Below are 144,179 nucleotides of genomic sequence, written 5' to 3' on the forward strand. Positions count from 1 at the left end.
AACCTATGGCAGTCTTTATGCCATGGGCTACTTTAATTTCTTTGTATGGGCTCGATGGTCTTCCCTCAATGTGGATTTCTCTTCTGACGTGCACATCTTAATTAGTAGCGTTCCTCTATATTATCGACTCCTTTCAATGCCTAACATCTCCATTCATTGTGTCGACTACCCTTTTAATCTTCTTTGCTAATTGTCACTTCAACCAACAGCTTCTCTCCCGTGTTTTCAATGCCCTACCTTCTCAAGTTATATGCAGCTTCCAACTTGAAGTATTATTGCCATTGGTTATATACTCTTTGGTTCTATTCTGATTGAATTTATGCATTATTACTTAGGACAGCTATAGCATGCTTGGATGTCAGCTCAACTGGCATAAGGATGGCAAGACATCTTCAAATACTTTATTATTTACACATTAGCACAAGTGATGGAAGGGAGATATTCCTTTTGCATGTCATGACTTCCTTTTGGATTGCCTCCCCTACTTTGCCATTTTTGATAACGAAAGATTGGATTGTTTATTTTACAATCCTTGGGAAACTTGTATTTGTCCTTCTAATTTTCACATAATGGACCCTACCAACATAGTAAACCATGGAAGCAACATAAATGTTTTTCCAAAAAAATTTAATTTGATGGCTCCATTAGTCTTTGGGCTATGAAACTACACATATTATAAATAAATCTTTAAAGTGACCACTGCCAATATGCTAATTACCATATCACCGCGTTGTACAAAATCTTGCCCAAGATATGGAGATGACATAAATAAATTCAACTACCCCTAAATATGCAAGACATGACTAGCTTATTCATTTCAATGCCTTCCTCCCCTATAATCTAGGAGCTTTCTAATCTCCACCATAAATTGGTCCCTTGCTTTCAAATGGAGTTAAAATGCTATATGTATATTGCACATTGTGTAATGACTTAAAACATTGTAACATTACCCCTTTAAAAACTCCTCTAATCCTAGGTCCATATCTATGCAATTAGATGAAATTAGTTGGGCCCCAAAGTGTTGGAAATATTCAAGATATGATAGGTTACTGAGAGGGGAGGGGTGAATCAGTAACTTCAAAATTTTGAACAATTCAGCAATTTAAATATTCACTATTCATTCATCTAATATATTGCATAAATGAGAAATCAAACATCCATAACACATGTACACAGTCATTTGGTGACCCAGAAACCTTCCAAATAGAAAGTAAAACTGGGGTGGGGATGATACCCACAAAAATTTGTTACTGTAGTATGAAGTTGGCCTATTAAGGCTTTCAGTGACCACTTCTGGTGATCTACCCTATTAGGAGCACAAAGGACTGCTAGGTCCACCTTGTTAGAGGATTTACAAACATACACTAAAGTATGCACTCTATTAGGAGATTTATACAAAGACTGTTAAGTCTACCCTGTTAAAGGATTTACAAAATTGATTCACCTGTTAGGATGAAATAATGGATCTACTTACAAACTTGATTTTTCGATTGGATCCTTGAAGTATATATCACCTCTTGTGACTGATGAATCATTACTGCTCCTTGTAGACCTTGCTGAATATTCTGCTCTTCTACTGATTTGCATTTACACTTCTCTAAACATTACATGTCCTTTTTTTTTGATACATCTCCATATTGTAAATGATATAATATGTTACATATATACCATCCCAATAACTATAATTGCAAGGTTAGCCAAGAAACAAGTGAACAAAACATTACTGAGTCAGCTCAATAGTAAATAACTCAGGTTCACTAAACTGACTCGGTGACCTTCTGATACTCGGCATCTACTACATTACTCGACATTGTCATGCACTCGGTAGAAGTGAAGGCTCCGTCCATAGTAATCACCTAACATAGTTCTGAACTTAGTAACCATTGGAGACTCAGTAGATATAGTATCACTCAGTAAAAATGGAATCCTTCATTTACCATGCTTTCACTCGATAAAAATTATACCTTCATTACTTAGTAAACATTGTGCTTGCATCACTCGATAGACACTGTGCTTCCATCACTCAGTAGGCACTATGCTTTCATCACTTGGTAAACACTGCAAAGCTAGGTGAACACTGTAAACTCGGTAGACACTGCTGGATTGCACATTCACTTGGTAGCTATACTCAGCTCAGTTAACACTAGAATGCTCAGTGTGAATTATGAGGCTCGGTGTAAACTGCTTAAGTGATGAATGTACAAGGTAACCACTAAATGCTCAGTATACGTTGTAGATTGAGTGATGAGCTTGGTAGCTATACTAATATAGATAAGTGTCATCACTAATGGAAATAATAACTTAATGCCAACAATCTCCCCCTTTGGCATTAGTGACAAAAACACTTATAAGCCAAAACATATGTACATAGCCTGACAGAATGAATTTAGGTTTTTTTCAAAATTGATCTTTGTAGAACTACTGCATATACAAATATACTTATGTACACATGCAAAATTTATTGTGTGCTAACTCCCCCTATCACTTATAGTGATACCTCTCCTTATTTATTATGTTGAATCTTTGAATCTCTCCCCCTTTTTGACAATAATGCCAAAGGACTGCATATATACAATTTATATGGTTACACAAAAGTGAGATATAAATTCTTGATGTACCTTAAGAATGGTTGCAAAAGTACTATCCCAGGTTTCTTGCCAAATTTGACAGCTGGAGAGAGAAATTTGAACTTTTGCTGATAATTGGATCAAGTGATCAGCCACTGAGAAGTTCTGATCTTGGAGCAATGTTTTGCAATTTACAAGATGTTTTTGCATTGTGTCCATGATAGGAAGGATCATGTTCTGGATGTCTATGAGTTGTGACCAGATCCTAGCTTCCTCTCTCAATAATTCTTCCTGAACATTTGCCAAATATCTGATCTTGGTGTGATGGGAGGTTGTGGAGGAGGACTCCGCCTTTAGCTTAGAGGCACTTGATTGCATATCAATTTCAATCTTATTTAACTTATCCTTTATTTCTTTGGTAAAGCCAGAAACATCACAAAGTTTAGCAAAAAGTGATGTTGCATTATTAAGAAAATTTTTAAAATTTTGCAAAAATGTTGACAATTCAACTTGCTTTATTGCTATCTTTTGAGCAATATGCCCTGGCACCTTATTATCAAATTTCTTTTTAGCTTTCTCAATAAGTTTTTCTTGTCTGGAAGAATCCTCATTGAATTTATGTACAACCTCTTCTAATTGAATCAAAATGTGTTTAGTAGAATCTACTTCAACACCTATAGCATCTATAATTATATTTTTGGCATTCTTAGTTATTTTGTATTCCTTATCCCTTTTAGACCTTAACGGCTTCTATGTAGCTTTCATCTCTATTAGTTGACTAGCTAACCTCATCTCTTCAATGGTAGCATTTTCATAGTCAATCTTTGGAATTACTATCTCTGTGACTAAGTCAATATCTTCTGCAATTTCCTTTTCAGTGATTAGAAGTCTTAATAGATGCTTTTGTTTGACTTCTATGATGACTGGTTTGACCTTAGGAACAAACACAATAGTGGAGATGGAAGGGCTAGCAGTAAAAATTGGGATAGGACTTGAGGATTGAATGCCAATAGAAGTATTAAGTGGATCAAAAACTGGAATACTTCCCAAAAATGATGATACACTCGGTATAGCAGTATCTGAACTAATTGGATTTAAACTAGATGTAGATAATGCTGAAAAAACTATAGAACTTGTTGGAACTGATGAAAACAAAATTGTGGAAATTACTGGTACACTTATTGTTGATGAAGGAGCTGAGGAGGCTAGCTTGATAGCTGAAGAAGTAACAATTAGCTTAGTAGACAAAGTGCTTGGCACATTTGTTTTAGATACCTGGAGTTGGGAGGAGGCCAGTGAAAATTGAGCAATTGATGTGGCAATTGTGGTCACAATCTCACTTGTAGAAGTTGTCTCCATAGTGAATGTAATAGTCTTTGGTGGAGAGTGAGGAAGGGATGCAATCACTTCTACTGCAATTTTGACTAGATCTTCTTCTTCCTCATTTGCTTCTTCCTCCTCTTTTTCTTCCATAAGTGCATGCAACTCTCCTGGAGTAACTGTGATGGATGGAGTGCTATCAAAATCATCACCATCACTACTATCATCATCCTTGATCTCAACTAGATCTTCACTGGGCTTTCGCAGATGATTAATGTTCTTCCACATGTTTTTTGCATCATTTACAACATGCTCAATGTCTTTAATTAAAATCAAACATGTGTGAAATCTAATCATCATTTTACCTTCATGTTTCTTCATTACAGCCTTTATTTTTGCTCCAGCAAGACTTGGTAGAAGATTTCATAGAGATTTCTCATGTATGTCTTTAGCCATTTGGGTGGCTGACTCCCATCTCAGTTGCAATCTCTCCAACAGTTCTTTGGAGATTTGAGAGGCAAGATGGTCCGGGGAGTATTTCCATTTACCCATTTTATTGAGTAGTAGTTCCTCAATCTGCATTTTCTCAGCATTAGTTCTTGTTTCAAATTTCAATGCCTTTAAATTTGTGATGCCACCTCCCTCTTCTAATTGTTTAAGTCTTTCTTCAAATGTGGATGGAGGCCTGACTACTATAGGTTCTTGTTTTCCTTTTCTGGTTCTTTTGGAGAATACTGTAGTAGGCTTTTTCTTAGGTTTGGTAATAATTACCTTACCTTTCTTCTTTGGCTGTTCCTCTTCAGATTCATGTTCTTCTTTTTCTTCTTCATCACCTTCTTCATCCTCACCTTTTCCCTTGCTAAGCATAAGAGGACCTGTTGTAGTTTTCAATTTGGTTATCTTCCTCTTGCCTTTGCTTATGGCTTGGGGTAGCTTGATTTCAAGTTCAATTCTAGCCTTTGCCTCATCATATGTTTTGAAAATTGGTTGCTTAGGGTCTACTGGCTCATTCACCAATGCTTCTATAATGTCCCTAGCTTCATCAATATTTACCTCATAAGGAAGAGGTTTCACCCATGCAACTTGGGGTCTGACTGCCTAAATGTATATCTTATCATAGTCGACCATAAAGCATACATCATCTTTGTAATCTTCAACCAATTTTGGTGGAATCCAGAACCTGTTGTTCATCCTTTCCTTGAAATCTTCAAAATAATTATCCATGATGCTATCAAAATTTTCACCCATTTCTACTACAAACTCATTTATCAGATACAAAATTGGAATGTCTTTTCTCCATACAACTATTCCTTTTGATGGAAAGAATTTTTTAATGTAGAAAAATAAATAGATCAATAGAGAGCTTAATTTGCAAGGATTATTCTTTGAAGTCCTTATACTCTCCATATTCTTGTTTAATTTTTTCAACAGTAATTCAGATAGGTCGAATTCAAGGTTCTTCTTTACAATTTTGAAGGCCAAATCCATAGCCTCACAAGGTACACTGTTTAGTCGACTAGAGCTATAGATTTTGTGGGTAATGACATGAATGCCAAATCTTAGTTCAACATCTAATACAGTGTTAACCTTCAAACCTCTACCATCCCACTCAGCTAGGGTTATCTTTTGCAAGTCATCCCATCCTAGGGTTTTGGTAACCTTCACTTTGTTGAGCATAGGGAGACCCGTGATTTTGTGAATCATCTTCTTTGTGATTAACACAGGCTACTCTAACCATAGTTTCCCATTATGCGCCCAACTCAAAATACCTAATCCACTTGGTTTGGAAATTTCTTGGCATATGCAAGATATGAGTCAAGCCTTTGGTTTCAAGATGCTTGTATTTGGGTTTCAGAGAACCATCTACACTCATTTCTCCTATGGCATTGTCCATTTTTAGGTTTCCAATTTCTTGAATAAAACATCTAAAATGAGTGTGAATATCATTGATAAGAAGTATCTTAGGTGAAATTTGCAATTGAGCTCCATTCAGGTTGAGTGATTCTGCGATTGCTAGAGCTAGCTTGAAATTTGGAACCTTCCACTCCACACCTTTGACTAGCATTTTTGAACCTCTTTTTGCCTTGGTGCCGCTGCTACTCCCGGATGACATTGTTGCTCAGTAAGTGTAAGAAAATTTTGAATAGATTTTTTGTTTTTTTTTTTAAATCACTTGAAATCACTTGGAGTCACTTGAAATTTGCTTTGGAATCACTGGAAATTTCTTAGTTCTAAAATCACGATGAAGAATGAAATTGAATTCTGCCCTTTTTGAAGAAAATTTTGCCATAAATGTTTGCTACGAAGGTAGCTGAGATGACATAGTGTTTGATAGGCTATCATTCATTTTATGAGTAGAAGCTTGCAACTGGGTGGTCAAACAAAAACTTTTAGTTACTCCTGACCTAGTTCGGTAAGGTCTTCAACCCACTTTCCTTGATAGATGCAACTAGGAGAAAGATGTGTATCTAGAATACTAATTTGATCATTTTTCTTTCTTGCATTTGGAACTATTCTAGATATAGCTTGAAGATATAGTTCTAGATCCTTTATGAATCTAATTTGAAATGATGGAGTCACCCACTTCTTGAGTGACATTTCCATCACTTGAACTATCTTGCTCAGTAGATTTTGGAATCCATTGATGCCTCATTTTCTTTCGAATATTTTCAGCTTTAGCTTTCTTTTCATCTTCAAATCTTCCTATATGCATGCAATTTTTAGCTATATGACCGAGTTTAGTGCATGTATAACATCTTACTATTGTGTCTCTTTTCCTCAAGTGATACCTTGAGCAGTCTTTACCAATGTGTTCATATTCTCCACAATAATGACATGTACACAAGGTATTGTAATCCATCCAAAGATTTCTTTAACAAGTTGTTCATCTGGGTTGAATGATTTGGATCTACATTGGAATGCCTTGTGACCATGCTTCTTGCACTTGTGATAATTGCCTTCAAATTTTGGTTTTTCCTTGCATTCATTAGCTTTATGACCATTTTGACTGCAATTGTAGCATTTACCATTTAATTTACCTTTTCCATTGCTCCAACACTTGTTTGATGTGTGACCTAGCTTACCACAGTGATTGCAAGTAGGTCTTTGATTCCTTTGGGCACCTTGTTTGGAGGTTTCACCTTCTTCCTTGTAACCAAGTCTAGCTTTGCCTTTTTGTCTATGAAGATTTTTCTCACTTTTCTGATTTAATTGAGTCATGTTTGCTTAAGATTTCATCATTCTCTCACTAATTTTCATTTTAGTGATCAAGTCATTTTCCAAACTTTTATTGATTTGTCTTTCAGATCGCAAGTCATTTTTAAAGCTTTCATGGATTTGTCTTTCAATGATTAGATCATTCCTCAGGCTTTCATTTTCAAATCTTAGATTCATAATTTCTTCTTTTGTATTAGATAGTTGATTTACAAGATCTTCATGCTAAAGGGATTGATTATTTCTTACCTCTAAGTCCTCATTTGCCTTGTCTCTCTATTCCAAGATTTCACATAGCCTGATTGATTGAATTTCTTGTTCTCTTTTAGGCTTTCTTACTTCTTCTTGCAGAGAACCATTCTTTGCTAGGAGTTCCTTAATAGCCTCATTAGCTTCATCTAAACTACTTGATGGTAAAAGGTCTTCAATCTTTTCTTCAATATACTAATGATCATTCATTTGTCTTGCAAGTTCCTTCCTTCTCTTTAGGGATTGAGAAATATGGTCCTTTGCTTCTTTGAGTTGAGTTGTGGCCATTTCTAAATCTAGCTTTTCATTTTCAATAGCTTTGTCAAGTCTAAATATCTCCATTGTCCTTGATCTTTGCTCAAGCTATCAAATTTTGTACTAAGAAGCAAAATGCTCTGATACCAACTGTTGGAAATATTCAAGATAGGATAGGTTGCTGAGAGGGGAAGGGTGAATCAATAACTTCAAAACTTAAAAAAATTTAGAAATTTAACTATTCACCATTCATTCATCTAATCTACTACATATATGAGAAATCAAACATCCATAACACATGTACATAGTGATTTGGTGACCCAGAAACCTTCCAAATAGAAAGTCAAACTAGGGTGAGGATGATACCCACAAAACTTTGTTAGTGCAACATGAAGTTGGCTTGTTAAGGCTTGCATTGACCATTTCTGGTGATCTGTCTTATTAGGAGCACAAAGGACTGCTAGGTCCACCTTGTTAGAGGATTTACAAACATACACTGAAGTATGCACTCTATTAGGAGATTTATACAAAGACTGTTAAGTCTACCCTGTTAAAGGATTTACAAAACTGATTCACCTGTTAGGATGAAATGGTGGATCTACTTACAAACTTGATTTTCTGATTGGATCCTTGAAGTATATATCACCTCTTGTGACTGATGAATCATTACTACTCCTTGTAGACCTTGCTAAATATTCTACTCTTCTGTTGATTCACATTTATACTTCTCTAAACATTACATGTCCTATTTTTTTTAATACATCTACATATTGTAAATGATATAATACATTACATATATACCATCCCAATAACTATAATTGCAAGGTCAACCAAAAAAAAAGTGAACAAAACATTACTGAGTTAGCTCAATAGTAAATAACTCGGGTTCATTGAACTGACTCGGTGACCTTCTAATATTTGGCATCCACTGCATTACTCTACATCGTCATGCACTCAGTAGAAGTGAAGGCTCAATCCATATAAGTACTTGACATAGTTCTCAACTTGGTAACCATTGGAGACTCGGTAGATATAGTATCACTCCGTAAAAATTGAATCCTTCATTTACCTTGCTTTCACTTGGTGAAAATTATACTTTCATTACTTGGTAAACATTGTGCTTGCATCACTTGGTAGAGACTGTGCTTCCATCACTTAGTAAGTATTATGCTTTCATCACTTGATAAACGTTGTGAAGCTAGGTGAACACTGTAAACTTGATAGACACTGTTGGATTGCACATTGACTCGGTAGCTATACTTAGCTCGGTTAAGACTAGAATGCTCGGTGTGAACTGTGAGACTCGATGTAAACTACTTAAGTGATGAATGTACAAGGTAACCACTAAATGCTCAGTATACATTATAGACTGAGTGATGAGCTTGGTAGCTATACTAATACAAATAAGTGTTGTCACTAATAACAATAATAACTTAATGCCAACACAAAATAGGTCTGCCTAAAAAAAAATTTGTTTCCAAACAACTGGGTTCTCAAATGGACCTACTGAACATCAGACATTAACTAGATTCAAATTTGATCAATGCTCTACCATTAAAACTCATTTCATCATTAATCTATAAACTTGTGATTTTTAGCTAATAGGACCTGTCGGCTATCTTTAAAAACTGACCCAAACAGATAACTAGGCTCTAAAATTAGACACACTGATTCTTTATTCTACGCTCTTGTACCCTGTCGAATCTTGTCTCTTGATTATTGCTCAGTCAAAAGATATTGACTAGTAAAGTTGCTCACATAAAATCACTTGGACATAAACATGTTAGAAAACAACAAAACACATTTGGAATTGGCTTCAATAACGGGGTGAACTAATACTTGTGGAGACAAGAACTGGGGCATTAGTTCACTATCATGAGGACAATATGAATCTATAATTAGGAATTATGACAAATAGTTGGGAAAAAATGGTGATTGGTTGAAGTGGGCTACTCAAATTTGTAGACTAGAAACATTAAAAGAAAAGCATTTTTTACAAATGGAATTGACCTAGAAAAGTGTGCAAACGGATTCATCAAGAGTTGAAAATTTGCACACTCAAAGTATTTTTAGAGTACAACATAGTGGTACAATCCATTCAATATCATCTATCATGGATTCAGAGTTATGACCTCATGAAAAGAGGTACCAACCAATTTGCATTTCTTGACACTAGTAAGAAGTTAAAAATTTTCATTTGCAATTGCATTCGAAAATTGATCAAATGGATTTTTCATAAGCTTAGAATTGAAACATAGAAAATTTTTTTACCCCTAAAATGCAATGTGAAAGGAATTTTTTCATTTCAGCCAACTAGGTCAGAAATATAACAAGTCAAATAGGGCCTCCCAGAATTCAGAATAATTCACATCAGCATGATATCATTAAATGACCAACATTGAGGGATCTAAAACCTAATCAAATGGATTTGAAATGACTCAAAATCTAAAACATAGGTTCTCTAGTATGGACACTAAACACTTCAAAAGTAGTGAGTCATTAAACATTACTAGGTGCAAGATATTCAGTTACAAATACAGGCTCATGTCATTGTTCAACACTTATGGGAAAATGTAGAATTCACAATTTCACAAAATAAGACTTCATAGAATGACTCAGAATGTCAATTTAACTTCATGGAACACATAGATACAATGAATTCAAGGTGCTAGAAACATTAAACACCTCTTAGGCCTCACAAGTACAACTAGGTACGCATGGATCAAAAAGCATTTATAGGGCTTCATTTCTTCAATGGTAATTAAAATTGAGGCTTCAATTTTGAGTCCCAATAATTGCTCTATTTGGGGATGCATGTCCCTTGTAGCTATGGCAAGGATTCAGATCTCTTGAATAAGTAGACCATTCTCAAAACAACAAAATCTTCTCTCGAACAACTTTATTGAAAGTAGGGAAACAAGTACTCTTACTATGTACAAACGATTGGCCTGGGCCACCGAACTTGAAGAAAAACTTCTACCTCTATCATATATCTAATTTTCATCTAAGTGTACATGAGGTAGGCTAGAAATATTATTCATTTCAGTCTCACCACTTAGATTAGCATCATGAATCATCTCACTTGGCAGAATTGAATATACACCTTGACTTCCATAATGCATATAAAAACTAGCTTCACTTTCAACCACTTGCTCATTATGAGAGTTTCAATCAGCATGCTCAAATATATCAGACTCAAAAAAAAATTCTCTTCATTAAATGAATCATGCATGATATCATTCTTGAATGTGAAGGCATCATATTTAGCTTGGGGAAAGGCATCACACATACCTTCAAATTGTATATCCTTATGTATAATTGTATGGTACTCAAATGAAGAATCAAATTTGTACTCATACATGTGATCAATTTCATAATCTAAAGCTAATCCAAAATCTCCAAATGATCATTGAAAATTAGTAAATGGATTAATCATTATATTAGAGAATTCATCATAAAACTTAGTACAAGGTGCATGCTAATTTTCAATATCAACTTTGTCAAACACCTCATTATCCATATTATGAGTAACAACATCATCCTCAAAATCACTGTCAAACTCAAAAGAAAAACAATCTGATCTCTTACAACAATAAGACAAGGTATCATCATTAAACACATTCTCAACTAAATCTAAAACTTCTATGTGCTCTTCAAACAAAGGATTGATAATTCCATGCAATGACCCTCTTTGCAAATTTTTTAAAAAATTGGGTTGATCATCATCAGGATCTTCATAATATAAAGTGTTAGTATACACTTTAAAATCATTACCCATTTCATCTTCATGGAGACTTTCATCGTATCAAGAAAAATCAGAACTATATGAAGACTCACTTTATATTTCTTCTACCAAACATATAGTGTCCATAATAACATTCTCTTCATTATCTTGTTTAGGACAACCATTTGGATAGAAAGGGATTCATTCCTAAACCCCTCACTACATGCTAGATCTTTATTGTCTAATGTAAGAACACTTGACAACCCTTCACTAAAGTCTTCATATTCAATTCACTAGCATCAACTGGATTCAACATTTCTTTATCTTCATACCTTGAGGGAAAATCACTCTCAAATTCTTCATTGGCTAACTGATTTGTATAATGCACACACTAAAAGGAATTTTCTCTTTCAAATTAAAAAAGGAAATCATACCTTTACATTCGTATGAATGTTTACTTCCATCATTGCATTCTTCTTCCCAATTAGTATTAGATTCATATGAATATGAATATGTACTACCACTTTCCTCTTCTTGACTTGAGAAAAAATTCTCATCATTGTCTTCACATGAGGCTTCTTCACAATACATTAGATCAACAACTTCATGTTCATCACTTGACACATCACTTTCAACTTCTTCATTCTCATATTGAGATGAAAACCATTCAACTTCATGATCAGTTATGTTTTCAACATAGAGTGAATCACCAATAGAAGAATGAAGAACTGAACTTATACCTTGCATGTATAACTTGTCAAAATGAATCAACTCTATCATCCACTAGTGTAATACTGGAAACATGTGGATTACATTAAGCAAGAATAGACTCATCTCTTCCTTGAAACCAATAAACTTCATCTGCACACATCTTTAATTCTAAATTTTCAACCAAACCATCTACTACAACAAGGGTACCTACTTGCTGATATGAATTTGAACATTCCACATGGCATTGATTTCTTCTTTGAACCTCATCTTGTCGGCAAACATTCATAGAGAAGTGACTATGGCTTAATCCATATTTTATGTTGTTTTCAATCTGTATTGCCATCATGAATGCTTGATGCAAAGTATTAGGCTCTTTATCTCTCATTAGGTAAGTCATATTTTTATCAAATGCATCAAGATAAACCACTAAACACACTTGATCATCCTTATAACATTCATGAATCTTAATCTGATATTAAACTCAAGAACTAACTCACTATTCCCAATTTGAATTTTCAAGAACTTATCAAAATAATTAGATATGATTATTCTTTCCTTGAATTGCTTCATGAAAGATAAAAGTAATTCATCCCAAGATGAAATTGAACCTATCACCTAAAAGTAAAACCAATCCCTAGCATCACCTTCCAAACTCTGAATAAACAACTTCATATACACATCTTCATGAGCAATTTCAAAGTCACCCATCAAATCATTGAACAATTCAATATGGTGGCTGGCTAAATTTTCATGGTTCCCACTAAACTTAGGCAAATATTTTTTGAGATTATATGACATAGGGTTTGGGAAACCATGAATGCCATTGAAACTTAATGGCATACATCTCTTGGTAGAAATAGATCTAGAATTCTTATCCATGGACTACATACCAAGTGAAGGGAAATATGACATTTCTCAACTCAATCACCCAAATTACTTTTAGAATTCATTAACTGCAATAGATTTGGAATATGTTTTACCAGTTTAGATATTCAAACATACTTCAAAATGTAAAAAAACTTTTTCTAAATCTATCTCTTACAAAGTATGTTGAAATGAATTAAATCATTCTCCTATTTAATGCTGAAAACCATTTGACAGGGAACCTTTCATAGAACGTCCTTTCATGTAAATGAAGTCACATGAAAGTGGGAAATACCTTTCAATATTGATTCGTGCAACTACTTCAATGCTACAAATAACACCAAATTCAAATCTTATCTATATTTAGTAACGTTTGCATTGCATCTCATACAACTCTTTCACCCATTTTTTAAGAACTCAAGATACATTCTTCAAATCTACATTGCAAGTATTTTTTCCTTCAAAATACCTTCACATTCACGAAGCACTGGTGTAGAGATATACTTTGAGTCACCACTCACTTAGTGTGAAAAGATTTACCAAACTTGCAAAACATAATAACTTGGTCTGAAAATTACAACAGATATTTGAAAACTTTATACAACACTTGGGAATTTCACACTCTTGTCAAAGTGAAAGAACTTGACATTGATTGTGAATTCTGATAGCAACTTACCAAAATGCCAAATGAATTTGATATTACAAATTATTCAATTCAATAAAACTACTATTGTCAATGAATAAGGATACCAGGGGACATGAAACTTTAGTAGGGAAAATGGAAACACATCTTACTATAGATTTGCTATATCCAATCTATTTCATGCTAGAGATTTTGGTTCTTTCTCTGTGCAAGTCCCTAGTAGAGTAACCATTTTGTTGGTGTTTTGAAATGTTACAAGTTTCAAATCACCCCAATGAAAATATGGTACATCTAGGGGTGGCTAACTCCCATCTTTAACATATCATTTTAGACAATGGGCCAACTATAAGGTTTGACCCTTCTCCCACTTTAGGCTCTCCAAAACTTAGGTGGGTGGACCTCAGATTCAATTAATATGCTACCAATGCAAAAAAATATTCCTAAATCTAATCAACTTGATAGAACCATTATATCTCCTAATACTTATGTGATGACATAGATCTACAATAGAAAATTGCAATTCTATGATATTCACAAGCTTAGTGAGGGCATCCTATTGTAGCTCTTCAACATGAAAGGGGGAAAATCGTTTGATTAATAATGTTGAATTCAACACAAATAAAAATATGTAGTAGTAAGAACTAATGATCCTATAGCTGATTAGTGCCTTATCTATTGGACAATTTCACGAATTCAATACATATATATGTGATACCAAGACATATTTCATACACCCAGACATCAAATCTATCCTATCACTTTGTGAATGAGACATCAATGTTCAACAAGACCTCATTCTCATGAAATATCCTTCTCAAATAACAAGCAACCCTATCAAACACATCAAGCATTTACTTTTCCCTTTATTCCAACAACAAAACATATCTGACATACAACCTTAAAGGGATGCAAATGGATCTTAACTCTATGTTCTTTGACCACATAAGATTGTAGATTATTGAGATAGTAGACGAGAATCAAAATTAAACTAATAAAATTCTTGGTGATTTGTATTGATTTCCTTGAAATAATACACTAAAATGCATGAAATCAAAACATGAAAACACCTAACATATCAAAAATAGTTGTATTATCATTCCTTATGTTGTTCATACAAGAGAAATTGCTGAAAAATGGTGTCTCAATAGTGAGAAGTTTTTCTCAGAAAACTGGAACTTGCACAATGAGAAAGAAAGAGAATGATATAGAGGAGAGTGAATTCCTAGATTTGTTGTGAAGACAACATGTGTCCACTTGAAATTCCCTCTCCTAGCAGTCAAAAGAATCACTCTAATCTCTCTCTGTAACTACATATTAAATTTTCAATCATTTTGACCTTCAAAAGCAAGAAATATCTAAGATATTTGATTGAAAATCATAACTGATTTTGATGCCAGTTTCAAACTCAACGGAAAAGTGAAAAATCAGTTAAAGGATGAACTCTAGAAGCACAAAAACATTTTTAGAATTTGTTTAGGCTTCTACCAACTTCAAATTTTTCCTCCCTACTAGTTTTAATGCTCCATGATGAAAGTTGCCCATTCTACCGAGAATGCCCTAGGAATCACAAATTCGCTTATAACTCGAAATAGTGAGCACCTATGCAAAAATTGACATAATAAATGGATAGTTCATCTCTTCCTAGTTCTGACAGTATATTGGAGTTGATATTTTGGATAAAAATTGCCCCTGTTATGCCACTTTGAAAATCCAACCTCCTGTTCATGACTTTCATAGCACTTAAATTTTTTTAAAATTTGATATTTTATAAAGTTTGGACTATATCATTAAATCAAAATTTATTTTAAATGAACATGTACATGAATAAGAGAAGAGATAATAAATAATCAATTTTATGACTTTGAAATTTCCTTCAATATTCTACTTGGGTCAAACTTGGTTTGACCATGTTTGCCACGTGTCAAGCCCTGATGGGTTGATTACTACATAATCATGTGACCCTTTTAGTCAGGTGTCATGTGTCACCATCTCATTGGTTCATTAACTTCCATCAAAGTGCCATATCATCAACTTGGATGCACCCACCACATCACTAGTCCACCTCAGCAAGACACATCAGTGCCACCTCATCGCCAACTCATTACTACATGATAACTTTTCATTGGGTCACCATGTCACCATATTAACAATCATGCATCTTTGCCTTGGTGACATGGTGACCACCATGGGATACACCACGTGTCACCATCCCATGCTCATGAGATCTTGATCCACCATGTCATACCCTTCCTTGAAACTTGTGGTTGGTCTATAACTCCACATCATCACTGAGTCATTTTGTACATATTTCCTAGCTGCCAGTTGTCAAATTTTGGTTCATCATTTGCATCCAGGCAGGACCCACATCTTCCTTCATTGAGTTTCAAATTTTTCAGCAGGTCGCTTGCTAGAATCTCTACTTTCTAGGAGTTTTCCATGTCGCTACCAGCAAGACCCTCCCATTTTTTGGTGGCAACATGGTGACCACTAGAAACTTCAACTTTTTCAACACCATTTCAAAAATTTTTGACAACCTCAACTTGCTTCTTGGTGACCTGAACTTGGGTGCTACTTCAAAATTTATTTGGCACTATTCATCTAGTTGTAATCCACATCTGACTAGCCCCGTGGGCCCCTCCTCAATTACTGGCACTTCAAAAGTGCATTCTTTTAAGACAACAAACATGATGTGTGTTTGAGTATTGAAAAACATAATATATTTTGCACGGAACCAATGTGGGATATTCTTCTTTCATTATTTTCTTCCGACTTCCCTTAGCACTGCAGATCTGCCACCATGTGATCATCCTTCATTTAAAGATTCATTCTCACTTGAGAATCATATATTAAGCTAGCATCCATGACCTTATCATTTTCACATCCAACTCCTTTTTGTTTAAGGGCCTTTTTCATATCACAACTCTAGTTTTTCGCTAGGTTGCTTTCTTTCCCATTGACTTCTCTATCCATTGAAGATGAACTGAAAGAGTTTATGTCCATTTGGCCCATAAGTTGTTTTCTTGAGCTACTGCTAGCATCAAAGCTATTCTCCAAACCTCTTTCATTGATATGCATGAAGGGTGACCTTTCAAAAGCCTTTTCCAGTGCATGCTCAAAAAGTAGTTTGTTGTCATCTACAACATCCAAATCAAAAAGCCCAACTCCAAAGTCACCTCTCATTTCAGGGGACAAGAATCCATCCATGTTAGCTAATGGTGGATTTAGGGTATCCAACCCACTTTCATTTCTAATATTCATGCTACTTAACATCCTATATATCTTCTAATTCTCCTCCATGGATTGCGCCTCTAGGTCTACTGCCATGTATACCCTTGCAATTTTTTTATTGGACATAGTTGTTCCTCCTAGGTTGCAGCCATTTTCATACCACAGGTTGCTTTAATTTCTTTGTATGGGCTCAATGTTCTTCCCTTAATGTGGATTTCTCTTCTGACATGCACATCTTAATCTATTTCCTTCCTCTATTTTATTAGCTCCTTTCAATGCCTGACATCCCCTTCATTACGTGGACTACCCTTTTAATCTTCTCTGTTGACTGACGCTTCAACTAATAGCTTCTCTCCTCTATTTTCGATGCCCTACCTTCTCAAGTTATATGTGGCTTCCAAGTGGAGGTATTATTTCCACTAGTTATATACTCTTTGCTTCTATTGTGATTGAATGTATCCATTATTACCTAGGATAGCTCAAGCATGCTTGAATGTCACCTCAACTAGCATAAGGATGGCAAGGCATCTTCAAATACTTTATTATTTAGACCTTAGTACAAATGATGGAAGCGAGATATGAATTTTGCATGTCATGAACTCCTTTTGGATTTCCTCCCCAACTTCACCATTTTTGACAATGAAAGATTGGATTGTGTATTTTACAATCCTCAGGCAACTTGTATTTGTCCTCTTGGTTTCCACATAAATGACCCTACTGACACAGTATAACATGGAAGCAACATAAATGTTTTTCCAAAAAAAGTAATTTGATGGCTCCATTAGTCTTTGGGCTATGAAACTACTCATTCTATAAATAAATATTTAAAGTGACCACTAACAATATGCTAATTTCCATGTCATGAAATTGTAGAGAATCTTGCCTAGGATATGGAGATGACATAAATGAATTGAACTACCCCCAAATATGCAAGACATGACTAGCTTCTTCATTTCAATGCCTTCCTCCCATGTAATCTTGGATCTTTCTAATCTCCACCATAAATTGGTCCCTTAATTTCAAATGGAGTTAAAATTCTCTATGTAAATTGCACATTGTATTATGAATTAAAACATTGTAACATTGCCCCATTAAAAAATCCTCTAACCCCAAGTCCATATATATGTAATCAAATGAAATTAGTTAGGCGCCAAAGTGGGTTTGACTAAAAATTTTTTTGTTTCCAAAAAATTGAGTTCTCAAACTGACCTACTAAACATCTAACATTAACTATATTCAAATTTGATCAATGCTCTACCATTAAAACTCATTTCATCTTTAATAACAAACTTGTGATTTTTAGCTAATAGGGCCTATTGGCCGGCTTTAAAAACTGACCCAAATAGATAACTGGGCTCTGAAATCAAACACACTGATTCGTTGTTCCACACTCTTGCACCTTGTTGAATCTCATCTCTTGAAAAATTCTCAGTCAAAGGAAATTGACTAGCAAAGTTGCTCACATAAAATCACCTACACATAAACATGTCAGAAAACAAAAAAACATGTTTGGAATTGGCTTCAATAACTGGGTAAAGTGACACTTGGGGAGAAAAAAATTGGGGTATTAGTTCACTATCATGAGTATTTTTAGAGTACACCACAGTGGTATAATCCATTCAATATCATCTATCACAGATTTAGAGTTATGACCTCATGAACAGGGGTATCAACTAATCTGCATTTCCTGACACGAGTAAAAAGTTAGAAATTGCATTTGGAATTGTATTTGAAAATTGATCAAATGGATTTTCCATAAGCTCAAAATTGAAACATAGCAAGTCTTTGACCTCAAAAGTTAAATGCAAAAGGAATTTTATCATTTTAGTCATCAAACGAGGCCTCCCAAAATTTAGAACAATTCACATTAGCATTATATCAATGAATGACCAAATTTGATGGATTCAAATCCTAATCAAATAGATTCAAAATGACTCGAAATATGAAACATAGGCTCTTTGGTATGGAAACTAAACAATCCCAAAGTGGAGACTTATGAAAGATTATTGGGTGCAAGATATTCAATTAGAAACATGAGCTTCTGTCAATATAACTTCATGGAACACAAATGCACTGAATGCAAGGTGCCAAAAACATTAAACACCTCTTAGGCCTCACAAGTACAACTAGGTACACGTGGATCAAAAATCATTTATAGGGCTTGATTTCTTCAATGGTACTCAAAATTGGGGCTTTAGTTTTGAGTGCCAATAGTGGCTCTATTTGGGGATGCATGTCACTTGTAGGCATGGCAAGGATTCAAATCTCTAGAAGAAGCAAACCATTCTTGAAATAACAAAAATTTCTCTCAAACAACTTTATTGAAAGTAGGGAAACAACTACTCCTACTATGTACAAACGATGGCCCTAAGCCACCAAACCTCAACAAAAACTTCTAGCTCTATCATATATTTGATTTTCATCTGTGTACATGAGGTAGACTAGAAAAATTATTCATTTCAGTCTCACCACTCAGATTAGCATTGTGAATCAACTCGCTTGGTAGAACTAAATCTACACCTCGACTTTCATAATGTGTATAAAAACTAGCTTCACTTTCAGCCACTTGCTTATTATGAAAGTTTTGATCAGCATGCTCAAAAATATCAAACTCAAGCTAAAAATTCTCTTCATTAAATGAATCACACATGCTATCAATCTTGAATATGAAGGCATCATATTCAACATGGGGAACTGGATCACACATACCTTCAAATTGTATATCCTTATGTATAGTTAGATGTTACTCAAATGAGAAATCAGATTTGTACTCATACATGTGATCAATGTCATAATCTAAAACTAATCTAGAATCTCCAAATGATCCTTTAAAATAAGAAAATGGGTTAGTTGTTATATTAGAGCATTCATTATAAAAATTAGTACAAGGTGAATGCTAATTTTCAATGTCAACTTTGTCAAACACCTTGTTATCCATATTATGAGATGCAACATCATCCTGATAATCATTGTCAAACTTAGAAGAAAAACAATCTGATCTCTTATAGTAGTAAGACAAGGTATCATCATTAAACACATTCTCAACTAGACTTAAAACTTCTATGTGCTCTTCAAACAAAGGATTGATAATTCCATGCAATGACCCTCTTTGAATATTTTGACAAATTTGGGCTAATCATCATCAAGATCTTCATCATATAAAGTGTTAGTATACATTTTAAAACTATTACGTATTTCATCTTCATGGAGACTCTCAGTGTATGAAGAAAAATAAGAACTATATGAAGACTCACTTTCTATTTCTTCTACCAAACATATAGTCTCCATGATAACATTCACTTCATTATCTTGTTTAGGATAACCATTTCAGAGAGACTGAGATTCATTCCTAAACTCCTTACTACATGTTGGATCTTTATTGTCTAATGTAAGAACACTTGAAAACCCTTCATTAAAATCTACATATTCAAATTCATTAGCATCAAGTGGATTCAACATTTCTTTATCTTCATACCTTGAGGGAAAATCACTCTCAAATTCTTCATTGGATAACTAATTTTTTCATTTTCATCATTGCTTTCTTCTTTTGAATTTTTATCAGATTCATATGAAGATGAATGTGTACTACCACTGTCCTCTTCTTGACTTGAGAAACAATTCTCATCATTTTCTTCACATGAGGCTTCTTCACAATACATTAGATAGATATCTTCACATTCATCACTTGACACATCATTTTCAGCTTCTTCATTCTCATATTGAGATGAAGACCTTTCAACTTCATGATCAATTATGATTTCAACATAGAGTGAATCACCAATAGAAGAATGAATAACTGAACTTATATCTTTCATGTATAACTTGTCAAATAAATCAACTCTATCATCCATTATTGTAATACTGGAAACATGTGGATTACATTCAGCAAGAACAAACTCATCTCTTCCTTGAAACCAATAAACTTCATCTGCACACATCTTTGATTTAGAATTTTCAACCATACCATCTACTACAATAGGGGTAACTACTTGCTGATCTGAATTTGAATATTCTACATGACATTGATTTATTCTTTGAACCTCATCTTGTTAGCAAACATTCCTAGAGAAGTGACTCCAAGTTAATCCATATTTTATGTTATTTTCAATATTTATTGCCATCATGAATGCCTGATGCAAAGTCTTAGGTGCTTTATCTCTCAATAGGTAGCTCATCATTTTATGAAATGCATCAACATAAACCACTAAACACACTTGATCATTTGGCTTATAACTTTGAGGAATCGCATTCAAAACTTTTGCAAATTTGATATTGAATTCAGGAACTAACTCACTATTCTCGATTTGGATTTTCAAGAACTTATCAAAATAATTAGATATGCCTATTCTTTCCCCAAAATGCTTCATGAAGGCTGAAAGTAATTCATCCCAAGATGAAACTGAACCTGTCGGCTGAAAGGAAAACCAATCCCTAGCAACACCTTCCAAAGTTTGAACAAACAACTTCATATGCACGTCTTCATGAGCAATTTTGAAGTCACCCATCAAATTGCTAAACAACTCAACATGGTTGTTGGCTGAATTTTAATGGTTCCCACTAAACCTAGGCAAATATTTTCTTAGATTATACAACATAGGGTTTGGGAAACCATGAATGCCATTGAAATTTAATGGCATATATCTCTTGGTTGAAATAGATCTAGAATTCTTATCCATGGACTGCATACCAAGTGAAGGGAAAATTTGACATTTCTCACAAGCTTAAAACTCAATGACCCAAATTACTTTTAGAATTCATTAATTGCAATAGATCTAGAATTTATTTTACCAATTCAAATATTCATAAATACTTCAAAATGTAAAAACACTTTTTGTTGAATCTATCTCTCACAAACTATGTTGAAATGAATTAAATCATCCTCCTATTTAATGTTGCAAACCATTTGATGAAGAATCTTTCATCAGACTTACTTTCATGTAAATGAAGTCACATGCAAGTGGGAAATACCTTTAAATACTAATGCCTACAACTACTTCAATGCTGCAAATAATAGTAGATTCAAATCTTATCTAGATTTAGTAACATTTGCACACATCTCATACAAATCTTTCACCTATTTGTCAAGAACTCGAGATAAATTATTCAAATCTGCATTCAAACTATCATTTCCATCAAAATACCTTTACATTCATGAAGCACTAGTGAAGAGATATACTTTGAGTCACCACTCACTCAGTAAGAAAAGATTTACCAAACTTTCAAAACATAACAAGCTGGTCCAAAAATTACAACAAGTATTTAAAAACTTTATACAATACTTGGGAATTTCACACTCTTGGCAAAGTGAAAGAACTTGACATTGACTCTAAATTCTGACAGAAACTTATCAAAATGTCAAATGACTTTGATATTATAAATTATTCAATTCAATCAACTACTAATGTAATTGAAAAAGGATATTGGGCGATGTGAAACTTCAACAAGGAAAATGGAAATACATCTTACTGTAGATTTGCTACGTCCAATCTATTTCATGCTAGAGATTTTGGTTCTTTTTGTATACAACTCCCTAACAGAGTCATCATTTTTTTGGTGTTTTGAAATGTTATAGGTTTTAGATTATCCCGATGAGAATATGGTACATCTAGGGGCAGCTGACTCCCATCTTCAACATATCATTTCAAACATTGGGCCAACTATAAGGCTTGACCGTTCTTCTACTTTAGGCTCTACAAAACCTAGGTGGGTGGACCTCAGATTTGATTAATATGGTACCAGTGCGAAAACATATTCTTAAATCTAATAAAGTCAATAGAACCCTTATATCTCCTAATACTTATGCAATGACATAGATTTGCAATAGCAAACTGCTATTCTATAATATTCACAAGCTAAGTGAGGGCATCCTATTGTAGCTCTTCAACATGTAAGGCAAAAAAATATTTCATTAATATGTTGAATTCGGCACAAATTCAAATATGCAATAGTAACAACTAATTATCCTATAACTATTCAGTGCCTTATCTATTGGGCTATTTCATGAATTCAATACATACATCTATGATACTAGGACATATTTCATACATTAAGACATCAGATCTATCCTATCACTTTGTGAATCAAACATCGGTGTTCATCAAGACCTCATTCTCATGAAATATCCTTCTCAAATAACAATCAACCCTGTCAAACACATCAAGCATTTACTTGGCCCTTTGTTTCAATAGAAAAACATATCTAACATACAACCTTAAAGGGATACAAATGGATCTTAGCTCTTTGTTCCTAGCGCACATAAGACTGTAGATTATTGAGATAGGAGATGTGAATCAAAATGAAACTAATGAAATTCTTGCTCATTTGTATTCATTTCCTTGAAAAAATACAATCAAATGCATGAAATCAAAACATGAAACACCTAATATATTAGAACTAGTTGTATTATCTTTCCTTCTATTATTCATACAAGAAAAATTGCTGAAGAATGGTGTCTGAGTAGTGAGAAGTTTTTCTCAGAAAACTAGAACCTATATAATGAGAAAGAAAGAGAATGATATAGAGGAGATTGAATTCCCAAATCTATTATGAAGATGACACGTGTCCACTTGAAATTCCCTCTCCTAACAATCAAAATAATCTCTCTAATCTCTCTTTGTAACTGCATATCAAATCTTCAATCATTTTGGTCGCCAAAAGCAAGAAATATCTGATATATTTGATTGAAAATCATAACTAATTTTCATGCCAGTTTTGAACTCAAGGAAAAAGTAAAAAATCGGTTAAAAGATGAACTCTAGAAGCACAAAAGCTTTTTAAGAATTTTTTTAGGCTTCAACCAACTTCATTGTTTACCCCCCTACTAATTTTTATGCTGCATGATGAAAACTGCCATTTTTGCTAAGAATGCCCCAGGAGCCAGAAATTTGCTTATAACTTGAACCGATAAGAACCTATGCAAAAACTAACCTCAAAAATGGATAGCTCATCTCTTCCTAGTTCTGGCGATATGTTGGAGTCCATATTTTGGATAAAAATTGCCCTAGTTATGCCCCTTTGAAAATCTAGGCTCCTATTCATGACTTTCATAGACCTTAAAAATTCCAAAAATTTGACATTTTATAAAGTTTGGACTATATCATCAAATCAAACTTTATTTAAAATTAATAGCTATGCGCATCTGAGAAGACATAATAAAAAATCAATTTTATGACTTTGAAATTTCCTTCAATTTTCTATCTAGGTCAAACTTGGTTTGACCATGTTTGCCACGTGTCAAGCCCTGATTGGCTAATTGTTGCATAGCCATCTGACCCTTCCAGCTGGGTATTGCATGGCACCATCATACTAGTTCCTTGACTATTATTTAATTTCCATGTCATCACCTTGGATGCACCCACCATGTTGCTAATGCACCTCAACATGACACATTAGCACCACTTTGCTGTCAGCTCATTGCCCGTGTCAACTTTTTATTGGCTTTCCATGTCACCATGTTAATAGTCATGCATGTTCACCTTAGTGACATGGTGACCACCGTTAGATGTGCCATGTGTTGCCATGTCATGCTTATGAGATCATGATCCACTACATCACAATCTACCTTGAAGTTCATGCCACATAGAACCTTGTGGTTGGTCCAAAACACCACATCATCACTGAGTCATTCTGTACACATTGCCTGGTTGCCACTTGTCAAATTTTGGTTTGTCATCTATATCCAGGCGAGATCCACATCTTCTTGTTTTGGTTGTATATTTTCTAGTGGGTTGCTTGCTATAATCTCTACTTTTCGAGAGGTTGCCATGTTGCTACCAATGAGACCCTCCCATTTTTCAGTGGTATCATTGTGACCACTAGAAACCTCAACTTTTTTGGCACCATTTCTAACTTTTCCATCAACCTCAACTTGCTTCTTAGCAACCTCAACATGCATGCTACTTAAAAATTTATTTGGCACCATTCATCTAGTTGTCATCCATGTCTAGCTAGCTCGTTGGGCCCCTCATCAATTTTTGGTGCTTCAAAAGCACATGCCTTTAAGACAATAGACATGATGTGAGTTTGAGTATTTAAAAACATAAAAAAAATTCCCACAACACCAATGTGGGATATTGTTCTTTCATTATTTTCTTCCTACTTCCCTTGGCACTGTAGATCTACCACCGCATGATCATCCTTCATTTAGTGATTAATTCTTACTTGAAAATCATATATTAAGCCAACATCCATGACCTTATCATTTTTTGTGTCCAACTCCTTTTTCCTTAAGGGCCTTTTTCATATCACAACTCTAATTTTTTGCTAGGTTTCCTTATTTCCCATTGACTTCTCTATCCATTGAGGATGACCTAAAAGAGTTTATGTCCATCTGGCTCATAAGCTACTACTAGCATAAAAATTGTTTTACAAACCTCTTTCATTGATAGGCATGAAGGATGACATTTCAAAAGCTTCTACCAGTGTATGCTCAAAAAGTAGTTCATTGTTATGGAAAACATGCAAATCCAAAAGCCCAACTCCAAAATCACCTCTCATTTTGAGGGCAAAGAATCCATCCATGTTAGCTAATGGTGGCGTTATGGTATCCAACCCACTTTCATTTCAAATATTCATGTTCCTTAACATCCTAAACATCTTTTGCTTCTCTTCCAAGGACTATGCCTTTGGCTTCCTTGCCGTGAATACCCCTGTGACTTCTTTATTGGATGTGGGTGTTCCTCCTAAGTTGTGATAGTCTTCATGCCATGGGCTACTTTAATAGCTTTGTATAGGCTCACTGGTCTTCCCTTAATGTGGATATCTCTTCTGACCTACACATCTTAATATGCAATTTTCCTTTGTTTTATCAGCTCCTTTCAATGCCTAAAAGTTTCATTCAATGTGTGGACTACCTTTTTAATCTTCTCTACTAAATGCCACTTCAACCAGCGACTTCTCTCCTCTGTTTTCAATGTGCTACCTTCTCAAGTTATATGTGGCTTCCAACTGGAGGTATTATTGCCACTAGTTATATACTCTTTGGTTTTGTTATGATCAAATGTATGCATTATTACCTAGGACAACTCAAGCATTCTTAGATATCACCTCAACTGGTATAAGGATGGCAAGGCATCTTCAAATACTTTATTATTTAGACCTGAGCACAAGCGTTGGAAGGGAGATATGCCTTATGCATGTTGTGGCTTCCTTTTGGATTGCCTCCCCTACTTTGCCATTTTTGACAATATAAGATTGGATTGTTTATTTTAAAATCCTCAGACAACTGGTATTTGTCCTCGTAGTTTCAACATAAAGGACCCTACCAGCACAGTAGAACATGGAAGCAATATAAATGTTTTTCCAATAAAAAGTAATTTGATGGCTCCATTAGTCTTTGGGCTATGAAGCTACTCATATTATAAATAAATCTTTAAAGTGACCATGAAAATATGTTTATTCCCATGTTGCCACATTGTAGAGAATATTGGCTAGAATATGGAGATGACATAAACAAATTCAATTTCCCCAAAATATGCAAGACATAACTAGCTTCTTCATTTCAATGCCTTCCTCCCTTGTAATCTTGGAGCTTTCTGATCTCCACCATAAATTGGTCCCTTACCTTCAAATAGAGTTAAAATGCTATATGTATATTGCACATTTTATGTTGACTTAAAACATTGTAACATTACCCCTATAAAAACGTCTCTAACCGTAGGTCCATATCTATGCAATCAGATGAAATTAGTTAGGTCCCAAAGCAAGTCTGACAAAAAAAAAATTTGTTTCCAAATAACTAAGTTCTCAACCTACTAAAAATTTGACATTAACTAGATTCAAATTTGATCATTTCTCTACCATTAAAACTCATTTCATCACTAATCTGCAAACTTGTGGTTTTTAGCTAATAGGTCCTATCAGCTAGCTTTAAAAACTAACCCAAACAGATAACTGGGCTCTGAAATTATACACACTAATTCTTAGTTTTGCACTCTTGCACCTTGTCAGATCTCATCTCTTATGGAATTCTCAGTCAAAAGATATTGACTAGAAAATTTTCTCACTTAAAATCACTTGCACATAAACATGTCAGAAAACAATAAAACACGTTTGGAATTGGCATCAAAAACTAGGTAAACTGACACTTGAGGACATGAAAACTTGGGCATTAGTTCATTTCCATGAGGAAAATATGAATCTCTAATTAGGCCTTATGAAAAATAACTAGGCAATAATGGCAATTGGTCAAAGTGGGCTACTCAAATTTGCAGACTAGAAACACTGAAAGAAAAGCATTATTTGCAAATGGAATTGACCTAGAAAAGTGTCAAGATGGATTTGTAAAGACTTGAAAATTGGAATGCTCAAAGTATTTTTAGAGTACAATACAATGGTATGATCCATTTGATATCAACTATCATGGATTCAAAGTTATGACCTCATGAACAAGGGTATCGACTAATTTGCATTTCCCGACACCAGTAAAAAGTTAGAAATTACATTTGGAATTGCATTCCAAAATTGATCAAATGGATTCATCATAAGATCAAAATTGAAACATAGCAAGTCTTTAACCTCTAAAATGCAACACAAAAGTAATTTTCTCATTTTAGTCAACCAGGTCAAAAATATAAAAAGCGAAATAGGGCCTCCTAGAATTCAGAACAATTCACATCAGCATGACATCAATAAATGATCAACTTTGAGAGATTCAAAACCTAAACAAACAGATTCAAAATGACTCAAATTCTAAAAAATAGGCTCTTTGATATGGACACTAAACACTCCCAAAGTGACAAGTCATGAAACATTAATGGATGTGAGATATTCAATTACAAACATAGGCTCCTGTCCCTATTTGACACTTGGGCAAAAATGCAAAATTGACAATTGCTCAAAACAAGACTTCACAGAATGACTCAGAATGTCAATTTAACTTCATGGAACACATAGATGAATTGAATGCAAGGTGCTAGAAACATTAAACACCTCTTAGGCCTCACAAGTACAATTGGGTACACATGGATCAAAAAGAATTTATAGGGCTTCATTTCTTCAATGGTTCTCAAAATTAAGGCTTCGATTTTGAGTCCCAACAAATGCCTTAAAACATGTGTAGTGGATGTACTTTCATTGTATTAGTTGTATTTATGAATTGGCTTATGAGATTTTTTATGTGTTATTTCCTTATGATCATGAACATTGTATTTTAGACTTAACTAATTGATAAACTTTCTTAAATTTTACTCAACACAAAGGAACCCTTTAGGAATTAAATCCATATTGTAATTTCATTTGTGTATTTTTTGTATATGTGTATATTACTTCCATGCTATTATTTTGATGTTTTATAAACTTTAGAAAGGAAAAAAAAAAGTTCAATAAACATTTTAATATGTTAGGATTATTTCTATTGGGTTCCTGAGTAGGGCATTACAATAACCAAGTTTAGAGTTAGTTCTCATCAAGATCACTCAGGCATGAAAGGTAGATCTTGTGTTAATTGAGTTTACTCAATTACGAAAGGAAAGTTGGAATGAATCATGTGTTGATGAAGTTCACTCAATTACCAAAGGAAAGTCATTTTACAATCAATATTGACTAAGTTGGGTCGATTAACAAAGATTTTCTCTGAGTTGACTGAGTATTGAATTCTATATTAGCTGAGTGAGAACATATTGAGTCTAATAGATATATTGGTTAATGCTAACTAACTTAAGGGATGAAAATTGTTTGATTAAAAGTATATTCAAGCCAACTTGACAAGATTATTCATAAGTATAAGTTCAAGTTGAGGATTGAAATGAGGAAGCATGGAATTGAAGAAGATAAATTAAGGAAGTGAATTGGAAGGATATCAGAGTATCTTAGTTGGCCAAGCTATAAAGAAAATTCTGATCAAAGATGATCAAGTATTCAAGCCACAAAAGAGATCTTAATTAGCAATGATACATCAAAAATCAAGTCAAGTTATTCTTACTCTCTGATAATTCTAGCAATGAATCAAATCTCCTAACAGAGTTAGCCTAACAGATATTTGGTAAATCCCATACCAAGGTGGTATTTCTAGATTGAAGTGTCTAAAGACCTCTAACAAGGCACACTCATAATAGGGTTAATTAAATCCTCTAATATGGTCACACCTAACAGTGTATATGATAACCTTCAACCAGGTTGACTCCTAACCAAGCTATCTTTAGAAGAGTAAAAATTAGTAACTAGTTGTAATTGTTGGTTTTCCCAAATTGGGTTTCCACATTAAATCTCTAGTGTCTCATGTGTCCATGTCATTTACTTTATGTTTTTGCAACTTAGTTAGTTAATGTTAATCACATTTAAATGCCTTAAGATGTATGTGTTTGGTGCTAACTGAGTGATAGTGGTATATCTAGTGTTAACTGAGTTACAAGAGAATATTTAGTGTAAACCAAGTTACAATAAGTTATTGATTTCAAATTGTGTTGACATCTTAAAGGGACTTTTTGACTTCTTTTTGTAGCAATTGATTCCCCTTCCCATATGAGATACTCATTTCCATTTCCAATAGTCTACCATGATAACTTAAGTGTTTTGGCACTATTTGACAATGTATTTCCATTGGGTCAACAAACTCCCTCTTTGGCATTAGTGATAAAAAAAAATGTCTTGGTCAAAATATTTAATCACAATCTTTCATTCAAAATCCCCCTATGTATATGATATGTTCTATAGCATGGTCTATACTGAGAGCTCTTGAACTCAGTTTGAACTAAAAACTCCATTTTTTTATTTTTCAAAAATTATTTTTTCTTCTTTTCTTTTTACACATCTTCTATACAATACCTTTTCTATACATATTGCTTCTATTTTTATTCTCTTTATATATTATATATACAATACCATTTCTATACAATATTTTCTTATATGCATATATACACACTCTCCCATATATGAAGATTTAAATACTTCCCCCCTTATTTTCATTTACAAATGCTAAAATTTACATGGTTATGCCAAAATGAGAGAGAAAATCATGATGTGCCTTCAAAATTAAAGACTTAGTCTTACCTAGTTATCTTGCAATACTTTTAAAATGTGTAGATAAATCTACAACTTTGTTGATAACTCCATCATATGCTCTAGCATTGAAAGCTTTGTGTCCCTAACTAGTGTCTTTGCATGATCCATTATCTTCAATGATTGTAGGGTACAATCTGATATTGGGTACTTTGCAATTTGCATTTTTGACCAACATCTCAGAACCTTTCTTAAACTTTGATCTCAATGAAGCTTCCATATCATTTGGTTGATGAAGAAATTTAGATGAAAAATTTTCTTGCAACTTTTCTTGAACATTGAATTCACTTAAGATTTCTCTAGGGCTCAAAGAACGCTACATTGTATAGATCCCTGAATTCATAGTGAAGAAATAAACCTTTGATTCCTCCTTTCATTAGATTGTCAAATTTTAGGGTCTTATTAATACTTTGTATAATGGTAGGTGAGATAATCTTAGATGATGGAAATTAAACTTGACAATCATTCATCTATTGAGAAACTTGGTTAAAGATTCAAACTCCAAATTGGCACAAACTTTTTATTACAAAGCTCGCTAAGGTCATATGACTGAGTTAAGTCATATAACCTGACCTTACTTAGTTAAACCATCTTGACTTGGCAAAGCTAAGAAACTTAGTTACAACTTAAATTTGGTAAAAATAGTTATTCCTCTATGCATTTGATATGTGGGTTTGCACTCACTTTTTTGCATGACTAGAACTGATGTGAGAGCTTCTTTTAGTTTTGCAGTTCCAATGATTTCCTTGAATGCTTACTCAAAGGTGGATATTTCACCCAACTCATTGATTTAGGTGTCAACAAATTCACTATTTTGGTTTAATCTCTCTAGATATTCCCTCACCCATTACTTCTTCATTTGTGTCTTGATCTTATGATATTTTTTTTCATTTCATCTTCAACAATAACATGGTTCATACAGTTTGCATACATAACATCTTTTGGTAGGAGTCATTTTTTTGAATTGAGTCCTTATACACTTAGCTCCAATGTTCCATACTCACCACATAGATAACATCTATACCATGTGTTGTAATCCCAATGAAAGTTTTCTTTAGCAAGTTATTTAGTAGGATTCCATTTCTTGGTTTTGCATTCTGAATATTTGTGACCTTTTTTGTTACATGAAAAGAACTTACCTTTAAACCTTGGGTTTTCCTTGCATTCACTTCCTCTATGACCAAGCTTGTTACAATTGTAATATTTATCATTAAACTTTGTCTTTCCATTTCTCCAAATTTTTTTGATGAATGTCCTAAATTTCCACAATGATTACATGTAGGTCTTTTATTGTTTTGAGATACTTACTATGATGATTCTCCTTGTTTAGTGTAACCAAATCCTACGTTCACTTTGTGTCTCTTCTGAAATAGTTCAAGGAATTCATCCATGCTTGTTATCTCATCATTCTTTCATTGGTTTATTTTTCATCTCTACAATTATTATTGAGTCTATCATTCTCTCTACTTAAATAGATGACTTCTTGATTTTCATAGTTCAACTCATTTATCATATCTACCTAATGTATTGAAAGCTAGTGGATTTCATTGTCCTTTTCTTCTAGTCTAGTTTTGAGTAATCTTTTTTCTTCATCTTCCATATTTTTTTCATTTTCATCTTTGTTCTTCTATTCCATAACTTCATATATCCTGACTGAATGAATTTCCTATTCTCCTTTCAATTTTTTGACTTCTTCTTTTAGAGTGATGTTTGTTCCAAGTAGAACTTCTATAGCTTGATATGCACTTCTTTCTCTACAAATATCTTCAATTATTTCTTCTATGTATAGATTTTCATTCATTTGTACTAGTAACTCTTTTCTATTTTTTAGCGAATAAGAGAGTTGATTCTTTAGTTTGTTGCTTTTATCCATGGCTAGTTGTAAATCTGGCTTGTCATTTTTAGTGGATTTCTCTAGCTTGTAAACTTTCATTTTTTATGATCTTTTCTCTCTAGTTGCCAAATTCTTGATAAGAGAACCTTTCTCTAATACCAATTTTTGGAAATATAATGATGACCAAGTGACTAAGAGGGGGGAGGGTGAATCAAGAACCACTATAAACTTCTTACACTCAATATGACTTTATAATATTTTCTAATCTACTTGCATGCATGAAACATAAAGAAATAAAGGTAACAACACTATAACACTTTGACACAAGAATTGGTAACGTAGAAACCTTCCAAGTAGAATGAAAAACTAGAGTAGGGATGATGACACCTATATTACTTCCCTAATACAGTAATAAAATTGGCCTATCAAGGCTTACAATGGATCACTTCTAATGATCTAGTTGGTTAAGAGTTAGGAGGGCTATTAGGTCCACCTTGTGAAAGGATTTATACAATAAAATAAATTATGTACTCAGTTAAGAGATTTTGCAAGGATTGTTAGGTTCACCTGGTTAACGAATTTAACTGATGCTACTATTAGGATGAATTAGTGAATTGATCTTTTATTTGCAACTTTATTTTCTAAATAAGATCCTTTGATGAAGATTGATTGCCTTACTATGATAGATGAGTCTTTACTTTTTGTGTATAGTACTTGTAGCCTTGTAATTACTCTACTCTATCACATTTGCTTCTATCCAATGTTCCTTAATTGATATTCTTTATTTGGATAAAAAAAGTAACTTTAAATTATTTTCATCCAAAATAATTTCATTAACGATTTGGTTAAAAACTTGTCATAATAGTTCCAAAAAATAATATAATAGGTCAACTCAATGCTAATACTCGGGTCCAATTATTCACTCAGATGATATGCTGAAAAATGGGAAACATAGCGGAACTCAACAACTATGGAATTTGGTTAACATTGTACACTTGGTTCACATTGATTACTCAGTGAGTGAAGATGAATTGGTCAACATTGTTAACTTGAAAAGCACTACTTGAAGCTAAATGCTCAGTTGACACTACAACTTTATAGATACTATCAACTTGATTAACACTACTTATTGCTAGCTCAGTTAACATTGATAACGTAGTTTACACTAGAGCTCAATTAACACTATTTTTTTTGGTAGCTTGGGCTATATTTTCTATCATGATGACTTAAATATTTTCATAATAATTTACAATATGTGTTTCCATAGTGTCAATGTGATGTTCATGGAGTTGATGATGCATCAACTTCCAAAAGTCAAAACTTTTCACTCGGATATGGGTTTTGGCTAAAAATGTTAAGGAAGTTGTGTGAGGAGTTATTAGGATCTTCAATGGGGCTCATTTTGATAGGTGGCCATTTCAACTTTTTTTGAGAGCCTAAAATATTCTCTTGACCTTTGAAATTACCTTCTTTTCTTTTCTTTTTTTTTTAGTAAATTGTTTTTGTAATAAATTCAAAATCATATTTTTGATTTCATTGATTAGTTGGAAATTGATCTTGCCTTAGTTGGGAGATTTTCTTGGGAAAAATTGATATTCTTAGGATGGGCTTTGGAAATTACCAAAAATGGAAAAAAATTGTTTTTCCTAAAAATCTACCAAATATGGTAATTTTTGAAAGTGTAATAAGTAGTTGTTTTCTTTCATTGTAGAGGCAGAGTAGAATTGGAAGAATTCAATGAATTATTTGGTATTCTTATAATTTGTGTTGTTATTATTTTATAATTTATTATCATTGAAAGGAATTGAGCTACATCATTTGGTATCAGAGTAGGAAGATAGTTGGCAGAGGAAGAGGAAGATGAGGTGTCACTCTAATGCAAATATTTATGTTAGATATGTAGAAGCAGATTGAATGATTGAATGAGCTTATGGATAATCAAGGAATACCAATAGCACACGGAGAGGATGAATTAGATGAAGAGGGAAATTAAAGAGGCACTAATCGAAATGAAGAATTTGAAGAAGAACATTTGGAAGAGTTGAGTTATGAAGATTGAGTGCTTTGGTCTTTATAAGCTAAAAATAAAGGGATCGAGATCAAAGTTTCAGACTATGCTAATAGTATTAAGCCAAAAGAGTTGATAGAGTAGCTAAATGAGATGAGTAAATTTTTTGAATGGAAGCCTATGGCTAAGGAAAAGAAGATGAATTTTTCATGCATGAAATTAAAAGGACATGCAATGATATGGTGGGACCACCTAAAAAAGAAATGAACTAAAAAATAAAAGTTAAAGATCAAAATATGGAGCAAGATGGAGAAAAGGCTCTGTGAAAAGTTCTTACACTTGGATTACTCACAAACCCTATTTTGTAAGTTCCAAAATTTGAAGCAAAATTTTTTGTTTGTATAAAGAGCACACAAATAAGTTCTATAAGTTATCCATGAGAATAGAGCATAAAGAAGATGATGAGCGGGTGGCTGCTAGATACATGAATGACCTTAAATTCTCTATCCATGATGAATTGTGCATGCATCATGTTAACAGTATGGAGGAAGCCTACCAATTAGCTCTAAAGGCTAAAGAAAAGTAGAATCACTAGTTCAATCAAAGGAATAGAGGAGGAAGAAGGGGTCCCTCAATGCTATTTTGAGGAGGTTTTGATTACAATCAAGGGGAATTCTCCCAAGCATTGAAAAGAAATATATATTCTAAACAATAATCCTAAAAAATAAGGAAGAGGAAAGGGATTTTAGCAAAGACAAGGTTATGGTATTGAAAGAGGATGGGATAACTAATATATTCCCTTTACCTATTTCAAATGTGGAGAAGAATGAAATAGAGCCTTTGAATGCTCAAATTATAATGCGGTAGACATAAATCAAGGAAGATAACCTAGAGTAAACCTAGTTTAGCTAGAAGAGGAGCAATAAGTTTCATTGGATGTGGGAGAAAGCCTCATGATGAGGAGATCAATGATCATTTTAGAAAAAGATGAAGTTCTTACAAAGAACTCTAACAACTCGTGGCTCTTAGCCAACATTTTTAGAACTAGATACACTTATGGTGGAAAGGTATGCCAAGTTACTATTAATGGGGAAAGTTGTGAGAATATGGTATACAAAAAATGGTAGAGAAATTATATTTACAATGTGAGAAGCATCCTTGTCCTTATCATATTGCATGGTCTAAGAAAGGAATTTATGAAGTAATAGTTGATAAAAAATGTTTAGTCACATTTACCATAGGAAAATTTTATATGGATGAGATCTAGTGTGATCTTATCCCTATGGATGCTTATTATATGTTGTTGGGAAGATTGGGGTAGTGTGATAGGAAGGTAATACATGACGGGAAGAAAAATACTTACACAATTTGGAAAGATGGCTCTAAAGTGGTTCTATTACCACCTAAGGATGATAAGAAGAGTGAAAATATGTTGTCTACAAAAGAAGTTGTCAAATAAATGAAAGTAATAGGTTTTTGTTATGCACTAGTACTAAAAAGAGGAAAAGAACAAGAAGAATTTGTTCCATCCAAAACAATGAAGGTGCTCAAGGAGTTTTCCGATGTTGCTCCTAATGAACTAATTGATGGTCTCCCACCTAAAAGAGATATTCAACATTATATTGATCTTACTCCTAGAGAAACTCTACCTAATCAAGAATCCTATTAGTTGAATCAAACATAACATGTGCAGTTGAATAAGAAAGTGATAGAATTGATGCAAAAGGGTCTAGTTAGGGAAAGCATGATTCTATGTGTATTACCCACATTGTTGACTCCAAACATGGATGACACATGGAGCATGTACACTAATAGAAGAGAAATCAATAATATTACCATTAAGTACAAGTTTCCTATTCCTCAGATAGAGGACATGATATATGAATTTTTGGGGGCTAAGTACTTCAATGAGATTGATCTTCAAAGTGGTTACTACCATATCCGCATTCAAGATGGAGATGAATGGAAGATAACATTTAATATTTATATGGTTTGTATGAATGGATCGTTATGCCTTTTGGGTTATCAAATGTACCTAGTACATCTATGTAGTTGATGAATACAATGGTGTAACCTTATATTGGTAAGTTTTTTGTAGTTTACTTTGATGATATTATGATCTATAGTAGAATCTAGGACGAACACTTATAGCACCTGAGGATCATCTTGGATGTCTTAAGGAAGGATAAGCTCTTTGTAAAATTGAAGAAGTGTAGGTTCATGCAAACTAGTTTGACCTTTCTATGATTTTTCATTTCTCAAGGTGGTGTTCAAATGGACCTAGAAAAGGTAAGAGAAAACCTAGAATAGCTTAGTCCTTCTAGAATAATAAGAGTATGAAGTATTCATGGGTTGACAACTTTCTACCAAATGTTTATCAAAATTTTTAGCAGTATAGTAGCACCCATAATAAACTATACCAGAGAAAGGGAGTTCACATGGACAATAGATGCTAAAGAGAGTTTTAAATTTTTGAAGAAAAAGGTAACTAAAGATCCTATATTGACACTTCCAAAATTTCACAAAGTTTTTTAAACTCTGTAGTTAAGTGTGCTCAAGCTGGAGTGGAACTAGGATGGGTGACCTCCTAGGAAGTCTTGGTGCTTCACCCTTGTGAGCATCACCTAGATCCAATTTGTGCTAAGTGTTCCATTTATTTTCATGAGAGATGGATAAATAGTGAACCACTACTCATGAAACATGGGTCAATGAATTTGACTCAAAATCACATAGTTAAATCTTGATAGCAATATCACAATTTGACTTGTTATGGAAATTATCTCCTACTTATCAAAGTTTTTGAAGTTGACTATGATGCTTCACATGTTGGGATAGGCATTGTTCTTAGCTAAGTAGGTAAGCCCATAGTATTCTTTAGTAAGAAATTGAATGAAGTAAGGAAGAATTATTCTACTTATGATCTAGAGTTTAATGCAATTGTTCAAGCATTAAGGTACTAGAGGCACTATCTAGTCCGACATGAATTTGTGTTATTTAATAATCATATTACTCTTAAATATCTCAAAGCAAAAAAGAAGTTAAATAGTTGACATGTCAAGTGGGTATCTTTCTTATAGGGCTATACCTTTGTTTTGAAACATAAGTCTAGGAAACAAAATCAGGTTGTTGATGACTTGAGTAGGCATGCTACACTATTAACATCAATGGAAATAGAGGTCACTAGTTTTGATGCTATTATGAACTTACATAAAATTGATGATGACTTCTAGTAAATTATAGAATAGCTAAAGGATTCATCTTCTAGTAAGTTAAACCATGTGAAATGTGACTATTTTATGGAGGATGATTACCACTTTAAAGGTAAACAACCATGTATACCAAGCATGTATATGTTGGGAAACATTATCAGGGAATTTCATAGTGGTGGACTAGCTAGACACTTTGGCAAGAACAAAAGAATAAACTTGATTGAAGATAAGTATTGTTGGCCCAAAATAAATAGGAACATCACTAAATATGTGACAAGGTGCAAAATATGGAAAATGGCTAAAGGACATTCATAGAATATAGGATTATACATCCCTTTACTAGTACCCACCAAACCATGGACTAACTTGAGTATGGATTTTCTATTGGGTCTCTCACACACCCAATGAGGTAATGATTCTATTTTTATGGTTGTTGATCAATTTTCCAAAATGGTCCACTTTATTGCTTGTAAAAACACCAACGATGGAACTAGAGTAATAGAACTATTATTTTCAGAAGTTATTTGTTTGCGTGGCCTTCTAAAGATCATTATCTCTAATAGATACACTAAGTTCTTGTAGTGCTTGCCCTAGTTTTCATTTTGCTATCATTTCTGAACTCTTTTAGGCAAGTTTTATGCTTGGTATTAGTAGCATTGTTTTGGGATTATCAGATATTGTTTTACATTTAGTTGATTATATGTTGAGATTATTTGGTATGCTATATTTCATGTATGCCTGATGATTAGTTAGATGAATTATCATATGTGTTTTCTTATGGATACTTACCGCATATTGCATGTGTATGGTGTGCATGCTTGTTTTCTTTATGTATGGCATTTTTGATGTGGTTAAGGAAGGGAGTAATAGTCACCTGCTAGTTGGGATCTACATGATGCATGATTTCCTACCATTTCTTATTTAGCTTAGAATATTGTGCTTGTACATGTGTAGATTTATGCAGGTTACAGGTATCGGGTATCAACTTCCCTGAATTGCCAGGATGAGCATACCCTATCGCATTATCTCAATGTTAAGAGAGGGGAGATAAATTCTTAAGACCAAATCCTAAACCTTTAAGCCTTTTGTCCTAATTGATAATTAGGACAAGTATTTGAGTTGAGTACCCTCTGAATGTGTTAGATGATGATAATTCATGATTATAACCATTTAGTTTGATTTTGTATATGTTTTTCTATGATGGGTTTTCATATGTTGTTTTATGAGTCTTTGGTGTATTTTATATTAATTAAGTCTGATTAAAAGATTAAATTAATGATTTAATTTAATGGAAAATTATTATGATATTTTAATATTTAATTAATTAAGAAATTAATTAAATAAAAAGAATCAAATTTGAAGATAAAAGTTTTAAGTATAAGTTTAGAATGTGATAATATTTATTTAATTTAATAGTACTATATTTAAAGTTTATTTTTAAATAAATGTTAAATATTATTATTAATTGAATTAATAAATATTTTATCAATTAAATTTCTAAAATAAATTAAAAGTGGAAAAGATATTAAATCATTAGAAGATTTTAGATTGCATGATGTGTGCATAAGTTGAAAATAAAAGAAAATTATTTAATAGATAAAATAAGTATAATAATATTAGTTTAATTTCATAAAGTGTGCATGGGATTAAAAGTAATAAATTAATTAAAAATAGAAGTCAATTGAAAATTAAATAAAGTAATTTAATAATTCACTTAACATGCATGAAAAGATAAAGGAATAGATAAAGAAAGATTAATTTGGAGTTGAGTATTGTAAGCATGGAGTTCTCTCAGATAAATGTACAATTAGTTCCCCAATTTAAGGAGAGAGAACCCTTTATCATAATTAGAAGTTTCATTTTTGAGGGGGAGGATTTTTGGACATGAATTTTGGGAGACAAATTTTGGAAGCGAATTTCAGAAGAAGAGTTATGGGAAAGTTTTCAGGGAAAGGTTCTTGAAGAGGAGCGAATTCTGTCATAGTTTTTGAGGATTACGTGTTAGCATTAGGCTCAGGTAGGTTCTTGTGTTTTGATCGTTGATTAATTATGCAATTATCCTTTGATGTCTTCTTCATGTCTGTGGATTGTAAATCCAAATTCTCTGTGATGAAAGTTTAAACATTTAAACATTGTGAATTATTAGATGCTTGGCAATTAACTTATCTATACGTAGGGATTAGAAAAGAAATCAAAAAAACCATTGTTTTCTAAATTAAGAAAATAGGATCTAATAGGGAAGGGGTTGAATTTAAGGATGAAATTTTAAATTAAAAATTTGGATAGTTGATAATATTTTCTCCATCAGAGTATAGATGAAATCAATTTCAAAAAATATATATATTAAAAAAAAAAAATTGGTAATAAATTTTAACAAGGAAATTATTTAATATTATAAAAAAGTTCATAAATTATATCTTATAACAAACTTTTATTAAAAAAATAAATAAAATATTAAAAAAAAGGTGGATTGGGGAGGGGCAGCTTCACCACCCCTAACCCCTTTGACATTACTAAAGAAAGATGATAGCTATGCAGTTGTACCTACTGATGCAGTCATATGACTACGATAGTAGTCCAACACTACATTTAATTGCATGGCAGCAATTATTAATCGCTTGGTATAAGTTTTAATAAACTTTATTACATGTTTCCTTTTTAAATGTTATCATTCGATTTTGGATTAAAGTTTTAATAATATGAATTTGCATTAATTTTTATTAATTTTATATTATTATTGAATTAATATTATTTATTAAAAAGGTTTTAATATTATTTATATTTTTTATGAATATTTAATAGTTTAAATATTAATGCATTTTATTATAGTTTTTGTAATTATTCATTTATTAATAATTTTTGGTTAAATATTAATAAATTGATAATTAATGAAGATATTAATATAAGTATTTATACCAATAATTGTTAATAAATTTAATTAAGATTAGTTTAATTAAAGTTAATTAATGACTGGTATTACTGATAAAATTGTGGAATTATATTATTGATTTAAAATATAAAGGGAGGGTAATTTTATATCTTATTCGAAGAGATGAATGGGTTAACTGGAAGGGTAAATTGAAAATTTTTTACTTGAATCATATTCTAAAATGAAAACTCAAAACCTAACCATGTGATTTTGAAAACAAACCAAAACATGTTCTTGCATCTTGTTCTTTATGTTGTCTATGCTTTGGGGTTATTGGGGATTGTTCTAGTGTTGATTGATCTTAGGTTGTTACCAAAGGCTTGGGGATTTGTGAGTGTGATGTTTTGATGATTTGGTCTCCATCTTTCCTAACCCAACCATGGTGATGTGATTAAGTATGCTCTATGATGTGATGCATTTACTGTTTGTTATTGCTTTCCAGTTTCCTTGTGTGAAGTTGAGGTGTATGTCTATGAGATACCTAACTTAACCATTTTTTAGTCATTAATCAATTATATTTGATTCATTTGCTAGTTACTTCAAGAGGACTGAGATGTTTTGAGTGATTTGTTCTTGATGATGTCATGTTTGACATGTTTTGACTTGACCATTTTGGAGTCTTCGATCAGTATTGTGATTTATTTTGGAATATTTTTTGGTTTCTCTTTGAGAACCACTTGATATTACGATTATCATTTGATGCTTTTTAATTTCTCAAGGAAGAACTGATGTGATTATTGTGGATTGTATTTGTGATGCTTTCTTTTCACTTGTATAGAGCTGAGGTGATTTTTTAATTTGTGATCTCATGAGCCTAGGATAGGTTATCTATGTGTAGTGTCAGGAAGTAGCTTGCAATGGGGGATAGGGGCCCTATGTTGCTCTGGGAATGACTCATTGTAAGTTTTTTTTAATAAGTTATAACATTTACATGAAATGGGGATTAAAATGAACCTAATAAGATAATTGTATGTTCTCTCTCATGCCTCGAGTGCTAGTACAGACTAGGATGGGGTAGAGAGAATGCTTGGTTACAACCTTGCATTTCATGGTATGCCTCATTAGTATGAGAGGATACTAGTGGCCACAGGATCACTAGGGACCTAGGATTCCTAAGGGATTTCTTAGGTAACTTCCAACGTGATTTGTGCGATGACACTTTCCCATTTGCATAGTAGGTTTCCTACATGTCTTGTGTGCCTCTAGGTCTAGATGTCAATCTATGTGTTGGATCCTTTGAGTTAGTATATTTTTAGGATTTCTAAGACTTATAGAGCGTTTGTGCTATGTGATTTGATAACCTATTTGAGACCATCTCCTCAGTGCGGTGGGAGTGGGCCATTTAGGTTCTATGTGGTCGGGTGGTAGTGTTTTTTACTCTTACCATTGAGATCCATCCATAATCACCATGGCTAGAGCTTCTTGGGATGCTTGTTTATCATGATTAGATGATGTTATTTACTAATGCATTTCCTCATATTGATGATTAACATCTAATAGGTGATATTATCTACTTGTAGGTCTTATGTGGTATTCTAGCATGTTAGGTTTCCTTATGCTTATGTTGTAGTATTTTTAGTAGTAGTATCCCTATTACTATAGTACTAGTGATCTTATCAATGACTTGGGATGTTACGCATGGTGGATGGCTAGGGCCCATGATGCTATTGATGGTTGGGAGGAACCGGGCACTTAGATATGTTTTTATGATAGACAGTTGTATTTCATGTTGGATGTATATATCTTTTATGATGGATGGATGTATCATGTATGGTGGATGGTTTTATTTATTTTATTGTACTTGCATCATGGATTTGAGGAGGATGATGTATCTTTATTTCTATTTCTACATATGTATATTCTTTTAGCCTTTCATAACCTATGACATGTATAGCGGGTGATTGAGCATTTTGAATTAATTTGCCAAGAGGCATTCAAAACAAATGTATAATATGGACACTGGACTTTCTGATTATTCTTTCATGTTGATGTGGTAGTTGTTAGAATTAGAATTAATTAAATTTAAATGTGACTCAATGTCTTGGGATCCTTAAGGAATGTAACCTGTTATGTATGGTTAGATGATTTTATGTTATTTCTTTTGCTATTATGATGTATATGTATGATTATCTTTCTTGTTTTAAAAAAAATTTTCTGGCAAACTTAGTAAAAATTTAGGTTATTTCTTTTGGGTCCCTTGGTAGGGCGTTACAATTCTTGAGCCATTTTTGGAGGACTCTTTAGAGGAAATTAGGAACAAAGTTATAGCTTAGTATTTCTTATCATCCTCAAACTAATGGAAAAACATAGGTAGTTAATTGGAGTTTGGAAAACTTGTTATGTTGCATTATCGACGAGAAGCCTGAATAGTGGGACTTGGCATTGCCCTAAGAAAATTTTCCCTATAATAAGTTTAATTATAGATCCACTAGAAAATATCCATTTCAAATTGTCTATGGTCAAAATGCTCAAGGTGTTCTAGATCTTGTGTCACTTCCCTTAGGAGACAAAATTAGTGATGATGGAGTTACCTTTTCTAAACACCTTCACCAACTCCAACAAGATGTCAAACAAAAGTTATAGGACGGTAATGTGAGTTACAAGATTGCTACAGACTCTACTTAGAGATAACAAATATTGGTTTCTAGTGACTTAGTAATGGTTTACTTGAAGCGTCAATGGTTTCCTATAGGCACATATCATAAATTGAAGTATAAAAAGATTGGGCCTTGCAAAATCATCAAAAAGATTAATGATGATGCTTATGAGGTTAGCTTACCAACAAATCTTGAAATCTCCCCTATCTTTAATTTTTATGATTTATACACATTCCATGGAGAAGTTCTTAGTGCAGATGGCATCCAGGGAGTGGATTGGCAACATCACATTCCCAATAAGAAGGAAAAGATTGTCAAATTTCTTAACAAGAATACTACCTCCACAGGTCATGGCCAACATAATAGATACCTAATATAGTGGGATGGGTTACTTGAAATAGAAAGTATATGGTTATCTAAGTAGTCAATAATAAATTTAGATCTAATAAAATTGTAGTAATTCATAGACAACCACTTGTAGGAGTTGCATTTCTTTCAAGAAGGGGAGAATGATGCATCAACTTTTGAGAGTCACAAATTTTTACTTGAATATGGGTCTTGGCTGAAATTTTATTAGTAGTTGCATGAGGAGGAGTTATTTGGACTTTTTATAGAGCATTTCTCAATAGGTGGCAATCTTGACATTTTTATAGGAGACTAAAATATCACCTCGACCTCTAAAATTGAATTTTTTTTTTCTCTAATTTTTTAGAAAGTTATTTTTGTAATAAATCTAAAATCATATTTTTGATTTTCTTGATAAGTTGGAAATTCGTCTTGCCTTAGTTGGGGCCTTTTCTTGGGAAAAAATGAGATTCATTGGATGGGTTTTGGAAATTACAAAAAATGAATAAATTTGTTTTTCTTGAAAAATTTTCAAATATGGTAATTTTAGAAATTGTATTAAGTGGTTATTTTCTTTCATTGTAGAGGTAGAGTAGAGTTGAAAGAATTGAATGAAGAATTTGGTGTTCTCAAAATCTATGTTGTTATTGTTTTATGAGTTATTATTATTGAAAATGTTTTAGCTACATCAGTTGATCCCATTGACTGGCACACACTCTTAATTAAATATTACCCTTGATGATGAACAAGAAGAAGAATATTTAGATAATCTATTAGATGATTAAAACTTAGTGTAAAGTTCTGATTATTGAATGTCAAAAAAATAATACTTGAACTCGATATTTTTACTTTAAATTTTAAGAAGCTATGATTACAAGTTTATGATTGCGTTGCAATTTTTAAGATCCTTAACTATTTTCTCACTTTTATCTTAATTCTTATCACTTATTAGTACTTGCCAATAGGTTAAGTAATATTGTGATACATTTTGAATTTTATATATTAACTAGTGATTAATTTTTTTGGTTTCTACCATTTAAAATTAATCATTTCTAAATTTTCTTATCAAACTAATATGTTGCATATTATAGATGCAAGATTTTTAACTTTACAATTATTACAAAATATTTTTCTAAAATTTGATTGGGTTAATTCATTTAACTCTTATATTGGTCGGATTTGATGGATTCTAAAACTAATATTTTTAAGAATTATTTTTTATTAAGCTTGGTTCATTAATGTTTAATATTTTTTTGAATGTAACTGTATTGGTTAAGATTTATATATTTTAATATTATATTTTTTATAAAATAATTTTTTCATTTGATGGATTTGAAAACTAATATTTAAAGAGTTTTTTTTTAAAAGCTTGGTTCATTAGTGTTTAATATTGTTGGAATACTTTAGAATAACTGAGAGGGGGAGTGAATCGCTTAGTTAAGGTCCAAATGAAAAAATAAAACTTTTTAAAAATGTAGTGAACCCATAAAATAGTTATGCTCATGCATGCATCCATAATATTATGCAATTACTAAAAACTTGTAGGTTACTATCAAATCAACTTGTAGAAATGTAAAGCATGAAACATAACAAATTCATTAGCACACTTGGCATAATGATTTACATTGAAACTCAATTTGGAAAAAAAAACCAGTAACATGCTACTGTTTTCACTCTTTTGAAGTGATGCCTTATGAAAGGCTAACCCTATTAAAGGTTACAATGCATGCTATTAAATGTCGCCTAGTTAAAGGCTTTCAATCACCCTGTTAGGAGTGAGCCTTGTTAGAGGACTTTAGACCATTAACTTGGAACGTCACCCAGTTAAATGTTTTATAAATTATTGTTAGGTCAACCTTAATCCAAAGGATTTACCCTAGAGTGATACAATTGTTAGAGAGTAATAGTAAGGCTTTCATTTGATGCAACTTACAACTTCTCTTGTACATTATAGATCTTTGTTTACTCTTCAACTCTACTTGGCCTTCATACTTTGCACCTCTGATAGCTTGTTCACCCTTCAATAATTCATCTCCTTAATTCTTCTTGCTTAACATGCCATTGTAGACTCTTCTCTTAGGTCACTAGATGAAGCAAAACCCTTGACTCCTTATCTCCGTTAGATTCTCGCATATGAAAACCTTGGTTCATGACCAACCATTCCTATAAATAGGAAATTAAGATATTTTTTCCCACTCATTCTTCATTTTCCAAGTTAGGCTTTAGATGGATTAGGTAGGATACAATGTATCTACCCCATATCTCATATCTCTTCTAGAAAATTCTCCTAGAATCCATTTACATTTTTCTAAAAATGGTTTACCTTGAATTCTATGCCATCAGCTCATCAAGCTTATCTTCCACATGGCTAACAAAATCTAAGAAAACAAAGATGTTAGCTCAAATTCATCGAATCTATGATCTTTTAAATAATGCAACACCTCGACATCATCAACCTTCTGATGCTCAACACATACTATGTTGCTTGATATCCATTCTAAAATTACTCATCACAAACTAAAGTTTACTAGTGCTTGGCATCAACTAAACTTTACCCAACATCTACTATTCTACTCGACATACACTAAAATGAACTTTTACTTGGCTCCAACTAATTTTCTACTCAACTTGAATTGACTTTTCTTGGAACCTTCTGTCCATTCGGTCAAGCTTACCAGAAACTTTGTGTAACTTGTTTTTCTTGTAATCTTTCTTAGCATAACTAGCCTTTTTAACCTTAAGTAGATTATTAATACATCATATCATCACTGTCTCAACTGATCCTTGTCCTTCATTACATAATCATAACCTAACCTTTCCTCTAAGTGCTAGGTAAAAGTACAAATATATATCACCTTTCAGGATGACTGAATTTGAGTATTTATATCTAAAATTCATTTTTTTAAACATATGATCTAAATAAATTAATTCTAGCTAAGTCATCTATGGTCTCACACTATTCCATTGGAAATTTCTATTAAATGCATGTTTTATACTAGTTTGTATCCAATTACTAAAGAAATAAAATTATTTCAAAAAAGTGGCATTTCAATAACTCTTACTATTTTTATGATACATTTTTAATAATATATAAATAGAGCTTAAAGTCAAGAATATTCTCATGTAGAGTTTATAGTGTTTTAATTAGATACAATATATTATAATTAAAATACTCCACAACCACGTATTTTAACACTAAAAAAGATGTCATTTTTGAGAAAAAAAAAACCCACATCAAAAAAATTTTAAAATTATATAACATTCTAGAAGAGAGAGTCCTCTTCTAGAATGTATAATTCTTCTCCTAGTTAGAATAGTTTTGTTTTGAAAAATGTAGTGGGAGATGAAAGCTATCAATTTCAGGAGAGTCAAAATTTCAATCCATATAAAAGAGAAAATATAGGTCTAAAGCTGATTTTTATTTTTTATTGTTCTAGATATATATGTTATTTATAACATAATTTAAGATCAAAGGGAAATAAGTTTATTTCTATATAGTTTTGTAGTGGGAAGTAGAACCCTAATTTTCAACATTTTTTCAGCACTTAAAATATTATCTATAAAAATTAGGAAAATAAATCAATTCTTATTCCTAATAATTATTAAAAATTATAATCCTAAAATTCATCCATTTTCACACATTTGATTAGTTTTCTTCATTTCCAAATTCAAAATAATAATACCAATTTTATGTCATTGAAGATGAACAATTATACTTTTGTTAGCTTTTTTCCTTTGTAAAAGGGTGACACAAGTTTGTGCTTTTACCCTGCTATTGTTACATCGTTTGATCAAATCCTCTTCATCAATCAAATAAGTGATAGTACTTGAATCTTATAAGCAGTTGTCTTACCAAAAAATAGTAAGTTTGCCATTAGTGACAAAACAATGATTGAAACACATAATCTTCTTCAACAATCTCCCTCTTTCAATAATCTCTCTCAATAATGATCTTTTCAATCTATTTTCAACAATTTCGCTCTTTGGCATTGATGGTAAACCAAACTGATCAACGAAATCAACCAAATGGTGAACACCTTTATTCAACCAAACTGAATAGGTTAAAATAGTAAGATAATACCAAAGAGAAAACTTGTATTGAAATCTCTCCCTCTATCAACAACTTCCATCTTTTGATTAGGTTAAAAAATTATTTCTTATAACTCCCTCTTACTATATCTCCCTCTAACTAGTTAGATTAGGATTTCTACCTCTTTCTTTTATTCTTCTCTATCTCCCTCATCATAATTGTGTTCTCTACTAATATTTTTAATTAGTAATACTCTTCATCTCTTTGACAATAATCTCTTGATATTTCCCTCTTGATCAAGAATATCATCTCCCTTAGCATTTATACTAGTTTGATCAATAGAATATCTCCCTTTTTGACAATAATTCCAAAGACATATTCCAAAGACTTGTCATCTTAACATGCAGATATAGAATTTGTCAAGTTCTTTTAGTTTCTCCCTCTGTCACCTTGCTTGTAACTAATTTGAAGTTTTAGCTCTTTGATTACTTTAGGTATCTCCTAAAGTAAGATCCTGTACATCAATGTGTAACATATGAATATCATCTTGTTTGATGTAGGCAACCCCTTTTGTTACTTAGGCTTTGATAAGGGTATCACCCCTAATTTACCTCTTAGATACTCATTAGCATCCTTAGGTAATGGTTTGATGAAGATATCAGCAATTTATTCCTTTGTCTTAACATATTTCATCTTCACCTCTTTATCTTGAACTAACTCTCTCAAGTAATGATACTTGACTGCAATGTGCTTTTTCTTTGTATGCATCATTGAACTTGTAATACTTGAACACACACATAACCAAAAGATAACCATAATAACAATAATCCATACATAATTATAAGATGAAAACCCTGATCAATTTTATTTTATTTTATAACAAATCTCCAATACATATTAACCTTTACAAATTAGGTACAGTAGAGTACTCATAACAGCAATGTAACATTTCATATTAATGCATCAGAGTATATTATATATCTATACTCTTATTTGAAGTTCAACAACTTTTAAAATACATTCAAATTAACACTGGTTCTAAATGTTAAACAACCATTTTCTTCTAAGTCCATAATCAACCCTATCTCAAACCTGAAATCAAAACAACACAACCACAAAACACCAAATAGGGATTAGTAACACTAATTAAACTGATGAGATCTCCAATAAACCTGCATGTTAAATTTCATAACAACACTATATTCACTTAATCCAAATAACAGATATACTGAAAATACAATTTTCTTTTAACAATCAAATTATAAAGCACGTACATAATTTCTTACACGTAGATATGCTGAAATAAAATCGTACAGAATATGACAAGGTAATGATCCAATAGTCCATGGGTGTCAACATAAGAATCTACATTCAGCCACTCATAGAATTCAATATGTTAGGTGAAACCATAATGTTCTTATCTTATTACATGATACCCAACCCATAAAATTTTAAATATTACCACTTGATTAAATAACTGTCATAAAATTTCCCATAAGGATCTAGACTAGTGTCGGAGGGCATCCGACAAAATAATTCTATCACCACAAGTTACTTGCTTTATGACAGCCACCCAATCTAAAGGATCACACTTGCATAATCTAACACACACATTATTTTAGTTATACTAATTGGAAGAAAACATAGTCTAATTTTCCAATTCCAACTAATACACTTATTTCATTTGGTTCAATATAACAATTGTACCAGCAAACAAAAATATCATATGAAACCAACTTTCAATCTTTCAAAGTAATCTTCTTATAAAAGTACCAAATGAAACCATATTTGTATTCTTTCATACAATCCACATTTCATATTACCAAAAGTAGCCTTGCTCCTTTTAATTTTCACAAGTAACCAAGCTTTTCAAACCACATATCAACTATATTCAAATTAAATAGTAAGGAATTGATTTTTCCAAATTCAATATATTTACTTTTCATTTTAAAATACCAATATTAAAAAAATCCACATATCCTAATACTTAATAACATTAGAATATAAAAATTAATCAATTTCAATTTCTGAAACAAGTAATCATAGTAATTTCAAAATTACATATCTATGATAATTCTAACAATTCAATTCGTAAGGAAATACATATATGCTTATACCTATATTCTCACACTTGTATATACATACATACACACACACACACACACACACACACACACACACATATATATATATATATATATGTATATGTATGTATGTATGTATAGTTACCGTGTATATATACACTTACAAATTAAATGTCAGATCTAAAATAGATATATAGTCTTTTCATTGATAAAACTAAGAATAAATCATAGATCATAGAACTAAATTGTTCCTATATAAAAAATAGTATACATGATAAATACTCAAAGATACACCTTCTTAACCACCTAATTTAATAGTGACAAAAAAAATGCATTAATCTGACAAAGTATCTACCTAGATCACAGAGAATAAACTATACATTTTTGGGTACCAAAACCCCCACATCTTCATAAGCCCACAACCTACTGGATATAAACTTGTTGCAAAAATATCGAAGATAACAGCCATAGTGAAATTTTACCAGGCTACCATTTTCATGCCAATAGCTGTAAACATTTATAAATACTAATTAAAACTTACTAACATGCTCAACTATCAAACCCCTGATTGTATAACCTATTGAGGTTTCTTTTAAAAAAACTACAATTGACAATAACCTATAGAATTAAAAACTTAAGCCATTTCCCTAAAACCCAAATCAAAATTTAAACCCCAGATCTATGTTTTACACAGGGTTTAGTTTTAACAACAATACTGATATATGCATATTATCACCCATTGCAACTTAACAAAGATATGTATAGACAGAAGCAAAAAACATCGCATTTCACAGGCTCCCATACATTTATCCCTTTTCTTGCATTCAGCTATGAAATAGCAACATGACAATTCATTTACAAAGCAACCGAAACCCCATAAAACATTTAAATAAAAAGCACAAACAACATAAACAAAGAGCATTCGTACTCCATTTTGAGTTTATAAAACCACAAATTGCATCATAAACTAACTGCTCTTGTTCTATTAAACAACAAAACATTACAACCAACGAGATTGGATACAATGAAAACAACAATGCAAGCATTGTGTTAACCATGCAACCACACTCAATCTTGAGTGTGTACAGCATTTAGCTATCATAGACTGAACCCTGCTCACACCCAGACTTGGGTGTTGTGCTTACCAAAAAAATTTCAATATTCAAGTTGTAATTTAAAAGAATCTAAAACAGAGAGAGAACAGGGTTTTCAAAAAACTCTTTTAAACCAATATCAAACTTTCCTTCATGCACGAAACTTCCCATGAAACCACAACATGTAAATCAATTTATACAAATGAAAATATACCAAAGAGGAAGAAATAAGATAGAAATTTCCCATGCCTAAGAGAATGTAGGATAAAACACAAGAGATGATGCCTGGAGAGCCGTCTTCTTCCAAATTTGCAAGCCGAGTCTCCAACTTTCTATGCCGTGTCCCAGAGATACCAGCAAAAGATCTTTTAATGGTAAAAACTAAGAAATGCTACCATGTAACCGAATATGAAGAGTATACAATGTAAGGATTTATGGAGCCGTTATAAGTCAAAAAACTCCATCATGGTGAGTGGTTTCCCAAAGATAGCACAGAGAAACCCATTCACTAACTATTTCATGCTTCCCTCAACTAGAGATCAACAATGGTAGATAGAGCTTAACTCTTTGTTAACACCCAACCCAAAACAATAGGTAAAACATGCAAATTCAATGCTTATAATAGCGAGCCAAAACCCTAACTCCAAAATCAATGCAAATTTTCAACACATGGCAGCTATAGTACCATAAGCAACCTGCATGCGTTAATTTGCATTTACATTGCTGCCTCAAACCAAAGCCCAAAACCCCATGCCAAATCCAAATTATGCATTGATAAACTTAGGCTATGCTCAAGTTTAGGTTTAAGACTTAGTTTTAATTCCATGCGATAGGTTAGTTTACGCACTAACTTAGATAGTAATAGATATGCATGTGAATATTAATATTTATACTTTATTAATATTAATATTAATATCAATATTAACATTAATATTAATACTAATTAATATTAATCCCACTTGTTGGGACTAAAAATTGCATGCCTCAATTTTAGTCACATTTTGAAAATTTTGAAAAATCAAGTCCCATAAAAGCTTTCTAATGCCTATGTACCCGACTGCTAGTCTGAGGCCTAAAAGGTGTTTAAATTTTCTAACACCCTTCATTTAGCCCATTCACATATTCTATAATGATAAATTGATATTTCGAGCTATTTGGCGAAGTCTTGTTTTGAGCCAGTGTCTAATCTGCATTTTACCCTTAGTGTCAAACAGTGAAAGGAGGGCATGTTTGCAATCAAATATCTTGCACCCAAAAATGTTTTGTCACTTTTTGCTTTGGGAGTGTATAGTGTCCATACCTAAGAATCTATGTTTCAGATTTTGAGTCATTTTGATTTTGTTTGATTAGATTTTGAATCCCTCAAAGTTGGTCTATTACTGTTTTCATACTTTTGCAATTAGTTCCTAATTCTAGGTAGCCCTGTTTGACGTGTTATAACTTTTCACCAGTTGATTCAAATGAAAAAATTCCTTTTGTATCATATTCTAGGGGTTAGAGACTTTATATGTTCCAGTTTTGAACTTATGATGAATCTGTTTGATCAGTTTTCAAATGCGATTCCATTTGTAATTTCTAAAAGTTTCACTGGTAAGTAGAAGTGCATATTGATTGGGAGCCTTTTTTGGGATTTTATATCTTTGTGCCTATGAATGGTAGGACCAAATGGTTTGTTTTCTTGTTTTCTACTCTAAAAATATTATAAGTGTGTTATTTTTTAAGCCTTGACGAATTCGTCTTCACACTTTTCCAGGGTCATTCCATTCCTAAAAAATGATTTTTCACTGATGTCCTATGTCTTGCAAATCTAGGTAGTCAACTTTGTGTCCTTGCCAAATTTACCCCATGATTTTTCATGAGCTCAAATCCTAGATTCATATTTTCCTCATGACAAAGAACCAATGCCCCAGTTTTCATTTTCCCATGTGCCCATTTACCTAGTTTTCTAGGCCAAATCCAAACCAAGTTTATGGTATTTTAACATTTTTTTGTGCAGGTAATTCTGAAGGGGCTACTTTGATGGTCAATATCTTTTGACCCCGAATTCATCATGAGATGAGATTTTTCGGGGTAGAAGTAGACAGAACAAAAAATTAGTGGGTCAATTTTTGTGACCCGATCAGGTGTTGGATCAGTTTTTAAGGCCAGTCAACGGACCTCCTAGCGCAAAATTGACAGGTTGCAAAAAAAGGATAAAATGAGTTTTAAGTGTCATTTCAATGATGGATTTTTTTTGCAATCAATTCGAGATGATTGGTAGATCAGTCTGAGATAATCAGTTGTTCAGAAATGAAATTATTTTTAGCTAGGCCTAGTTTGGGGCCCGACTAATTCCATAAGATTGATGACAACTGGTGAAGATTAAGGATATTTTAAGATGAATAATGGTAATAATTGAGTATTTTAGGAATCCGTTGTTTGTACCTTATCTGTCTAGACCAAGTGGATAGGTATGCAAATGCACATGATGAGTAGGTGAAGCATTGACTTGATGGTTTATATCTTTATCCTATAACCCACAATTTGTGTGAGGCATGTGCTGGCTTATATCTATTCTGAATTAATTGTAATTGATCAACAATGCTTTGTCTTACCCTCCATGCATGATCATTTTCCTTCTCTTAATTTTACTAATAAGAATGCCTTCTTATTATCTATTTTCCTTGATGGTGAGTTGAGAGGAGAGGACATAGTGTCACATACATGGAAAACATAAAGAGCTGGTGAAAGAGTATGGTGGAGTTACAGGAGGCACCCATGTTGCAAGATGTTGGAGTTAGCGAGGAAGGTGCCAAGGATAAAATCGTAGCCAACAAAGAGGATCCCAGTGGTCCATGTGGCTGGAAACAATGCAACCCATGGCTGAATGTTGTAATGCCAAAATAAAAGGCAATTTTTAAAGAGCCAGGCATCAAAAAGGAAAGTCGTGTTAGTTAAAGGAAAAGATCACACTAGTCATTGGCAATTAAACCAAAAGAAATTCATGCCATGTAAAGAGGAACTCACCCAAGCAAAGGGGCAACATGTAATGCCAAAGTAAAATGACAAGGTTGAAGGAAGATAACGCCTGGTTAACATAGAGCCCATGCTGAATCACATGAAAGAGATGCGAATAAAGGTAGGGACAACACCAAAATAGAGTTGTAGTCATGCATTCCACAAATGAGATCTCAATCCTACACAGCCTGCTAAGTCGAAGGGACAACTCATGCAGATTTGAAAGGAGTCTATACAATTCATTTAAAGAAAGTAATTCCCAAGCCATGAGGAAAGTCTTAATAACAGAGTGCCTCACGTTTTGAAGAAAAGATACCCACGTTTTTATAACGCATTGGGCAAAACACGCTAAGAGTAGACAACATGTAAGATAAACTTGAAGGAGATGTTGATAACAGAGGAACTTGCAGTTTTTTAGAGAAAATCCACACCTAAATACAAGGCAATTTGCATGAAGAAGGCACATCTATGAAAGGAAGGTAGTCGGCAGATTAAAAGAAGAACTTGCTAATGGAAGCTACCAAAGGGAGTAGGAAAGCTGACACATTGCAAAAAGGGGAGTCTTGATTTAAAAGGCACAAGAAGCAACCCATCCATAGATTTATAGAGAGAGAAGGCTGCCATGGAGGAAAAAGGGTAGAACATGGCATAAAACTAGTAAAATGTTTTGTCCCACATTTACAAAAGGATGACTCCTTAATGCCTTTTAATACTATCTTACACTCATCACATTGTGTCTTAAGAGATAGTGCCCTTTGGAAGGGCAGCGCCCATGCATGTAGGGCCCATTATGGCCAAGTGGCAATAACATAAGATGTGATGTCAGCATGATGGAGGCATAATTTTGGATGGACATGTATGCGTGGTGATGTGGAAAAATGCTCGAGATTGCACCATGTGTCCAGATCAGATGGTGGGTGCAATCCCACATTTCTAAGTTGTGCGGAGTTTAAATAATGTGAGAATGCAAATTTTTGCCATGTGGCAATGGGTTCCACACATGGTGAAGTGGCATTGGAAAGTAGGCCCAGGCAAGAAGCAACCAGATCGTGACACGTGTCATGATCCAACGGTTGGCGCTTCCTCGCAAGAACAAAGTGCGCACTGGAAAAAAAATGTGAGAATGTGGATTTTTGACATGTGATGTGGGTCCTGTGGTGCTGATGTGGCAAATGATGCAAAGAGCTCAGCAAATCATGAATTGACATGTGGCAACTGGTCAAAGTTAGTTGACCCCAGATTGGAAGGATAAGGAAAGATGGAGAGTAATACAAAATAATAATACTTCATTATTTCTAAAAAAGCATAAGGTCATGTCATTTTAAATTTAATAGGTTTTAATGCTAAAGCTAAACTTTAGAACTTTTAAATATTTTTGAAATTTAAAATCCAAATGTGCAGACCTGTGTTTCATTTATAGCAGAGGGGCATTTTTCAAAATCAGATCCAAGGGGTTTCCTGAAGGCCAGATATGCCTTATCATATACCACCAAAATCGTGGAAGTCTGAATTTTTTGATTCCAAGGTTAATTTTTGAATAGGAATCCATTTGTTGAAGCTACACCAGGTTTTCTCTTAAATACTTGAATTGCAACTGTATTCAAACTAGGAAGTTTAGATTTGATTTCTAACATGTTGATGACCTAAATATGGTCAGAGGGCAGTAAAAACATAATTAAGGTCAAACTCTAATAGTATTCACTCAGTAAAATCTCAAATTTTACTAGTATTCTCATAAGGTGGATCAGATATTTTGGTGACTCAAAAGGGTTTCGTCATTTCAACGGAGATATTTTGCAAGTCAGTAACAAAAATGATGAAACAAGATCAGATCATAATGGGAGATGGAAGGAAGAAGTTATTCAGTTACAGAGGATTGCATTTCAAATGGACACTTGTCACTTGTAGATCAGATCCAAGATTCTTTCCTTTGCTATATCTTGCTATCTTTCATTCTTTCTAAAGGTTCCAATTTTTGTGACTGAGAAACTAGTAGGTTCCAATCTTGAGTTCTCTCAGATCTATGATACCATTCTTTAGCAAATTTCTCATGTAATGAACAATAAGAAATAAGAATACAGATAGTTTTGATCTATTAGGTAGCTTTGCATTTAAATTTCATGCATCTTATTGTAATTTGTTTCAAGGAAATGAATGATAAGGCAACAACAAGTCAATCTTCATTCTGATATCTTGTCTCCCATTCATGTTGTTTGTGATCTTTTGTGTTTTGTAAACAAAGAATATGAAACTCAATTGCAACCTATTGGTTGTATATGTTGATTTATTTTTCTTATGACTCAAAGAGTTATGTAAATGCTTGATTCATCATCATAGGATTGCAGATTTCATGAAGGGATAAGTCGAGTATGAGGTTCAGAAGGATGCAGATGTCTAATTCACAAAGTGGATAGATAGATCAGGAAGTCCTGATGTATGGCATATGTTAGTGACTTTCAAGGATGTGTGTTAGGGTTTTGTGTGAATTTCCCAATAGATAAGGCACTGATCATTTTGAAGGATCATAAGGTTGTCTTGTTCATATAATGTTTTGCTAAGATCAACATCAATAATCAAACATTTTTTCCCTTTTCATGTTGAAGAGCTATAATAGAATGCCCTCACTCAGCTTTTAAGATTCCTAAATCTACATTTAGCTACTGTAGATTGATGTTATTTCATGAGTTATCAAGAGATTTAAGGGTTTTATCTGCTTTGAATAGATTTAGTGTATGCTTTCATAACTGGTACCATATAAAGAATCTATAGGTCCACCCGCCTAGGTTTTGCAGAGCCTAAAGAAGAAGAAGGGTCTAGCCTTATAGTTGGCCTGGTGTCTGAATGGGCATGTTGAGAATGGGAGTTAGCTACCCCTAGATGTGTTTTGTTCTCATCAGGGTAATTGGAAACCTGTAACATTTTCAAACACCAACACCACTAACATATAAATGTTGTTAATTGATAAGTGTCTATATATATATATATATATATAATTATTTGATTCTTAATGCACTTATATTTATATGTATATATATTTATTTATACAAGGCTATATATATATATATATACTTAAATCCGATAAATAAAATATTCAAGGTGCTGTTAAAATTTAATGCCACCTCAAATATAAGTCTAAAAGTATGAACCAGACAAATAGTAAACCTGAAACCATACCAACATTGCTTTATTATTTAAAATTTTATCCTTGAATCTAAATTGATTGAAATAATAAGATTCTGAATAAAATACAATAATAAAAGTATTAAAACATCTATTCTGAGAATCAAATTTTAGTAATGTCTCAATTCTCATAGAGTTTAACATAATGATGCTAGAATTAAAATAACTTCAACAAGTAACAAACTATCTAGAAAATTAAACTAAACTTAGAATCTAGGGTATCAGATGTAGAACTATCAGGGCCATGAAAGAACTCTTTGATATATTAATAGCACTAGTATTATCACAATAATGTATTACTAGTTCTATGATTTCTTTCTTCATTCCTTTGAGTAGCTATTTGTTCCACAAAATGTTTGTATAATTTATAGTAGCAACACCATATTCAACTTCAATAGTACATTGTGAAGTACAACTTATTTTCTTGCTAGTCCATGTAACTAGTCTCTTGCCTAAGAACAATACTCCTCCTCTAGTGCTTTTTCTAGCATCAATGTTTCCAACCGAATCAGCATTAGTGTAGTCTCTCAAATCAATATTTTTATTTTTCTTGTAGTATAGACCAAACTCTTCTATTCCTTTCAAATATCTCATTATTCTCTTCACAACCATTAAGTGATTCTCCTTGGGACTAGCAAACAATCTTGCAACTATCCCTACAAATAATGCAATATTAGGTTTGTTCTATACTACATATTGCAATTTTCCAATCATAGACTTGTAAAATGTTTGATTCACCTTAGTTGAATCATCATTCTTTGACAACTCATGTCTTGTCACCATAGGTGTACTTACTAGTTTTGAATCCTCCAATCCAAAAAAATTCAATATTTCCTTGACATACTTTGACTAAGTCATGTATATACCATATTTCATCTGATATACTTGCAAACCCACAAAAAAATTATTTCTCCAAACATAGACATCTCAAATTATTGCTTCATTTGATATACAAAATCCTTACATAAAGCATCTTGACCTTCAAATATGATATCATCAACAAATATTTTAGATAATAAAATACCTTTTCCTTTCTCTATCTTCATGTATAGATTCTTCTTATCATTAATGCTTTCATATCCAATCTTCACAAGATAAGTATGAAGTCTCTCATACCATGTTCTTAGTGCTTGTTTCAAACCATATAGAGTCTTGTGTAGTCTACATACCATGTCTTTATTGTTGACATCAACAAAATCTTCTAGTTATTCTATGTAAACTTTTTCCTCTAGTATACCATTAGGAAATGCAGATTTAACATTCATCTGATAAATTTTGAAACCTTTGTATGCAACATAAGCAAGTAGAGTTCTTACTTTTTTGAATCAAGAAACAAGGGAAAATGTCTCACCATAGTCAATTCCTTCTTCTTGTGCATATCCCTTGCAAACTAACCCTGCTTTGTTCCTTTTGACTTTCCCATTTTTATCTAGATTGTTTCTAAATACTCACTTGGTACCAATCACATTTTTTTCTGTTAGTCTAGGAACCAAACTCCATGTCTTGTTCTTCTCTATTTTTTCAATCTCTTCTTCCATGTCTTTATACTAGTCAACATTTTATAATGCATCTTTTATTCATTTGGACTCCTTCATGCTCAACAAGCATGTTTCACTTCTTAATCTATTTGTTTTCATTATTCTAACATCTTTGTCTCCAATGTTTTGAGTAGTAGGATGATGTCTTTTGACATATTTGGACAATCTCAGTTCATCTCTCATTTCTTCATTTTGTCTCTCAACTTTAGAATCACTATGTATATCTATGTCAGGTATCTCAACATCTCTTCCATGTTCACTAATCTCAAAATCAAAATATTCATTTTCTTCATTCTATAACTTGACATTTGAATGTAGATCGGTTCTAAAATGCAACTCAACATTCATAGGATCTGACTCGGCAGTCACTAAAACTTACTATTGATTTATAACTTGATTTGCAACATCTTCTTCAACAGGCATTCCTTCATAAAAGTATATAGATGGTTTGTATTCTTTTGGCTTTTTCATAGGTCCATCCTCATTTGTTTCTTTCTTGATTTGCACATGGTTCAAGGTATAGACAACTGTACTTACCACTTCTCTCTAGTATTTCAAAGAAACATTCTTCTCCCTCATAAGTATTCTAGCACAGTTCATTATAGATCTATTTCTCCTTTCAACTATTCCATTTTGTTGAAGTGCTTTAGGGGTAGATTTATGTCTTTTGATTCCTCGGTAATTATTTAACATCTCAAATTCATTTGATGTGAATTCTCCTACTCTATTAGATTTCAAACAATTTAGACTTTTACCTATTTCCTTTTCAACTCTTGCCAAGTACAACTTACACATTTGGAAAGCATCAAATTTCTATTTCAAAAATATAACTATCATCATCTTAGAATATTTATCAACCAATAGCATTATGTACTTATCTCCTTTGTAGCTTTGCACATCAATTGGTCTACACAAGTCAATATGAACAATCTTTAGTATTCCTTCAAAGGTATAAGTTTTACTCTTAAAGCTTGACCTTATCTTTTTGCCTAACTAACATTATTTGTACATTACATTATCAAGCTTCTTCAACTTAGGAAATCCTCTAACTTTCTTCATGTTATTAATACTAACCAAGTTATCAAAGTTAACATGACATAACCTCTTGTGCCATAGCCATACATCATCAAATTTTACAACAAGACAAGTAGCATCCTCTATGTCAAGATAGAATAGACAACTTGTAGTTTGATCACCTTTTCCAATTAGTTTCTCATTTTTTCATATATCTTAGCAATCTTGTTTTCAAATTCAACCTTGCATCCCAAATTATTCAGTTGTGACACACTCATCAAATTATAGTTTAGTCCTTCAACATAGTAAGAATTTTCACACAAAATCTTGTCTATGAGTTTGATAGAAACTTTTCCTTTTATCAACCATGGTGCATCATTACCAAATCTTACACTATTTCCATCATAAAAAAAAAGGTAATGAGCTTACTTTTTTCTCTAGTAATGTGATGTGAACATCCACTATCAATGATCCATGTATCATTCTTGTTCACACAAGTCACAAGTGTAGTTGCCTCATCTTCATTAGATTCATCCTTCACTGCGACATACACCACATCATCATCATGTTCATTAGAATTGTCCTTTGTTTCCTCTTTAGAAATGTAGCAAGATTTCTTACCTTTGTCTTTGTAACCCTTGTTCTCTTTGTCTCTTCTATTTTTGTATTTGTTACCACCTCTATAGTTCTTCTCTAGGCATCTAGCAGCGATATGATTAGTCTTATTGCAATTGAAATAAATCATGGGTAACTTACCTTTAAACTGGCCTTTACCTTTATGGAATCTCCTTTCTAGTAGTGTTTAAAGCTATTCAACATCCTCCTCATCTGTATCACTATCAGTAGACACATACTTCTTGTTCTCATCAGGTTCCTCTAATCATACCTTTTCTTTGAAAGTAGATTCAATCTTTTTAGGCTTGTAATTATCAAAGTTAGATAGCTCAAAAGTAGTGAGTGTACCTACCAGAACTTCAAGTGATATCTTACTCCCTAGAATACATCTCAGTTCTTGAATTGTAGAAATTCTAATAACATAAATAGGTAACAATGTTCTCAAAACTTTTCTTAAAAATAATCTCATCATCTATATTACTAGTACCTCCTCTTATTGCATTGACAACTTCTTTTATTCCCTCAACATATTGAGTAATATTCTCACATTCTTCCATTCTCATATCATTAAACTTACCTCTAAAACTTTTAGCTTTGGCTCTTAGAACATTTGCATCTCCTCCATAAATAGTGGTTAGGGCATCCCATATTTTCTTTATACTATCAAGACCTTTAATATCATCAGATTTGGTATAACTTAGGGAAGAGGAAATCTCCAACATTGCCTTTTTGCATTGTTTCTTCTTTCTTATATCTTCACTAGTTGGGGCACCAAAAAGATCAACATGTTCTACACAAATGGTATATTGTGCATGATCTCCAAGTTTTCCAAGGTTTAGCTCCATCAAAATTTTTCATATAGGGAAGTTATCTCTATTGAGCTTGGGTACTTCTCTTTTAGACATCTTGATCTTTATGCTTCTAGTACCTTTAAACTAGTTCTCTCAAGGAACTTGACTCTAATACCAACTGTTGAAATACTTTAGAACAACTTGGGGGAGGGGAGTGAAGTAGTTATTCAAGCTCTAGATGAATAAATAGAAATTTTCATAGCTTTAATGAACCCGTAAAACATTTATACTCATGCATGCATCCATAATATTATGCAATTCCTTAAAACTTGTAGGTTACTATCAAATCAACTTGCAGAAATGCAATGCATGAAAAATAACAGATTCATCAACACACTTGACACAATGATTTATGTGGAAACCCAATTTGGGAAAAATAACCAGTAACATGCTGCTCTTTTCACTCTTCTAAAGTGATGCCCTATGAAAGGCCAACCTTATTAAATGTTAAAATGCACATTGTTAAATGTGACCTGGTTAAAGTATTTCAATTACCCTATTAGGAGTGAGCCTTGTTAGAGGAAATTAGACCATTCAATTGGAATGTCACCCAGTTAAATAGTTTACAAATGACCATTAGGTCAACCCTAATCCAAAGGATGTTGAGTTCCTTTGGATGCTAAATCATTCCTTTAGTGGCTGAGCACTAAAGGATGTCAAATTCGTAGTAGCCATCAACTGATTCCTTTGGACAGTGAGTTCACATAGATGTCAAGTGCTAGTTTTGGAAGCTTTCATTTTCCAAGTTATCTATGTCTAGTTCCAATTTGAGTTGACTTTGCTCATATTTAATTTGGTATAGGTAGTTAATATTTGTTGTGAGATGACTTGTGGCTTTCCTATGTTCTAGAATGATCTGTAAACCATTTGGCAATTATAAATAGAGTGTTTAGGCTTAGAGTTCAATAGGTTTTGGAGGGATTCTAGAGTAGAATGAAAAAAATTGGAAAGTCTATTGAATATTTATCTAGAGTTGTGAATTTGATGTTGGATCTTTGGTCTTGAATATATTTTATATCTGGTCGTAACCCAGAAGGCCTTATAGTTGGGCATGTATTCTAATTAACTAATGAATCAATAAGTATTTTCTTTTCTTCCTCCTTTGGTTATTGTTCTGTGTGTTGTGTTCCTATTGTGTTAACTCTTGCAAGGTGGTTTGGATAGCTAGGTGTGCCACTGGCCCTATTTTTTCCTATCCTTCCTTATGTTAGGTGGTATTAAACCTTGAGGTTTGTCCTTGTGGTGATTGGGTTGTGTAGAGCCCTAAGTAAATTGGATTGTAGGGTTGCAAATCTGTGGATTTGACGTATAACTTGCTTAGGGTTATGATCTTGTAGGAACCTAATTTGTAAAGATGTTTTGAGGTAGAGGAAATGTTGATAATGAATTATTAGATACATTCCTACAAATTACAGCCAAATTAGATGTCACAAAGATAGCCCAAAGGAGAGGAGCACATCTAGATAATGTAAGTGATGATGAAGCAGTACCACCAAACCCTAATCTAGAACCTGAAGAAGACCAAGATTAAGCAAGAATTTTGACAACATTATCTAGGGAAAATTCAAAGCTTGCTGTAGAATTTGTTCCTTATGATGGAAAATTGGATACCAATGTTGTGTTGGATTTGATCTCGGATATGGAGAAGTCATTTAAGTATAAAAATACTATTGATAATTGGAAGGTGAAGATTACAGTTACTAGGCTGAAAGGTCATGCTTCACTATGGTGGGAGCATTTGTAAACTAATAGACAAAGGAGAGGAAAGGAGAAGATTAAGAATTGGACAAAAATGATGAAAAAGGTAAAGAACAAATTCCTTCCTAATGAATACCAAGTTAGCTTGTTGAGAAAGATCCAAAATTTAAAACAAAAGGACATGACTATGAAAGAGTTTACTAAGGAATTCTACAGATTTTACATAAGATATGGACATGTGGATGATGATGTTGAGAAAATTGTGAGGTACATAAATGGATTGAGATTTGGAATACAAGATGAAATAAGTTTTGTTAAGTTCAAAAGTATCAAAGAAGCATACCAATATTCCTTGAAGGCTAGGGAGATCTTGACAAAGAAGCATGGATAGAGACAAAGAGGTAGAGGTGGTAGATTCTAGAGAAGCAGAGGTAGATCTTATGGGGAAGGTGGTAGATCTCACAATTTTGTATAGGATAAAGGAAAATATGAGTTGAAGAATGATGAAAAAGGCAACACCAAATGGAAAAGTGGTAATTCTTATAGAGGAAGTGCTAATTCTTACCAAGGCAGAGTTAATTCTTATTCTAGAGATGGATTTCATGGTAATTGTTTTAGATGTGGTAAAGAGGAATATAGATCTTTTGAATGTATATCCTTTGAAAGTGGACAAAGCAATAGAAATGTTTTGATTCAAGGAGATGATGAGGCTTCACCAAGTGGACTTGAGGTTGGAGAAAATTTGATGGTGAGAAGAATCTTATGTAAGGGAAGTGATGAGGAACCTATTTTAAGGAGAAGTCTTTACAAGACAAGATGTAAGATGGCTAGAAAATGTTGGAAAGTAATCATTGCTAGTGGAAGTTCTAAAAATTTGGCATCAGAAGAGTTGGTTACAAAGTTGTAGTTGCAAAGGGGGAAATATCCTAAACTAGGAGCTATCATATTTCATGGATCAAAGATGAGCATAAAATATTGGTAAGTGAGCAATGCCTTGTGAAGTTCAAGATTGGACATTAATTTAATGAAGTTTTGTGCGATATTATGCCTATGGATTGTTGTCACATTTTTTTGGGTAGGCCTTGGCAATATGATAGATATGATATGCATGATGGAAGATTGAATCAATATACTATTTGAGTAAATGGGAAGAAATGAATATTGTTTCCTTTGATTGAAAGTCTAGATGAAGTCAATTATACTACAATAAAAGATTGCATGTTTAATAGAAATCAATTTGGAAAGGAAGTAAAGAAGAATCAAGTTTTTTTTGTTCTAATTTCTAGAGGACCAAGTGTTGGCAGTAACAATCGAGCAATAGAAGTTGGTAATGACTAAGTGACAACAGCTAGTGGTAGCTAAGGACTAGAGGAAATTATAGAATTTTTGAACAAGTATAAGGAGATTGTTGTTGATGATATGTCTAATAGTTTACCTCCAATAAGAAGTATAAGTCATCTAACTCTTGGAGCTAGTTTGCCAAACAAAGCACCATATAGATTGACACCTACAAAGAATGAAGAACTTAACAAATAAGTGCATGAGTTTTTGCAAAAAGGTTTCATTAGAGAAAGTTTGAGTCTATGTGTTGTACTTTTTGTATTAGCACCTAAAAAGAATGGAGAATGGAGAATGTGTATTGACTCTAGAGCTATTAATAAGATCACAGTGAAATATAGGTTTCCTATATCAAGGATGGTTGATATAATGGATTATTTGAGTGGAGCAAAGTATTTTGCCAAGATTGATTTGAAGAGTGGCTATCATTAGATCAAAATTAGGGAAGGTGATGAATGGAAGACTGCTTTCAAGAAAAAAGATGGTTTGTATGAATGGTTGGTTATGCCCTTTGGTTTAACTAATGCACCTAGTACTTTCATGAGGTTGATGAATGAAGTTCTAAAAAGATTTTGTTGGCATTCAGTTCAAGTTTTTTATTAGTCAGAACACTTATTTAGATTATGTATGGCTATTGAGCTCATTGAACAGTGAAATGTCCCCTTTTCTGATTTTGTATGATATTTCCAACCTTTAATCAGATCTTTAAATTCAAACAACTAATATCCCAAAGATCCACCAAATTCCTCAAGAAACCCCAAATCGGGTATGCTGAAAATAGTGCTAAAAGCTTCACAACTTCACAAATTATTAATAAATCTGAAAATGGAAATTTTTACAGAACTTTCAGCAGCATAACAGCCTACAAATTGACATTTCCAGATTTGTATAGCCTTTACAAAACAGCTCAAAAATGTAGGACAAAAACTATGCTCATCGGGCTCCCGAAATAGCACAAAATATGCCCGGAAACACCACAAAAACACTAATAATCTATCTCAGAAGTTTAATCACGTCCCAATACATATATTCAGTTCTATTTTAACAGCTTAAAGTCTGAAATGAAGCAGCAACCAAAACTGATATGAAATGGTCAACTGAAAACACCAAACTCATGCAAAAAATACACCCAAAAACCCACAAATCTACACTGTTCAGCACAAAGGCAAACTCTCTATGAGCATGCACATGGAATGACTTCAAACTCCTGTCCTTAGCCTTCCTGGAAACCTGCAAACTCCCATTCTTGGGTCTCCCTGGAAACCTATAAACTCCCGTTCTTGGGTCTCCTTCTCCACAGGTTTGGCAGCCTCTGAAGAATAACAAAGAATGAGCAAAAATCAAGTCTGGAATCTCCCCCAAAATGCCTCCAAACCTCTTTAAAAAGGGCATAACTGTAACTCACGTCCAAGAGAGGTTAATGAAACATATTTTAATAATAATTATCATTTATTAGTCCAACAGTTTCCAAAGATTAACTCCCTTTTTCCGAAACTTCACTTTCTTGGGCCTGCCTGTCTTAGCAAAGATTATTATTTTTTTAATTATTTGAAAAGGGGACATGACAAGTGCTCCCCTCCCAAACATTGCTTGTCCTCAAGAAATGGCTGAACAATAAACCAATCAATCCTCCTGGATCCCAAATGTAGTCATGAACTATACTACTACCAATTAACACAGACTCCTGCAAGATCCTCTGCAATATGACCAAGAGGAATCCATAATCAAACTAGCAATTATAGCTCAACCAAATTCCAAAATCATCATTACCACAGTCAAAAACCCATGAGACACAAACTCTTAGAATATCAAAACCCAAGTAAAGTGGACTACCAACATAGTAAATACCATCAATGCATTCCACTGGCCTATATGGAATGTACAATCCAACTCTACAACAATGGTGAATACTCTCAAATGAAACTATACCAAGTATGGAGAATCCACACACTGCACAACTCCTACAGTCAACACAACTCTATAGATCATTGGCCACTGTCTCATAACCATAACTCCCATGCACCCCTGATGGTGAAAAGCCATCACAAGATAAACAACAAGAAATGGAACCCAAACCAAATTTTCCTGCCATCAACTCCTCAGCATAAGGATCAATTGTTAACTGATGTAGATACCCTGCAATATAATGTTGATTAAAAAAACCAACCTCAGTCAACAGCTCACCATGAACAAGTGATACAACCCACTGTGACTGATCACTAGCTAAGTCAGGAGATGTCATAGCCAAAGGAGTAGAATCAATAACAACACTTGCTGAAGCATCACTCCAAAACTCCTGCTCTAAGTCATGTATTATCAAGCTATCAACTACAGAACCTGTTGCCATGTCATGCCCATCACAACTCTCATCTCGAGGCATCAAACTATTCCATAACTGATGATAAGCACTAGGGACCAAAGTACATCTCTGTATCATAATCTCATCAACATGGTCATCAAAGGTAAATTGATGAGCGTACCTCACAGTGTAATGCCGATAGAATGTGCCAATCTCAGTCAATGGCTCAGAATGTAATCCAGATGAAACTAACTGCAATTGATCATCAACCATGTTGGAACTGACTACTACCTCCAAAGATATCACCAAGGGAGTAGTATTACTAGCAGGAACCATGCCAACTGTCGACTCACCAACATCACACATGACCTTTGATACATCTCTAGTCTCTGTGCCTTCAGTACTAGAGGCCACCACCCTGTCAGGCATACAATAATCTGCTACAATACCCAACTCAACTAAACCTGACTCTAGTGGGAATGAACCTGATATGCCAATGTTAGTATCAAGGATGAATGCATCCCCATCTCCACTATCTTTGACAATCTCATCCATGGACATCCTCGAATCACCAAACACCATAGCTTGTGACTATATAGAATCAGATAAAGATTGTAGTCACTCTAACTCCATGGTCACCTTAGCCAAATTAAATTGTGACTCCTTGAAAGCCAACTGTGTACTCTCAAGAATCTCAGAAGTCACCTCAAGCTGCTCAGTAAGCTCACTCACCTCATCTTCCTTGGCCAACAATGCATCATATGTTGTACTACCCCACTCCATAAGATAATCTCTATCAGCTACCAACTGCATATAATTCTGTCTCAAAATCTGAATAGCCTCCCATAAAGAGTGGATCTCTGTCAAGGAAAGATAACTTCCTTCCTGCTCATCACTAGTAGGAGAACCCCATCCATAAACTGTTAATAACTGACAAGCAGCATCAAAATGTTGGCAAGTAATAGCAATGTCTTAGTCACTAACTCTCAACTGATTAGACACATGATGGCATTGGCTTGACTATCTCCTACAAACCTCCTTTGATGCACTGTCTAAAGGAGTATCCTCAAAGTTACTAGTCTCTAGAGTATTACCATCCATGTCCTGTGAATCAACTCTAAAGCTCATATCAACATACAAAGTATCAAAAACTATAGCACTTCTGTCCAAATCCTCTGTACCCAAAGAAACTAAGTCTTCAAAATTGCCCACTACATCCTCCTGGATGTCATCAATGCCAATATGATCCTGGGACTCATCTGTACACACTGCCAAATATGAAAGATCATCAACACATTCCAGCAAGTATGGTCGACTGGATATATGAACAAAGCCCAACACCGGTGTATAAAAACTAATACCAACATCAGACAAGATACTGGCACAAGAAAAGACAACACCATGTAATCTACTAATCAAATCCATGATAGCACCCAAACAAACACTGCTACCAAAAAGTGTTAAAGATCTCCAGTCAACTGAATCCCAAACACCAATATAACAATCTCGAGTCCATATCCATAAACTAGAATCAACTGGTAACTCAAGAAAACTCCTCACCTGAGTAATATGACCAATATCAACTAACTCCACATACCTATCATGATGAGATAATGAAGTCAAAATACTATCTTCACTCACCTTCAACTGGCGGGATAAATCATGTGAAGTACTACCTGCCTCAACCTCATGTGATGAATCATCTAACTGTGCCTGGTACTCTTTCTTAGCAAAGTCATGAATGCTCAATGTTTGCTCATATCTACCAGGTATCTCACCATCCTGCACAACAACATCCTCATAATCATCATCTGAACCCACTACACTGTAGTCACTACCTGTTGTAACTATACCATCCTGAATACCTGTGGTATCACCCTTTGACAACCTGTAAACAATTGTCTCAATTTGAGTATCAAGTTGACCGTTACTATCAATCTCTGTAATATCCTTTCCCACCACCTCTTGTGGTAGAGTAGAATCTGAGACCTCTACCTGGCTATCAGCTAGTTTCTCAAACTCCTCATGCAAGTTCTTGGGAATTGTGTCATTTGTCCTGTGAGAAAATCTGCCAAATAGAAATCCAGTCAACTTATCCACCTTAGCTGGGTTAGATAACATGGCATTCATTATACGGTGGTGCTCAACCAACTATTTAGACATGTCATGGCTTATTTTCATAAGTGTATCTCGAATGTCTAGATAACCATCCTTTCTACTATTTTGACTCTGGCTATCAATTGTCCAAGATTGTTCCCTCTGAGACTCTGTACTATACCTGTCCATTCTGGATAAAGTAGAGTGTAACCCCAATAGGATATAACTTCTTCAAACACCAAGAACTAACATGAAAATGATTAGAAGTAGCATGCAACCATATATTTGGACATGCAACTGATTAGAAGCAACATGCAACTACCAAATTATGACATGCAAGATTTGGGTAGTTGTCAAAACTGACATGCAAACTTCTACAACCACCAAATTCACCAAGAACTAACATGCAAATGATTAGAAGTACCATGAAACCATATATTTGGACATGCAACTGATTAGAAGCAACATGCAACCACCAAATTATGACATGCAAGATCTGGGTAGTTGTCAAAACTGACATGCAAGATCTGGGTACTTGTCAAAACTGAAATGCAAACTTCTACAGCCACCAAACTCACCAAGAACTAACATGAAAATGATTAGAAGTAGAATGAAACCATAAATTTTTTACATGCAGCTCATTAGAAGCAACATGAAATCATAAATTATGACATGCAAGATTTGGGTAGTTCTCAAAATTGAAATGCAAGATCTGGGTAGTTGTCAACACTGACCTACAAACTTCTACAAACCCTCAGGCTGGCAAGATCATGGCTCTGATACCACTTAAATGTCACCTTTTCTGATTTTGTATGATATTTCCAACCTTTAATTAGATCTTTAAATTCAAACAACTAATATCCCAAAGATCCACCAAATTCCTCAAGAAACCCCAAATCGGGTATGCTGAAAATAGTGCTAAAAGCTTCACAACTTCACAAATTATTAATAAATCTGAAAATGGAAATTTTTACAGAACTTTCAGCAGCATAAAAGCCTACAAATTGACATTTCCAGATCTATATAGCCTTTACAAAATAGCTCAAAAATGTAGGACAAAAACTATGCTCATCGGGCTCCCAAAATAGCACAAAATATGCCCGAAAACACCACAAAAACACTAATAATCTATCTCAAAAGTTTAATCACATCCCAATACATATATTCAGTTCTATTTTAACAGCTTAAAGTCTAAAATGCAGAAGAAACCAAAACTGATATGAAATGCTCAACTGAAAACACCAAACTCATGCAAAAAACACACCGAAAAACCCACAAATCTACACTGTTCAGCACAAAGGCAAACTCTGTATGAGCATGCACATGGAATGGCTTCAAACTCCCATCCTTAGCCTTCCTGGAAACCTGCAAACTCCCATTCTTGGGTCTCCCTGGAAACCTGCAAACTCCCGTTCTTGGGTCTCCTTCTCCACAGGTTTGGCAGCCTCTGAAGAATAACAAAGAATGAGCGAAAATCAAGTCTGGAATCTCCCCCAAAATGCCTCCAAACCTCTTTAAAAAGGGCATAACTGTAACTCACATCCAAGAGAGGTTAATGAAAAATATTTTAATAATAATTATCATTTATTAGTCCAACGGTTTCCGAAGATTAACTCCCTTTTTCCGAAACTTCACTTTCTTGGGCCTGCCTGTCTTAGCAAAGATTATTATTTTTTTAATTATTTGAAAAGGGGACATGAGAAACAGTCTATAGTGTTTTCCATAGAATTGAGTAGCCACTAAGCACTATAGTTCCTACCAAGCATTCCATTGGTTACCAAGTGAATTCACTTAGTGTGAAGTGCAATAGTTCAAATCAAGTAGAATCATGTAGTGTGAAGTCTTTCAGTTCAACTCAAGCATTTTAGTGGTTACCAAGCTTTGGAATTTCTACCAAGCTAGTAGTTTATTTAAAGTGAAACCAATATTAACTGAGTTGTATGAAGATTAGTGTTTACTAATTGCAGTCATGGTAAACATGTAATTCATTTTATATTGAGTTACACAGTATCTACTAAGTCACCAATGCAGATTGAGTTTAAGACTACACTAAAGTGATTTGTATGGACTGAGCTTCTACTTCTACCAAGTGCATGATAATTCTAAGTAATGAAAGTGGATGTTGAGTATCAAAACTTCACCAAGTTAATCTTCAAAACCTAAGTATCTACATATGGGCTGACTTTGTAATATTGGTGTTAACTTGTATATTTGATGACTTTGTAATTTTGTAAATTGGATTGATATATGTAATATAATGTATCATATCCAAGGTAGTATTAAAGTGTGACAATGACAATAATGTGAATAGAAGCATGCGAATTTGAATAAAAAATAGACAAAGTGTATTGTAAGGTCATATCAGAAAAAGAGTAGCAGATTCATATCTATCAAATAAAGGTGATCGATACTTCAAAATATATATATTAGCAAAATAGTTGTAAGTTAGAGATCAACTGTTTCATTCTAACAAGTGAATCAATCCAAATCCTTTAACAAGGTAGACTTAATAGTCTTCTCTCAAATATCTTTATTGAGTGCATACTTCATTGTGTGTTTGTAAAACCTCTAATAAGGTGGACCTAGTAGTCCTAATTTCTCCTAATAGGGTAGATCATCAGAAGTGATCATTTTAAGCCTTAATAGGAAAACTTTATGCTATAGTATTGAAGTTTTGTGGGTATCATCCTCACCCAAATTTTACTTTCTATTTGGAAGGTTTCTAGGTCACCAAATTATTGTGTTCAAGTGTTATGAATATTTTATGTTTTTAGTTTCTCATGCATGCAGTTAGATCTAATTTAATGAACTAAATGTTAATTGTATTAATGCAATTAAGATCTAAATAGGATAAAGTTTTAAGGTTATTGATTCACCCTCCCCTCTCAGTAACCTAGCTAGTCTTGAATATTTTCAATAGATTTATGGGTATGTTTGTAATTGTTTATTTGGATGATATTCTAATATTCAGTAAGACTAAGGAAGAAAATCTTGAGCACATTAGACAAGTATTGCATAGGTTGAAAGAGGAAAAGCTATGGATTAATCTAAACAAAGTGTTCTTTTATGCAAGAGGAGATTGTGTATTTGGCATTTGTGATTTTAGCTAACGGATTGAAGATGGATTTTGAGAAGGTTAAATAGATTTTGGAATGGCCTAAACCTAAGAATGTGGGTGAGGTAAGATCATTTCATGTTTTGGCTAGTAAGGAGAAGAGATAAAAAGGAATTCAAATGGACACATGGAGTTAATAAGAGTTTTGAGACTTTGTAACAAAAGGTTGTTGAATTACTTGTATTGGCTTTGCCTAATTTTGACAAAGTATTTCAAGTTGAATGTGATGCAAGTGATAATGCAATAGGAGCTATATTAATTCAATAAGGTAAACCGTTTGATTTGTTTGGTAAAAAGTTGAATGATGCTAAAAGAAAGTATTTTGTGTATGATCAAGAATTTTATGCTATTGTCCAAGCATTGAAGAAGTGGAGACATTATTTGATTCCTAAGGATTTTGTGTTGTATAACGATCATAAAGCTTTACAATACTTGGGAAGTCAACATAAATTGAATCAGAGACATATGAAATAGGTTGAATATTTGTAGAATTTTATATTTGTGATTAAGCACAAGAGTGGAGTTACTAACAGAGTTGTTGATGCATTGAGTATAAGACATTCTTTGTGGACTGAAATGAAGGTTGACGTTCTTGGTTTCGATGAAATGAAAGAGTTGTATGATGCTGATCCTATTTTTTTCTAAGGCTTGGATATAGTACAGAGAAACAAATTTGACAAATCACATAAGTAATTATGATGAGTATTTCATTCAAGAAGGCATGTTATTCAAAGGTATTCATTTGTGTATTCCTAGAAGTTATATGAGGTTGAATTTGATTAAGGAAAAACATAGTGGTGGATTGGCTAGACATTTTGGAATTGATAAGACATTGAGTTTGTTGAAATAGAAGTATTATTGGCCACAAATGTATAAAGATGTTCAAAAATTTGTAAAGAGTTATGGAGTTTGTCGAGCTGCAAAAGGAGTGAGCAAAAATACTTGTTTGTATACACCTATTACTATTTCGAAGAAACCTTGGAGTGACATTAGTATGAATTTTATTCTTGTATTACCTAAGATAGTGAAGGGGTATGATTCCATATTTGTTGAAGTGGATAGATTTTCTAAGATGGCTCATTTCATACTATGTAATAAGACATCAGATGTTGAGCATGTTGCTAAACTTTTATTTAAAGAGATTGTAAGATTGCATGGATTACCAAGAAGCATTATTTCTAATAGAGATAGTAAGTTTGTTGGTTATTTTGGGAAGACTTTGTGGAAGAAGATGGGTATTGAGTTGAAGTTTAGTTCTACATTCCATCCATAGATAGATGGACAGATAGAGGTTGTAAATAGAAGCTTAGGTAATTTACTGAGATGTTTAGTTGGGAATAAACAAGGTAATTGGTAGATGGTATTGGCACAAGTTGAATTTATATATAATAATTCTGTGAATAAGAGTATAAGGAAAACACTTTTTGAGATTGTTACTAGAATGTAGCCTAGAGTTATATCAAATTTGAGAGATGTTGTTGGTGAAGAAAAGAGAAGTGTTGCAGGAGAAAATTTTGTTGATTTTATGAAATCTTTGCATAAGGAAATGAAGTTGAGGATAGGAAAAAGTAATAAAAAGTATAAGGAGAATGTTGACAAGTCTAGAAGACATCATGATTTTGAAGTTGGTGATAAGGTGATGGTTAGTTTAATGAAATGAAGATTATATTTCCTATTGGAACATACATTAAGCTGAAGATGAAGAAATTTGGACCATGTAAGATTTTGAAGAAGTTTGACAGTGGTAATGCTTATGAAGTTGAGTTACCTAATGACATGGATATATCTCCTATATTGAATATTGCTGATTTGTATAAGTATCAAGAGTTAGATGATGAAGTTTTTGTATTAGAAGATTATCCTAAGACTCAAATTGAAGAATTTGAGCAGATATTGGAATATAGGGTTAGTAAGAGCACCTAGTTGATACCAAGTGTTTCTTTGGTTGCCAAGTTATTCTTTGGCTATAGAGTTCCTTTGGATATTGAATCATTCCTTTGGTTGCTAAGTACTAGAGAATGCCAAGATCACAATAGATGCCAAGTGATTCCTTTAGATGTCGAGTTCATGTAGATGCTGAGTGCCAATTTTGAAAAGCTTTTGTTTGCTGAGTTATCTATGTCTGGTTCCATTTTTGGCTAACTTTGCTCATACTTAATTTGATATAGGTAGTTAGTATTTTTTGTGAGTCAACTTGTGGCTTTCCTATGTTCTAGAATGATCTATAAGCCATTTTGGTGAGTATAAATAGAGTGTTTAGGCTTAGAGTTAGACAATTTTTGGAGGGATTTTGGAGCAGAATGTGAAAATTTGGAAAGTTTGTTGTATATGTATTTGGAGTTGTGAATTTGATCTTGGATCTTTGGTCTTGAATATGTTTTATATCTAGCTATAACCTATAAGGCCTTATAGTTGGGCATGTATGCTGATTATTTGATGAATCAATGAGTGTTTTCTTTTCTTCCTCCTTTGATTGTTGTTTTGTGTGTTGTGTTTCTACTTTGTTAAATCTTGCAAGTTGGTTTGGATAGATGAGTGTGCCATTGGCCCTAGTTTTTCCTATCCTTCCTTGCATCATTGTTATATTGATCTTGTGTTCTCTTGGAAACCCTTTAGTCAATTACACTACTTCACTTCTTCTTAACTCTATCCAATCTTCTACTTACATTTTTTAATCAATATGATCAGCAACAACTCTAACTCTCTAGAAAATCCTCTTTTTGGGCATATACTCTATGCACACATTAAAAATTTATGTTATACCTCCTTAAATAAGTAACTCAAATCTTTTTCCACTTAAAAAACACCATAGATCTTAGGGTTTATGATTTGATTTTTCACATACAATGAATTTGATCACCATTTTTTTCTCTTCTTTACTAGAAACTTTTCTTGGAATCCACCTCTTAGGTGATTTTCCTAATCCTCACCTAGTATTAAATGCTTGAACTCATTGATCCTTACCTTCAATATGCTTTCTGTATCCTAAGAAATTAATTTAGTAGCTAGAAATTATGATTTCTAATAAATATTTAAAATGTTGTTCCTCAGCCAATACTTGATTAGCACTAGATTATTTGGTCTTTATTAAGCTTATTTCTCAGCACATACACTGTCAGTCAGTCAATACTAATGCTCATTCAACACTAACTTTTCTTCAAAATGGATGAGTTGACATTGACATTACTTAGCATCTACTTTGAAATTATTTAGTCTTCTATGTTGTTTCTCAAACAAGATTGTGCATTTGATCTATCTTTGTTCACACTTTCAAGTATTGAACATTATTGTCTTCTCCTCTTACAATGTGATTTAAACAAACAATTGATCTTTTCAAAGTACAAATAATCAAGTGTCCATTTGTAGTTTCCTTATCATAAATCAACATATCCTCTAGATTCTTTTTTTATGGACAACTTTTGAAATCCTCTTCATCAATCAAATATATATGACACTTAGATTAGATAGAAAATGGTTTCATCAATAGGCTTGACATTGATGATAGCATTACAATTGCTCCAATTATAGTTTCCAACACCTTCAATATATCCTTTCATTTTCTCTAGCTCCTATGTAAGAAATGGGCAAAATTTATTTGCCTTGTAGAGTTTCAACATGTGAATATATTAAATTTAGTGATTGGTGCAACTAGACTCTTCAATAGTGGGTGAATTTGACAGGTTTATAGCTTTTAATAAGCCATAAACATAATTATATTCAATACATGTACAAAGATAAAAACATGGTGATACTTCCATGGTCTTGTAACCTCTTGACATCAAAGATTACTTTGGCAATAATTAGTTTTATAATTTATAACTTTTTGTAAGTTCATAATTTGTTTAAAGTTTATATTGACTTTATTGATACTAATTCATGTGCAAGTTCATTTTTAGCTAAACATAATTGAAGTAAGCAATCTTAAATCCACTCAATTAAGCATAACTAGTTGGCAACCAAAAAGAAAAAGGAGTTGTTATGTGTGCATTTTAACATACCCCATATCTTACACAAGAATTTTTTTAGGAGGGTACATAAAGGCATTGGAAATAACACCAACATGGTCTAATTTGGAATCTTTCATTGCCTATTTTTTCTTTATTTTCATGGAAACCTCAACTCATGGTGAATTCTCGTACCTAAACATGAAGAAAAACTATAGATCTTAAATGAAAAATATCATTTTTTTCTATATCCCACAATAGTGTTATGGTTGTAGGTTGTGTTATTGTAGTTGGATGTTTAAAATGTCAAGAATATCTTTGCATGGATAAACTTTGAAATGGTGTACATGCATCTGATCCTTTAGAATATTTATTTCTAAGTACAAAATAAAATTTTGAGTTACATATATATATATATATATATACAAATTGATTTAAAAAATTTATGAGAATTGAAAAATGCACCATCATATGTTGTATTTAGGTATGCATGGAAAGACATATAGGCTTTTTTGGCTCTATTAGGATCTAGGTGTAATTTCCTCCAATAAGATCAAGAAATCAATTCTTGTCATTCTTGTATAGATTTCATAGAATATAACTTTTTGATATACAATTTGGAGTCTGTAAAACATGTGGATTCATTATGTTTTCAAGTTAGATATGATTAGTTAATCTTCATGGATGAAGAAAGGAAAATAAATTCAAATGGAATATTATACGCCTACTCTAGATTTTTATCTAGCATATATTTAGCCACCCGAATTTTGTCTTATCAAGAGTTTGAAAATAATTATTCTTGAAGTATGTCTTCTACTTATTTTCACTTTCAAATTAATTTTCTATTATTCTCCTTTAAAAAATTATGAATCTAGGGTTGATGAAAATAGAGATATATGATGAAAGTTTGTACAATTGTATCCAATTGTATCTAAAGAAATCAACCAAGAAATATCAAGTTCTTGTTGTCTAAATAAATTGAGGTTCTAGATTTTTTTTATTTTAATGTCATCTAGAATACAAAATCTTTTGAATTTATTTTTTGAATTGCCAGTTGATATTATAATTAGTTTTTCTCATGGCTTACAAGATAGTTAGTCCTTAAGAGTAAGATATATATATCCTTGCAATACCGTCGTATTGGAGTTACAAGTCTTGTTGGTTAGAAGTTTGTAAATAGGAGAAGTTATCATTGATTAGAAACTAGTCATGGAAAGTGAAGTTTTCACAAGATAATAGTGTCACGGGTAGGAGGATAACTGGTATAAAGGCATATGGCACTACCACATTTGGGGCTGATTTTTGATAGTTGTTCATCACATAATCTAATGGACAATTGTCAAAATATTAACAAAATGTATGTCATTAAATGACCTTTGGATACATTGATGGTGAGTGAATTTTTTGAAATTCCAATGCCAAGGATAGCCATAAAAAAATAAGAAATAGTCATAAGAATGATGTCTATTCTCATCACTATAAAATTGGAAATTTTGATGTGGATGCCATTAGGGATATATTGGAAATCTAACTATACAATCTGTCGGTAGTCTATTGATAACTAGGTCAAAAAAATAGCAGGGATGCCATGGAGGACCCATAGGTATTTTAATAATAACCAGGTCAAGAAATCAATAAGGATTTCATAGGGAATATGGAATCCTCATTAGAATCGATCCAAGTGGTGTTTGATATTTTGATGGTATACAATTGAATTTATTAACAAGGACACCATTAAGACTATGGAATCCTCATCATAACATATCTCAAAAATTCTTCACATTCCATCAAGAATTCTGATGACCTCTGCAAGGTACTTTTGAGGAAGTAATTAATGAGAAATAAAAGCACAATCCATATGTATGGACAATATGAAAAGATCAAAAAAATACAATTTCCAACATGCATTTTCATTTTTATTAGAGGTCTATTAGTTTTTTAGCTTATAAAGGATCATGAAAATTAGTATTGTGACCACTATAAGCTATAGAATGCCCTCAAAAAGTATGAAAATAAAAACAACTAAAATACTAGAAGAGTGTGAATCATTTAGCTATGAACTCTCATAGTTAAAAACCACCAAGGTATTATGACCACCAATAAAATTTTGAATTTCCTCAACATATATATTCTTGAATTGTGTATATTGGATTTTCTCAAAGTTGGTATATGCATAGGTAACGAGTACATAGATTCATTGAAGTATTATTGGGAGCTTGACCGAACCCCAAATGTACTAGTGATGAATTTTTAATATTTTTATATCACTAGTATATTTACAGATGGGTTATCTCCAAACAATATGTTGACAAATATTATGTTTTACTAACCTTGCATATACTTTCTCTAATCAACACTTATATACATTTCAAGGTTGTCTATGTTAAGGATAATTATAAAATTATTGGTCATTGAAAGCCCTTGGTAGTTTTACAATAGGAGAATGTTTAGCTATTCTAATTAGAAGTATTTTTTTCTTTTAGATATTTCAATTTTCTTTCTTGTTGAGCACATTATCCTCAACTATAGGAGTTTTAATTTTGATGTCCTCCATAGTTTATAACTTAATAAACCTATAAACACTATCAATGTAATTAAATATTACTAATTACATTTTACTTAAGTTTACTTAGGATAACAAGTTTTCATACTTGTTGTGATGTAGACACCTAAGAGTTAGTACTCTATTTAAGCTCATGGTGTCTCACACCTCCCTTAGTGTGATCCACTTTTATGCTCATAGAAAATGGAGTATAATCCACCTTTGGTAGACATGTTCTTACTTATTATTCTTATCACCTATATGAATCCTACTTATCTTGCATTGCCTATATATTTAAACATATCTACATGTATTATATCTTATTATTTAATTATCTATTATTGAATAATATTAAATCATTCATATGTTCATATCATTTTCTACATCTTTTCCTATTAATTATGCTTCTAGATATTGGAATTTTTATTCTTATCCTTTGGAAAATTCTTACATGGAATTTGAGCCAAAGAAGTGTTCATTGGTTAGCCATTAAGAGAGCTTCATTTGTCTCATATTTTGGAGGACCACAATTTAGATCTAGGATATCAACATTGTTTGGAAGCATCTAGAGGAATATTTGGCTTTGCCATTGCATCAAAGTGGTTGTTTTCATGAAGTTTGATTATTAATTTTCCTATATTAAGTGAAATTGGAAATTGTGGCAATTTGTATTTACAAATCCACTTGGTAGCTTGATCTGCAAATTGAGTAATCTTTTATTTTTGAAAATTTTTATTCTTGAATTGGTTTTTGGGATTTATCAACCTTTTTGCATTAATTTCATTTGGGTGGAAACATCATTTTTTTGTTGGGGGGGGGGGGGGGGGGGGGGGGGTGGACATGCGGATGGGTATTTCTAAACCAACATCCTATTTGCACATATCCCATTTTTTCATATCTAAGAGTGATTGTTGGTTCATTCAAGTGATAAATATCTCAAAACCCATTTCTCAAAATAGATATACTAAAGACATTGTAAAGACTTCCCCTATAGAATTGATGCCACCTCAGTAATATCCATAAAAAAGTGGAAAATTCAATAGGAATTTTATTCATTTGAATAGTTACTAGTGAAAATTAATTTTAAATTAATAATAAATTTAAAAGCATTGCAACAAACTTAATAGATATAAATCAATTATCCACAAGTCATATACCAAAGTAATTAGGTGGTTTGAATAGGATGACCAAGTTTAAAGGAGTTCCAAACCTACTCAGGAAAATATAAGGGTAAGAAAATTGTAGGAGAGTCTTATCCCCTACCACAAAGATGTTAGTCTTCCCTAGAATAATTTCTAAAAGAAAGATACCCATCTCAACATCGAGGAAGACTAACCTAGGAAAACTAAAAGGGGTAATGGAATAGTGTAGAAATAAAATATCCCCTTCAAATGAGATCAACTCACATCATTGAACATATCTCCATCAATAAGTATTGTAAGAGAACCATAATGAGATTCTATCTAATGAGACAAATCATGCAACTCAAAATGCATGATTATTAAGGAAAACCATAATTTTCATATAAATCACCATTTCACTAATTTGGAAGACACTTAGCGTGTGACTAGTAACACATCACATAGTCACTTCTCAACAACCCAATTGAATTTAAATATTAATGAATTTGTCTAGATATGCAACATTAATTGAATTAAAAAAATAATATCAAGTTAACTGGTCCTTTTTCAAAGAAGGTACCTAAGTGTCCTTGACAATTTCAGTTACATAAAATAGAACAAGTTGTTGCATACAACACTATGGCTATTTGATTTCTATGTAGTAATACATAATATCAAATTAACCCACACTTCTAATTTCACATTTGAACATCAATAGTATAGTAGATAAAAGGAGGTTTCAACTTCTTGATTCTGGGTGAAGGAAAAAATTGCACCATATTTTTATCTTAATCTCATGACTTGATTTTACAACCTCACAGTAAAACATGATACATTTAAAGAATTTTCTTTTAGTTAGTTAATGAACTTGAATGTTATTGAGAAATTTATTAAATATCAAGTATTGATAAATGTACGATCTCAATATTATAAAGTAGAAGACTACCATAAATTGGAGAAATGGTTCTATAAATTTGAAATAATGTATTGTAATTAATAGTGTAATATTAATACTTTGATGAAAGGACCTAAATTGGTAAATAAATACAAATTCAAAAAAATGGCTCTGTCATTTAATAAGAAATCAAAATTCATATAGATCAGACATGACAATAATAATACAAAAGTCAACACATTAGTTTACAAATTTGATTGCAAGGATAACAATAGATTCTTTGTAAAAAAAAATTTTCCTATAGGCTACAATAGAAATACATCTAGCTGGAAGTAAGAGAAGAACAATAGTTGTAAATATCAAATAGATGAAAATTTGAGTTGAGAATGAAGTCATGCTAATAATTCATTGTGCTTATACAATTTTCATAATTATTTATTCTATATACAAAATTAAACTCTTTTTATAAAGATTAAATTATGCTAAAGGCAGTAGTGAGCTAGCCTTAAGCTCAAGGAAAGGAAAATATGTCATCCACTAGTTCCATACCACAACTGATGCATAACATGTGATGAATGCATATAAGTGAAAATTATTAACACTGACATCCCCCCTGAATTTCAACTAAGGGCAATTAGAAAAAATAAGGAAGAAAATAAATAAAGAGAAAAGAGGGAAAATAAAAGTACAATAAAACCATCCCTCAAAATAGATTTAACAAAGAAATAAAACTACCACAATACAATTTCTTTCACCCCAGCTAGATCTTTAAGAAAGTGAAGCTAAGGTGAAGATAGATCCCTCCATATTTTGTGGTCGATGTTAGGTGCTCAAAATTACATTCAATCCATGATCTTCAAACACTATTCTTACCTTTAGAAAGAAACAAAATTGAATAAGTATGAATAAAGTCTCCCCAATCCCAAAAGAAATATGTAGGAAGAAATCTCAATATGTATGATCCCTCTGAAAATTTCTTGATGGTCTCTTCAAAGAACTAGAAGCTTTTAGAAATAGATATAGAACATAACTAAATGACATATCTATAACCTAAAAAGGAAAATATTTCTCTTCAATTTTTTTTGTAAATATATCCAAACTCACATCATTTTGTAAAGAATGATCATGTGGAGAAGAAAGAAAAGGGTCAAATAGATCCCTGATAACAACTAAAGAAGAATCACCTATTATAATGATTTAGAATAATGGAAAAGGAGGGTGAATCAGTTATCCTTAGGTCCAGATGTCCTAATTATAATTTTAATTACTTTAAATAGATTAATCAATCTAAAATACCCACTTGGTCTCTATAGTATAACTTTGACAATTTAACATTTCGTGCAATATATTAACTCTATGTCTCTATAAGCATCATCTTCTAATAAATAAACTACTATAAGATATAGCATGAAAAAAAATAACATCCAAATATGAAAATTACACTTTGACAACAATATCTAATGTGAAAATGAAATTTGATAAAAACCACCAAGTAGGATTCTACCAATTTTCACTCTTTTGAAGTAAGCTTGGTTAAGAGCTAACATAGTTAGAGGTTATACAACACATTGTTAAAATGTGACTACGTTAAATGATTTAATCACCCTCTTAGGAGTGGTCTTATTAGAGGGCTTGAGAACATTGCATTAGAATGTCACCTTGATTAAAGGATTTACAAAAAGATCATTACATTGACCCTGATTAAGGGATTTATAAAATGATCAGTAGATTAACTCTGATTAAAGGATTTTGGAATGGTTAGAATGTAATAATAGGTTTAATCTAAAAAGTAAAACTCACTTTTAGAATTTAGATCTCCACCTCCTTGATTGGCCTCCATTCACATCGCCATCACTAATCTTCTTTTCAGCTCATCAAGAAATCACACTACACAAAATCTTCTCACTTCACCTCTAATTTTCTCATCTTCATATCTTTTTCTTACGATTGCTAATGAAAAATTATCCAACCTTAAAATTCCTTCCTTATGCCTCCTTAAGTAGGAAATTTTAATTTTTTTCCTACTTAAACATCACTTTTGATCTTAAGATTAGGCCAGATTCATTGAATTCTTCCATCCTTCTATTCTCCTCCTTCTTCTAGAAAATTTTGATCAAATCCTTGCCTTTGATCCTATAAAAGAACCCTCCTCATGCATTAAATATGCCAAATGATTAATCATTATCTCCCACACACTTTGGTTAATTCACAATTCCAAATTTGTCGAACTTAAAACTAAATCTTTCTCAAGTTGTAACTTTTTTTAGATCACTTGAGAATCACTATGTTCTTTGAATCACTCATCACTATATAGCTTACCACACACTATAATTTCTCACTGGGCATCAACATACTCACTTGGCCATTACTATGCTTGGTCATTACTACACTTCTAAATACATTTATTTGGCAATAACTAACATTCATTTTGAATTGTTCCACTCAGATTCTATATAAGTTCTTTAATCTTTGGCTTCATCTTCTTCATTGACTATCAGTATTGACTATACAATATTGATACTCAGTCAAGCTTATCCTTTTAACTTTTTTAACTCTTAGCTTCATCTAACTATCTTCTTTACTTCATTTATTGATTGAGCAACACATTATCTTGTCAAGGAATAACTTTTGAAGTGCCCATTATATTTCCATGATACTTAACATATCTAAACTCAACCTTTTAGTAAGTCATCTCATGATCTCTTCTTTTCAAATCTTCTTCACCAATCAAATGAGATGGAACTCTACACTTTTAGTAAATTTCTCTCTAGTAGGTTTGGTACTTTGTCTTACTAGTAGGTTTGATATCAATGACAACATAACAATTTATCCAATTGTAGTTTCCAATGATATCCCTCTTTAACATTTATGGCATAACCAATCAAACTTCACTAGTTACCATGCAATCCAAAAAGGTTCAATAATATTCACTGTCTTCTCCCTCTATTTTTGTGTTCTATCTTTCTTAGTTTGATTCTTATTCTCATCCAATCAAGATTATGATGCTCCCTCAATTAGCTCAGTGCATACTCTTTCACTTGAGCAACCTCATCATAACATATGTCAACCTTTTGACAACAATAATTCTCTCCTTCTAATATATAAACGGAACTACAATGTAGTCATGTTTCTTTTTTGATCAATTATCTATGGTAAAGAGTAATATTGTCCTAATTTATATGGTAATTCACACAATCTCTCCCTCTTTGAAAATAATTCCAAAGACATTTAACCATAACACATCATCATATCACTAACCTAACTAATATAGATTTTTCATCTCAACATTTACTTCTTGTAGCTTCAACTACTAAAATGTTAGTATCATTTTTACAGCTTTAGGTAGCTCCTAAAGTGTGACCTCCTACATCAATCTATAAAATATTATTCTCATGAAAATTGATGCAATGCAACATCCTTTCTTAGTTTTCTTCAACTAGAGGAATGATTCCCAACTTACCTCTTAGATCCTTAAGTAGTATCATAGTGAATATGTCATCCAATGGCTCCTTTGTATTCACATATTCCAATCTCACATATTTGTCTTGTACTAGGTCAGTTCACAATAAATTAAAACATGTTCAGTGATCTCTTCCTTCATGTGTTTCAAAAATTACTTAATCCATAAAATATTTGAACAATTTATTATTGCAACAACAAATTTAACCTCTAGTATAGATTGTGAAATATATTTTTTCCCTATTGCTTGGCCATGAGATCAATCTTCTACCCAAGAAGAAAGAGATCTTCTACATGTGCTCTTTCTACCATCAACATCTCCTATCCAATTAATGTCTATAAAAAATTTCAATTCAAATTTGACACTTCTCTTGTACCATAGTCCATAGTCTTTTATTCCTTTCAATTATCTTAGTGTCATTTTTACTGCCATCATATGGTTCTCTCTGGGATTAGAAAATAACCTTACAACAATTCCAATAGCTAATAAAATTCCATATCTTCTACGTACATCATATTATATTTTCCCAATCATTAACATGTACAATGTTGGATTCACCTTAGTAGAATCATCATTCTTTGACAATTTGTGTCTACTCACCACAACTGTTCCAACTGGTCTTGAGTATTCTATATCAAAAGTTTTCAAGTTTTATTTTATATGCTTTTATTGAGTGATAAAAAAACCATTTTTATTCTAACAAAGTTGCAAAATAACAAAGAATTTAATCTCTCCAAACATTGACATTTCAAAGTCCTTTTTCATTTCATCAACAAATATTTTCTTCCAAATATTATGACATAAAAATAAACAGCTAGCAATATATATTTTTTAGCCTCACTTTTCAGATACAAATTGTTATTGTCATTAGTTATTGCCAAACCAATTTTTTAGAAATAACTATGTAACCTTTCATACCATGATCTAGGGGTTTTATTAAAACCATATAAAGATTATTGTAACTTACATACCATATTCCATTTTCTTGGACCAATAAATCCTTTTTGTTGTTCAATATAGACTTCTTCCTCTATAATTCCATTCAAAAATATAGATTTTACATCCATTTGGTAAACTTTGAACCTTTGGAAGAAACATATGCAAGAAAAGTCCTCACTCCTAACCTTGCAACTAGGGGAAAGTTTCTCCATAGTCAACCCCTTCCTCTTGACCATATCCATTACAAACTAGTCTTGTCTTGTTCTTACCAACTTCACCTTTCTCATTCAGCTTATTTCTAAATATCCACTTAGCTCCAACCACATTCTTGTGTTTGGGTCTATATACCAATGTTTATGTTTTATTCTTCTCAATTTTCTCAATTTCTTCATTCATTTCCTTTCTCCAATCTTTATTCTCTAAAGTATCCTTGATAGTTTTAGGTTCAAACTTGTATAATAAAAATTAGTCATTCTTCATTATTCTTCTTATTATTAATCACGAATATTTATCTCCAATAATTTGATCTGGTGCATGATGTATTCTCACTTTATTTTCCAATAAAGGTTTAGGTCTTGGTTCCTCTTATTATTTTTCATTAGATTCTACATGTTCAACATCTCTTGTTGTTTTTGGACACAACTTAGATTCCTCTATTTAATGGTTAGTAGTCACAGTTTGTGACTCAACTCCTATAGTCTATTGCTAGGTAGACTATTGATGCTTCGCAAAACTTTTGTATAGAACCTTGGAAATGCCTGACTATTGGTTCTAGGTAGCCACCTTTTCTAGTTCAGTTAAGGTGCTAGGTTCACCTTCATAGATATAAACAAGTTTTTTATAATATTCAAGTTATTTCTTGCATTCTTTTTCATTTTTCTCTGTAAATTCACCAACTCTAACATTTTCCATTTTCACAAATTTTTAAGTGTTAGAATTAAAATATTTATAAGGATTTCTCTTTGTAGAATAACCTAGGAATATACCTTCATCACTTTCTGCATCTAGTTTACCTTTTCTAGCCTCTTTCAATATGTAGCATTTTCTTCCAAACACCTTCAAATAATTCACATTTGGTGCATATCCATACCAAAGTTCAAATTTTTCTTTGGTTCCTTTCTTCACTTTAACTTAGTTTAGAGTATGGAGTGTAGTGCTAACAACCTCTCTCCAAAACTTCTATGAAACATTCTTCTCCATTATTAGTGTTCTTGCCCAATTTGTAATATATCATTTCCTTCCCTCAGCTATACCATGATGTGGTGGTGTCTATGGTGTACTTATTTCCTTTTTGATTCCTTTTTCATTGAAAAATATGTTGAACTCATCTAAGATGAATTCACCACCTCTATCTGATCTCAAACATTTTAGACTCTTTGTTGTTTCTTTCTCCACTCTAGCAAGATACCACTTAAACATTTGAAATGCATTATGTTTTTCTTTGAGAAACATCAAAATCATCATTCTAGAAAAGTAATCAACAAGTAGAATAATTTATTTATCACCATAATAGATCTATATTCAAATAGGATGACACAAGTAAGTTTGAACCAACTCCAAAATATCATCAAAGGAATAGGTCTTGGTCTTGAAAATAGACTTTGCCATTTTACCCATTTGACATTGTTTGTACATCACTTTATCATTTTTTCTTAATCTTGGTAACCCTCTAACTCTTTTCATTTTACTAATGCTTATCGAGTTGTAAAAGTTAACATGACATAGCCTCTTATGCCATAATCAAACATCTTCACATTGTGAAAATAGACAAGTTATCTTTATATAGGTCTAGATATAATAAGTTACCACTTTTTTTCTCTCCACTTCCACCTAGTTCACTTGTAGCATCATAGATCTTTTCCATATTGTTCTGAAAATCAACTCTATAGCCTAAACTTATCAAATATGCCACACTCAAAAAGTTATATTTTAAACCATCAACCAAATATGAATTATCTCACTTGATCTTCTTATTACATTAAATTTATCCTTTACCTTTTACATAACACGGTGCATCATTACCAAACATAACACTACTCCTATTATAATGTTCAAGCTTATAAATCTTTCTTGTATCACCAGTCATATGATATGTTAAACCATTATCAATTATCCATCTATCATTCTTACTCACATGTGAGATGAATATAATTTCCTCATCTTCATTAGCATCATCTTTCATTGTGACACATAAAAATTCTTCATCATGATCATCAAAATTAGTGTCAGAACCATCCTCTTATGTAATATAGAAATATTTTTTACCTTGGTCTTAGTAGTCTCTTGTATCTTTGTTTCTTTGGTCATATCTTCTTCCTTTGTCCTTGAAATATTTCCTTTCATCTTTTCTATCTTTGTCAGGGCATTTAGCTGCAATATGTCCAACTTTGTTGCATGTAAAATATATAATAGGAAGTTTACTTGTGTATTTTCATTTTTCACTAGGAAGTCTTCTTTCCAACAATGCTTCAAGTTCATCAAGATTATCACCATGTCTACTCTCATTATTTACTTACTTTCTTTTGTTATTTTTCTTAGATCCATCAAGAGTTAGTTGGGATTTGAGTGTAGTTTCAACACTAGCAAGGGAGTAATTATCATAATTTGATAATTAAAAATACAATAAATGCACCAATCAAACTATCCAAGGTCAAATCATTAGTAGGTTTATACCTCGATTCTTGAATTGTAGATACTTTGATTGCATAGATAGAAATTAAAGTCCTCAATGCCCTACTTATCATAGTTTCATCAATTATATGTCCTTTAACTCCTTTGATAGCATTCACCACTTCTTTGATTAGGCTACAATATTATAAAATATTCTCACCTTCTTGCATTCTCATATCATCAAACTTTCCTCTTAAGATTTCTACCTTAGCACTCAACATATTCTTGTATCCACCATGAATTTTTTCCACGTTGTCCCACATTTCTTTAGTAGTCGTGCATTCCTTCACATCATCAAATTCTACATAACTGAGGGCTACTAAAATTTCAATCACTAGTTCGATGTGCTTATATTTCTCTTTCATTTTATCAATTTTCATAGGTCTAGGAATTTTAGTGTATTTATTGTCTAAGTAGTAGGATGTGGAATCTTCAATACCAAATAAGTACAATCTCATTAGCCTTATCCATGCTAGGAGGTTTTCCTTATTCAGCTTAAGTAGCTCTCTCTTGTACATTTTAATCTTTAGCTCGAGTCCTTCAAACTTCTTGACAAGCACCAATGTTATCATACCAATTGTTACAATGATTTAGAATAACTAAGAGGGGGCAGGGGGAGTGAATCACTTATCCTCATGTCCAAATGTACCAATTGGAATTTTAATCACTTCAAATAATTTAATCAATCTCAAATACCTACTTAGTCTCTCTATCACAACTTTAGTAGTTTAAGGTTTCATGCAATATATCAACTCTCTATCTCTATAAGTGTTGTCTTCTAGTAAATAAACTACTATAAACTATAAAATGCAAAACAATAACATCCAAAAATGAAAATAATACTTTGATGCAAGGATTTAAGATGAAATCTAATTTAGGAAAAACTGTGAAGAAAGATACTACCATTTTTTTACACTTCTAAAGTGAGCTTGGTTAAGAGCCAACCCTATTAAATGTTATTAAATACAATCTTAAAATGTGACCCTGTTAATTGATTTAATCACCTTTTTAGGAGTGGCCTTACTAGAGTACTTTAGAACTTTCCATTAGAATGTCACATTGATTAAAGGATTTACAAAATGACTATTAGGTCAACCATAATTAAAGTATTTTGGATTGATACAATGGCTCTAATGCAACAATAGGTTTGGTTTGCAAAGTAAAACTCACTTTGCAAATTCAGATATCCATTTGCTCATCTATTGGTTCATTGACTAGCCTCCATTAACATCTCTGATGAGTCTAAAAAATGCCTTTATTTTGTTATGTTTAAGATACTTTGTGATACTCTATTTATCCTTGTTTTAACACTTATAAGTCTATGTTTGATAAACCTTTGATGATTAATGGGGTAAAAAAACTATGTCATCTTTTGCCTAAATTATATCTAATATGTAGTATTTCATATAAATATCCAAATGTGCATTCTTATGCTTGAATTTAGTTTGATGAATGTTTATTTGCAAATATGTCTTATATCATAACTTACCTGATAATAAGGATTAAAGGATGAGCGGAAGAATCTAGAAGTTGGTTGCTGACATCATTCTAGGAGAAATGAGCATCAAGGAACAACCATGAAAAGGAAGTTATAACAACTCCAGGAAACATGGCTACGAATAAGGAGGAGCTTTTATGAGCCATTTCCTTCTCTACATTTACGTTGTAACAAGTGGATGCCGAGACATCATTGCTCCCTCCTCAATTCCGTTATCCTTCATTTTCGCTTTTAGTTGTTCTCCTATATTCTCTTCTACAGACTTAACTTAGGACAGTTACTTTTTTGTTATGTAATAAAGAGTAGATTCCCTATATATTTTGAGATCGACTCCTATGTGTGAGAAGTTTTTGTTTTTAATAAGTTTTATCAAGTAAGAGAGAACATTGATTCACAGTTTGTTGCAGTTGTGTTTTACAATTCTGAATCATGTAATGACTGATTAATGAAATGAATTAGTTCTCTTTAGCTTCTATCCTATGTTGGTAGATTAGAGAAGCCAACCAAGGGGGCCCAATTGGAAGGTGGATTAGATTAGGATAGAATAGATTCATTTTACTAGCATTAGTAGTATTTTAAGTAAGACATAGCTAGTTAATTCATTCCTGTAGCATCACACTTCATGAACGTTCCTGTAGCACCTGCAAGAATAGTCTAGTGGATAAGTCGAGATGGAATCTTTGTTATCTTGTCATTGTATTTTCAACATTCATAGATTCAGTATTTTCCTTTCCATAGCAGTAGTGTAGTTTCCTTCCTTTTTATTTTTACTTTCCTATAGCACAAGCATAATGACTCATCAAGGTACCTAGTGCACATATTGTGCCGACCATTTCAAGTATATGTCCTTGGGTTGACAATCTAAATGCACCTCATGGTAGGGGAAAAGTAGTCCTTAGCTTGAATAGATTATTCCTAAGCCAGGCCTAGTGCATGACTATGGAACACCTATTGTGAGGTGGTTCATTTTTGGCACCATTTCCAAGGATGGTGTCAAGTTAGGAGAATTTTTGAGTCATAGTTTTTAGATTAATTTCTTTTTACCAGTGTGAAAATTTTAGTTGCATGCATCAAAGAGGAAGATGACGAGATGAATATGGCAGATTTCTTCCACAAGGATCTGTTAATTTGAATGAAGAAGCTGAAGAAGAAGTTGAGTTAACCTTTGAAGATGTAAGTCTTGTTTTCCCCACAGTATCATCATCAAGAGTTGAATCCCTAGATATATCTAATCTCCAACCTTTCACTGAAATAGTGACCAGTCTTCTTGATAACACTACCTTGAATCCACCAGTTGTTAATCATCTAGTGCCTAATATTCCTTTTCAGTAGCAACCTCATAATCTAGTCCTACCAGTAATGGCACAACCCACTTTTCCATTTCCACTTCCAAGTCTCATAACCAATGCCAATCTCAAGAATATACCTCCCACTACTCTTCCAAAGTTCTATGGCCTTGCATCTAAATACCCTTATACCTTCTTGTTTGAGTTTGACATCCTTTGTCATAGTTTTGACTACAATACTAATTCCCATAAGCTTAAATTATTTCCAGCCACATTGAAAGAATCAGCTTTACGATGGTTCATGGGCTTAGGAGCCAAAGCAGCTACGAATTGGGTGAAATGCAAGCCTTGTTTTTGGAAAAATATAAAGAATATTGCAAAGCATCTAGCACAAGAGGAGATGATATCTTTAGGATATCATAGAAGGAGGAAGAGACATTAGAAGACTATGTTTCACAATTTTTATATACACTACAAAAGAATCCTCAACACACATTGTCTGAAGATTCCCAAAAACTAGTCTTTCTAAGAGGAGTGAATGAAGACTGTTTGGAAGCATTGGACTTGATGGCTGGTGGAGATGTATATCAAGCTCAATGCGATGACCTCAAAAAGATATTTTAGAACTACTCAAGGTCAACCATGAAGAAAGGTCGAGGACCCCGTTCTATAGTTACAAAAGGAATTAGTCAAGGCATTTAAAAACTTGAAACATCCAATTTGTTGTCAGATTTCAAACAAGACATCATTAATGATGTCGCTACATAGTTGGATACAATGAATGCAAAGAAGAATCAAGTAGAGGCTGAGTTACAACTAGCTAAGTACTGTCCTCATTGTCGAAAGCAAACGAAGGATTGCCACTGTAAATTGGTTGCAAGCATGGAGAACTAGCATCTTCCAACTAGATATGTAAAGATAGATGAGGATGATGAGCAAGTATTCTTTGTTGCTCAATGCTGACCATGGGCTCAACATTAAGGTATGCCTCAAGAGCCCTTGCAAAATTCAAATTCATTGGTAATCAATGGAAAAACCACAATACCCAAGGTCCTCCACAAAACCAACCCAATTGGAATAATGCTGGGAAAAATAACCCACAATAGTCTCAATGGTTTCAAAATTCCCAACAACCTTGGCCTAACCAGCAGAATAACCAATGGCCCCAGAACCAATAGAACCAATGGAAACCACCCCAAGGGAATTGGAAATCTCCAAACCAATGGAAGGGATCTCAATAATGGAATAACCAAAATACTGGTGCTCCATAATCACCCCCTCCAGCTCAACAACCTACTTTAATGCCACCACCTACAAATAGTGGACCTCAAAAGCAAACATAGCTAACTACACAGCCTCAGCCAAATCCAAATAGTCAACCACAATAGCCCATGTATAGTGCTGATACCTAGCAATACCCTGCTTATGCCCTAGATGTCACAGATATACATTTGAGATCTAGAACAACCTTACTAGCACCAAATCCACCTCTTATAACTGAAGTATCAGACTCTCCTGTAGCATCAAAACGTTTGGTTGATGAACCTGTTGACCCAACTAATGTTACCATACCAATACCAGTTCAACTAGTAGTAGAGTCTCCTTTTCTAGACCAACTAATACAAAAGGAACCTGAACAAAGCAAGGAACAACCCTTTGACATTGTTAATTAGTTGAAGAATATCCATGTCCAAATACCTTTGTTTCAAGCTATTAAGGACATTCCTGCTTATGGAAAAGCTATAAGGGAAGCTTGTGTAAAGAAACCTAGAAGGAAGAAGAAGGATCCTATCACAGTTCATGTTGTTGGACACTTAGCTGATATCATGTTAGGAAGAGTGATTTGACCAAAATATTCTGACCCAGGGAGTCCAGTAGTAAGTGTCAACATAAATGGTCAATTTGTTAAAAATACCTTAATAGATTTGGGAGCTTCTATAAATGTGATGACTAAAGAAACCATGAAGAAGTTACAAATAGAAGTATTAAGGCTCACACCAACTATTCTATAGCTTACAGATAGTTCTACTGTCATTCCTGATGGAATGATAGAAAATATTGTTGTGACCTTAGATTCCCTAGAATATCCTGGGGACTTCATGATTTTTTCCCCAAAAGTAAACCTATCTGGCTATCCTATCATTCTAGGTAGACCATGGTTGGCCACAGCTGATGCAAACATAAATTTCAGATAAGGGAATATGACCATATCAAATGGCCAAGCAACCAAGCAATTTGATCTATATCCTCCTGCACAACCATTACCAAATTTGAGTACATCTTTTTGGACAGATTTAGAAGATGAAGAAGAAGAGATAAATTCCATAGTACAACTTATGATGTTACATAGGCAATCTTTTCTAAAGTTGCAAGAAGAAGATTCAGTAATCCAGAGCATCCTTACCAACACTTGTGTGGTAGGAAAAGATGTGTTTGAAAGCTCTGTATTATAATTGATTACATATGAGGAGTGTGATACAAGTTTTACTTTACTTAAGGAACCTGAAAATATTTGTTCACTACTTCCTTGTGAATTAGAAGGAAGCCCAATCTTTGGAATTGCTATGGTAGAATCGATTATTCCTGTTGAACTGAGTAAAGGCCATAAACTGCATGTTAACCCCAAATTGACATCTATACAAATGGAACAATTAAAAGAATTGCTTCAGAAGCATGAGAAGACTTTTTCTTGGGATTATGGTGATATGAAAGGATTAAGCCCTACACTTTGTACCCATAGGATATACATTAATGAAGGTTTTCTACCACTTTGTCAACCTCATAGGAGGATAAATCCAAGCCTCAGAGAAATAGTCAGAATAGAATTGTAGAAACTGCTTGATGTTGGCTTTATCTATCCTATATCTGATAGTAAATGGGTATCACCGCTAGTTATAGTACCTAAGAATGGAGGAAAATGGAGAATTTTTGTAGATTATAGGGAGTTGAATAAGGCTACTAAAAAGGATCATTTTCCTTTACCCTTCGTAGACCAAGTTTTGGATACACTAGCTGGAAAGAAGTACTTCTCCTTTTTATAAGGATACAGTGGCTATAATCAAATCGGTATTGCTCCTAAAGACCAAGACAAAACTACATTTACCTGTCCATGGGGTACTGTTGCATACTCTATTTTACCATTTGGTCTTTGTAATGCTCTTGCAATGTTTCAATAGGATATAATTAGTATGTTTACTAATATATCACATGATTATATGGAAATCTATATGGATGACTTTACAACATTTGGAGTTACTTTTGAAGAAGAAATGATAAATCTTGAAAAAGTTTTGGTAAGATGTCAAGAACATAATTTGGAACTAAATAGTGAAAAGTGTTTCATGCTCATGCAAGAGGGTGTGGTACTTGGTCATTTCATATCTACTACAGGTATAGAAGTAGACCCAACTAAAATTGAGGTAATTCAAACATTACCCATACCCACTAAATTAAAAGATATCATATCTTTTCTGTGACATGCTAGATATTACAGGCATTTTATAAAAGACTTCAGTAAAATAGCCAGTCCCTTGTACAAGTTGCTCACGAAAGAAGCTGAATTCAATTGGACACCTAAGTATGATTAAGCTTTCCTGCAGCTTAAGTAACTTTTGACCACAGCCCCAATTTTACAAGGCCCTAATTGGAACCTACCTTTTCACATATATATATATAGATGCTTTTGGTTATGCCATAGGTGCAATTTTAGCACAAAAACACTCAAATCTTGAAAATGTCATTTATTATATCAGTAAGAGTCTTCATGGCCTAGAACTGAATTACACAGTGACTGAAAAAGAATTGTTAGCAGTAGTCTATGCTCTTAATAAATTTTGGCATTACATCACAAGTTATCCTATCTATGTTCATACTGATCACGCAGCAATCAAATATCTCATGAACAAACCTACTATAACTGGTAGGTTAGCAAGATGGTTACTATTGCTACAAGAATTTGACATAACCATAGTGGATAAGCTTGGAAAAACAAATGTCATAGCTGATTATTTGTCAAGAATCAATCATCATGATACTGATATTGCTTTGGTAGATGATGCATTTTCAGATGAACATTTGTTTCATATTGCTTTTAAAGTTCCATGGTATGCAGATATTGCTAACTAAATTGTAGGTAATAAGATACCATAACATTTTTCTTATAAGGAGAGAAAGGTGCTCATACAGAAAAGCTTCCATTTCTCATGGATAAATAAATTTTTGTTCTATACTGGACCTAATCAAGTTATGTGCAGATGTGTAAGAGAAGATGAGACATATGATATTTTGCATGCATGTCATAATGAGCCTTGTGGAGGACATTTTGTAGCCAAAAGAACAACTTTCAAAATCTTAGCCACTAGTTACTATTGGCCTAACCTTCATAAAGATGCAATCAATTATACAAGGAAGTGTGACCAATGCCAAAAAATGGGTCGCCCAACCAAAACAGAAGAAATGCCTCTAAATCCTCAAGTGGTGTTAATACCATTTGACAAATGGGGAATGGACTTCATTGGTCGTATTGATTCTCCATCCAATGGGAACTCTTATATTCTGGTTTGTACTGACTACCTAACCAAATGGGTTGAGGTTAAGGCTATGAAGCATGCCCGTGATGAAAAAGTTTTCGAAGCTATGGAGTTCCTAAAGAATTGGTTACTGAACAAGGCACACAGTTTACTTCCAACCTAATTTTAGAGTTCATGAAATAGTATAACATCAAGCATCACAGATTCAGTCCTTATCATCCACAAGACAATGGACAAGCAAAAGTTACCAACCGTGAGCTAGAAAATATTCTAACTAAAATAGTCCGTTTGCATCGTTAGGATTGGACCAGCTAGTTCCAAGAAGCTATTTGGCCTTATAGAACAACTTGGAAAACCACTATAGGATTCACACCATTTAAGCTTTTGTATGGGAAAGTGGAAATGCTTTCAATTGAATTTGAACACAAGACCTTAAGAACAACCTTGACCTTAGATATTGATCTTCCTGCAGCACAAAGAGAACGCCTCCTGCATCTTAATTCTTTGGATGAAATGTGCAAGACCACTTTAGAACACATTGAACTAGTGCAAAACCAGAGAAAACACTGGCATGATTCTCATATCCTCAACAAATAGTTCAAAGCTGGTGACTGGGCATTATTGTATGATTCTCACTTTAAGGATATGCCAGGGAAGCTGCAAACACAATGGTTAGGACCATATCAAATCATCCATGTCTTTGACAATGGAACAGTTCAACTAACCATAATTAATGATGTGCCTTTCAAAATGTTGATCAATGGTCATTGACTTAAACTTTACAAACAGCCTCAAACAAAAGCCAAATTCATGCAACAGTTCGAACAACCAGATCCAACAACAACTCAAGTATCTCTTCTTGCAGAAGAAGGTGAAAACCTTCTGTCTACTCCTCTTCAACATTAATTCTAATTTGCATGTCCATAATAATAACTTTATGTTCACATAAAGTCCATTTTCTTTTCATGATATTTCTTTCCATTCATATCTTACTCTTCCATCTACCTACCCCACTCCATTTCTTAATCTTCCATCCACTCGATTCTACATAATTAAGTTTTTGTGTTTTCAATCAAATCTACACATGCTGATGGATGTTGTTGTTTACATTATTTTTGCCACCTTTTTTTGGAGCATGTGAAAATCCACTTGGCAGGTATAAATGTTTTCAAACTATTATTCATTTATAAGTTTGCAAATTTTGTTAATTATATATAATACTGCATAGTCTCTATAATTACGGCGTATTCCAGTCCCTCACCCATACTAGTCTGACAAGTGAGGACACTTGTCATAAAATTAGCAGGGAGCAAGGGAGGGTTGTACTATCCAATGACATGCCTAATTAATTGTAATAATTTTCTAAATCTTGGCATTAACCCTTATTAATGAGAACTTTTTGCCATAAGTATGCCATGTCAAGTGTTGTACTCTCACTTTCTGAATGAATTTTTTAAAAATTTTTCGTGCTAAGCCATGATGTGACCCATTTTTAAAATTTTGGCATTTGAACCATGTTTCTAGATGATTTCCACACAAATTCATGATTTACTTTTACCTAAAGTTTAATTATGGCACATAACAATTGGTTATGGCAATTAATGTTCCCAAAAAGAAGTGGTGAAGCATCTAAGAAATAACGCAGAGTCTTGAAGTTTGCATTTAGAAAGGGAGAGAGAAATGGAGTAGCAGAAGAAGTATCAAGAAATGGGAGGAGGTTTATAGAGAAAAGAGCTAGTTGAGCACATTTTTTTGCTCTCTAACATATAAGCACTAAGAAGATTCAATGCATGCAAGTGGTTAGGTTATTGTTTGAATTTAATAGCATATGATGAAGAAGCAAGTGTAGAATTCACCAGGACATTTGATGAAGGTGAAGCTTCTGTGTGAGGTTTGATAGTAATTGCAATAGAAGAATGAATTTTAGAAGTAACAGGTTTACCTTTTTTTGGAGAGCATTATCCGAGCTCACATGACGCTAGTCAGCAAGGGCCCAGTTCACTACCCCACATGACCCTCAATTGGATGTTACAAAGTAGGGATGCAAGAGATTGTCTTTTCTGCCTCCATACCCTGAGCTAGCAATGCATGTCATTAGGTATTTTACTTGTGAAGGAATATTTTCTCACTTACATGCACACCATTTTAAGTTTCTTAGTTGTATAAGGCACAATATTGCTATGAATCTTCCAAATTTTCTATATAATATGCTCTGTATTAGTGCGAAAGAGACTCAAAAAGGAAAAGAAAATTCTGTCACTCACCATGCCTTGATTAAGTTGTTAATAGAAAGGTCTCTTAGGGATGTATCCCCTTTGACATGAGATGACTTTGTGAAATTTAAAACCCTACAACCCCAAGTTGACCTTAGTGAATGGCAGGGTGAGGAAAATGTAGTTCCCAGTAGTGAGCTTGCAGAACAAAATATTGATGGAGCTGAAATAGAAAACACACAAGGGATTGAACCAAAATTTGCTTCCACTCAAGAGAATGTGCCTCCACCTAAACAAGACATCCCTAAACCCACTACTAGTAAATATAAAAGGAAATAGAAGTCACCAGAAGAAAAAGCTACTCAACAAAAACCTAGTCCTGCAATTAAGCAACAGAAGAAAATAAAGAAGGTTCCTACAACAACTAATCGTACAGCAGTGATACTGAAATAGAAAAGTAGGAAAAGGATAGTAGTACAAGAAGAGAATCCTTTGTGGAGAAGCCCTAGAATGAGAGGGCAGATTTTTAAAGATCCTATATTGTCTAAAGCACCTGCTCTAGAGTCTCCTGTGCAGATAATTTCTGACCATTCTCCCCTTCACACTGAGATGACAAAAGCTTCTGGCAATCCTCCTGTAGCATGTGAACAAGAAATTAACGAAACCTTAATAGATTTACCAGGTGTTTCAAGCCATGAGAATGAAGTAGTTCCTAAATTTCATGATTTGAATAAGGAATAGAAAAAGAAAAAGGATTATGAAGAGGATAATAGTGCCGTCACCTTGCAAAAACTCCTTTTCCAATTATATGGACAACATTTATTTGTTGAAGCACTATGGAAATAGGAGAAGAAAAGAATGAGCAAGATCATGACATCAAAAAATGAGGAGATTGAAGAATTGAAAGAACAACTAGAAAGATAGAAACAGTGCATGGAACATGGACTCAAATTGGAATATGCTTTTTGGTTGGAAGAAAAATATCTTTTGTTTCAGTTGATGTTAACCCTCATAAATGTAAATGCAGAATTCAAAACCACACAAGAGTTTTATAGCCTATATCAAACCTTACCACCATGGCAGCAAAATCTATAGTGTGAGTTGTATATTCATAATTTTGTCATTCCTGCAAAAACTGAGTGGAATCCTTTGCTCTATATAGGAGATATGCATTTGAAATCTTTTATGTCATGGATGTCTAATGAGGTGAATTATGACAGACAACTGGTTAATTACAGAGATGAGGAGAGAAAAAAACCTTTACCCTTGAGGGTAGAAAGTAAACAACCAGAAGAAATGCTTTGAGATTGGTTTACATTAACCTATGGGAAGAGTAATCCAAAAGTTAGAAAGAAGGTATTTTCTGCTAGAGCCAAAGTATATGCCGAATATGAAAACTTGCCCTACTTTGCATTCCAAAGAGCTATGACCAGAGTAAGAAATAGATGGGCACAGTTACCTGATTCTCTCAAGAAATCAAAGCCACATACTCCTATTAATTTGGAAGTAGCGCTATATAAAGTTCCAAAATATTTAGAACTGGGAAAGAAACTAAGGCCAGAGTTATGGTGTCCTTTTACCATGCAACCTCCAATGATTTTATGGCCCCTGTATGATATTGATGCTGACAAACTTGGTAAGTTGCAGGAAGACCATAGGCAAGAAGTATGGGAAAGGACCAGAGGATTGTATTACACCTTGAAGAGTAGCAGAAAGGGAAAGACAGAAGTTAGGGAGCTCAGTTGTTCGACAAAGAAGTGTAATGCTTGAGGAAAAGCATTAGTTTAGTAGGGGGCAGATGATGAATCTAAAAAATACCTTTATTTTGTTATGTTTAAGATACTTTGTGATACTCAGTTTATCCTTGTTTTAACACTTATAAGCCTATGTTTGATAAATGTTTGATGATTTATGGGGTAGAAAAACTATGTCATCTTTTGCATGAATTACATCTAATATGCAGTATTTCATATAAATATCCAAATGTGCATTCTTATGCTTGAATTTAGTTTGATGGATGTTTATTTTCAAATATGTCTTGTATCATAACTAACCTGATGATAAGGATTAAAGGATGAGTGAAAGAATCCAGAAGTTGGTTGCTGATAGCATTCAAGGAGAAATGAGCATCAAGGAACAACCACGAAAAGGAAGTTATAACCACTCTAGGAAACATGGCCGCGAATAAGGAGGAGCTTTTATGAGCCATTTCCTTCTCTGCATTTACATTGTAACAAGTGGATGCCGAGACTTCATTGCTCCCTCCTCAATTCCGTTATCCTTCCTTTCCGCTTTTAGTTTTTCTCCTATATTCTCTCCTATAGACTTAACTTAGGACAATTACTTCTTTTTTTATGTAATAACGAGTAGATTCCCTATATATGTCAGGATCGACTCTTGTGTGTGAGAAGTTTTGGTTTTTAATAAGTTTTATCGAGTAAGAGAGAATGTTGATTCATAATTTTTTGCAGTTGTGTTTTCCAATTCTGAATCATGTAATGACTGATTAATGAAATGAATTAGTTCTCTTTAGCTTCTATCCTATGTTGGTAGATTAGAGAAGCCAACAAAGGGGGCCCACTTGGGGGGTGGATTAGATTAGGATAGAATAGATTCATTTTACTAACATTAGCAATATCTTAAGTAAGATGTAACTAGTTAATTCCTTCTTGTAGCATCACACTTCATGAACATTCCTACAGCGTCTGCAAGAATAGTCTAGTGGATGAGTCAAGATGGAATCTCTATTATCTTGTCATTGTGTTTTGAACATTCATAGATTTAGTATTTTCCTTTCCACAGTAGTAGTGTAGTTTCCTTCCTTTGCATTTTTACTTTCCTACAACACAAGCATAATGACTCATCAAGGTACCTAGTGCACATATTGTACCGACCATTTCAAGTATACGTCCTTGGGTTGACAATCCAAATGCACCTGATGGTAGGGGAAAAGTATTCCTTAGCTTGAATAGATTATTCCTAAGCTAGGCCTAGCACATGAGTATGGAACACCTATTGTGAGGCAGTTCAATCTCCATCACTAATTTTCTTGGCATCTCCTCAATAAATCAGAACTTCTCTTTAAGATCACCAACCAACAAAAAATTGAGCTTCAAATTCATTACTTGTGCCTCCTTAAATAGGTAATTTTTATCTTTTTTCCACTCAAACATCACCATTGACCTTAGGGTTAGGTCAGTTTCATCAAATCTATCCATCCTATTGTTCTCCTTCTTCTTCTAGAAACTTATGATCAAATCATGTCCCATGATCATGTAAAAAACTCTCCTCATGCATTAAATATGAAACCTCATCAATCTTACCTTTGAGATGCTTTGACTAATTCTAAATTTGAATTATATCAACCTCAAAATTAAATCTTTCTCAAACTAGAACTTTTGTTGCTAGTCAACAATCACTATTCTCCTCAACTCAATCATCATTGTGTACCTTGGAACATACTATGATTACTCACTCGGCATCAACATGCTCACTTATCCATTACTATGCTTGGTCATTAGTATAGATCTTCATACATTTTCTTAGAAATATCTAACACCCATCTTGAACTATTTCACTCAGCTTCTATATAAGTTTCTCAATCTTATGCTTCAACTTCTTCATTGATTATGCAATAGTGATATTTAGTCAAGCATATTCTTTTGACTTGTTTCAACTCTTAGTTTCATCCAACTATCTTCTTTACCTCATGTATTGATTGAACAACACATTACCTTGTCAAGGACTAACTTATCAAGTGGCCATTGTATTTCCATGATACCTAACACATCTCAACTCAACCTTTCACTAGGTCATTTCATAATATCTTCTTTTCAAATCAACTTCATTAATAAAATGATATGGCACTCTACAGTATTAGTAAATGTCTCTCCAGTAGGTTTGACATTAATGAAAACATAACAATTTCTCTAATTGTAGTTTCCAACATCACCTTCATCAAAGAGAATATGAATGCAATCCGCATTGTCATCTAGATCCAAAATGAGGAATTGTACAATAAAAAATGATATGCCTAATATAAATTGATCTCAATGAAGTGAATCGAAAAGACACAAATTATCATACTCCCAAGAATCATTGGAAGCTTTCAATTAAGAAACTGTAATATCTAAAGAAATAATAGAAGCACCCAAGGTATCAATAAAATCATCATCCAAGAAGGATATGTCCACACAAGATGAGGCACCAAAAAATCTTAGTATCACCCATAAAAGCCTAATTATCCAAGTAATTATCACGTTCACATGAATAATCAATGTCCAATGATTATCAAATGATGGATCGAGAAATGAAATGACACTCTATGTGCTCTATATGATGCAAAATATCCCCAAAACTTTTTAGATATATTATTCCATAGACAATATCCTTACTATTAAACTATGAAACCTTTTGCTCATAATTACTTGGCTCAAAAAAATGTCTCAGGATATAGGGAAATAGACCATGTTGAATATTATGATTCTTTATCCCCTTTTTTGAAGATAGATCATAATTATTTTTATCTTGATAATAGAAGGTTGAAAATAAACATTAGGCATTATTGATCTCCCCAAAAAGGCAAACTTTATTTGAATTCATTATTACAACCCCCAATCTAATAAAAACTCATTCTAAAATAACTTTGATCTACAATACTTGCAAATAAAATTATTGCAACTTCTTCAAACTCTTGTTGGCTTTGATACCATGTAGATTTTTGTACACATATAAGATAGAAAAAAAAAAAAGATCCATGTACACATATAAGCTAGAATAGAAATAGATCCATGTTGGAACATTGAAATACTCTTACATTATGGGTGAATCTATAGTGAGAGAGAATATATGATTAAGGGGAGGCGTTCCCTAATGAATCAACTAAAGCTAAATATTGATGGTATAAAGGATGGAATGATATGCTAGTAAAAATGATGCTTTGAACTAAAGGGGATATACACCAGTGACTTTGACAAACTTGTAACTAGAATTTTGTTGTATCATTCATAAAATACCACCACAAATTTAAAAATCAATCGAAAAACCTTGTAATAATAACTCTATGAAAATTTTGACATCTTGATATTTGAAGAAGAAACCACTTATGTTTTCACAGATTGAAGATCAAAACATAAAATACAACAAAAAATATGTGCTATGGGATATTGAATATGCATGCAAAAATCATAAGGAAATTGAGTGAAAAATGTTAGGCAAGGTACTTAATCAAAATTTTATAAATGAATGTTTATGAAAGAAGAATAATTTAGAAGGAAACAATCTATATTATATGAATAATAAAGAAATCTAAAATAACCCAAATAACCAAGAATAGTTTATGAGGTTTAAAATCATGAATAAAATCTAGAACCCCAATTATAAGGTGAACATACAATAAATGGGCAAGAGAAATTTATGAGAGAAGAGGGATCAAATTTCCAAACACATGTAGTTGACCACCTTAAAATATCCCTATACCCATGTAGAATTGATGTGAAACTCAGAACTCATGCCAAAATTCCCATAATTATCTCAATAACTACAAATTTCATATATGATCCATAAACTTATGAAAGAAGAAATCCCCAAAAAGAAAGAACTCAACTATTTATATCTAATGTCAAACTACTCTAAAATATGTCTCAAATAATATACAAAATAAAATAGGCCTCAAACTACCTCATAACAATGCAAAAACTTAAAATAACACTCTCTCATAGCCACTAAATATGAAGGAAAATGAAAGCCCCTTATAGGTCATATCTATATGTACAACTCAAAGGGAGTAGCCTCAAGTGAACTTAACGCATGTCAAAAAAATATGTACTCTAATAGAATAAAAGTTGTATAGGGGGAAATATGATATGAGAGATAATACAACATCTATCCTTAACTCAAATTCCCAAAAGGAATGTTCCAAATTGATTAGCCACAATGAAGTGATCAAAGCATAAATGAATCTAACAATTGAAAATATGAAGAAAGCAGGAAATCCTATAATCTACTATAAAAGTAAGTATTTGAAACCTTGAATGAATAAAAGACAAATATGAACCTCAAATTAGGTAAAATACGGAAAATTTTGATTTATGATGTGTGTGTTTAGTGTTGGGGAATTATGTAACCTACTCTAGACAAGAAATTTCAAGATGGAGAAAACCCACAAAACTTTTGTCCTTCAAAGGGTAGGTTGACCTTGACCCAGATAGTGGGGCACAATCTTACCATGAGGCACAATCTTACCCCAAAAAGTTGACCTTGACTTGCAATGCTCTAACAATTTTTTTGTTCATTTAGCTAGGAAGTTTGAGTAAAATGGTATCTAAATTTGTACTCCAATTCATTGTCTTGTACATATGCCTAGAATAAAAATGGTTTTTTTTTTTGGATGAGGGGTTTTCCATGGTCAAACCCTAGTTTGGTATCAACCTTGAAATGTAATTGACATTGCAATATGTATAAATAAAGTAAATGGAACTATTCACCTTGCTTATGTTGAAATCCTTATATGGGATTCAAATACTTGAATCCACAAGTACAAATGCTCCAAATGAATGTATAATGTATGTATGATGTCTCAAATTAATGGCATTAAATCTTTGAAACCAATCTTGAATAAATCTTTGCATTGGAAGAGGCTTGGATAAATATGGATGGAGAAATCTTCAACAAAAGGGTTCCATAGAGACTAAAACCTTCAATAGCTAACAATGGACCTCCTTGAATTGGATCTTGAATGATTGAATGGCTAAAATCTTGAATACTTGATGAATAGTAGATCTTCACTTCATTGAAATATGGATGTGCTAGATAATGGTTAGGTAAAATGAGAGAAGAAGGCTTGCCTATAGAGATATAGGGCACAAACTTCTAGAGAAGGTTGACATTGGAGAATTAAATCTCAATTGACCTTAACCCCTAGAGATGGACCTAGATTAAATTTAATTTAAGAGTTTACCACTCTAAAACCTAAAATAGCTAACTGAAAAGTGGGAAAATGAAACTTTATGAAGCTCAATATCCCCAAACTCCTAGAACTTGGAAATTGGACCTAGAGTTAGGGATGAGGTTAACCCTACCTTATGTTAAGATCAACATAGATAAAGTTGTTAGAATGAGGCTGGAAACAATGAGAGAGAAGTAGAATAGAGAGGGAAACAACCATATCCATGCAAAGACCCATTCAAGTTGTTCGATATGACCCTAGACCACTTAGAGGGATAAATGCTGTTAACATAGATGTGCTTCCATTTTAAGATGATACATTAAGTCCCTACTTTAGCAAGAGTATGGACTTGATGCAAACTCTTGGTAAAGTAGATCATAATGAAAAGATAATCATATCAAATCCAAAAGGACAAAGAGAACCTTAAGCCCCCAGAGACTGAAGTCTCCATAAACTCAAAGATCAGAATAAGAGAAACATCTCTAGAAAAAGAGTGTGATTATCTCTCCCAGTGAGAACTTATCTTCCATTATGAACTACACAAGGAAGTAGTACAATTGGAAAGATGGAATTGAACCACCTAGTGAATGTGGGTACTCACTAGTCAAACCATCAAGGATTCACCCTCAAAAATATTCTATTCATAAGAGTAAAACCAAAAAGAAAAAGAGACCTAGTCTTGAGGAAACCTTTGACCTTAAGGGATCAAAAATTTTGAAATTGGAGGGATCAACAGATCCTAAAATATAAATCCATACTTTAAGGATTAACCACTAATCCAAAAAGGGAGAATAGGTATCATGAAAAATAATATATATGTAATGAAAAGTGTGTGTGTGTGTGTGTGTGTGCGCGCGCGCGCAAGCACATGCAATAAGTGAGAAGAGCATATGCCCCCATGTTATAGTCAGTGTTAATACTTTAATAGGAGAAATGATTTTAAGAGAAACATTAAAAGTTCCATGGATTATGTTTCCACTACGAGATGCCTCTAGACAAAGACAAACCAATGAAAATACCACATAAAAATATAGAGAACACATAAGGGATATTCTACCTATTGTGGGGTTAGTGTGATCATAAGATAATATATAAATATGATATTATTAAAAATGAATTCACATCATTCCCTAAAGAAAGTGGAACTAGAATCACAAAGGAGGAAAGATCATAGAAGAGATACAAAGAAGAATCTTTTTGGACCATGACCTAGAGACCAGAAAGAATTAGTGCTATTAAATCTCAGATCTGAGCAGATTATACAAGGAAACATTTGTGAACAATAGCACAAGAATAACATAACATGAAACAACATATGGAAGAATAGAGATACATATAGAGGAATAGTAAAAAGGGTTCAATTCCTATAGCACCTTGCATGAACAGAGAAGCAAAAATCATATAAAAGAATATAACAACATCTACCAAACACATCATGGGAGAAACACAATACAAAAAAATAACACACAAAATCTACCGTGAAGGACTACCCAATCAAGCACACCACCTACTCTCCTCATCTCATTCTATATCATTTAGGGAAGGTGAGTAAATTGCAAGAGGGACTATATCCAATATAGTAGGAATGATAGCCAATTCCAAACAAGGATCCTCTTAACAATCACAATGTTTGATACTAGGTGTAATTATTAATTATAAGGAAATAATATGAGGCAAATCCATGTCAATGTTAATAGTTTCATATTCATCATTAACATCATCAGTATCATTAAGAGTATCTTCTTTATCTATATTAATCAAAATAGGATTTAAGATACAAATGGAATAATCAACATCATTATTAGCAACAAATTCTTATAACATATCATGCATAGTTGTATCAAAAGAAGGTAAAGATTGTTGAAGAATAAAATTATGAGCTTTAGCTTAAGCATGATGCTTCTTATAACATCGATTAGAAGATTGATTACATTTTCTCTTGCTTGAAATGTTTTGAGAACTATGAGGATAAATTATTGGATCCTTCACAAGTTCTATAGGAGGATTAATAGGATTATTAATAAACTAAAAAGCAATAGAAAGATATTGATTAATAGATGTAGAAGTCATAGATAATGGAGGAATGGAAGGTGTAGACAAAAGACCACAATTAAGATCCATGGGATGTAAACTTAACTCGACAATCTTATGATGCTTATAAGCTTGATATGAATGGAAAAGATGAGCAAGTCAAGAATGACATAAATTAGGTAATGAAGACCAAAATAAGTCAAGTGTAGCACGTGCATCACCTATTTATTAGTGAAATAAAGGAATACTAATTATTAATTAAAGCATTCACAATACTAAAATAGTTAACACTTATGATAGGACCAAGGTTATCACCAAGACAGAAGGAAAACTAAGAATGGTAAGCTCCTTGGGTGTACCTTGCAATGATGTAGATATGTCCCTAATGGATAGGGGATGTATGCTCATGGTGTGCTCAAGCTTGCAATGGATGGGGTTTTTTATCAAGCATGTAGATGGGTGAGAGATTTAACAATAGAGGTGCAGAGGTATTTCAACATTATGAAGTATTTTGGTTGTTTTTAGGCTCTCAAAATAGCATGATAACTTTAGCATGGAAATGGATGATGGATTGTGAAAGGGGGGGACTTTATTTATAGGTCAGGGGTAGAGATATGGAGGGTTAGGATGCAAGGATGGAAGAATGGTGATGAAGGTATAGGATGCTTTGAAAGGAGAGCACATGGATTCTACTTGTTTGGAGCCAATAGGGGAGTGACACTTGTCACAAGGAAGATAAGTGTGAGGGGATGTGATAATGGTTGGTCAAAGAGAGTAATGAGGGAGGAAGAGTGTAGAATATGAATGAAAGAGGCATTTAGTGGAATGTAAGAGCCATTAATGCTCTTAGATAGGGATGGAAGAAGATAAGGGAGACTTTTTGACTTTGGCTTGGGTTAGCAAGTCTTAACCCTTGCCTAAAGTTATGAATTATTCTTTGTGGTTGAAAGATATATATAAATTGGATCATTCTTTGGGGTGGGATATAGATGTATAGACTTATGATGTCATGATTTTGTTTACAATGTGTATGTTTTTATATGATTAGATGTAAATGAGAGACTAATATAGTTATATGCAAGATGTGATGTTTATGAGATACATGATGTTATTGATAGTTTGTGATTCAAGATATATCATTTATGATGAGTTTTTTAGAGAGTGCTAATGTGTTTGTGATGCAAGATGTGATGTTTATGATGAGTTGTATGGATAGTGCTGATGTGTTTGAAATACAAGATGTGATGTGCATTATGATGAGATTTTAAAATTTTGTACTTATAATGATGTTTATGATAACTAAGAAAATAATTAAAATATGAACCTAAGAGATGGATGTAATGTGTTTTGACTTCTAAAAAAGATAATTGGAAATGAATGTTTAGAAAAGAATCATTATAAAACACATGACCAAAGAGATGAAATATGAACGTAGGATTAAAAATGGAATAAAAGTGGATGCAAATCTATGATGATGGAGATGCTAAAAAAGAGACTTTAAACTATGATAAAAGATGATAAAAAGAACACAAAATATGATAAAGTGAATGTGAGATTCATGGTGATGAAACAAAAAAATTGTGATGATAAAATGTAATATATAAAATCAAAGCTTTGATGAGAACATATGGTAAGTGAACTAAAGATTAGGATGATGAAACATGATAAATATACCTAACATGTAATTAATGGATTTAATGTATGATGGTGAAATATGACAAGATGAATCCAAAATATAATAATAGACATGATAAATGAACACAATCTATGATGATACAACATGGTGAATAAATTTTAAAATATGACAGTGGACAGGACAAATAAACATAAGTCATGATGATAAAATATGATAAAGGAATTAAAAACTATGATGCAAGAATATGATATTTAAACTCCATCAAAGATGGTGAATATAGGATAAAGAATGTAATCGATGATGGTGAAACTATAGCCTAGAGATTTGTGATTTGTAAGAGTATGATAATGAAAATGAACTCAAGAAGGAAATTGAATTGAGAGATTCTAATGATGGAAGGATCCAAGGGGTGAAAAATATGGGTGATGTAAAGAAAGAATGCAGTCGATGCAAGCGATGAAGAAAATTAGAGAAGTGATTTGAGGAAATCCAAGTAAGATGAGCCATTTATGATATGAAAAGTAGAGTGATAAGAAAACATATATGGGGTGTAGGAGGATGGTGCAACATATCGTTGATCAATTAGGGCCATGGTTAGGAGGGAGGAACAATATGTACAACTTTAAAAATAGCATGTGTAGAAGACTTAGGGGGATAGGATTGGTTAGGAGATGAGGATGATGAGGAAAGGTGAGAACATGGTACATAATAGCTTGTGAGGAAATAGGGTTAAAGAGGGTAGCTATGATGTAGGAAGAGAAGGTGTGGGAGGGCTAGTATAGACATGCATCAGGGTGGTATGAACAAGTAATTGTTTTCATATGGGACAAAAAATGGGGAGAGAGAGAAGATACACTAGAAGCTTGAGGGTGGGGTACTTCATAAAGAACTACCATTATGTAGTATGCGCACTTTATTTGATATAGGAATTTTAGGGACATGCCAAGGTTACTAGGAATGTCAAGGCCTTTTCCCCAATATTAGATAGGATTTACTTGAACAAGCATGCAAAGATTACCCAAACATCACACATGAGTCCCATAGAAATTAGCATGGAAACAATGCTAGGTGATCCAAAAGTAAATGATATTTCCCAACTGCATCATGTGATCATGAATGAAAACATGTTTGGAATATGCAAGGGTGATATCTGACTAACTCACAAGTAGAAAAAGACCATGGTCAAAACTATGCTTTTGAGTTGCCCTAGTCAAAGCACACCATGATATAGAAGACCATGGTGACCATGAGGAGGGAACAACTAAATCACTTGGAAATGACCTATTTGATAAACATACCCACAAAAATCCCAATATCAGAAGAAAGAATAAATCCATGATAAAGTAAACTATTTCCAAAGAGATCAAGATAACTGGTTATTGATAGGGGAATGTTAGGTATGAGGAAGAATGCATCTTGTAAGGACCTAGTGATAGTATATTGGGGATGATGAAAAAATTGGCAACTATACCTTCCTATAGAAAACTAGCTAGTGACACGAGGTTTCACTATAAGACTAAAAAATGTACAAGCATGACTATATAATGGGTAGATGACTCATGAATGTATGATAGAATATAGTAGTGGGTGTGTGTATTATGGGAAAAAGCTTAGGATGAGGAGGTAGCATTGATGCAATACAATTATTTTCACATGTGTATGATACATAAGGTATTGTTTATTGTTAAAAGGGTATGGTACATAGAATACTATTGTTGTTACAAGGATATGATACAGAGACATGGTATAGGATAAAATATACCTAATATGATACATGTGGTAGTGTACAAGGATGAAATACACCCAATATGATACATGTGGTAGGGTACAAGGATGGAATACACCTAATATGATACATGTGGTAGGGTATAAAAGATGGAATAGATATGCTAACCATGGAAGAATATGTGATCTAGGTAGGCTTTCCAAGCTAATGGATGCTAAAAAGAAATGTTTAGTTTGTGATGATGGAATTTTTGGAACACCTTGAAAAATGGAAAGATGGGTGATGAGGTGTGAAGGGGTGATCGGGGAGATGTAGGTCATTGATAGATAATAAAAAGGCTAAGCACACCTAGCACCTAATTGCCAGGTTTTCACCAAGGTACCTATCCAAGGCACTTGAATTGCCAAGTTTTCAACATTGGATACTTATTTTTCTTTACTATTTTTTTCCTATTTCTTTTCTCTTTGATTTTTTTTTTTGAGGGAGCAAGATACATTAGGGATTTTTTGGCATAGAATTTCTCGAGGTGAATGATGTTGGTGGGATCATTCAGGATCTCACCTTCAAGTGTGGATAGATGATATGCCCCTAAACCAAAAGAGGTTGTTACCATGTAAGGACCAAGCCATGTGGGCTTGAACTTTCCTTTCTTTTCTTAGTCTACTTGGACCTTCATGTTTTCTTTCAGGACCATGTCTTCTTGTTGAAATTGATGTGGATGGACCTTTTTGTTGAAGTTATTCTTGAGGTGATTTTGGTTGACCATGAGGTGGTCATAAACCCGTTGCCTTTTTTCATCAAGAAAATCTAGCTAGGTAAGTCTAGCCACTTTGTAATCCTCATCTAATATCTAGCCCCATAAAGAAATGCATAGGGATGGGAGTTCAACCTCAATAGGTAATACTGGTTTAGTACCATAGACTAGGGAGTATGGGTTTGTGCCTATGGATGTAGAGATTGAGGTGTAGCAAGCTGATAGGGAAGGGTTGATTTGTAAATTCCAATCATTGGTAAAATTATTACCAAATTTCTTTAGGATTTTGAGTAGGCTTTTATTAGGTGCCTCTTCCTGACCATTATCTTGTGGGAAGTAGGGGCTAGGAAACTGATAATGGATATGAATGGAAGTTCAAAATTCCTCCATATTGAGATTTTCAAAATTACCTCCATGGTGAGTAAAAATGGTAGTTGGGATGCCGAAGTGACAAATGATATGATAGAGGAAAATTTTGGATACTTGAACTCTTGTGGTAGTAATAAGAGGGACTACCTCTACCCACCTAGTGAAATAATCAGTGGTAGTGATTATCCACTTATGCCCTTCTAAAGAAAGAGGTTCTATAACACCAACAAGGTCAAACCCCCAACATGCAAATGGCCATGGTGGTGCAATAGGTTGCAGATCTTGAGCTAGGGCTTAGATTAGGTTAGCATGTTATTGATAGGGTAGACACCTTTTACAAATTCACATGCATCATGCTCTAGGGTAGGCCAATAATATACATCCTAAGGAATTTTCTTAGCTAGAACTATTCCACTTGTGTGAGCACCACACAGTTTGGTGTGTATCTCTTTAAGGGCCATTACAGCCTCATTTTGGTCTAGATATTAAGAAAGAGTATCATGATAGCCACATTGATATAGGTTTTGAGCTATGATAGTATAATAGGATGCTCTACAAATAAGGTTCTGGTGTTGGTTTCGTGTGAGATGGGGAAATATGATACCATTTTGTAGGTAAGCATGAATTTTTTGGTATCATGGTGATTGGGGACCAACTCGGATGAATACCCTTGTTGATTTTTCATTCTCATATTTAGGCTCATGTAGTTACTCAACTAAGAATTCATACCATATACCCACCTAAAGGATATCCAAAACTGAACCAATAGTGGCCATGGAATTTATTTCCTTTTTTTGCAATCTAGTGATTTGTATGAACTAGATATGAGTAAAATGTTCCTTCAATTGGTCTACCAACTCCTTGTAAGGTTGCAACTTGTCATCTTTTGTCTAATATTCATCCAAAACCTACTTGATAATAAGTTGTGAATCTCTGAAGACTTGCAGTTCTATGATGTTCCACTCAACTACTATTTTGAGCCTTGTAATAAGGGCCTCATACTTTGAGATGTTGTTGGTGGACTAGAACTATAGTTTAAAAGATTTAGGAATGTAATCCCCCTAAGGTGTGACCAAGAGTCTATTGATGCCAGAGCCATGGGATGCGTAAGATCCATCAATGTATAATTTCTAGGATGGTTGTTCTTCTATTAAATAGAAGTGTTCATCTAGGAATTCCATAATGAGAGGATGATCCACAATCAAAGGTACATCTACCAGGTGATCAATTATAAACTAGCTTTTGGTAGCCTTTTTTTTGACATATTGGATGTCAAATTCACTAAAAAGCATGACCCATTTAGCTGGGTGCCCTATGAACACTGTGCATGACAACATATACTTTGATGGATCAATTTTTGATATTAGTTTCATACTGTGGCTTAACATATAATGACACAATTTCTGAGTGGAAAATACCATGGCTAAGAAATATTTTTCGATTGCTGTGTAATTAAGCTCATATCCAACTAGAGTAGGACTAATGTAGCAAATAGCCCTTTCCTTGCTTATATCATAAACTTGTGTGAGAAGAGAATCTAGTACTCTTGGGGTAGCTATTATGTATAATATTAGTAGATGGCTTGTAATTGGAGGAACCAATATAGGTGGATTGGCCAGGTATTGCTTGATCAGTTCAAAGTTACATTGGCAAATGAGGTCCCACCTAAAATTTTGATCCTTTTGCATAAATGTGTAAATGGTTGGCACTTATCAGTGAGATGGGAGATGCATCGGCTGACTATTTGTAGTTTCTCCTAAAGAGAGTGAAGCTACTTAAATGTTTGAGGAGAAGCCACATCCATGATGGCCTTGACCTTTTTAGGATCAATCTCAATACCACACCATGATACAATGAATCCCAAGATCTTTCTTAAGGTCACTTCTTATGGTTGAGCATGAGATGATATTTAACCAATCGATCAAACACTTCCTTGAGATGAGATAAGTGGTCAAGGGAATTAAAAGATTTGATTAAAATATCATCCATGTAATCCTCTATATTTTTATGGATTGGGTCATGGAAGAAGACTACCATGTCATGTTGATATGTTGCCCTGACATTGTTTACCCCAGATGGCATCATGTTATAACAAAATGTCCCCCAAGTGGTAGTAAATGTTGTTTTATGCTAGTCTATCTATGCTATCTAAATCTAATTATATCTAGAGAAACCATCCATGAGAGATAAGAGCTCATGGCCTAGAGTGAGATCAACAATCATAGCTATGTTTGGTAATGGGAAATCATCCTTTGGGCAAGCCTTGTTGAGATATTTCATGTTTGTGCAAATCCTAACATCAATAGAAGGCTTTGTAAGAGGTATAATGTTGGAGATCCATTTTGAATAGTCAATTGGGTGAATGATCTTTACCTTTAGAAATTTTTATAACTCTACTCTAACCAATAAGGAAAATTTACGATTCATCTTACAAAATTTTTTCTTGATAGGCTTAGCCCTTGGATCCATAGCCAAATGGTGTACAACTAGCTTGGGGTCCAACCCCAGCATTTCTTGATGGGAATATGCAAAGAGACCAAAATTCTCATGGAGGACTTTGATGAGAAGCTCTGCATGCTAAAGTGGTAGAGATGTCACAATATATGTGATCTGTGTTACCTCGGTTAGATTGATATTGACCTATTTAGTTTCCTCTATCAAGACTATTGATATGGCAGGCCTATGATCCTAAGGGGGGAGGATGAAATCTCGATCCTCAAGTGCCTCTAAGAGGTTTTCACAATCAAATGCATCCTTTATTTTCTTTTCATTTTTGAATCATTTAGTGGTACTTTAGAGCAATTTTTACTAGATGATGGTTTTGCTTCACTTTTTGCCTTTTTATTTTATTTTCCAGTTCAATTTTATGACTAGAGATTTCCAGCTCCCCAAAGTAACCTATTGGGTTTATTTGTAGACATGTGGCAATCCTTTATGTAGTATTTTTGCTCTCATGAATCTAAGGAGTGCATGCTCTAGAGAAAAATTTTCAACATGGAAAACACTTGGTTGGTCCCAATCAATGAGTTTGGGGTGAGTGAGTGGTATGTCTATGAGGTTTAAGGATAACTGGTAGAGCATAGAAGCTGCTGGGATAATTTTGTCAAGGAAGATATCATCATAGGATCTCTTTTCTACTTTCTTAGGAATGTCTTTGACCTTAATGGGATTTTTTTAGATTTTTTTGAAGGCATAGCCTTCTTTCATGGTGTCCCTAGTGACGAGGAGTCCATAGCCTAAGCCTTTCTTTTTATTTTCTTTGTATCCTTCCACAAGCTACTTATTGCCTGATACTAAATAGCCTAGACCATCTCCTTGATAATCCCATTGTTCAATAGCAAGGTGATGTAACCATGGGTATTTCTATTTGATGTGATTGAGAATTTCTTCACTTTTGGAGGTGGCCCTTTGTATAGCCATGTACTAATATTTAGAATAGTTTTCTCTCCATCAAGGATACCTTTGGTAAGAATTATGGTAGGACCTAGTTGCCTATGTTTAGGGGTTGTATCTGGCCTTGGTCCCTTATGTGTTGGGCACCCTTGAGTATGTGGATCAAGTGCTAAAGCATTGACTAAAAAGCATCTATGAAACTGTACTCTCCACAACCTTGGTAATTGATCTTAATTGTGGAAATGGTGGAAGCTAAAATGGTATCAGGATCATGGTAGGTGCCAGGGGAACTAGCCATGGTGTGGCCAATTTCAATTCTAGGACAATGGTTGGTGTATGAAGCTTCAACCGCATTGCAATAAGCAAAGGGTTCACAATATGCATGGATGGTTTCCTTAGTGCTATTAGTGGAAACTTGATGCACTAATGATATGTAGATGGAATAGCTTTCATGGAATGCATCCATGGTCAGCCAGGGAGGATGTTGTACAGAAGGTTAAGAACAACTACATGACAAATTGTTTCTCTAGTGGTTGGGTTGAATCTAAGAGGTATCAAGATTGTTCCTTTAGTGGTGCACTCCAAGTTGTCATATTATTTGATGGTAATGACCTCATTAAGTATATCTCCCTTAGTGAATCTTTCTTGATTGATGAATTTTAAAGTGCATAGGTTTAAATTTGATCCATTAACTATCATGACCCATTTGACTACAAATATAGAAACCATGATAACTATGCAAAGTAGAAGTATATGGTCAGGTTCAACTATTGGCATGTCAGAGTTTTTGAAGGATAGAGAACATGATGTGGAAAGATGGCCAACCAAGTTGCAAAACTTGGTGGCATTTATGTTAGTGGGTATGTGTGACTCATGGAGAGTATTGTTTCAAGGATGTCTTGATAAAGTGAGCTTCTTTTTAAGAGATCTAGAATGGAAATCTAGGCTAGTGTATTTCCAAGGTGTACCAAGATATTATACTATGATCCTAATGGGGGTGATCCTAGTGAAGGTGGTCTTAATGGTGTATATATAGATGGGCTAACTATATTGAGTCAAGCTTGTTGAGTAGTAATCACACATTGGGCATCTTGGCCTTTGATGTTTATAACATTGATAGAAGTCTCAACTAGTGATATGCATCTGATGAGGTTTCCATAGTCTAAGTATGCTGAGAGGTAAAAGTTCAAAGCAATCTCACCTTTCAAGCTGACTGATCAGAATGAGTGAATTTGAGTATTTCTATCTAAAAATCAATTTTGTTCACACATATGATCTAGATTAATTCATTCTAGCTAAGTTATATATGGTCTCACACATTTCCAATTGGAAATGTCTATTAAATGCATGCTTTATGGTAGTTTTTATTCAATTACCAAAGAAATATAATTATTTCAAAAATCTAATGTTTCAATAACTCTTACTATTTTTTATCATATTTTTTAAATAACTTATAAACACCATTTTATAGAGCTCAAAATCAATAACATTATCATATAGATTTTATAGTGTTTTAATTAGATATAGCATATTATAATTAAACAAATCTACGTGCACATTTTTAACACTCGAAATGATGTCAATTTTGAGAAAGAAAAAAATATTAAATCATATCAAAAAAATTTGAAACTGATATAATGTTCTAGAGAATAGAGACATCTTCTAGAATGTATAATTTTTATTTTGGTCAAAATATATTTATTTTGAAAAGTGTGGTGGGAGGTGAAAACTATTGATTTTAGTCAAGTTGAAATTTCAATCATTATAAAAGAGAAAATATAGGTCTAAATCCAATTTTTATTTTTGAATGTTCTAGATATATATGATATCTATAACATAGTCTAAGATCAAATGGAAATAAGTTTATTTTCATCTGGTTTTTTGGTGGGACCTAGACCTCTAATTTTTTTTTTTTAGCAACTAAAAAAATCTCTATAAAAATTATGAAAATATATCAATTCTTACTCCAAATAATTGTTAAAAATTAGAGTACTATATTTGATCAATTTCTACACATTTCATTAGTTTATATCATTTTCAAATTGTAGATAATAATACAAGTTTTAATCATTGAAGGTGACCACTTATACTTTTGTTAGCCTTTTCCTTTACAAAAGGGTGACACAGGTTTGTGCTTTTACCAAGGTGTAGTTTTGAGACTTATCTTGGTTATCTCCTTTTTTGTTTTGAGCATTGGTGGGTTTTTTGATAGGTGTGTTCATAGGTGCCTTACTTGTGTTTGAGTTATGGCAAGGAAAAGTAGTTTGGTATATCAGTAATCCTACATTTAGTGAGGCTAACAACCCCACTGTGATCTCTTTCTAATCAGTAAAGTCTTGGACATAGTCCTTGAGTTGCATACATTTGAGTGTGGTATGTTCTTTGACACAATAGAATTTTCAAAATACATTATCCTTATACTAGGATGCCCTATATTGATTAGGTTCCAAGGGTTGTGTTTGTGGATACTAAATATGATTATCCTTGGCCAATTTCTCAAAGATTGCATCTAGGGGCTCCCTTAATAGGGTGCATACATGAGGTTGTCTCTAAACACAGGGTTTAGGTCCATCCAAAAGTGTGATGGCATTAGTTTAATTTTGATGGTTGGGTATTTGGACATTGTGTTGATTTGTTTTATATAATCAACTACTGATATATTGTTGGCCATTGATGATAAGGTTGTTGTTGACAAAATGTGGTAGGAATGTTAGCTACTACCTCGATGGCATGAACATATCAAATATTGGTAACGCCATTAGTAACTATGTCCTTAATTTTATTCCAATAACATGGTTTTTTTTTTTCTAGGACCTTGGTCTTGGGTAGTTTCTTTGTAAATTTTGATGACAACATCCTTGATGAGACCTTTATTTTCCTTAATATCTTTATAAGTTTGTATATAGTTCATAACCATGTGATGGGAAAGACTAAGATGTGCATTGTTAATGAAAATTTTGACAAGGTGGCATTTGGGGATAGTGCATGAGATCCTAGTTGTGAGACTTTGCCAATGTGGTAAGTATTTGGCAAGGCTTTCTCCTCATTTCAATTTTGTATGAACTAGGTCCACTATAGATAACTTAGTCTCAACTAGATGAGCATATTGAGCCACAAACACTTCAGAAAGATTAGCAAAGGTCTTAATGGTACCCTAGGGTATACGACAGAACCATTCAAGGGTAGGGCCTTCTAAGCTTTTTAGAAAAAGTTGCATGAGGATTGCTATTAGAATTCTTTAGAATAATTGAGAGGGTGGGGGGGTGAATCAGTTATTCAAGGTCCAAAAGCCCTAATATAATTTTTTTGTAATTTTAATAAATCCATACACTTTTCATCCATCCAAACTCAAATAAACCATATTAATAAGTTACAGTAAATCAATATGCAAAAATAAAGCATTCAGGATCAACACATGACACAATGATTTACAGGGAAACCCAATTTGAGAAAAACCACCAATAACATGCTACTTGATTCTCACTCTTCTAAAGTGATGCCCTATTAAAAGCCTACCCTATTAAAGGCTTACAACACATTGTTAAATGTGACCTTGTTAGATGATTTCACCAAACTATTAGGAATGGGCTTGGATAAAGGACTTTAGAACATTCACTTGGAATGTCACCCTATTAAAGGATTTATCTCATGGCTATCAAACCAACCTTAGTACATAGGAATTAAACTAACTGTTACAATTGTTAGAAAGTAACACTAATGGCCTTTTGATCTGATATAACTGACAACATACTTTGAAGATTTTAGATTACACTTTCAGTTCAATCCTTATGCTTGGCTTCAATCACTTCAGCTTTGATTTCTTGTCTTCTTATCAAGCTTCATCTCCTTGAGTCTTTTTACTCATCATGCCAATGCATCCATATTTGGGGTCTTCTTATTGAAATAGAGTAACTATGCTCTCTCTCCTCCTTAGCACCTCCTTTAGCATTTTATGCTTTCATGCTTGATCGCCTCACTCTCTTACTATCTTTTCCATGAACTTATGTCTCCTTAAATAGAAATCTAATTTTTGGCTTTGCCGCTCAATTCTCCTTCTCCAATTTTAGGGTTTCAAAATGTATTAGGTAGGATACAATGTATCTAATTCATATCTTGTTCTCATCTAGAAACTTTGTTAGTTGTATCCTTAAAACAATATACATGGTGTTCTGTTCCACCAGCTCATCATTTTTATCTTCCATTTAATTTACAAACTTCTAGATAACAACCTTGTCGGCTTAGATCTGGCGAACCTTTGATTTTCAAAATAATACAACAACTTAGCATTATTGTTTTTACTGGTGCTCGATATCTCTGTGTTACTCGGCACTATTGGTTTTACTGGTGCTTGACATCTCTATGTTACTTAGCACCTGATATCACTCAACACTTGAAGTTTACTCGGCACTTGATATCACTCAACACTTGAAGTTTACTTGGCACTTGATATCACTCGGCACTTGATATTGATCTTGCTCGGCTTCAACTAGGAATCTGCTCAGCTCCTACTAGCTTGCTTGGCTTCTACTCTCTAATGAACTTTTAGTTAGGCTTTACAGATGTCTTAGCTAAAAACCTTACATCTTTTGATATGTTTCAGTGTGCCCATTCTTTGTGTCTTATAGTATGTCATCAACACACTTTTTCATCAATGGCTTATCTAATCCTTGTACTTCATTACAACATCATAACTTCAACCTTTCTCTTGGTGTACTAGTTACATCTTATTGATTACCACCTCCTTGTCAATCAACCAATTGATAGTATTTGGATCACTAAAGTAATTTCCATTCCTACAGATATCAAGTTTGACATCAATGACAAAAAAATGTTGAAAACATTCTTTACCATTTCCATATATCATTCCAACAACTTTCCTTATGATCTTTTCAATCATTTCCAACAGATTGCATCACTATAGGCCACTTCTTGGCAATGCATATAGAATTCCTTGACATGTGTAATTGGGTCACTTTTCCCTCTATATTTATCAAACTTAGGGATCTCAAAATTTTTAGGAAAAGGTGTCATCATGATGGTTTTGTCAAATGGATATGGATAGTCATTTTTGAATTTGAAAATTTTTGAGTATATCCCATCTGTGAGGGCTTTAAGAGCATTTTTGATCTCTTCCCATTCAAAGTTGATAGGGAGGGTAACGAGTGCCCCTAGTCTAGGTGCACCTCATGTGGGATATGTAGTGGATGTTGAAGGCTGATATGGGACACCTTGATTGTCATATGGTGGTGGCTGAAAAATATGTTGCAATAGTATTGGGATAGATGATATGGGTTGATGAAATGTAGTTTGGGCATACTATTGCATTTGTTGGGTAGATTCTTATTGAGGAACATAGGTGTGAGGTTGTTTCCCCACTAGATAATTCTACAGGGATGCCTAGGTATACTGTTGGTGTGATGAATATGGTTGAAAAGATGGTAATGTAGGTAATACTTGTGCCATGCTTTAGGAGTGTATACCTTTCCCATAAGCCATGGGTTGTGCTCCTACTTGAGAAAGTAACTAAGTATTAAAAGGTGCCAGCTAGTTGATGTAAGGAAGAGTGTTCACAAATTGGTATTGCAATGGAGTGGTGATTTGGCTATTACTTAAGTGTGGCATAGAAAAATAGTTGGTAATGGGTGGTAATAAATAGACTTGAGGAGGAAGGGATGAATGTGACTGAGGTACATGCATGGTGATAGAGCTATAGGAGATACTAGTGGCAGGCCCCCATGTCATATAGAAACTCCAAGGTCCTAGAGGAAATGAGGCTGAAGTACTTTGGCTAGTGACAAATGGATTAAGACTGATGTTTGGTTGGATGGAAGATGAAGTATTCGACCCTAATGGAAGCATTTTTTTAGTGTACTAGGATGTAGGTTGGATGTTTATGGTACTAGTAAATGGATTGGATGTGTTTTGAGATGGTAAGGGAAAGGTCATGTTACTAAGTGAAAAAGGAGTATATTGGGAAGTAGGGAGATGGGTGGTCGAAACATATGTAGATGATACACTTGTTGTTGTTTGGGATGTGGTATGAACTAAGGGTGGAGTGAGGATAGGTTGAGTGTTTTGTGGAATGGGAGTAGTGAACTGGGTTTAGGGGATATTCAAGTTTGCTAGTTCTACTTGTGTTGGTTGGTAACCATTGTTTGGTGAAAAGAAAGGATCATAAGGAAAAAATGACCCTATGGATGGTGGTTTCCATCTAAACATAAGATGTGTAGGAATTGTAATGTTGGTGAGAAATGAGTGTCCAAAGTGAAAGGTACCAACATTGTCTCTTAAGAAGTTTTCCATGATGGTCTCCCTATTTTGATCTATGATGGAATTAAAAATGGTTGCATGTTTAGATTGGTTTATGAAAGCATCAATATGTATTGAAGAGCCTATTTCTTTGGGATTTTGTGGTGGTGGATCTAGTGGTGTCATGGAAACTATGGGGTATGGCTGAGCCCTAGTTGTGCTACTACTATGACTAGAATCCATGTCCTTCTCTTTCCATTTGTTCTTACCAAATTGTGTGGTAGGTGGCATGAAATGCTGATTTTCCCAAGGATTGAATTCAAAAGGATGATGATAAGTGTATGTGAAAAGATGACTTATTTAGGTGTGACTAGGGTGGAGGGATTGCCTAAGATATAAAGGAGCATGTATAAAAAATGTTTTTAGTGATATCTACGAAGCCTAAATGATATGGTACTAAGTGAAAGAGATTGTGCTTGCCTTAAGTGTGAGCTTTGAGAATGTGGTGGTGATATCAAACCCTAAGGTATCCTTGTGACCTTTTGGAAGACAAATGGGATTTAAGTGTGTAGCCCAACCTTTTTCTTAAGGTGATGTAGGACACAAGTGACAGTTTATCCTAAGAAATTCTTATTTTAGAGACAACTATGATAGTGAGATGCATGCTTAATGGGGTGATGCTAACTATTTTTAAATGTGGAGTAAATAATGGAGGATACTAGGCCTTAATGATGTTTAATTTGGAGGATTCCTAAGAACTTAAGGTTGATGACAAAAGGGAAGGAAATGATACCACCAAATGCTTAAATGGGATGGTAGAGCTATGTGAAAGACTAAGCCTATGAGGAGATAAGTGCATAAGTGTGTGTGGGAAAAGATGGACCTAATTATAGTAACACTAGAGTTATCAATAAGGCTATGATTGACACCTTGTTGAAGATTCTAAATTTTGTAGTCCCACTTAGTTTGTAGTGCAATATTTACACCGTCTATCTCAACTTGGTCTAATTTAGTGATCCTTGGGTTGGGAATATACTTCTTGTGTTTTGCTTCTATTTCCTTGTAAAGTAGTGTTTGTGGTAGTTTAGACTTTTTGAACTTGGTCTTGGTTTGGCATGACATGAGATAACTCTAGGGGATTTTTTCACAACTGTGGGTTTTATAGGTAGTGACTACACTAAGTATACATTCTAACTTGGGTTTGAAAAAATAAAATAGTTGAGGAGTAACTAGGTTTCAAAAGAATAGTGTGTTTGTGTAAAAGGGGAAAAGTGGTTTGAGTATTTTCTTTAGGATGTAAGAAGCAAAGTGGGAAAAAGTAGACTTAGATTGTTGTGAATAAACTTACTAACAATCCTTTTGAATAAAGGTAAGGAGGACCTTTGGTGAGAATGAATGTTTTGTTTATAAGGAAAGTTTACTTTCAAGTAAGATATGTAACAAGGGTATTTTGAAAAAGACAACTTTGGACCAAGGAGGAAAAAAGTTTATTTGCAACTAGACTTTGTCAATGACTACTTTTGAGATAACAAGGATAGTTTTGAAAAAGGTAAAGTTGAGCCAACAAAACTAAAGTTGTTGCAAATGGACTTGTTAACGAGTATTTTTTGGGATAAGAAGGATAAGACCTTTTTTGATGTGACAAATTATAAGCAAATAGTTTCTCAAAGGACAAAGAAATTTTGAGAAAGAAAAAAATGATCTCTTTATCAAAAGGATTTGATAGTAACCATAAAAATTGTGTAAGTTTTTACAAATTTTTTTCATGGGTCTTTTGCAAAAACAAAAAAAATCAAACACACTCTCTATCCTTAAGGTCAAATTTTGGGTGCAATATGCTATTCAATAACACACAACTTGATGTGTCTAGATTCTAGTGCAATATGTCCCTCTAATCAAAGAGATGAGTTGATACAAGAGTCGATTGACAAATGATGTACATCAAAGAATCTTCAAGGCATGGTGAATAGAAGTTTCCTTTCTACAAGAACAATGACCCTTGGAGATGAAACCAAAGTAGCCTTATGCCTCTACCAGGAGACCACAATGGTGAGTAATCTTGGGGGATGTTGTTTCTCTTGCACTATGAATTAAAATAACATGGATAAAATCATGATGATTAAAATAGTGTTGTAAATAGGTCTTTAGAGTCTTGCCAAATGGTTGTTATGCATGTGATCCAGTTAAGGATCTATTCTGGACATGCTGAAATCATGGTAAAGTTTTCCCACATTAGGCTACCATAAAAAATGCACCACTTGAACTTGGGTGATAGAGCAAGAAATTTTACTATTCCCCTCATTTATATACCAGCCATATTTTGTACCAGTTTGAGCTTCTCACCAAAGGGGATGTGCTTCCCAAAGGTGGATGAACTTGCTAGAAGTACTCATAGGTTATTGTGGATGATCTTACTAACAACTTTAAGTACATGTGTTGTATATTTTAAGGTCTTAAGATGCAGAAAGATAGAGAAGACAAAGATGTTCTAGAGGACACAATCTCAAAACACACAGGGCACTTGGTTCATTTCTATTTTGGATTCTTTAGTATATCCTAACAAACTAGTTTTTGAAGACACACATGATCTTACCATTCAATTGTTCATTTCCAACTTCATAGTGATGGTCATTAGAATAAATCATGTCAACAAAAGGAAATCGACCAAGAAAGATTTTAAAAAGATAGAATAAGAACAAGTTTTTCCTTGGACATTCAACATTTGATGGATTTATTTTAAGCCCTAAAATGGAAGTCTTTTCACATAATGTTCTTTTGCACTTTAAGTAAAGTGTTCATCGCTTGGGTTCAATTTTCAATACTTGACATTCAAGAGTGGATTTTTTAATTAATCTATCCAAATAATCTAATGAAAAAGTTCTAAGATTTAAACATAAATTGCATGAAAGAGAAAAAAATGTTCATTTTTAAGCATTTAAACACGAGTTTTCTAGTAATCATTGTAAGAAAACTGTTAGAAGTTGTAATATTTCCTTGGTGTATTTATAAACCAAGGTTAGAACTCCTTTCTTTATTGTTGTAATATATTAGGATATAAGCCAAGGTATCCTAATATATTTCTTTTTTGTCCTTTTTCCACTACATCTTATTTTGTCATCTAGTGGAATATGTGAGGACAAATATATATTGTAATTTCTAATTTTAGATTATTCCTCCTTAAGAGGAATCTCACACTTGGAATCACACACTTATGAATGGTGGCATTCATAGACATGGGAGTTACATTCCAACTCCTCTCTCTCATCTCTATTTAAGAGATGACCCTCTTCTCTCATTTAACAATGAGATTTCTTCCTCTTCTCAATTATTGTATGAGCATTGCTCTCTCTCTCTCTCTCTCTCTCTCTCTCTCTTCTTAGGCTTTTCATGCCTCATTCATAATGTCACAAGGGGTTTTCTTTGCTTTCCCCTTTCCAAATCTCTTGTCTCATGGTGTTGGAGCTTGAAGCTTTCTCTCTCCTATTTTATGGTAATATCTTTTCATGCATTTACTCACTTAGATTCTTTCCTCGTATTGCTTATTTACATATTTCTTTTTCCATTTCTAACATGGTATCAGAGCAGTTTAATCTTTGTTTTGAGTGTTTGCATGAAGGTACGATTCGAAGGAGACTCTTGAGAGAGATTTCACTAATTTCTTCTTTAATCTTCTTAAGATGGAAGAAATTGAATTTTTTTTTTGAGTTTGGCTGGTTTACCGCCAAACCCGATTAACTTCTGTTTGCTCTAATTTGTGCAGGTTACTTCTTATTTTCTATTATTTTTCATCTAACCCCCTTTGGAAGGCTTTCCTCCAAAGGGTTTTCCTATCTTTTTCAAATTCATATCTTAGTCTACTCATATTTTAAAATATTTTTAATCCATTTCATTTCTTGAATTTTTTTTTTTTATATATCTATACCTCACTTGAAAATCTGTTGCAAATAAGAGCTATTTCATTGTCTTTAACCAAAGATATCCTCTATGATATCTTGCATGAAATAAGAGAAATTTTTCATAGAGGATATCAAAAAGACTATGCTTTTTTGTCTTTTCATGTCTGCATGTTTTAAGTTTCTAATTTTGTCTCTTGCATGTTTAGAATATTCTCTGTGCAATTATTATTCTCTGTCTTTTTAAAAAAAATAAATCATTGCTCATCTTTTCTTGTCTTTTCATGCAAGATTCTTTTTCTTTTTTAAGCTCATGACAGAAGCATCATTTACTTTTATTATTTCCTCTTGTCAACCTATTTTTGGCATGTAATCATTCATTGTCAGACAAGTGCAATATTCTATCATTACAAGCTTTTATTCAAACTTTTTTTAGAAAAGTTTTAAAACTTTTTTTAGTATATTCTTATCTGCCAGATCTGACCTCTATCATTCATTACTAAGTTTTTTTAGTTATATCTTTGTTAATGTTTTATTTCAAAAAAAAAATTCTTTTTGAATCACTTCCAATCTTGAAGGCATAGTATGAAAAAAAATGGGGAGATCTTTTCTTGCCCCATGACTTTATGCTCTTATTACTTTGAGGTTATATTTTTGAACCAAGGTAAATATTGTGAATTTTTATATATTGTAACTTTCCAAAATATTAATTATGGAAAGGTGATTATTTTCTTTAACCAATCTGTTTTCATATATTTATTTGAGTATATATGGGGGCCCACATATATGCCCAGATAAATATATAATTTATGACTATAATGATTCAGAAATTAATATATATACCTTTGCAAAATGAATTAAATACTCATGTTTAGCCTTAATGGAGTTTTATGCCTGATATCTATATTTAGTTGATCTTTGTTATATATTTACTTAATTGGATTATGAGTAATCTTACACATTTGCCTTCATTTTAATATTTTGATGTGCCCATAGTTGCACTTTTATGCTTTTATAGCATTATTCTATGCCCATGTTGGCACTTTATGGTTTTATACCATTGATATACATGATTTATATAATAATTTTTTTGAGTTGCATAGAGAGCTTAATATTTTTTCAAGGATAACTATGTAGGTCCCCTCAGTATAACTGATACATAGTTTCCTTATCTGGCCCATGGAGTATCCCTCCATCCTATATTGGTATGCACTCATTTTATATGGATTTTCCCTCCATTTGATCCTATCTATTCCATTTTGATAGGATAATATTTTTATGGAGTTTTCCTCCATGTTGTTCCATTTTTGTTCCTCCATGAAGAGGATGTTATTATTGGAGTTTTCCCTCCAAATTCAGATAATTTGATCCAATTTGAAGGCAATATGTTGTTATATCCTCATAATCCATTCTTTTGATTATCCTAACAAATCATGATAATTCTAATTTGATCAGCATGTCTCTCCTTTATGTTATTTTCATATATTAATGTGATAATGATCTGCATACTTTATTGCTTAGATCATGAGTCATCCATGTTATGGAGGGATGCCCCCATTAGCTTGCAGTGGGATGATTCATTTAGTGGACTATCTATATCCACATGATTAATGCAATGTTGATGCACATATCATTAGTTGGCCTTGTTTGTGGTCATTTGTGCATTAGTATAATATTCTTTTCATGAGAGCATTGATCAAGCTTTTTACTCAATTTGTCCTTGTTGACAATATTTTGAGCATATACTTTATCTTGATATTAGGTTATCTCCATTGTTTTGTGGTAACATGTTTTACTCATTGTTTCTCTATGAGAATTTTATTATCCTTATTCAAAAGGATTTCAAATTTTCATATATGATGGCATTCTACTTGTGGATATTTGTCTTGTTGTTCTCTTTTTTTTTAGGTAATCCATCAAGGAACCTTCTTGAAGATGTGTCTATGCTTCCACATTCAAAGGACTCATGTGCTTCTCTTGGCCCTACAAATGGCTTGAAGACAATCAAATTACTTCATATTGAAGATTAAATTGCAGATTTTTGTAAATTATGGGTTTAATACCCTTTGATGTAATTACCCCAAGTAAATATTAAAGGTGGGTGTTAGAAGTTGTAATCTTTCCTTGGTGTATTTATAAACCAAGGTTAGAACTCCTTTCTTTATTGTTGTAATATATTAGGATATAAGCCAAGGTATCCTAATATATTTCTTTTTTGTCCTTTTTCCACTACATCTTATTTTGTCATCTAGTGGAATATGTGAGGACAAATATATATTGTAATTTCTAATTTTAGATTATTCCTCCTTAAGAGGAATCTCACACTTGGCATCACACACTTATGAATGGTGGCATTCATAGACATGGGAGTTACATTCCAACTCCTCTCTCTCATCTCTATTTAAGAGATGACCCTCTTCTCTCATTTAACAATGAGGTTTCTTCCTCTTCTCAATTATTGTATGAGCATTGCTCTCTCTCTCTCTCTCTCTCTCTCTCTCTCTCTCTCTCTCTCTCTCTCTCTCTCTCTCTTCTTAGGCTTTTCATGCCTCATTCGTAATGTCACAAGGGGTTTTCTTTGCTTTCCCCTTTCCAAATATCTTGTCTCATGGTTTTGGAGCTTGAAGCTTTCTCTCTCCTATTTTATGGTAATATCTTTTCATGCATTTACTCACTTAGATTCTTTCCTGGTATTGCTTATTTACATATTTCTTTTTCCATTTCTAACAAAAACCTATTAGCATTATACTCCCACAAATACCTTCAATAGAAGAGTGTTAAAATTTGGCACTAGTTAGCCAAATAAGAAAACCCATAGGTTTTAACTCATGATACCATAGCATAGGAATGTAGTTTAAAGGCCTTGAGATTGAGGTGTAGAGAACTGGTGAAACTGAGAAAAAATAGGCCACAAATAAGAAAGAAATAGAGTGATCTCATGAGTTTATGGGGATGCATTCCTATCAATATATGTATCTGTGAGTTTGATAGAGTTGGGAAAAGTGGGGTATAATGGTTGACTAATTAGCTCAAGCATTTTTGTAGGTCTTTTATAGCAACCCTACTAGTAAAAACTAGCATTCCCATGGGAATAAGGTCAACGAGAATGATGGGGGTATTTGTAATGGCACATGGCAGTCAAATTTGTAATAGATAGCAATCCTAACCTTATGGTTTCATGTTACCACTAGTTTATGATCACGATCTCACAGCTGCACATTCGCAATTTCATGGTTGTAGGATCACAAACAAAGGCTGCTAGAATGTTGCTTAAATTGGAATTTGATTTTATGGCCTAGAGCATACTTCCTAATAAGAGACATTGTTTCCTACATAAAATATTAGAAGACCACTTGTGCACACAAATAAAGACAAAAGATTAGTTTGGTTAGTCAAAAAATAAGAAAAAATGTGATTATAGAGACCCAAATTAGGGGTCCCATTGAGCATGTCAAAATGTATCACCTAATTTAGTAGTGCAATAAAGGAATGCTAATTATTAACGAAAGCATTCACAATGTTGAAAAAATTAACACTTATGATAGGACCAAGTTTATCACCAAGAAGGAAGGCAAACCAAGAATGGTAAGTTGCTTGGGTGTACCCTATGATGATGTAGATATATCCATGATGGATAGAGGATGTATGCTTGCAATGTGCTCAAGCTTCCACTGGATGGTGTTTTTTATCAAGAAATGGAGGTGTGGAGGTATTTTAGTATTATGATAGTATTTTCGTAGCTTTTAGGTGTTAGAATATTCAACTATGAAGAATGCTTCTGGAGGGGGGGGGTGTGAATTAGAAGTATTACACTTTATCCATTAAAAATTTTAACTAAAAGTCTATTACATGAATGTAAACATATGAAATAAACATGAAGTAAACACATGCATCAACAACACATAACACTAGATTTTGGTAACCCAAAAACCCTCCAGGAATAAGAAGGTAAAACTGGGGTGGGGATGATACCCACAAAATCATTGTAGCAATAATTGTTTTGACCACTTCTGATGGTCTGCCCTATGAAAGGCATGCCTTGTTAAAGGCTTTACATTGTATCAATAGTGACCTGGTTAAAGGATTTACAAACACTTTTCATTAAGTGTCACCTTGTTAAAAGATTTATAACCTAGCTGTTAAGCTAACCTATCACCATAGGATTTCCTTTCTAATACAATTGCTAGAGAGTATTAGGTATAATAAACCTGATAGCTTACAATCCTTAATTTCTGAAATGAGGCACTTGATCTACTCTCTCTGATCTTGATTCTTTGAGATCTGATATATGTTCATATCCCTTGCTTTGTTTTAATCAACAAAATATCTAATTGTTATTCTTTCCCTCTAATTCTTTTTACTCTTCACTCTAAATTTCACTATAGCTTCGCATACACTTCTTTTTTATCATCTTCAAAATGAGATTTCATCTTCCTTATAAAGTCTTTTGAAGACTTAAGGTTAGGTATGGATCTACTATCCATTTTGAATCTTTATTTCCTACTCATTCCTTGCACTTTCATTATTGGTTGCATGCCTTCTCCATTTTTCTTATTGGCTACATGTAGATTGCATATAAAAGATTCGATCTTATCACTTAGATCCTTCGAGATTCATCAAATGTCAGCCATAAAGATGGTTTACATCTAAATTTTTGCCTTTTCAAACTCATATGTGCATTCTGTATTACTCGACACTTTCCAATTCCTGATGCTCAACACATATAAGAAACTAGCTCACTCATCTCCTATAGTGATTCTATCCTACTCGGCATCGTCTATGAGTCAGCACCTAAATATTACTTGGCGCTTATATCATGCTTGGCACTGGTAGTCACTCATCACTTGATCTTCACTGGACATCTAAATATTTCTCCACACCTAAAGATCATTCAACACCTATTGGAATTCTGACTCAGCATACATAGTGTACTCGGCTTCAATGTAGAAGGTGGTTAAGTGTGTTGGCACTCAAATGTCAAAACCATTCTGAAACTAAAATTCTCCCCCTTTGACATGAGTGTCAAAAACACTTAACTAAGAATTATTTATCTAACCTTATAGGCACATCATTCATTTTGTTCAGCGTATGCCAAAAATCTCAAAAAAACTTGTTCAAAAGTTTTGCAAGGAACAATATAGCTTAAAATTCTTATAGCTCCCCCTAAGTTGATTGTGCCATCCATTCCTATAACCAAAATTTTGATAAATCTGATACTCTTTAGCTATTTTTGTCCTCTATACCTATGTTATACAATCTATCTCCCCCTTTTTGACACAAATGTCAAAGGGTACTAAGGGTTAAGACCATATTTCAACAAATATGCACTATTTACCTCCATAATCATCTTGAGAGCTACATCCCAATTATGCAAAGCAATTTCCAATGACTTGTGCTAGATGGCAGTCTTTGTAGCAAGGTGAACAAGTCCATCTAAAGTAGAAAGATTAGGATTTTTCTTGAGAACAATTTTAGCATAGGCCTGTTCTTTATGGAGTACTTCCAAATGTGGGGTAATGGAAGATTGGAGCTATATTATTTTGACCTTGATGGTGGGCTCTTCTACTATCAACAAAACTACTTCTTTCTAGGTTTGAAGTGTTTGATCAAAGTGCTTCTCACTTTGAGCTAGATCTTTTGGTAGCTGCATGCTTGAAATCTTCAGATTTCTCTCCAAGCTCATTATTCTTTGGCTTGTCTCCCATGTGAAGTATGAAAAGTCACACAAATTTTTGTACAATGAGAATATATTCTCAAGTACCTTTTTCACTTTTTCAATCATCTTTTCCAATTCAACCTAGGAATGTGCAATTTCACTAGATATTTTCTCTTTTACTTTCCCTTGGATTTTCCTTTCAGACCATTCCATAAGTTTTACATTAGTTTCTTGGTCTTCATTTGTCACCCAATCAAAAATATCTAACAATTGTTTTATTATATGCTTTGTCTCATCTGGTAACTACAAACTGAAGGCATCCATAAAGATGTCCTTAATCTCATGTAATGTTTGCATTTGTTTATACTCCTTCCTGAGTATCTCTTGCCTCTTTCTTCTATTCAGTGCTTCCTACATGTTAGTGATTTGATCAATGCTTATTGTTTTGGAGTCATAACTAGGTATGACTATCTCCTCATCTAATTTAGGGTCTCCATAGTGAAGCACCCTTGCAACTTTTGTACTACTTGATCCTGGTGCTAATATTTACAATGGCATTGCATCATTTCTTGGTTGTTTCAAAGGAGTTCCCGAGGTAGGAAAATTTATCAATGTTTGTATTGCCTCCTGCTCTTGAGGGGTTTTCTTTGCTTCCTTCTCCTTATGTTTACTACCTTGTTCAAATATAGACATGTGAGGAAGTGGACCTTGTGTTTGTGTTGTAGCATTAGATGTAATAGTCTATCCTATTTGTTCCATTTCTTTGTCTCCTTCTGCACTCAACTTCTGCACTATGGTGTCAACTGTTCCTAAAGAAACAACTATTTTCATTTGAATTTGACCACTATTAACTGTAGAGATGACGGAAGGTGGTTTTTGTGGATTTACCTTATCTCTAGTTGTGGCAACTACAACCTTTTGTAATTCATCCACACTGACCAATATTGGATCTGTACATAATTGTTCTTGTTGTGTGGAGTGGTCAAGGATGCTTTTGAGATCCTTTGTAGTTAAAGGATTGATGTTCTAAGACAAAGTGTTGGGAACATCCTTTATATTTATAGTGTCTATAGGTGTGATGGTTACATGAGGAGGGCTAGAAGGTGGCAATTGTGTGTCTTGCACACTTTGGTCTTGTTGTTGCTCCTACTCAGCTGTTGTCATTTCATCTTGTTTTTGTGTCTCCTCCTCCTAACCTTTTTCTTTCTCCTCTCCATCTTTCTTTTCTTCTTCCTTCTTCTCTTCTTCTCCTTTTTCTATATTCTTTTCTTCTTCCTCCTCTTTCTCACTAGGCTCTACGTTATCTTCATGTTCAATGTTTTGTCACTCAAGGAGATCTTCTTCTCCACCCTTGACAATAATCAAACCATATATCAACTTCCATATTTTTGTTGACTTACTAACAACATCTTCAATCTTGTTTTGTAAGATACTAAATGATCTATACTTTGGTGTGAAATTGACACTATATTTCTTACTAGCCTTTGTTATTTGACCTCTTGTTAGGTCAGGCATCACCTGTGCTAAGGTAGATTATCTTATCTCATTTTCAATTTTTAGACAATAATGTCATTTGTTTTCCATTATCTCATATAATTCTGTAGGCATGGTATTGTCTAGCTCTAGAGGTGTATACTTGAATTCAGCCATCATGGCATATACTAATTCCTCTATTTTCTTTTTCTCTTCTTTACTTAGTTTGTTGAAATCAATGCTTTTCAAATCAATAAAATCTACATTCTTAATATTTTCACAAATTTTATCTATGGCTGATTTGGGAGGATGACTTAACACTCTAAATTGGCTAATATCTTTTGACTCTGTTCTCTCATCCTCGTCAGAATCTAGTTGTGCTACATATTTTCTTATTTTCCTCTACTCTTCACTAGTCTGCTCAATGGCCTTCTTCTTTTGTTTGATTCGTTCCTTGGCCTTTTGTGAAGATGTGCTTGTGGTAGCCCTTGTGACTGGTATCTGTGGCTTGGCTTGAGTTGGCTTAGCACCCTTATTTTCTTTGGGCTAGGCTAGAGGTTGTACAATTTCCTTTCTTTTCTTTGGCTTGGCTTGGGTTGGTGCTTCCTTAGCTTCTTCTTTCTCAGTACCTTCTTCCTTATCTTCACCTAGGCCTTGAGACAATTCCATTTGGCCTTGCCCTTGTTCATTGTCATCATCATCTTCGTCATCATCATATTCTTCTTTTGCTTCAGCCTCAATTCCTTCACCAAATTTCTTCTTTATTTTCTTCACTAATTTATCTTTCTTCTCCATTATGGAGGTAGTCTTTAACTCTATTTCAATTTTGGATTTAACAACATCATATGTGCCAAAAGGCTTGGTAGACTTGTCTATTTCTTTTGCAAGCAATGCAATGATTGCTACTAATGCTTCATCCGCATCTAGTTCATAACCAAATGGGCTTAGCCATCTCACCCAATGCAATGATTGCTACTAATGCTTCATCCGCATCTAGTTCATAACCAAATGGGCTTAGCCATCTCACCCTTGGAACTGTTGCTTGGATATAGGTGAAATCAATATCAAGTAAGAAGCATATCTCATTGATATGTCTTTCCACTAAGGAAACTAGTATTCTTACCCTTTGCTTCAGGGATTTCTTGAAATCCTCAAAATAGCTTGTCATATGGGCTTCAAATTTGTCACCCATCTGATCAATAAACTCATTAATTTGTGTAATTATAGTTTTTTTAGGATTCCAATTTACCTTTCCTATAGAAGCAAAATCTTCCATAATATAAAATAATATACATATAAGAACTGAACCAAATTTGCATTGAGCACCTTTTGTTCTCCTTATTGCTCCTAGGTTTTCATTTATCTGTTGCAACAAAAGTTTTGACAGATCATATGTGTGATCTCTCTTTACCAGTTTGTAGGCTACATCAACAGCTATGCATGGCATGCTATTCAATCTGCTAGATTGATAAAATTTGTGGGATATTATTCTCATAAAAAAATCTAGAAGAGGATTAGTGATAGTATCAATAGTCATACCCCTCTTATTCCATTTTACACCTGTATTCTTTTCGATGATCTCTTTGGAATCATTGTGTAGGGTCTTGGACTGATCTAGGGTTGGGAAACCCATAACCCTATGCACTATCCTTCTTTTAATCTTTACTAGGCCTTTTTCTAGCCAAAAACATCCATAATGAATTCTACTTAAAACAATTCATATCCATTCAATTTTGAATCCTATAGGGTAAACTAGGGCATTGGTCAAACCCTTTCTCTCGACTATCTAGAATTCATCCTTCACAATCTTCTTCTTACATAGTTTGTCATAGGCTTGGAATATTTAAAGATCACTTATGGTGCCAATTTTTCATTTACAACACTTCTATACATCTTGCATTATGACTACTTTGGATGGAATAATGGATAATATGCCAGTAGGGTCATTTTTGTAGGTGACTTTTGGAATTGGCCTAAATTTGGGTTGTTTAACCTCATTACTGACTAGCTAAACCTGATGACCTTCTTTTCCATTGGGGTTCTTAGAACTAGAAGCCATTATACCCATCTAGGGTTTTAAAGATTAAAAACTTTAACACTACGTAGCTCGACACTTGATAAATACCTTTGATCGATGAATTTTATGTTGAATTGCTATTGAAATTCATGTAAATGGCTTTGATATAGTTCTTTGATCTCTCTTGCACTCTTCTTTTCTTTGCTCTGCATTTGAATGGAAAAAAATGATAAAAAATAAACCTTATACCCTTCAAAACATAGCATTAAATTCTTAGTGGTTGTACAACTATAAACTCAGCACTTGAAGGTTTCAACATGACTTAGCTTCAATTGATATTTCTTAATTTGGCATCAACCATCAACTCAGGGGCTATTAGCAACTTGACATGCATTGGGGCTTTACTCGACATCTAAGGATGACTCAACATTATTTGCAAGAACTTCAAATTTTGACTTGGCATCTTTTCTTATGCTGATTTCTTCTTTGCAATGTCTTGGGACTGATGTATGATATAACTTTGTATATCAGTCCCATACACCTTATTCATGCTTAGTTTGATGAGGTGTGATCACTTGACCCATTGGGTGAAGTGATCCCTTCACTTGATGTGATGCACTCATTTTTTGTCTTCCATGTCTTATTCATCTCTCCTCTGATGTGTTTAATGCCTACCTTTGCCTTCCCTTTGTTGAACTTAGAACTTGGTGCCTTAGACCTTGTTAGGAAATTCCTACTGATATGACCAGTCTTCAAGAAACTAAAACATGTGGTTTGATTCAACCATTTGCTATAGTTTCCTCTGAAATGTGTCCTTATGCAATTTTTAGAAACATGTCCATATTCTTGACACTAATGATAGCTATACCTAGTGTTTTAATTCCAACAGTAATGATTTCCATTGCCTTTTGTATTTGCTGGTTGATTTAATGTCCACATGGGCTTTGATCTACATTCAAAGGCTCTATGTCCATACTTCTTGTAGTTGTAGCAGTGACCTTCAAATCTTGGTGTCTTGACAATCCTAGTTCCACATTCATGTGCTTGATGTCCTTGCTTCTTACCTTTTTTGTTTCTTTCTTTTACAGTCTTGGATGACTCTCCTTCTTTAGTGCTGGTATATCCTAATCCTTGAGTGTCATTGCTAGACCTTGGGAATTTTAGTAACTGCTCAAAGTACCAGATGGCTTTGTTAGGTTTGTTGAAGCTCTTTGAAATTTCCTTTTCTCTTCTCAAATCATTTTGCAATTGTTCATTTTGCATCTTCAGTGTAGAGATCTCAATGTCCTTCATATTCAACTCATGATGTGCATTCATCATCTGGCTTAAGGTTTCTAGCTGCATGTTTGAGATTCTTTCAAACTCAATTTTCTTTTCCTCCAATCTATTTGTAGGATTTCTTTTTTCATCTTCTATCATGGCTTTTTCTTCAATAGCCCTTTTATTTTGTTCAGTCACTTCAGAAAGCATTATGGCTTGTGATTCTTGTTCAATCTTCAAGATTTTTATTTCTTCTAGTTGAGAAAATTCATTTCCATTAGTTCTGCTATTGTTGCATCAAACTCTTTAGTATCACCATTGGCAAACACTTTTTTGGTATCAATGTTCTTGTAGTTTGTATCATTTTCAGCTATGGCTATATCCTTCCTTTTTTAAAAGGGATTTTGTAATTCTTCTCTGGCTTCCTCCAATTTGTGTAGAGCAAGTTGAACATCAATCACTTGATTTTCTATTATCTTTCCAAGTTTGAAGACCTTCATCCTTAGACCTTTTCCTCCAAGCTATTAGGCTTTACCTTGTGAGAATCTCAGTTATGATACCAGTTGTAAGAATCTTCAAATGTGAAGAATTCCTCTAAGAGGGGGGAGGGGGGGGGGGTGAGTCAAAAGTATTATACTTTATCCATTAAATTTTTTAATTGAAAGTATATTACTTGCATGTAAACATATGAAATAAACATTAAGTAAACACATGCATCAACAACACATAACACTAGATTTTGGTAACCCAAAAACCCTCCAGGAATAAGAAGGTAAAATTGGGGTGGGGATGATACCCAGAAAATCACTCGAGCAATAATTATTTTGACCACTTCTGATGGTCTGCCCTATGAAAGGCTTGGCCTATTAAAGGCTTTACACTATATCAATAGTGACCTAGTTAAATGATTTACAAACACTTTTCATTAAGTGTCACCCTGTTCAAGGATTTATAACCTATCTATTAAGCTAACCTATCAACATAGGATTTCCTTTCTAATACATTTGCTAGAGAGTATTAGGTATAATAAACTTTATAGCTTACAATCCTTGATTGCTAAATTTAGGCACTTGATCTACTCTCTCTCATCTTGATTCTTTGAGATCTAATATATGTTTGTATCCCTTGCTTTGTTTTGACCAACAAAATATCTAATTGTTGTTCTTTTTATCTAAGTCTTTTCACTCTTCACTCTGAATTTCACTATAGCTTCCGATATACTTCTTTGTCATCATCTTCAAGATGAGATTTCATCTTCCTTATAAATATTTTTGAAGACTTAAGGTTAGGTATGGATCTGTGATCCATATTGAATCTTTATTTCCCACTCATTCCTTGCACTTTCATTATTGGTTGCATGCCTTCTCCATTTTTCTTATTGGTTGCATGTAGATTGCATGCAAAATATTTGAGCTTAACACTTAGATCCTTTGAGATTCATCATATGTTGGCCAAAAAAATGGTTTACATCTAAGTTTGTGCCTTTTCAAACTCATATGCACATTTTTATTACTCGACACTTTCCAATTCTTGATGCTTGATACATATAAGAAACTAGCTCACTCAGCTCCTGTAGTGATTCTATCCTATTCGACATCATCTATTGCTTGGCACTTGAAGATCATTCGGAACCTATTAGAATTCTGACTTAGCATACATAGTGTACTTGGCTTCAATGTAGAATTTTTAAAGTGTGTTGCCACTCAAATGTCAAACCATTCTTATACTAACATTAGGCTCTTAAAATAGCATGACAACTTTAGCATGGAAGTAAATGATGGATTGTGAGAGGGAGGGGCTCTATTTATAGGCCAAGGGGTATAGAGATGGAGGGTTAGGATGCAAGGATGGAAGCATAGCGAGGGAGGGCTAGGATGCTTTAAAAGGGGAACACATGGATTATGCTTGTTTGGAGCCAATAGGGGAGTGACACCTATCATAAGGAGGATGAGTGTCAGGGGATACGATAATGGTTGCTCAAAGAGACTAATGAGGGAGGAAGAGTGTGGAAGAGGAATGTAAGTGTCATTTAATGGCATGTAAGAGCCATTAATGCTCTTGGATAGGGATGGAAGAAGATAAGGGAGGATTTTTTACTTTGGTTTGGGTTAGTGAGCCTTAAACCTTGCTTAAAGTTATGCACATGTTTAGGAAGGGGGTTAGGGGGCAAGTGCCTTATTTTTGATGGGATGGGTTAGTTAGGTGGCTAAGTGAGCTTAGTATGGGTGAATAGGTTTGATTGGGGGTAGAGGTAGGGTTTATGGATTTTTTGTGGGTTTAGATAATTTATTAAATGGTTTATTTAATAAAGAGAGAGATGTGGGATTTAATTAAATAGAATAGAAGATTTATTTAATTTAATAGAGGAATAGGGTTTTAATTGATAAATTGATTTTGGGCTATCATTTGATTTTATCAATTGGACTATAGTTAATTAAATAAATAAATAAGCTAGGGTATGACCATTAATTAATTAAATAATAAATATTTAATCAATAATGTCCTAGGAGATGACTTAATAAGATTACCTAGTGACATAATCAGATTTAGGTGTCTACAGTACAATCCTTGGGCCTAGAAGTGTGATATAAACTATGATTAATCATCTTCACTTCTTCATCATGAGAAAATTTAGTACATTTATGAATAGGTGAAGAAACAACATGCATGATGTTTAAGCATGGCAAACCAAGCTTAACTTCAAACTAATCAGATGTAGGAACAATAACAAAGGTAGTGTTCACAAATTTTCCACAAAATTCAACCGGTAAATTAATAGAACAAAATAAAGGATAAAGAAAACCATTACAAATTTGAATCCACAAATCAGATGTATCATAATAATCACACTACAATCATTTCATTAAAATATTTCCTTCAGTAATAACATTGACTAAGGATGTAAGATCAACAAGACAACCATAAGTATGTATCTAAGAATTCATAGCATAAATATAAAGGGGACCATCATGAGCTTTAATAGTCTTAGAATCATCAAAGGTAATCAAATTTTTTAGAGGTCTATTATTCTTAGGTTGTTGTCAAGGTTTAGATTGAGGCTTCAATGTAGGCTTAGGTTTCAATTGAGATTGAGATGAAACTTGAGATTGAAGTTTAGATTAAGGCTGAGGTGGAGATATACACTAAACAACATGCTCCACTTGATTAAAAATTTGATTAAGATCATCCATCTTTGAATCATACAAAATATCAATAGAATATGGTTGAAAAATGGTATTAGTATCATGTCTAGGTAAATGATTCATGTAGATTTGAAGATTTTGATTAGAGGAGAAATAGATTTATTATCACTCCCATCAAAATCATTAACAGATAAAGCATTAGAGTCAATTAAATCCTAAACCTTATATTTTGAAGAATAACATTTCTTTGTATCATGACCATTCTGACAATGATATTGACAAAAAGCCTTGGGATCAAAATATTTAGATGCAATCATAGCAGGTAAAAGAGGTAAAATTAGAGGTAAAGTAATCATATTAGTAGTTAAAAACCTACTCATAATTGAATGTAAAAATTTAAAAAGAGGAGTAAACATATAATTAAATTAAAAAGTAGTGGATGCAGAAGTGGCATTATGAGATGTGACAACAACTTGATCAACAACTACATTTTATTGTTTGTTTATCTTAAAATACTTGTTGAATTTTTGAAATTTATTTGGATTCTAAGAAACACCACTTTTATAAATAGGAATAGGATCTATTGGATTTTTTCTCTCAAATTGACTCAATTGTAATTGATAATGATGAAGCATTGCACAAAGTTATTGAAAAGAGGTAAATTCAGTAAGAAAAATCTTATCTCTAATATCCTTGTGAAAATTTCAAATAGATATATGTTGAATATCAATATCAGGAACATGATAGGAAATATGAGCATGTAAATTCTTAAATCTACCAATAAATTCAGTCAATTTTTTCTTAGCACTTTGTTTACAATGCATCAAATCAATCAAAGACAGTTTCAGGCCAAGATTATTTTGAAATTGTTGAATAAAAGCATTGGAAAATTGTGGAAATGAATCAGTAGAATAAGGAGTCAAGGAACAAAACCATTGTAAGGCCTTGCCATGAAAAATTCTAGCAAACAACTGAGCTAAAATCCTATGATCATGAGCATAATCACTACAAATGGTTTTGAATGTTTTAACATAATGGATAGAGTATCCCTTACCATTGTAATTCTCCAAATGAGGCATATTAGTTTGTTGAGGAATGAGAGTATGAAAGATATCTTGAGAGAAATGGTTTCTCATATCATAAGTAGGAATTACTAAACTTGTTTTGATTCAACGAAGCAAGTTTTTTTTGTACAGATTACATAGTTTGAGCCAAACTAATAAGTGTTGAACCATTAGAGGAAATAGGAGGAAAATAAACATTAGAAACACTAGGTAAAGTGTAGGAATATACTTGAATGAAAGACACAATTGGAGGAACACTTGGAACCATAGTTGGCAAAGGATTAGAATAAGTAAAAGAAACATTATGATAAGAAGGTTGTGATATAGGAAGAGACCTAGAAAAAAAACTTATAGGAATAGAGGGAACTATTGTATTCACCAAAGAAGGAGTATAGATAGGAACACTAGATAAAGGAACAAAAGGACATTCTACACTAGTGATAGAAGGAATCAACCCTAAATCTTGAGTTTCTTGAGCTAAAGGTTTAACATTTAAATGCACAAGGTGAGAAATACCACATGAGAGGTTAACACCTTGATCACTATCATGCATAACTTTCTTAAGAGCCTCTATAGCTTGAATAGAATCTTGATTATGGTTTTCTTGAATAAGAAAATTAACCATTTTATAAAGTTTAGTTGAAGGTTTTTCTACTTGTTTAGGAGGAAAGAAGAAGACTCAAGATCAAAGGTACCAATAAGTGTACTAATTCATAGAACTAGATGATTAGAAACTATAAAACTCAAACCTATGTAATGAAAATGAACTAACCTAAGAAAACATAAAACATTAATATTTTTGTATTTTGAAAGAGATTTTTTAGTATTTTTGTATTTTCAAAATATAAATACAAGAAATATAATTAGCATGAAAGATTTAACACAAAAGACAAATCTAACACCAAAAAGATAAGATAAAAGGAAATCTAACACCACAAAATACAATAGGGCATCAAATTCAACAAAAGAAAAGAGTCTAAGTATATTGGGTTATCCAAAATGAATAGAAAAAAATATGTTTAGGGGGAATATGATATGAGGGATAATATAGGATCTATCCTTAACCTAAATTCTCAAAATCAAAATTAATTAATCATGAGGAAGTGATCAATGTACAAATGAATCAAACAATATAGAATATGGAAAAAGGAGGAAATCCTATAATCTACTATAGAAAGTATGTACTTGAAACATTGAATGAATAAAAGATATCTATACTAACCTCAAAGTAGGGAATATTTGGAAAATGCTAATTTTTGATGTCTATGCATAGTTTCAAGTAATTCTAAAAGCTACTCCAGAGTGGAAATGTCAAGATGAAGAAAACCCATAAAATAATTTTCCTTTCAAGGGTAGGTCAACCCTGACCTATATAGTGATGCACAATCTTACCTCATGGCATAATCTTACCACAAAAATTTGACCTTGGCCTACACTACTCAAGAAAAAAGGCTATCTAAATTTGCACTCTAATTCTCTATCATGTACTTGTGCCTCCAAGAAAAATGTCTTTTTTGTTTAGATGGGGGGTTTGCCTTGGTCAAATCCTAGTTTGGAATAAACCTTTAAATGTAATTGAAATTGTAATATGTATAAACAAAGTAAATGGAACTATTGACCTTTCTTATGTTGAAATCCTAATGTAGAATGTATGTAGGATGTCTCAAATCATGACATTAGATCTTCAACACCAATTTTGAATGTGTCTTTGCATAGGAAGAAACCAAGATAAATATGAATGGAGAAAACTTCAGCAAAAGAGCTCCATGGAGATTAAATCCTTCAATAGCTAACAATGGACCTCCTTGAATTGGATCTTGAATGCATGAATGCTTGAATTATTGATATATATAGATCTTCAATTCATAGAAATATGGTTGGGCAAGATAATGGCTAGGTAAAATGAGAGAAGAGGGCTTCATTATATAGAGATCTAGGACACAAAATTCTAGATAAGGCTGACATTAAAGAATTAAATATCAATTATCCTTAACCCCTAGAGATGGACCTAGATTAAATGCAATTTAAGAGTTTATCATTCTAAACATGAAAAAATTGACCCAAAAGTGGGAAAATGAAACTTTTCGAACCCTAACATCTAGAAACTTCTAGAACTTGAAAATTGGACTTGGTATTAGGAATGAGGTAGACCCTACCCTAGATTAGGGTCGATATCATCTTTGACCTAGGTTAGGGTCAAGGGTGACCTTGACCCTTTAGGTAATCCTTTATCTAGAAAGTTAAAGTCTTCAATTTCTTAGATAAAGTTGTCAGAAAGAGCCTAGAAATAGGGAGAGAGAAGGAGAATAGCGGGAAAAAAACCATATCCTTGCAAAGACCTATTAAAGGCACTTAACATGATCCTAGATTACTTACATAGAGGTCGAAATTCTCTTAACATGGAAGTGCTTCCATTTTAAGACAACACAATACTTTTGTGGCAATCTAAAACATCTCATGCATTAAAGAACTCTAGCCTATCTAAAATGAACTTCACATAATCTTCAATTTGAATGCATTGCCTAAATAGTTTATAATTAATTATTTTATAAATGAAATAATATTCATTACAATGTATAAATCTTGAAAAATACATGTAAGCATTCAATATTCTCCACTACATTATTATCATCTTATCTAAGAATTTTAATATTTAATAAATAATGATGATATTATTTAACAAATTATAAATATCATTATAAGTTAAAATATTAAAAATGATATAATTCAATTTCTCATTAACTAATAGATTTAATGGACTAAGTGAAACTCACATAAGTAAATGATTTTTATTTAAGTCACATATTTAAATTTTGATAGCAATATCACAGTTTGACTTATTGTCATACTTATCATGACTCACATAATATGCACAACTTAACTAAAAGCTTACAAATGAATCTTCATAAAAAAACATAAGGCATCAAATCTATTAGGAAATCCAAACCCTAATCCATGTTTATCATTTTGAAGTCCTTCTAAAAGTGTCACTCTAAAACACTTGGGTTTTGACTAAAATTTGGAATGGAGGACTTCAAATATTTCTTGGGAATGATGAACAAATTCTAATAAGTCAAAATCATCCCCCTCTCTAATGTAGTTGCTCTCTTCATACATTGTTCTAATGTTTGTTTTCAAAAAAAATAGTTGAGTCCATAATCTTTTCTAGACAAAATGAACATAAGATTTTACTTGGAGTTTTCCTCTACCTTCGTAGCTATGAACATTCCTCTTAGATCTTCTTGAAATTGTTTTAATTAACTCATCTTTTCTTGTAATGCCTACCCCTAGTTGACTTTTCTATTGTATTATCGGATTATTGTAGGCTTGTTTATGATTATGTGTTATGATTACTAGTACTTGGTTACTAGATTTGATTTGATGTATTTCATATTCAATTGATATATGTGTTGAGTTGCTTGGTTATTTCATGTTTTCATTATGATTTTGATAATGATAGATATATGTTCATATAGTGAGTTCAGTTATCTCAGAATGATATTTAGATGAATGATTTATATGCAATTTCTATAGATACTTACCCCATACTTGCATGTGCATGGTGTACCTCTATGTTTTACTTTAACATTTCTAATATGATTGAGGGAAGGAGTTGTAGTCACCTCATAGTCGAGATATAAATGATGCACCACTACCCAACATTGTCTATTTAGTTTAGATTATATGTGTATGCACATGTTTGGATTTTATGCAAATTGTAGGTACTAGGCATCAACTTCCCTAAATTACCAGGATGAGCACACCCCATAGTAGTATCTCAATGGTAAAAGAAGGGAGATAATTCTTGAGTCCAAATCCTAATTTACCTAAGCCATTTGTCCTAGAAAGTAGGACAAGTATTTTAATTGTTTACCTTTCTAAATTCCTCAAGTGAAGTGAATTCATGATTTTTACCCTAGAGTTTGAGTCTGTAATTTGTCTTTCAGTTGAGTTTTCGTATTTGGTTTTGTGAGTCTATTGTGATTTTCTATTATCATTAAATACGATTTAAAAGATAATTTAATGACTTACTTTAATGAAAATGTTATAAAGAGAATTTAACATTTAAATTTAATTAATTCATAAATTAATTAAATAAAAGAATAAAAAATAAAGTTATAATTAGAGTTCTAATTTTGATGTAATTATATTTATTTAATTTAATAATAATATATTTAGAAGTTTTATTTTTTAATAAACTCTAAATATTATTATTAGTTAAATTAATAAAGATTTTATTTAAACTGTCTTGTGAATTAATTAAAGAGAGAAAGAAATTGATTTAATAAAAATATTTTAATTAAATTGCAAAAAGGTTGCACATGGAAATTAAAATATAATAGAATTATGAAGGAAATCTTTCTCACGTGATTGCACAATTGAAGCCCTAATTTGGGGAAAAAACACCTTATTAGGAAATTAGAGTTCATTTCTTGATATTGAGGTTTGGAGGAGCCATTTTTCAAGAAGAGGGTTTCTAAGGAAAAAGGAGAATTTCTTGTGAGTTCTATGCATTTGATTGTTTAGCATCAGATCTAGGTAGGATCTTGTTGGTTTTTACACAGTAGATTAATTCTTTGAAATATTTGTCTTCTTCACGATTGATGGATTTGTTTCAAAATTCTTCTGGGTTGAACCCCTCATTTGATAAAATTAATTTCTATTATTGAATTGTTCATGATTTAATTTGAAACCCTTGTTGTGAATCTATTATTTTTCATTTTAAAAATGTCTATGGACAATTGGGAATTTGTATTTAGTTTGATTGAATTCTCGATAGGGGTTTTGAAAGGACAATAAATTTTAAATTACTAAATTTAATTATTTAAATTTTTTTCCCTATTATATATATATATATATATATATATATATATATATATATATATATAGTTATGATAGTAATTTAATTTATAATTACTATGACAACTATTAAAAAAATACAAATAATAAAATTATAAATTTTGAAAATGACATTTAGTACAGGGGGCTATGTGTTTATATAAAAAAAATATAATAAATGTTTTCAGTTGGGCAAGGACCAACAACCCCCACCCCCTTGTTCATCATTAGCACCTTTGAAGGTTACACAATAGCTACAACTATTGCCATAGTAGTAGGTACTATCATAAGGCAATACACTACTATGTACAACAACAACAACATTATCGTGACAATGTACCATATGGTCGATAGGCCTTAAAAATTGTTTAATAAAGTTTCTTTTATATAGTCTTTTATTATATTTTAAATTTAATAAAATTTATAATAAAGTTTATTTTAATAATAAATTAAATTAGTTTAATTTTAAAGTTTTATCAATATTTAATTTTATATATGTATATATATATATATATATATATATATATATATATATATATATATTCAAAACATGTTTAGTTGACTAAAATTTCATGTTTTGGAAAGGGATTGTTATTTTTTTTAAATTAACTAGGTACTATTAGTTTATTTATTTTAAATATAATTTTGATTAAGATCAAATAATCTTTGATCTATAAAAAGGAAAAAATTTGCAAACTTTGGTAAATAGAAGTTTAGGGATACATATTTTTAAAATGAAGTGTGAAAACTTGAACCCAGGTTATATAAATCAAAATCATTTATTTTGAAAACCTTAGCTATTGTGACACTTTGTAAATGAGAAAACTTGAACCTAATTGTGAAAGTTTAGCTCTTGTGCTTTCAAACCAAAAAAATTATGAAACTATACTTGGTATGATATATGTCTTACTTTGTATTGGATTGGTTTTGGGTTTTGCCTTAGTACTTTGACCAATCAGGATGTTTTCCAGAGGCTTGGGGGTGTTTTTCATATGATGATTTTTAGTATATGATCTTTTATACCCAACCATGGTGATGTGTCATGTGTTTTTATGATGAGTTATGATCAATGCTTATTTGTGCTTTCCAGTTGTGTCATGCCTAACCACTACTACTATTTTTCTGCTTATCAAGACTTTGAAGTTATAGGTTTCTTTCTGATGTTATGAACTTGGTGTTAATGTCCTTGGGACATATGTTTATTTTAGAACATATTACTATCTCAAATTACTATGTTTGATTTCTCTGTTTTAACGAAATTGTTGTGTAAACATTTATAATATCTCTGTTAGTAATAATGTTAGAAAGTTTAACTTCAGATTGTTTTGGTGAATCTAATTTGTATACATTGCAAGGTGATTCATTTGCTTAGATATATTGTTTAAAAATAGTTCGATTTGATTTAATAAACTTGAGGATATATATATATATATATATATATATATATATATATATATAGAGAGAGAGAGAGAGAGAGAGAGAGAGTTATGATGTTATGTTACAATTTTGTGTTTTATTGATGCATAAGTGTTAATGATTTCTTATGTATGAATTTATACACTTTGGGCCGCAGGGCATTCATTCATTGAATTGATTATGGGGTTATAATCCTAGGTTTATTTATTTGTGACTAATGATAATAAGTAGGGTTAGAGTAATCCTTATTAGTGTGAGTACCTTATGTATATATATATATATATATATATATATATATATATATATATTCTTATTCTTTTGAGTTATTAAGGGTTACAACACCTAATGGAAATAGCATGTTTCATGATGTGTTTTGAATAGATCTTTTGTACTTAAGTTCATTCTCTAAAATCAATTGTTAAAAAGAGGAGTTTAAAGCCTGCGGTTGATATAGCACATGAGGCAATGGTTCAATGCATATGTTATTTTGAAATGAGATTACATTTCTCAAAAACCCTAAAGGGTTTTCGAATGCAAAACTTTGGGAAATGTATTTGAATTATTCTTGCCAAAAA

This window comes from Cupressus sempervirens, chromosome 10, assembly GCF_028749045.1.
Source record: "Cupressus sempervirens isolate cs-2001-9-10 chromosome 10, ASM2874904v1, whole genome shotgun sequence".
Lineage (NCBI taxonomy): Eukaryota > Viridiplantae > Streptophyta > Pinopsida > Cupressales > Cupressaceae > Cupressus > Cupressus sempervirens.